General features: G+C 40.3%; 3 protein-coding genes across 4 annotated transcripts; all 3 read right to left on the reverse strand.

Annotated features, from left to right (window-relative positions):
* Positions 1 to 25,424: 25,424 nt before the first annotated feature.
* On the reverse strand, positions 25,425 to 87,489 carry LOC145454348 (low-density lipoprotein receptor-related protein 1-like). Of its 2 annotated transcripts, none has more exons than XM_080332348.1 (15): positions 87,342 to 87,489; positions 87,198 to 87,277; positions 86,201 to 86,337; positions 81,694 to 81,927; positions 81,471 to 81,626; positions 80,388 to 80,514; positions 80,168 to 80,324; positions 73,800 to 73,919; positions 73,612 to 73,728; positions 72,487 to 72,609; positions 71,082 to 71,244; positions 70,823 to 70,956; positions 27,675 to 27,834; positions 27,333 to 27,502; positions 25,425 to 25,912 (listed from the first exon to the last, which is right to left on the reverse strand). In XM_080332348.1, the coding sequence occupies exons 1-15, from the start codon at positions 87,460 to 87,462 to the stop codon at positions 25,722 to 25,724; spliced, it is 2,190 nt and encodes a 729-aa protein (XP_080188474.1). In that variant the 5' UTR covers positions 87,463 to 87,489; the 3' UTR covers positions 25,425 to 25,721. The 2 variants fall into 2 exon arrangements, with proteins under 2 accessions (XP_080188474.1, XP_080188473.1); XM_080332347.1 differs by lacking the exons at positions 25,425 to 25,912; positions 27,333 to 27,502; positions 27,675 to 27,834 and adding exons at positions 66,589 to 66,856; positions 68,027 to 68,196; positions 68,369 to 68,528.
* On the reverse strand, positions 34,005 to 51,841 carry LOC145454350 (low-density lipoprotein receptor-related protein 6-like). The gene is made up of 11 exons (XM_080332350.1): positions 51,682 to 51,841; positions 51,539 to 51,618; positions 47,533 to 47,669; positions 44,285 to 44,515; positions 44,062 to 44,217; positions 43,605 to 43,731; positions 43,385 to 43,541; positions 39,019 to 39,138; positions 38,831 to 38,947; positions 37,104 to 37,226; positions 34,005 to 34,309 (listed from the first exon to the last, which is right to left on the reverse strand). The coding sequence occupies exons 1-11, from the start codon at positions 51,740 to 51,742 to the stop codon at positions 34,143 to 34,145; spliced, it is 1,476 nt and encodes a 491-aa protein (XP_080188476.1). The 5' UTR covers positions 51,743 to 51,841; the 3' UTR covers positions 34,005 to 34,142.
* A 3,633-nt stretch (positions 87,490 to 91,122) lies between the features above and the next one.
* On the reverse strand, positions 91,123 to 98,993 carry LOC145453928 (low-density lipoprotein receptor-related protein 2-like). Its single transcript, XM_080331894.1, has 15 exons — positions 98,836 to 98,993; positions 98,682 to 98,761; positions 98,465 to 98,607; positions 97,027 to 97,260; positions 96,801 to 96,956; positions 95,867 to 95,993; positions 95,645 to 95,801; positions 95,430 to 95,549; positions 95,248 to 95,364; positions 95,022 to 95,144; positions 94,103 to 94,265; positions 93,815 to 93,948; positions 93,549 to 93,708; positions 92,270 to 92,439; positions 91,123 to 91,447 (listed from the first exon to the last, which is right to left on the reverse strand). Exons 1-15 carry the CDS (start codon positions 98,894 to 98,896, stop codon positions 91,248 to 91,250), a joined length of 2,145 nt encoding a protein of 714 aa, XP_080188020.1. The 5' UTR covers positions 98,897 to 98,993; the 3' UTR covers positions 91,123 to 91,247.
* Positions 98,994 to 110,703: the final 11,710 nt, after the last annotated feature.

The following is a 110,703-nucleotide window of genomic DNA, read 5'->3' on the forward strand; positions in this document are numbered from 1 at the left end:
AATAAATAGATAGCATTGGACTGACCACACCGAGAGAGTAGTTTCAAGAGCCCCACGGCGCTGTAGTGTTTCACTCACATTTGTTTGCCCGAGAAAAGAGAAATAAGTTGCGTTTTATGACGCATTATTTATCAAGCTCTAATTTGAACCAAAAGAACTGTTGACTGATTCCGCTGTTTTCAAAGAGCAGAATACTCTCATAACCGTCGAATTCCCCGGATTCAGAACTAAATTGTTGATCGTATCGGCCAGAAAAATCTGCAATCCAGACTGCAGACTGGAGCAGGTTGTAAACTCCAGGCATGACGAGATAGTTTTACTTGACGCCATGCACCTATTGTGACACCACGTACATTATAACATCATTACGCCGTAGAATAAGATTTGCGAGTGGCGTCGGCTCGTGCTTGCGTAGAAATATCGGAGCATGATCTGACATATCGACCTCTCTAGGGTTGCATTTAAAACGAACGGTTGTTTAAAACGCTTCGTTTAAAACATGGTTTGAACTTTAAACAGTGTTTTAAACAAAGACCTTTAAAAAATACTGGTTTTTCACGTTGTATATTTATGCCATAATTGTGTAAATACTTCCAAAAGACATGTTGCACGAGCGTACGGACGACTACCACCCTCTACAGCCGACATATGCGATATGGGATGGTTGGAAACCTCAAAATAGTCGGTCCAACAGATAAACTACGTGGATATTTCGTCAATGGAGCTATATTTACCCAATATTTTCGTTTGGGCAAGTCACTCCAATATGACGTCATAATTGAATATTATTTTAAATGCAACCTCAGACCTCTCCTATGGAAACTGCGGTCTCATTTATTGTCATCGCTGCACTCGATTCATGCTATCCTTTATCTCTTTTCATCCAGTGTGCAATGTGCATGCGTCTTATTTCCATGCTGCAGGCCTAGGTGGGTGTCTGATTTCAAAGACAATTCCAAGTCCTTTCGGCACCTTCCTATCTGTTCATTGTATCTCACTCAGTCTTTTGGTGCATTGATCTAATGAAATGAATAATAAACTGATACTGATACATCTTTTATGTCAGTGGTTCGCAATCTTTTTCGGTGTCAGGGCCGAATTTAGAATTTCAGAGTACGGTCGGGGCCGCCCGAATACCAGGGCAATGAAACGGACCCAAAATAGTCATCAAAATATGAAAATTGGCATTGTTTCGATCAATCGCTTGACGCTATTGGCCATTGTTATGGTCATTGTGTTGCTGCGCTCGCATTGTTCAGAACAATCGACATTTGGTGGCTATTTCAGAGTAATTTTATTGCCCTCGCGAGATTTCAATTTGTATTTTTGGAATCAGTGGGACACTGGCTTTCGATAAAGAGCGGACCTATCAAATTATGCGAACGCTTCGGTCGTGAGCGATAGGACTACCAATTATGCTGCTTTTTAGTGAGTCAGGATTTATCGCCTAGAAGCGCGAAAATTTTCTGTAATTCATGATTGAATCGGTCAATATGATCGGGAATTGCATATATAGTCCCATCAATTTTTATCCTCTCTCTGCTCACGTAATCATTCTTTTTTACAGTTAGAGCCGAGGGAGGTGTGTTTGAAAAGGTAGGGCCCTCAATAATAATTAAACATATTCGTGAGTACACCCGTTGGCAGCAACAAAACAGCACTTCGTCACCCCCCCAAAAAAATAAGAATAAAAAAGATTATAAACTTTGGTCTTCGGCTCCCATAGGGTGATACCCGTATCACCTTGCTCGCTTTTGCCACGAAACTAGTTGTACTGTTAAGTGAGCCAGCGCGAAGCGTGAAAATTTTCGATGATTCATGATGCATTCGGTCAACATGATCGGGAATTGCATATATATTGCTATCAATTTCTTGTCCTCGCTGCTCACGTAATCAGATTTAACTGTAGAGCTGAGTGTGGTGTCTTGGAAACTGTAGGGCCCATTAGTAGGATTACATTACATGTTATTTCGTGAACTCCTGTCTACTATATCCAAAAATATAGAATCGCCCAAACGTATAGGCTTCTAAACTAAGAGACGCACACGATTTCAAATTGGTATTTCTTTACTGGAATATAATTTTTGGCTGCGGGATGGTATTTGTCTCGTGAGGTTCTGATTGCCAAGAGAGTATTTTGTATATATAACGAAGTTTTCGGTCAGCATAAGGGAAGTCCTGTTCGGCCAAGGTTTTCTCGCTGCCGATCGTTCTGACACACTTCTTGGAGTCGCATGTTACATGGCCTAAAACTTAATATGTATTAGTGCGTCGTGGTGCGGTAAGAGGCAACGCCGATATGCCCAATGCCCATTTCTATAAATCCACAAATCAAGATATTTGACAGTATGAAATCACGCCTAGAGCAAATAAATTAAAAAAGGTGCATAAATTTTCAAATAATACTCTATAATTTATGCTAATTCACAAAATAATATTGAGCCCCGTTCGAGCTCGCCCCCACCCCATTGGGGGTTTGGCGTGCTGCAGTTATGGCCCTGTCTCCATCTTTATCTATAGCTACTGATCGTTCAACTGAAAAGTTATGGCACATTGCATTGAAACAGCAGTGACGTAACGATTGCACTCTACTCACGACTTTCCTGCAATCCTAATTAAAAACTCCAGACTCCAAGCCAAGCAAGTGTATTTAATAAAAATAACTTTTATTTTTTGGCATAACTCGATTTCTTAATATTTTTGGGGGCCGCAAGAAGGCTAGCTGGAGGCCGCGGTTGGGAATTACTGATTTATATGATTTCAGATTGAGCGTGAAAAGTCATGGTGCAAAAAGAAGACGCTTCATAGATTCTAACTCAGTGGTTTCATAACATCCTGTGATTTCGTGATTCATATATACAGACGACCGGTTTTCGGACACCTGCCGGACTTTTAAATAGAAAATTGGAATTCATCAGTTTGCCAGTACTCAACCGCTACTTTCCCCAGATCATTAGTAGAAACATGAAATAAGTATGCTAATAGCGATAGCATGTTCCAAAATCTAAATGTTGCATATACCTGCACCTGCATACCTGTGCCAATACGAATGTTTATCTTAGTGAATGGCTCTGGCCTGATGACGCGTTGGCATTTGCGCTTCTCAAAACTGCGATATTTTGTTATTCGTAGATTCTTGATTCTTAGAGCGTTGTTTAGTGATACAGAGATTCTACTTTCGCGGTCTCTAGCGACGGACGATTACGCCGCAGCGACGTCTCACATTAATGGTATGACAGAGACAGAATATCCCCAGGGTGAGAATTATGTCTGAATGAAAGAAATTCTTGACTCCTATGAGAATATTAAATCATTCGACATAGCCAGACATCGAGTGATTACTTCATGAGTGTAATCGATTACGATTACGATTAAATTTGAAAAGTAATCACGATTTACTCATGATTACATTTATTTAGTTTCTTAGAACTGATCTTAGAAGGTATATTGGAAGACAATATAAGGATTAAGGATTGCGATGAAAAGACCTGGTTAATGAGATAATAGATTTCCTTGTAAATGATACGTCATTCGATTGTTACGTCATAATGTACCGATTGCCCAACTTTATAAGGGACGATTTATCGCACCTAACGATTTGGATTATTGCCTGGTCCGTAAGTGCTGCGCGCCAAACTCCCCTATAGGGTGGGGAGCGAGTACGAGGGGGAATCAAAAGTATTTCGTAAATGTACCTAAATTATTTTAGTATTTTCGACAAATTTCATTAAATTGAAAAATTTATTCGAGCTTTGCGATTAAATAATGTCTCTAGATAGCTTGATTTTGAAATGCATACCCCTCCCCCTAAGAAAAACGTGCTTAATTTATAGGCATTACGGTGCCGGTCATTACCGCGCCACGACACACCTGAATACATATGCAGTTTCAGCCAATATGCGACTCCACGAAATGTGGCACCAATGAAAGAACTTGGCCGAAACTTTGAGTAGGCCTATGTGTCCATTATCAATAAGGTGGGCGTGACGAATATATAGTCCTTTCCTTCCAATCCGAGCCCCTCATTACCAATGCCACCCGGGCACCCCTGAGAAATTAACACATGACAATTTTTGTGTATGTCTCTCGCAGGGTTGTAATGACTCGAGTCACGATTTTCTGATCACTCGACTTCACTCGAGTCATTTTCTCAAAATAAGAAAATGACTCGACTATACTCGAGTCAATCTGTGTATTGACTCGAGATTCAGAGGGCCAAGAGCAACATTTCATTGTAATTTCGAAGAATAGTACAGTAACCACACTATTGGGATCTCCTCTATTGGTACTGGTACTTGAAAATGCGACCAGAAAATGCTAAAAGTGAGGAAAATTAGTATATTATAAATGCGAACTATTCGATATCACCAGACAGAATTATAAAAAGTGGGTTTAACAAGACTTTACCTGGAAACTGCGCAGTCAACACAATGACTTGGACTTGAAATCGAGTCATAATACTATGACTCAAACGTTTGCTCGCTGACTTGAACTCGGACTTGACTCGATGGTGAATTCAAAACGACTCGACTTGAATTGAGTCAAAACTATAGGAGTGAGATTGAATTGTGACTCGGAGCCTTGTGACTTGGTTAAAACCCTGGTATCTCGTATCGGAAAAGTTTTTCATTTATTCTGCTACGTATGGGCGACTGTAATATCTTTTGATTATAATCATATAATAATATATATAATATATAATATAATAATAATATAATATAAATAAATAATAATATATACTATAATATTATATATAATCATATAATTATATAGCCAACGGGAGGTCAATTAATAACATTACCAACATACAATAATGTAATTATAACAATATCAGATATTATAATTATGAATTACGTGCCCCAACTCTACCGGTAAATCTGATGATCGGGGACTGTGTGTGGATCAATAATTAATGGTAATATAATGAAACTACCAATAATATTGACGGAATTGAGTCATCAACTTGAATATTGACAACCCTATGGCGGCCTAAGACCGACGCTTGGAGGGGGAATTGCTGTTTTGGTCCTGATTCTATAATTACAATCCACGTCAACATGGTGTATAAGCAGACAGATATGTTGGCAGGTCCAAATACTGATTGGCGCACGTTTCAGGTAGAGTCATATGTGAATAAGATAAAGTGAACATAAAATTCTGTGTTACACTTAATGCAGATACTGTATGCTGTCGTTACGAGAAACGACAAAGAACGGCTCGGTTATGATCTATATTAACAGCTGTTGATTTTTAATGCTTCGTTGTGGAAATCGTAATGTCTCATTTGGCGAGGACAAAATTTCAAATCTTTGTCTGGTGTGCGTACGTAAGTAGGCCTTCGCAAAATTCACTGGTGACTAATCTCCCTCCCGCTCAGATGAAGATAACCGGCCTAAAAGGTACCTGCAACGAGACGTGCCACGCGGCCGGCTTGATTTGCGAGCCCGCGTTTTTCCCGACGCTGAACAAGAAATCCACGTTCGCAGGGGCGGGCAACTTCTCCATTCGGTGGGCCGGATATAGGAAAATTAAGTACTTGGCGGGCCGGATACATGAATCGATACATTATTCGCCCATTTATCCATGTTATACATGGAATAAATCGTATTTAATGAATGCATTTTAACGTCAGCAATGTCACTTCTCGCCAATGATGACGAAGACAATGTGGATTTGAGAATCATAGTGTCCTATATGGTGCAGACAGAAGCAAATCTCACGGTTCAGTGAAATTCGTCTACGTAACTCTTTCCATTTGCCTAAAAGGAAATTTGACGGTAGTTTGTGACCTGCTTGCCGAGCGCGAAATTTGATAAAATGGGTATCTATCGAAAGCTACCGCGGTCTTGATTGCGAAAATATAAATCTTATTCTGCTCGTGGCCCTGGAACCCCTCAAAATCAGACTCGAATGTTGCATTTTAACGGAGTGTGGTATTATGACGCAACGATGCGGTCTGGAGCAAGTAAAAGTAGCGCAAACCGCAAGCGCATTGGTCATCGTTGCGCAACTGTCTGAGCAGCTCAGGAGCAAGTGCGCACTAGAGTGAGAATTCTCAATCGGTTTCTTAACAATGGCCAATACGTTTGCGGTTGGCGCTGCTCTCAATTGCTCCCATAGACGGCACGGCTGCGTCACAATATCAAACTCCGTTACACTACAACATTCGAGGCTGATTTTGGGGAGTTCCAAGGCCACGAGCACAATAAAATTTATATTTTCGCAATCAGTAGCTTTCGATTGATACCGGTTTTTATAAAATTTAATGCTCGTCAAGCCGGTCAAAAATTACCGTCAAATTGCCTTGAGCCGAATGTAAAGTGTAACGTAGACCAATTTCACTGAACCGTGAGATTCGCTCATGTCCACACCATATAGGACACTATGGTGCAATCCTTCATTACGATTTCAAGGCGTTCGATAAGCCCGGTACCCCAAACTTATCAAGATATGCATTCGTTACGGTTGAGTGCATGGTAAATGCTGATAATGAAAGTCTTCTCGCTTCCACGAACCTACGCGTAAGCTCTACTCACGCACGCTGCGCCCACACGTATATAATTACATACAGTCACTAAAATTTGACGTTTATTCAAGTAGTGGGTAATCTCGGTAGACTGGGTCCGCGGGTCACATTATCATGTAAGGCGGAAAACTGTTCGCGGGCCAGACAAAATCCCGTCGTGGGCCGGATCCGGCCCGCGGGCCGTATGTTGCCCGCCCCTGGCTTACTTTGACATCGCGTGTTCCGAGTTTCCGGACACGAATCCGGCGCCGGAAATCGAAATCGACAATGATCATTTCGTTTGCGGTCAATTTATTAGTGATGTAGCAATGGACGATCAAGTGAAACTTACAATCCGCGAACGACTGGTTGCTTTCACAAGTGACATGCGTACCGCGAACATTCTATCCATGCATCCGCGTCAGTGGTGTCTTACAAAAAGGCTAGAGGTGGGCCGTGCTGTAAGTCGGCAGTTGCGGAAAATAAGAAGAATATCGGCCTGGTGTACATGACCATAGTAGTCGATAGTGGATATTGGATGGTGAGAATTGGAATCACCCAGAAGAATCGTTCTCGTGTTGCACTTCACAAAGCTCGCTCGAAGTGGGTGCGTCTAATTGCTCGATTCTGTGGGATGGGCTACACGTTTACTATTTTCAAATCGTGCAATTTGATAATCTAGTCCTCTATAGGATAGATGTTGTCTATGGGAACTTTTAGGAAAGATAGGTCGTGGCTGGCGAAGATACAGACACCACCTCCGTGCTGGTCGCGATCTTTCATAATAAGAGTGTAATTTGAAATTCTGGACGTGTATTTAGCGATCAAGAGTGACTCCCGAGGGTGATGATGTCGGGCATTGTGTCAAGTTTTAAAATAAAAAACATCTCAATTCGTGAATTTTTCGATATATCCCTCTACAATTCCATTGCATGATCCTTATCGGCATTGCGTTCCGCAACTCGATACGATAGATTCCGGAGGAGATGAACTGTTATGTGCTGTCGTGGCGCTCTGGTTACCAATAAAGGAAGTAATTCGTGTTGCCGAAGGTGGTGCCGTGGGGCTCAAAACGTTGCACTCCTGGTATAGAAACGATCGGTTCTGCATTGTAATCTGTGGTTTGTGTTGTTACTCTGTTGGCCGGTCCGACTGGTTCAACATTAGAATCCGCTGTGTTTGGTGCCGATAAGTCCATTGCTACTTCGTTATGGAGTCAAGAAATCGCTATCAATTTACCGAGGTTTTCGTCCGCGGACTCAGCGACGATTGATTCGATATCGACTGTCTTTTTCTCCGCAAACGAAAGAAGGTAATTTTTGATCACTTCCACAATAAAGATAAAAAGGGACTGGGCAGGGATTCTTATGTTACCGTTTGATTGAGCAAGGCATGTACAATGTACAGTTCGAAGATTTGCATGGCGTGGGGACTGCATTCGACCCTGCAACTGATTTCGACGCTTGTTCTGCGGATGTGTTTCCTTCGGTGTTCAGCTGTATAGAGCTTTTCGATCGTGTCTCTACTACCGCTTAATTCGGGGCGGTTTTCTGTTCTTCCAGTTTACGTGCGTCCTAATAATTTAAATTATCATTAGCCATATTAGATTGAATTCGCGCCTCTTTCTTGAACCGCGTGCATCAAGCCACAATTGACGCAATGTAGGTCATTATTACACTTGTAATATGTATATCTGTTTCCACATTTCGTAAATCTCCACGCGCTCCTGCTATACTTGGCTTTATGCCCAAGACGGTAGTAGTTAGTATGATCGGTCGCGAATCGCCATTGTTTCTTATGGGCGCGGTCGCATGCGGCTGGAAAACCGGGGGTGGCATGCGGCTCTTATTTCTTATGGGTGCGGTGGCATGCGGCTATTGCGTCTTATGGGTGCGGTGGCAAGCGGCTCTTATGTCCTATGGCGGCGGTCGCAAGCGGCTGGAAAACCGGGGGTGGCAAGCGGCTCTTTTGTCTTATGGCGGCGGTGGCATGCGGCTATTGTGTCTTGTGGTCGCAGATTTCTGGTGATTCGCTATGTGTTCTTATGGGTGCGGTCATGAATCGCCCTTTCGGGTATATGCATCTCTCGACCGGTGTTGAAAAAGTATCAGGTATGGTAAAGAGTCACGTGATTGACTCTTAGTTAATGTGTATACCTCAAATTATTATATATGTCCGATTCGAGTTAATCCCAACGTTTGCGGTGAATGCGACTTCGATATATCGTTATTCTTATGGGCGCGGCGATGATTCGTACTATCGTTTATAGACTGCGGGCGACATGTCGTACTTTCACCAAAAAGGGTGTGAAATAGTTTGCTAAATCTAGGAATCAGTCGCTTGGTAATTAGTTTACCACAGAGCCGGCGTAGACGGCGATTCGATTACCAACAATAGCCGCGTTCACATACTATCACTTCAAAAAGATGTGACATATTTGTAAAATCCTACGAGCGCTGACAGGATAACACATCAGACAGCCATCTCTCGCGGTTTGGTGTTACAGAGGCAGGAATCACGCACAAGTAATATTTTAGTAATTAGTTTGTCACACAGCCGGCGTAGACGGCGATTCCAATACCAACAATAGCCGCGTTCACATACTAACACTCCAAATAGGTGTGAAATAGTTTGCAAACCCTGCGATCGCTGACAAGATAACGTCTCGGACATAGCCATCTTTCGCGACTTGGTGTTACATGCATGCCGATCGCTCACAAGGTAATATTTCCGTAACTAGTTTGTCACAGAGTCGTCGCAGACGGTGATTCGTTAACCAACAATTTGACACTTTCTGGTGGTCGCTATATGTTTTGACACTTCGGAACGTGGTTGACTTTAGTTGTATGATAAGAACTGTGTCAATTTGTCAACTTGAAATGAAACTTACTACACAGCTCAAGTTGATTCGTATTTGAATGTGTTGATCCGGTACAACTCTAAGCCTTTGAGAAATCCATTTACCGCGATCAGTTGATTCGAACGTAACCTGAATATTGCTGACTCCAACTTCAGTCGCATCGAATTATTCACACATTCCACGCCGCTGTTTCACGCCTATAGAATCAATACCAACTCACTAAACAAGAATCAAGAATCACAAGTATGCACATACAATAATTGTATTTAATACTGAGAAATCAAACGCTTAACAAAAACACGCAACTTAGCATTTGCCAACTCTAGCATTACCAAAAAAATCCAGGTATTGTTGATTGAGAATCCTTGAGACCTTATTATCAAAAATGTTATAGTGCGGCGTCGGAATCCATTCGCGGGATGTACTAAAGGTAAATTAGGTAAATTCTAAAATGAAATATCTCGACTTTGACATAGTCTGAATTGAAATAGATTGACAAACATGACTACCAACTTTCACCCAGTCACATTTCGAAATTATACGCATGTTGATTTGAAACAAATAATGAAACATTACAACTCTATTCACGATCCGGCTTTCCGTTTGTCAAAGCGACATTTTAACATCTTACCATACTCAAAAGAATTATTCACCACATTAAAAAGTGTTAAAAATCTAGTTTTCACTTACTTGATTATATCACTGCAACTCATAAATTTGAATTAATTCATCCTGGCCGTATTCGTATGATCGGTCTTTTTTTATTCAATTGTAAAGGTCGTTACTAATCTATAACACAAAGTAATTACTACTCAGTACATATACGATTTGACTTGAACATATTATATTTTGAGTATACGAGATTTGAATGTCTGAACAATAACTGAGAAATAATTTATCACAATTAAATCCGTATATTACAGCGTAAAAGATATTGGAATGTCAGCAACTCTGTAAGGTCATAGTTACTAACGCTAATTCACCCGACCAACTTGTCATGATCATTCCCGAAATCAACACAAACATGACCACTGACTTGAGTTAACCACAAAACAGCATCAAGTTTTAAATCCACTTGTAGCTTACGGCTTATTTGAATGCGCGTTATGTTTTGTTGTAATCGAGTGTACGGAAATAGTATTACGTCTCGACATCTTACCATCTTACGCTATTCAAAGAGTCAACCACAAAAACATTGTCAAGTAAATCCGTTACCCGACCAACTCAAACAGTATCAGTATGAAAAACAGCCAAGCATACACGAGTCCATACAATCACTAAAACGTAAAATCCATAACAAGTTCGGTTTTACTCATATCCCTACGACGCGTCTTTATTTTTCAACTTTAAAAGTCGTTACTATTCTGTAAGATAGAGGAATTACTACGCGGTATATTCTGCAAGACAAAGTTATTATTACTCGATATATTTTGTAAGACAAAAGTAATTACCACTCGGTGCAGGCGACTTGAGATTAACATAATATGTTTGAGTATACGAGATTTGAAAGTCTGATCAACGTATAGTTGCGACTTCATTTCTTACAATCGAACGCTGGTGTTATATCGAAAGTTACCATTCTGTAAACATAAGGATTGATACATTGATGTACCATATGTAATAGTTGATCATGACTTGATTATTAAATTATTCGTGTTAATTAGACCCGGCGTTGTGGTAAAGGTTATTATGACAACAACAATCTTTTCAGTACCGTTGTTATTAACATATCGAGTTGTAAAACTATGCGTGTCTGAAATGTTCATGATTGAAGAAATTATTCCACCTTGGTACATATCACTCTGCGTATCGCGGATATCAGAAAATATTTTACAAATGTAATTGTTTCCAGTAACCAAACTAAAGATGAAACAACAATTTCGTTTGCTGATTAACAACCGGTGCAATACTTTATTGTCGGAATCTGCGACATCGAATTGAAACATACGCACATCACACAGTACGAAAATATCACTTTGGGCTCCACGGCGGTGTCATTTAATCTGTGTTAAACTCTGTTCACACTCTCTGTCGAAAATGCGTGAAATGTCAAAACATTACGAGGTCACACTCTAAGACTTTGATCATCAAAAAAGTAAATAGAGGTATCTTTACTGGATCGATTCTATTCAACTGGTCTTGGTTAATACAAAAACCCATAACAATAATATCGAAGTATGTGCTACACTGAAATCTACAAAAATGTGTTTGTATTGCTGTTCATAGTAGCGATATCGATTTGAACCTCCCGAATAATTGTCATCATGTAACCAAACTAAGGAAAGTCGTTGTCAATTTGTATGATGTTCACTGATTGCATACTAGAACTATTTGTGCGACGCACACGATCAGAGAAATTGGAAATTTTCCCATTGTCATTCGTCACAATATTCGGTCACTAAAATACGTTACTTGGATGTGATTGAATCGCTGGTAGTTAACTCGATAAATCAAACCCCTAAGAAATTTCACTCACTCATTAGATATTAAACAGTGTCGCCTAATCGGCGTGGGTCGCTTTTTATAAATACAAATCATACCTGGTCATCGCTGATAATTAACTCGGTAAATCAAAACCCTAAGAAATTTCACTCACTCGCTGGATATTAAACAGTGTCACCTAATCGGTGTAGATCGTTTTTCTAAATGTAAATCATATAGGTCCAACAGAAAAAATGTTCACCCACTCGGAAATGAAACCAATGTGTTGGTCTCCATTCGATATTTTGTTTGGGTCAAATACTTTGCAATGAACACATTTGAGTGGTTGAGCTTTACATCATCAAGCTGTCGTTTGTAAATCAAGATTTCGGTAAACTTGTGAATGTATCGTTTAACTAACCGACATTTAGTGATTGGTGAACATACCAAACGATACACATCCACCTCGAAATACTCCGTTGATCGTAATTTCCATCATCGTAATAATCGAAGTACATTTGTGTCGAATTCGTAACAACCGACTTTTCTATGGCATGATAAATTTTTGACAAGTTATACTTAGAAGGTTGGTACATATCCCAAAAAATAATATACCATTCATATTGATACTGTTAATCGGTATTTTCACGCGAGTCGATTTTCAAACGAGTAAAATTTATTACATGAGTTTTTCCGCTTACTATATTTAAATGTAAACTCACCCATCTTTCAACAACAAACAACGATAAAAAAGTATGCAATCAAACACAACAAGCTTTACTTTTGTACGACACTAATTATTATTCCACACATGTCATTTCATACTAAGTGTATACGAAAGATATTCATGACACATGAAAATATTCGCTCATGCTACGAACATACGCAATGATTGGTGACGCTTTCAAACTGTTTCGATATCACAAGAACTTTATTGTCTGAATGGGTGTTCATGTATCTTAATAATCAAATAGTTCAACACAGAACTAGGACTAACAGAAACATCAGAGTTGTTTACACAAAAGTTTGTATGTGTACAGTATGCGAATACAATGTGTAAGTCCAGCACAATTGCGGTATCCATCCGAGTTTAGTTAACACAAATTTATTACAACGGAGCCACGTAAACTTTCGTGAAAGAAAAGCATACTCACTTCCAGAGGGTTATGTCAACGCCATAGCAGTAAATCAGCTACTCCAACAACAAAGTACATATGTTTTCTAGTCACGGTCCTTACATCTTTCACATAGATCAATCTACTTTGCTAACGAAAAGTGATGAGTCATCACATGATTGCCCTCACAACAAAACAGCTAGAAGATATTATCATACAAAAATATTCCTAACCCTTTGCGCACCAGTGACAAATCATACAACAAACATTTTTTGTGAGTCGAATTGTTGTTCAGTGTCAAGTCTACCTGTTGAAACGTACATTAAAACAACACAGTCACAATTCAATTAAAACCACGAATCTATTTTCATTTCGTCGCAAACTGTCACATACAGAAAAATAAATGTTATTTTCCCAAAACATACTTGTAACCAATCGCTTTCATTAAACACACTACTCCATAAAAGTATTTACTTTCTACAACATAGACATTCCGATGTAGTCAAGAAATATTTTTATTAATCAAAATCATCGATTTCTGTTCACGGTGTTAGTGTGTGCATGTCATACCTGTGGGCCCCGTATTAAAATGGACACGACACGACTGAATGTAAGGGGGGTAGAAGTCTATCGCATCGATTTACATGTGGTCTTCGCTACGGTTTCAAAAAACGAATCATCTATTTTGCATTGGGCGAGACCGAGCGAACCAGTTACATGTATTCGCGGTCATGATTGTGTTTGTCATATACGAATGATAGGGTTACTGTCAAATCTACATACCACAACCTTCTGGCACTCATAATAACAATTTCATTCTCCCCCTTCGTAATTGCATACTCACGACAAGTATATTGTACAACTCGACAGCTACGTTTAACAAGACCAACGACACTGAACCCACGACGTTTACCTATGTAAAATTACCCCTTTTACTTGGCAGTCCGTCGTTTACCTGAGTAAAAATATCATTTTCCTTTGGAGATCTGACGTTTACCCAGAATGACAATACATTTTTACTTGGAAATATATTTTTCCCCCGAGCAATAAATCATTTTCACTTGGAAATATATTTTTTCCCAGAGTAACAAAACCATTTTCACTTGTAAATATATTTTTTCCCCTGAACAACAAACCATTTTCATTGGAAATATATTTTTTCCCTCAGCAACAAACCATTTTCACCTGGAAATATATTTTTCCCTGAGCAACAAACCATTTTCACTTGGTGGTCTGTCGTTTACCTGAGTAAAAATATCATTTTCCTTTGGAGATCTGGCGTTTACCCAGTGCAACAATACATTTTCACTTGGCCATCTATCTTTCCCTAGAGTAACAAAACCACTTTCATTTGGAAATCTGACAAACACACCCGCCAACTTGGAATTTGTTGTATTGACGACAGTTTGAAATAGATTACAACGAACAGTGACGTAAATATACACGGACTACCGGTTTCAGAGTATTCCTGCATCAGTCGTATCACATCAATATCATCGGTTAACCACATGAAATAACAATATGCCCTTGTACACCGAAATGCATGTTTTGGAAATTGGACAATAGGTTTCGATATGTCTGTGATGTCCAGGTTCGTGCTTTGGATTTTCCAGAGTCAAAGTGTCTGAATAAAACACCGCCTCGACTTCGGTAAATGTTTGGCACGCAGATAACGGTAGTCGGAAATCGAGGAATTTATGTTTCCATCGGGCTAACAACTCCGGGTTACTTGTGATCTATCTCACACGTGTTTACTATGTTGTGTCGCTCTTTATTGACCAATAGCCTACATACCACACCATTCAGTTTGAAATCGGAAACCCCGAGAAAGTATTAACCGGATCCGGATATCAACTCTGAATCGATAAACCATATTCAAGTAAACATGCCACAACCTGTGTCTCCAGGAAAATAACAAGACATCGCACAAATCAAGTTTACTTCGCGATTATTTGCCCACACAAGTAATCACGTAAACGAGGTGTATGACATTACATCCATCATGGATAACATCGTGTCTAGCATTACAAATATCATGGGTGACAAATTCGTCTTTTCAAGTCTCGTCATGCACCGACTCTGTACATTCAGTGTGGGTATAGATGACTTGGAGATAGACAAACAGACATCTTTGACCGTAACAGGGGGCCTTAGCATGAGAATTCGTTACACGGGTGCAACGTCGCAGTCAGACATCTTTAACAGTGATTCCGCGTATGGAAATCTTAAATTCAATTGCGGTTATTGTAATCCGAGTTACTGTGTTTCTGTGGTGTGAAGACTAAATTCGCGTTGATCCCCCCCCCCTGCAAGAGTGTGATGTCTATTTCACACCTAGAGCAATTATAAAACGCATCTTCGAAACTTTTGATCTAGTTCATCCGCTTACATTTCGAAACGGACCACCACCATCACCACAAGCAAATTGAAAAAACTTCGTCGTTACCTGATCATTAGGGCCATTTTTATATGACCTTAAAAAATCAATTATATGACTTTATTTTTGGGAAAATATGACTTTATATGACTTTATGCGAAAATCGTGTATTTTTACATGTAACCAACGTCACTCATGGAACTGACGAGTAACACATGAACAACATAACAGTAATACACATCCATTTTTATTTTAAACCACTTTTGTAGTACAGTTTCATGTAGTGTTGAACGTTGGAGTCTTCAAAGTTACGAGTTGGACGTAAAAATGACTTTAGTTATTTGGACGTAAAAATGACTTTAGTAAGGAAAATGAGCGCTCCACAGACGCTGATGTTGGTTGACACTTCTGCAGTTTTGCATACGGCGCTGGTGAAATGTCTTGTCTTTGTAGTTCCATAATTTGTTTCACATCGTTTTTGTCCAATCACTTCTTAATGTAATTTTTGAGCACAAGCGGATCTTTTCCGAAATCGAGGGCATTTAGATCAGCATGAGCCTCTTAACTAGTGTACGTACAACTTTCCATTTTCAGTATCAAGTTTGAAATATTGTTGTAGGGGAGGCATATTTCTGTTAACTGACTCGTCAACTTTGGATCGTTGACAAAATCTTTGACGCTCTTTACAATAACTCCTTCAGCTTCCCATGCGTTGACTATTTCTTTCACTTGTGGAAGTCTCCGAACTTCAAATGACGTCCCACTTCAGTGCACAGAAGTAAAACAGATTGTGTGACCTCATAATGCAATGTGTGACCTCATAGGTCTGCGACTGTAATGTTATGTAGGCTATTAAGGCTAACCTTACAGTTTGCCTTCGTTCAATCAGAAATTGCCTTACTTTCTTAGTGCGTAATTGCTTCAATTGACACTTTTTATTCAAAGTATACAACAATATGACTTTATCACTCAAATATGACCTAACCAGGAAAATATGACTTTATATGACTTTATAACTTTCTTAATATACCCCATATGGATGCGGTTTTTGCGTTAAAATTGATTTCACGACTTACTGATGCATAGAAAAAAATATGACTTTAATGACTTTAAATGGCCCTACTGATCATATACACGAGTAAGGATGGGACTACGCGTAACGTTCCATAGATTCCTCTGGCCCCACACCGTGGTTTTACGACACAGACAAGATGCGGCAGTGGAAATATTGAAAATGAAAAACGATACCTTGGTTACATTTGATTTGGATTTTACACCTGATGAACCATACACTCGATTGATACATTGTGATGACGACTCTATCGTCGAGGTTGAGGGAAAAGAAATGTACAGATTTGTTGGTGTCGTGGATATTCAACGAAAATCGGGGTACATGATAGTACATGGTTCGCATATATGACTATGAATGTATCGTTATGCATAATGCTCTGTTCACTGTATCGATATCACCAATGGTATTTGAACGAATAACCATGTTACGGTCAAAGATGTCTGTTTGTCTATCTCCAAGTCATCTATACCCACACTGAATGTACAGAGTCGGTGCATGACGAGACTTGAAAAGACGAATTTGTCACCCATGATATTTGTAATACTAGACACGATGTTATCCATGATGGATGTAATGTCATACACCTCGTTTACGTGATTACTTGTGTGGGCAAATAATCGCGAAGTAAACTTGATTTGTGCGATGTCTTGTTATTTTCCTGGAGACACAGGTTGTGGCATGTTTACTTAAATATGGTTTATCGATTCAGAGTTGATATCCGGATCCGGTTAATACTTTCTCGGGGTTTCCGATTTCAAACTGAATGGTGTGGTATGTAGGCTTATTGGTCAATAAAGAGCGACACAACATAGTAAACACGTGTGAGATAGATCACAAGTAACCCGGAGTTGTTAGCCCGATGGAAACATAAATTCCTCGATTTCCGACTACCGTTATCTGCGTGCCAAACATTTACCGAAGTCGAGGCGGTGTTTTATTCAGACACTTTGACTCTGGAAAATCCAAAGCACGAACCTGGACATCACAGACATATCGAAACCTATTGTCCAATTTCCAAAACATGCATTTCGGTGTACAAGGGCATATTGTTATTTCATGTGGTTAACCGATGATATTGATGTGATACGACTGATGCAGGAATACTCTGAAACCGGTAGTCCGTGTATATTTACGTCACTGTTCGTTGTAATCTATTTCAAACTGTCGTCAATACAACAAATTCCAAGTTGGCGGGTGTGTTTGTCAGATTTCCAAATGAAAGTGGTTTTGTTACTCTAGGGAAAGATAGATGGCCAAGTGAAAATGTATTGTTGCACTGGGTAAACGCCAGATCTCCAAAGGAAAATGATATTTTTACTCAGGTAAACGACAGACCACCAAGTGAAAATGGTTTGTTGCTCAGGGAAAAAATATATTTCCAGGTGAAAATGGTTTGTTGCTGAGGGAAAAAATATATTTCCAATGAAAATGGTTTGTTGTTCAGGGGAAAAAATATATTTACAAGTGAAAATGGTTTTGTTACTCTGGGAAAAAATATATTTCCAAGTGAAAATGATTTATTGCTCGGGGGAAAAATATATTTCCAAGTAAAAATGTATTGTCATTCTGGGTAAACGTCAGATCTCCAAAGGAAAATGATATTTTTACTCAGGTAAACGACGGACTGCCAAGTAAAAGGGGTAATTTTACATAGGTAAACGTCGTGGGTTCAGTGTCGTTGGTCTTGTTAAACGTAGCTGTCGAGTTGTACAATATACTTGTCGTGAGTATGCAATTACGAAGGGGGAGAATGAAATTGTTATTATGAGTGCCAGAAGGTTGTGGTATGTAGATTTGACAGTAACCCTATCATTCGTATATGACAAACACAATCATGACCGCGAATACATGTAACTGGTTCGCTCGGTCTCGCCCAATGCAAAATAGATGATTCGTTTTTTGAAACCGTAGCGAAGACCACATGTAAATCGATGCGATAGACTTCTACCCCCCTTACATTCAGTCGTGTCGTGTCCATTTTAATACGGGGCCCACAGGTATGACATGCACACACTAACACCGTGAACAGAAATCGATGATTTTGATTAATAAAAATATTTCTTGACTACATCGGAATGTCTATGTTGTAGAAAGTAAATACTTTTATGGAGTAGTGTGTTTAATGAAAGCGATTGGTTACAAGTATGTTTTGGGAAAATAACATTTATTTTTCTGTATGTGACAGTTTGCGACGAAATGAAAATAGATTCGTGGTTTTAATTGAATTGTGACTGTGTTGTTTTAATGTACGTTTCAACAGGTAGACTTGACACTGAACAACAATTCGACTCACAAAAAATGTTTGTTGTATGATTTGTCACTGGTGCGCAAAGGGTTAGGAATATTTTTGTATGATAATATCTTCTAGCTGTTTTGTTGTGAGGGCAATCATGTGATGACTCATCACTTTTCGTTAGCAAAGTAGATTGATCTATGTGAAAGATGTAAGGACCGTGACTAGAAAACATATGTACTTTGTTGTTGGAGTAGCTGATTTACTGCTATGGCGTTGACATAACCCTCTGGAAGTGAGTATGCTTTTCTTTCACGAAAGTTTACGTGGCTCCGTTGTAATAAATTTGTGTTAACTAAACTCGGATGGATACCGCAATTGTGCTGGACTTACACATTGTATTCGCATACTGTACACATACAAACTTTTGTGTAAACAACTCTGATGTTTCTGTTAGTCCTAGTTCTGTGTTGAACTATTTGATTATTAAGATACATGAACACCCATTCAGACAATAAAGTTCTTGTGATATCGAAACAGTTTGAAAGCGTCACCAATCATTGCGTATGTTCGTAGCATGAGCGAATATTTTCATGTGTCATGAATATCTTTCGTATACACTTAGTATGAAATGACATGTGTGGAATAATAATTAGTGTCGTACAAAAGTAAAGCTTGTTGTGTTTGATTGCATACTTTTTTATCGTTGTTTGTTGTTGAAAGATGGGTGAGTTTACATTTAAATATAGTAAGCGGAAAAACTCATGTAATAAATTTTACTCGTTTGAAAATCGACTCGCGTGAAAATACCGATTAACAGTATCAATATGAATGGTATATTATTTTTTGGGATATGTACCAACCTTCTAAGTATAACTTGTCAAAAATTTATCATGCCATAGAAAAGTCGGTTGTTACGAATTCGACACAAATGTACTTCGATTATTACGATGATGGAAATTACGATCAACGGAGTATTTCGAGGTGGATGTGTATCGTTTGGTATGTTCACCAATCACTAAATGTCGGTTAGTTAAACGATACATTCACAAGTTTACCGAAATCTTGATTTACAAACGACAGCTTGATGATGTAAAGCTCAACCACTCAAATGTGTTCATTGCAAAGTATTTGACCCAAACAAAATATCGAATGGAGACCAACACATTGGTTTCATTTCCGAGTGGGTGAACATTTTTTCTGTTGGACCTATATGATTTACATTTAGAAAAACGATCTACACCGATTAGGTGACACTGTTTAATATCCAGCGAGTGAGTGAAATTTCTTAGGGTTTTGATTTACCGAGTTAATTATCAGCGATGACCAGGTATGATTTGTATTTATAAAAAGCGACCCACGCCGATTAGGCGACACTGTTTAATATCTAATGAGTGAGTGAAATTTCTTAGGGGTTTGATTTATCGAGTTAACTACCAGCGATTCAATCACATCCAAGTAACGTATTTTAGTGACCGAATATTGTGACGAATGACAATGGGAAAATTTCCAATTTCTCTGATCGTGTGCGTCGCACAAATAGTTCTAGTATGCAATCAGTGAACATCATACAAATTGACAACGACTTTCCTTAGTTTGGTTACATGATGACAATTATTCGGGAGGTTCAAATCGATATCGCTACTATGAACAGCAATACAAACACATTTTTGTAGATTTCAGTGTAGCACATACTTCGATATTATTGTTATGGGTTTTTGTATTAACCAAGACCAGTTGAATAGAATCGATCCAGTATAGATACCTCTATTTACTTTTTTGATGATCAAAGTCTTAGAGTGTGACCTCGTAATGTTTTGACATTTCACGCATTTTCGACAGAGAGTGTGAACAGAGTTTAACACAGATTAAATGACACCGCCGCGGAGCCCAAAGTGATATTTTCGTACTGTGTGATGTGCGTATGTTTCAATTCGATGTCGCAGATTCCGACAATAAAGTATTGCACCGGTTGTTAATCAGCAAACGAAATTGTTGTTTCATCTTTAGTTTGGTTACTGGAAACAATTACATTTGTAAAATATTTTCTGATATCCGCGATACGCAGAGTGATATGTACCAAGGTGGAATAATTTCTTCAATCATGAACATTTCAGACACGCATAGTTTTACAACTCGATATGTTAATAACAACGGTACTGAAAAGATTGTTGTTGTCATAATAACCTTTACCACAACGCCGGGTCTAATTAACACGAATAATTTAATAATCAAGTCATGATCAACTATTACATATGGTACATCAATGTATCAATCCTTATGTTTACAGAATGGTAACTTTCGATATAACACCAGCGTTCGATTGTAAGAAATGAAGTCGCAACTATACGTTGATCAGACTTTCAAATCTCGTATACTCAAACATATTATGTTAATCTCAAGTCGCCTGCACCGAGTGGTAATTACTTTTGTCTTACAAAATATATCGAGTAATAATAACTTTGTCTTGCAGAATATACCGCGTAGTAATTCCTCTATCTTACAGAATAGTAACGACTTTTAAAGTTGAAAAATAAAGACGCGTCGTAGGGATATGAGTAAAACCGAACTTGTTATGGATTTTAGGTTTTAGTGATTGTATGGACTCGTGTATGCTTGGCTGTTTTTCATACTGATACTGTTTGAGTTGGTCGGGTAACGGATTTACTTGACAATGTTTTTGTGGTTGACTCTTTGAATAGCGTAAGATGGTAAGATGTCGAGACGTAATACTATTTCCGTACACTCGATTACAACAAAACATAACGCGCATTCAAATAAGCCGTAAGCTACAAGTGGATTTAAAACTTGATGCTGTTTTGTGGTTAACTCAAGTCAGTGGTCATGTTTGTGTTGATTTCGGGAATGATCATGACAAGTTGGTCGGGTGAATTAGCGTTAGTAACTATGACCTTACAGAGTTGCTGACATTCCAATATCTTTTACGCTGTAATATACGGATTTAATTGTGATAAATTATTTCTCAGTTATTGTTCAGACATTCAAATCTCGTATACTCAAAATATAATATGTTCAAGTCAAATCGTATATGTACCGAGTAGTAATTACTTTGTGTTATAGATTAGTAACGACCTTTACAATTGAATAAAAAAAGACCGATCATACGAATACGGCCAGGATGAATTAATTCAAATTTATGAGTTGCAGTGATATAATCAAGTAAGTGAAAACTAGATTTTTAACACTTTTTAATGTGGTGAATAATTCTTTTGAGTATGGTAAGATGTTAAAATGTCGCTTTGACAAACGGAAAGCCGGATCGTGAATAGAGTTGTAATGTTTCATTATTTGTTTCAAATCAACATGCGTATAATTTCGAAATGTGACTGGGTGAAAGTTGGTAGTCATGTTTGTCAATCTATTTCAATTCAGACTATGTCAAAGTCGAGATATTTCATTTTAGAATTTACCTAATTTACCTTTAGTACATCCCGCGAATGGATTCCGACGCCGCACTATAACATTTTTGATAATAAGGTCTCAAGGATTCTCAATCAACAATACCTGGATTTTTTTGGTAATGCTAGAGTTGGCAAATGCTAAGTTGCGTGTTTTTGTTAAGCGTTTGATTTCTCAGTATTAAATACAATTATTGTATGTGCATACTTGTGATTCTTGATTCTTGTTTAGTGAGTTGGTATTGATTCTATAGGCGTGAAACAGCGGCGTGGAATGTGTGAATAATTCGATGCGACTGAAGTTGGAGTCAGCAATATTCAGGTTACGTTCGAATCAACTGATCGCGGTAAATGGATTTCTCAAAGGCTTAGAGTTGTACCGGATCAACACATTCAAATACGAATCAACTTGAGCTGTGTAGTAAGTTTCATTTCAAGTTGACAAATTGACACAGTTCTTATCATACAACTAAAGTCAACCACGTTCCGAAGTGTCAAAACATATAGCGACCACCAGAAAGTGTCAAATTGTTGGTTAACGAATCACCGTCTGCGACGACTCTGTGACAAACTAGTTACGGAAATATTACCTTGTGAGCGATCGGCATGCATGTAACACCAAGTCGCGAAAGATGGCTATGTCCGAGACGTTATCTTGTCAGCGATCGCAGGGTTTGCAAACTATTTCACACCTATTTGGAGTGTTAGTATGTGAACGCGGCTATTGTTGGTATTGGAATCGCCGTCTACGCCGGCTGTGTGACAAACTAATTACTAAAATATTACTTGTGCGTGATTCCTGCCTCTGTAACACCAAACCGCGAGAGATGGCTGTCTGATGTGTTATCCTGTCAGCGCTCGTAGGATTTTACAAATATGTCACATCTTTTTGAAGTGATAGTATGTGAACGCGGCTATTGTTGGTAATCGAATCGCCGTCTACGCCGGCTCTGTGGTAAACTAATTACCAAGCGACTGATTCCTAGATTTAGCAAACTATTTCACACCCTTTTTGGTGAAAGTACGACATGTCGCCCGCAGTCTATAAACGATAGTACGAATCATCGCCGCGCCCATAAGAATAACGATATATCGAAGTCGCATTCACCGCAAACGTTGGGATTAACTCGAATCGGACATATATAATAATTTGAGGTATACACATTAACTAAGAGTCAATCACGTGACTCTTTACCATACCTGATACTTTTTCAACACCGGTCGAGAGATGCATATACCCGAAAGGGCGATTCATGACCGCACCCATAAGAACACATAGCGAATCACCAGAAATCTGCGACCACAAGACACAATAGCCGCATGCCACCGCCGCCATAAGACAAAAGAGCCGCTTGCCACCCCCGGTTTTCCAGCCGCTTGCGACCGCCGCCATAGGACATAAGAGCCGCTTGCCACCGCACCCATAAGACGCAATAGCCGCATGCCACCGCACCCATAAGAAATAAGAGCCGCATGCCACCCCCGGTTTTCCAGCCGCATGCGACCGCGCCCATAAGAAACAATGGCGATTCGCGACCGATCATACTAACAACTGACGGTTACAATTGAAACACCGAGTGGGTGGCGGATTACAGATCCTGGTCCGGAATCGCGAAAATCATGTTTACACTTTTGTTTTCGAAGCAACCCTAACTTTACATTTATGTTGGATGATTCCGAATTTATGATTTCAATATTGCATATTTTGGGATCGACTCCACTGCGCGACATCCGTGATTCGTTACGGTTCGTTGCGGACGTGCACAACTGCCAGAGATGAGCGGCTTCGAAATTTCTATGTCCTAATTCAATCGAAATCCGAACCTTCAAATCCAAATCCAAATCCAAATCCATAACTTTTTCATATTCAAGTCCATGTCCAATCCTAATCCGATTCCAAATGCAAATTCAGAAAAAATACCAATTTATGCAATGGAGGGATTCGAAAATTTTCTTTCACAACCAACGATTCACTTGATTCAAGATAACTTAGTAACCATAAGTACATTAATAACTGATCTGAATCAAGTTTGTCGCCATTCGCCACACGACATTTCAATCTCCCAGAAAATAGGTCAATCCAATCCAAATCCTAATCCGTTGTATAAAAAATGTCTAATCCAAATCCAATCCAAATCCGACGAAATATCACAAATCCTGTTTTTTCAAAACCTAATCCTAATCCATGCTCATCTCTGACAACTGCACACTCTCAGCAAAGCGAGTGTGTGATCACGCCCGAAAGGCGGTACACAACAGCGGAATCTAACTCAGAATTTCATCGCGAAAATAAATCCTACGTGTCTATACGTGCATACGTTGCTACCTTCCTACGTGCCAGGATCATCCGGGCTCTAAAATGTTGAGTTTGATTTTTACAGCGGTGTAAGTCAGAGGTAGGTTCTGAATTGGTGTGGCACTGGTGTTTATTCACTCCTGTATAGTATACGAGTGGTACACGGGGGCGAATGTGAATACACAGTCTTGCATACTTGTAATATGTATAGTATGATTGTGTAAATAATTAAAAAAAAACATGTAGCATGATCATGCGGATGATTTGCACCCGACATAGTTGGCGTACACGATATTGATTGGTTGGAACCTCGAAATCGTCGTCGGTTCAACAGTTATGGCACGTATTTTAGATGATTGGTGCGGAAGATATGTTCTGATGATGATGACCTCCCACTGTAAAAATGCTGCATTGCAATGTAGACCAGGTCAAACATATGTTTTAGTCCGGGCTCGGATGGCTTTTTCGAAAAAGGAGCCATATTTACCCTAATTTGCAATTGGCAATGACATTTCACTGTTATGTCACACTTAAATATCCGTGACGTCATGGCTATAACAAAATAATATTAATAAACATGTTTTAAACAAGGGCTCTGTTTTACACATGTTTGCTTTAAATCGATTTTAGTTTCAAATGCAACCCTATAGCGGAATACTATATAATACATCGGAGCTGGACCTATTTTTCGACAACTGGCTTCAACTCCGGTTTTGTTTCTCGCAGCGCTCCAGCTCCGTTGACTATACATTGCTCCGGCAAAAATCCCATTGCGAATGTCTTGGTGGCTTACTACTGGGCCATGGCCCTCTGTTGAAGAACCGCTTCCAACGAAATGATTGACATAACTGACTACGACTCATTTTCGTCGCCAAATCTATTCCATCTCAATATACGTTATTATAGTCTGTTATCGCATTGCAGTGGTTCCTTGTCTGATTAATCATACAATATCCCGGTAACAGATTTAAAAATCCCCCAATTACAATATTCCATCTTGTTCCGTATTCAATAGAGAATTGACCGACAAGTATTTCTTCTGACGTCTGATATATCACAAGTCACAACATATATGCTATATCATGAATGCGCTGCTGCAATTAGACCACAGGAATGAAACTTCATATTGAAACCAAACATACCCATGAACAATTTATTAACTATGTGCTACTAAAATTTTAGTAGACAACAGTAGCCTAAATGATTTTGCGTATTTACTAGGTTTACTGTAAACAAAGATGTAACAATAATGACTCAAAGTTCGGAGATTTGAGTTCGCAATCATTTTAATTGTATACATTGCATTTTGCAGCTACCAATATTTCCATGTTGCTTACTTATTAACTGATTCTTGGATTAAAATGATGAAGCCATCAAATCACATTCATATCCGATTGAAGCAAATCCTCTACTCGCACTGGGATTAACCGAAATTAAATTCGTATGTGTCAAAGCAGACCATTAAAACGCTGAACGCTATACTGCTAGGTACGCCCCCCGCTACACTCTTGTAGTATTGTGACGTGCAATAATCTGCTCCCGTTCTGATAGCCGCAGTCGTTGTAGCCGCTGTTGTCATTGCCCGTTGTCTGCTTCTTGAGTCACAAATAGGGCCTGTAATACAACAAAGTCATATGTACATTGTACATTTACAGCATCAGTTAAACATGATGTTTCAAGTATTATTTATAAGCTCCCGGGGCTGAAACCCAGCGTTGGCGAAGCTCATGCAAATTACAATTGGAGGGATTACAAAGCTACCGTGGAGTCGTGATCTACCCACAGCATTGTCATGAAGAGCAATGAAATATAGGGTCCAAATCCTATACAGTGTAGTAGCGTCGACGAAATTTTTATTGATTTTTGGCACTTTTGCTTAATAAGATAATAATTTGCTTAATTTGATAATAAGACTGGTCTTCGTCAGCGCCACGATCATGGCCAGGATATGGGATTTGTTTGTTTTTGGGGTATTCATGGTGTTTGTCGACTACTATGGTCACATACACCAGGCCGATATTCTTCTTATTTTCCGTAACTGCCGACTTATAGCACGGCCCACCTCTAGGCTTTTGTAAGACACCGCTGATGCGGATGAAGTGGCGAGGAGGAGCCTAGGTAAACCTCCAACACTTAGGTATCGAAATTCAGAAGTCGACCTCGGTCGCACTCGAACCCGCACCCGTTGGTGTTGCAGCCGCGGATTACACCACTGCGCTATCTCGCCACATAGGATAAGGGATAAAACGTGATCATGCTGAGTTATACCCGTGCTTAGTACAGTAGAGTCGTGATACAAATTCTTCACGGACTCTAAACTATCTTCTAAGATATACTGGACAGCCCCACAATACCGGGTGGCCGGCGCATCACCGAGAAAATATCTCGTGACAAAAGCGAGAAAGGAAAGACGAAAAGGCGTTACCTTTCGAAAAAGACGATTCAAATCGGGATTCTTGCTAATTTCGAAGAATGAGTTCGACAATGTAGTATCTTATCAATCTTGCTAAATGTATCTACATCTATTTGTCCATCTACGAATGTAGTCAGCTTCAGTTAGCAAGCTCAAGGGTGACTATCCAGATTTTGAATGAAATCATCGTGGTGCGATCATATTTGCGAACGGCCCAATTGCAATAATCTGATATCGTTGCGGGTTGGCGAACTATTATGTACACCGCTTTGCCGTTCAAGTATTTTACAAGTACAGTGGCTGAAATTAGCATTTTGTTTGACATCACGTGAAGTCAGAGGTTTGTGTTCATAGCGAACTTTTATTTGCATATTGAAAATAAGGTTTAAAATTGTAATATACCTGCCGGATCGGCAGGAAAGTCATCGCGGACTGGCGGTTGAGAACCACTGATGTGGACCACTTTGTCGCTCAATTATTTCACGGGTAGTGTTTGAAATTAGCATTGCGGCATCACGTGAAGTCAGAGGTTCGTGTTCATAGCGAACTTTTATTCAACTTCATCTTCGCACAAATTTGAGCCTGTCAAGGGTTCGCACCATCCCTACAACGTAAGCTTACGTAGGTATTTTTCATAGTATGTTTCGCTGTAGAAATCCATGGCAGTTGGAAAGTGCACTTGATTTCCCCCATATCTTTCCATCGACGATGCTCCTCTTTTCCAGTTGAAACGGAAGATTGCGTCATTTTCATCGTCTGCAATGTAGGCGTAGCCGTCCACGACAGCGATGCTAAATTGGAATTAATACATTTGAAAAAAATCCAGGATAATTTCGCATTATTAATTCACTGTAAATCGAGAATATTCGGAGTTGGAAAATAGGAATCATGGTTGAGTTACAGAATTCAAAATAGTGATCATCGAAACACAGCATAGCCCAAGAAGAATAAGGATTGATTCACCCGACAAGCTCAACATCCTTGTTCTTCATGTACGGCTTCAATTCTGTTCGTCTGTATCCTCCGTGATTGGGCGAAGTACTTGGAATTGATGTCTCCAAATCTTTCAACGGAATCGAGTAGACCACACCTTCGTATACAGTCAGCACATGCAGAGTGTAGCCTGTGAATAATGGAATGTACTCCTTCGTTTCGTGAAATGGTCAACGCTAAAAACTAAAAATGGTATGAGCCATTATTTGCCAATATGCGGTTTTCGTGTCGTATAATCTAGCACAGGGTTCTCAAACTCAAATTTGCTCGCGGGCTTATTTTCTCGTTTTTAATGACACCGCGGGCCGCATCATCAATGATAGGCATATTCAATGTCTTTCCAAGTAGGCAAGTAGGTTTCATTTCACAGGACCTTTGAGAATGACATTGCACAACCATCGTAAAAATGTAATTTACTATGTCGCTATTCACACCTGGTATAAAAGAAATCATGTTTTAACATTTTTGAATAGAATTATTGTTGTTTTATCTTTCCACGCGGGCCGCGTGTTTGTGACCCGCGATATCTAGTGGTTGCATTCAAAACAAAACGTGTTTTGACGCAACTTGTCTATAATATGCACGGGATTTGTCGTGAGCGCCATGTTTTATGTGTTTGTTGGTCACGCTCTATCCGTGTAGACTAGCACTCAGAAATAAGAAGACTTACTAATGAAATTGAATTGAATCTTTGCCAACGAGGAACTATTAATAAAATTGATGAACCCGAAGACGTACCAAAAAGATTTGACGATGATGAATACCCTTCGCTGTTTTGGTGCGGATAGTGTCTACAACAGAGGTCTCAAACTCAAATGTGCTCGCGGGCCAATTTCCTATTTTTGATGGCGCCGCGGGCCGCACCACCAATAATAGGGGAATTCGATGTATTTCAAAGTAGGCCTTATTCTCGGGTTTCGAGCATAGGTCTGCTCCTGATAACTAGGCTATATTGACATGTCATTACGGAAGTCAAATAGAATCAGCGTTTCATTTTACCTTCGAATGTTGGAACAGATCAATAACAACTTGAACATAATGGATCTGTACAATAACAATAGAAATGTGCAATCGCCGAAGAATCCGTTCGTTACAGCTGTGAAGCGTAGGCTACGACTAGTTAATACTCGCCACATTAAATTGGCGACAATAACATATATAAATATACCCAAGATGACACGGGACGTAACCAACTATATCAAAGGGGCAACATAATGCCAATGTCGGTTGCCATACCTATATGCTTAGATATCTAAATATGCTACGCAACGCAAGCTACGGCCTTTTGATATTTTACTATTTCTCCTACCAGTTTGATAGTGTGTTCATACTGTCCTATATGGTGTGGACACAAGCAAATCTCACGGGCCCAGTGGTGGCTTTTGGGGAGGGCGAGGTGGGCGGTCGCCCGGGGCCCCCCTGGTCGAATCCCGCCCCCATATTTGGATGATGCGCTTTTTCAAGGATAATAACAAATAAACATGGAAATCCGTGTACCAAGCAAGAATATGATTCCCTACAGATGTGTCAATCATCATCAATCTCTGCATTTGTTAGAAAAGTCCCGTATCCCGATAATCATGACGTCTCTGCATGCGGTAGAATTACTTAGATTTGGTGTAGTCTATCCTTGCACACATGCAATAATAGACATGGCCGAATCCAGCACCTGACCGAACCTTACCGTGGTGAAAGATAGATAAGAATAAGAGATGCGAAAGGGGGGTCTGGGGGCGGAGACCCCCAGAAGTTACGGTTATATGCTTATAGGGCCCCCCGGTAAGTCTCAATGGCCAATACGCTTGCATCTTGCAGTGCTCCTTGCCTGCTCCCAGACGTCATTGCAGCATCACAATACCAAACTCACATACAATGCAACATTCGAGGCTTATTTTGGGGAGTTCCAGGACCACAAACAGAATAAATTTATATTTTCGCAATCATTACCGCGGTAGCTTTCGATTGATACCCGTTTTTATAAAATTCAGGCTAATGCAAGACAAGCCGGACAAAAATTACCGTCAAATTGCCTTCGACCAAATGTAAAGTGTGACGTACACCAATTTCACTAAGCCGTGAGATTTGCTTGTGTCCACACCATATAGGACACCATGGTTTGTTGCGTCCGTGGTTGACCAAGTCACGGCATTCCGAGTCACAAAATTCCTTCTCTGATTGTAACGTTTGACGTGACGAGTACGAGTAAAGGCCTCTGCACACTGAGCTCGCGACCCGATAAAACGAGAGAATCGCGCCTGTCTGCGACTGGACCATGCAGACCGGAGTCGCCGGCAACTCGCAACATGCCGTCTGCGACAGGGTTGCGCAACTCCGCGACAAAGTTGAAAATTTTCAACTTTGTCGCGAGTTGCGAGCGACTGGTCAGCAGTTACTGATCGTTAGCTCTACGTCACCGCAATAGTTTGTCCGAGTATTGCGTGTTTTGGCATCTATAATTGTTTCCTCATTGAATTTAGACTGATTTGAGGCCGTTTTAAAACTTGAAGCTTAACTGCAAGACCGCATTCTACTGTAAGCAGTACCGGTACTTGGTAATTACCAAAGGCCAACCAGCTCCGGCAGTACCGATACCGCGAAATTCTCAGTCATTGTATGTCTACAGTTGGATTTATTATATATATACCTTGTCTGGTTCATTTTAACCTGTACAGTGTAAATTGGTTGGAAACTGGGTTAAGCAGGTACATATAATCGTGGTATGTCATGGGTTCACTGATGTATATTTCAGATACCGGTACATCTCAGTACACGACGTCTGAAAATCTTTTTGTTGACTAGGTAGCAGCAGTGTAACTCTTGATGTTAGATTTCATCTATTCTCCTCTTTATCAGACTTCGGTACGAATTGTAGTGGCTAATATTATAAATCAGAAATGGACTATGCATCATTATGGAGAATGAATCAACCAGGCCTACGGATCAGTTTCCATGCTTGATACCTGAGGGCGAATCGAAGATTGAGCAGGAAAGAATCCCAGAGTTATATTTGAATATTGTTAAGACTTGATTCATTTACAATAAAATTATAATTAGGGCTGGGCACAATGATTCGAGTACTCGAATCTGAATCGAGTATTAATTTTATTGATTCGAGTCGAGTAGTAAAATACGATTTTTTCGAGTACTGAAATTATACGCTCCTCACCACTCAAAGATAATTTACCAACGAGAAATATAGTTATGATACTAATTTTCACTGTTGAAGCCCTGAAACCTTGATTGGCGGTATCGCAGCACACGAAACATACAATACAAAGCTACGAAGGGTACTGGACGTAGCACATTTCTGAAGTCATGATTATCCAACAACATTGTTATCAAATGGAATGAAATCGGTGTGGTCGAAAAAATAGCAAAGTATGTTTATGTGATGGATAACAGGCATTATATTCTTTGCGATGGCAAAAAAGGTACATATTAGAACTTTGGGATATTGCGTTGTGGTGTGACGTCATGATGAGTGATACTCGATTACTCGACTCGACTCGAAGCATATTACGTGATTCAGAATCGAATCACTCAGGTACTCGATTTTGCCCAGCCCTAATTATAATGCATTTGAATGTTGTTCTCTATCATATCGAGAAATTAATGTATGAGTGCTTGACAGTTGATGCAGTCACTGAGGCAGTGGAATACAGAAAGGCTTGGTGTCTGTAGCATAATAGGCTACAGCTAGAAATTTGGATCGGCAACCGGAAATAGCGCCTTTAACTGGGTCACCCAGATTATGCGTTTTCAGCATTGAAATATGATATTGGTTCGTTAATGGAAAAGTGTGTGCATATAAGACGTCATCTTATTCATTGACAAACCCATGTATACCCATCGAAATATTCATTTTATCAGGAGCTTTGCAATGTGTATCCATTGCGAGACTTCGGACAGAACGCGCAAGAGCTGTAGTTGCCGCTTGTGGGCACTGCCGGGACCAGTGTGCATTGCTTCGCGACTTACGACTCGCAACTCGCAACGCGCAACTCGCGATGTTGCGTCGCGAGGTCAGTGTGCAGAGGCCTTAATTCTACAGAGGGTCGCGCCAAGTCCAAATCACAATTTTCAGTCACGAATCATCAACGGGTCATGTTTTACCATATTAAACAAGTAATGTCACGTAATAGTTGATCTTCCACTGAGTGGTAACTGAGTGGAAACTGATGTATTAGTGAAGTTTGAGTAGTTTCAGGCTTCTGGAATAGTTTTAGAGCGAATTTTAAGTTCTCAAAATTTGGTAGTAAAATATTGTCAAATACTTCGAAATCCAAAATGCCGTCGCGGGCCGCACAAAATGGTCTTGCGGGCCGCATGCGGCCCACGGGCCGCGTGTTTGAGACCTCTGGTCTACAACCACCTTAAGAGGGGACGATTTTGCAACTAGCCTCCACCGTGTTGAAGGAATACTTATTTATGGATAACATTGACGAGTCTGCGGGGAAGGTCTAACAATTGTTGTTCCACGCAACCGAGTATGCCGTGGACTCCTCTCACTTATTTTGTCAAGTGCAAATACATGTCATCAATACCAGAACCCCCTTCGAATATTCCATGTCGTGCACAAGCGTGAACACTGTATTGTACAATTTCAAATGTTCTTTTTCGTCAATAGAAAATCATGGCTAAAAATAAAAATACCAAAAAAGATATTAACAAGGGAATCGTTTGTTCAAAATTGCTGTTGATTTTTTTAAATGCAGCCCTACGCATAACACTTCATTTATGTTTTGGTCGTTGCGTCTAAAATCTTGGATGTATATCGAGATATAACATTCTATTATATATTTAGCGGACAGTCAGGAAAGTTGTTAGGGAGTGGCACCGGTCGGCAAACAATTGGTTGAGAGCCACTGGTCTAGGGTGCATCAATTTAGGCTTGTCCAAACTTTTGGCGAAAATATTTTATAATGGATTATAATATTGTACTCGATTTATACGGCGGTATAAGTCAGAGAAAGGTTCTGGTATCGTGTGTCACGGGTTTATGTATTTAAACTCGTATACCAGGGGTGGTACATGGGTGGAAATACACACTCTATTCGTTCATGGTGCACAATAGGTCACTTTCTTGCGTTCTATTGTTCGAGACTACCCCTGAGACACGGTCAAATGTTAACGCAAATACGATACATACGAATCTGTACGATTGGGGTGTTGACTACAGCTGTAACACTTGTTTAAGGATTGATATCAGTAGCAAGTATAGAAATCCGTTTACACTGTGCTCAATATCAATGTAGCAATGCTCAGTCGTCGAATACACTGTCCGGCCTGACCTCAACCATCAAGCTTATGCTCCCTTGAAAGTCCTCGTCGAAAGCGTTGATAAAGAGCCGGACGATAACGACTTTATGGGATTATTATAGCATTTGATTGCTTCAGTTAATACATTTGGTGACGCCTAAAAAGTAGGCATAGATTTCGGCATTGTGGCATAATGTAGCCTGAGTCGGTCGCTAGTTATCGTGTACAATACATTAATTTATCACTTCACTGAAATGTAGGGTTAGAATAACAATATGAGGTCACGTGACGTCATGAAGTTCACGTCCGCGTTCGCGTTCTCACACAGCCTTCTGAAAGTTCGTGTTCGCACGAACCTGAACATTTCAGGGGTTTGCACCATCCCTATTGACAGTCACTGGACCAAACGTAAACAAGTTACTAATAAGACACGAGATGAAAATCTCCACAGCGGGTACTATTGAGCTGTGAGCCTCACAATCTCTTGACAATTTCTAGTGTTACATTATAGTCCTGTCATAATCTTGGGTACTTGAGGACCGTAGTGTCCATAAGGAATCAAGAACATATTATTTGGCTGACGTTTAGTTGAATGGTCATGCCTGTGCTGTACTCGTATGCACGACTTCGAGTTAATGTTCACTGTCGAGGAGATGAGGGCTCCGGTGATCATAAAGGTGAACCTGTTGATAACTTAATCTTCGGCGGTCACAATTAAAGACACTTCTTAAATCAGACATGCAGGATTCGTTAAATCACAATGGGATTATAAAATACTTGAACGATCGCTGGAAAGAATTTACATTCATAATTTTTCTCACGACTACGCTGCTGCTCAGGGGTACTATTATACTAAAGCATACTATTACTACCTGATTTTGAAAACACAACTTACTTTCGTAGTCAATTGTCAGCGAATAAGACATCGGAAGACCGGAAAGCACCGTCACGATATTGTTTCCTTTGAAATCACTTCTTTCGACGTTTGATTTCTTTTTATATGTGTTATATGTGACCCAGTAGATGCGGCTGTAAGAAGACTTGGTCAAATAGGTGAGGGTCCGTTCGACGATGTCAAAACAACATGTATCCGGATGTCATTTTAGCTACTTTCAGTTTGCAAAGATATTGTCGGATCCAGTTTTGTAAAATAAACTAAATAATGAGGATGAGGATGCCTTACTTTTCCTTACAGTCTACGACGACTTGCCGAAATTGAGCATTCGAAGATGACCGAATCGTAATTAGATGTTTCAGCCGTGTGGATATTCCATCCCAGCTATAGATGTCTTTCTTCGTATTCCAGTACACCCTCTCGTTACAGCATCCAGTCGTAATCGAAGCAACTGTACGGATATAAGGAACATACCTTTGAGACAGTATCTATAGATACTGCAAATCTCGAAATAGTTGAGCCTGTGGCAATCGGGAAAAGCTTCGCGCGGATATCGGTCAACCTGACACCGACGTGAAAATTGTTAAACCGAGTGGTTCTCAGATTTTTTCATCTCGCAAACAGATAAAAGTTCATATCAAATTTAGTGAATCGGTCAACCTTAAAAAATCAAAATAACCACAAATACTTCATTAATGTTATCTTCGTGACATTGAATGTGTTAATGGTGGTTCTATATTCAACTTTTAGCAAAGCGAAGTTCTTTCAAAATACCCAACTGGACATTGAATCTTCGGATTCTTATTTGAAAAACACGCAACTTTGCTGTTTGCGAGCCAGTGGCCACTGATATACTGCCAAATGGAGTTAAATTGTACTGTCGAAATGAAATGAATTTTGGTTACAAAGTAATCTAATTTTTCAGAAATCTTAAACAAATTGTAGCATACTTTGAATCAGTTCCGTACAATACTTGCAGCCAGGGCCGTAACTGCCGCGCCCCAAACCCGAATGAGCTGAAAGGGTGCCAAACTACTTTGCAAATCAACATAAATTATAGAGTATTCTGTGGGAGCTTTCATGAAACCTCAGAATTTCTTCGCACTTTGCGCGATTTATTGCAATTTGATGTCTACTTTTTATATGGATATCTGCAGCGCCCGAGAACAATACGCATCATTTATGAAAAATAGGCATTTCAGCACCCATCATTACCTCTCCCGGAACCATAAAGACTTCCGAAGTCCAGGGAAATATGCGAATTCACGAAGTGTATTACCCAATAAAACCTTGGCTAAAAATTACAACCGTATGTTGGCCTTAACCATCATTACATTCAGAGTTGGATCAATTACATTATCTCAGTTCAATTACAATTACAATTACAATTACTTTCATGCATGTTTCAATTACATTACAATTACAATTACTCCATGCTAAAAATATCAAATTACAATTACAATTACTCCTTGCATGCTTCAATTACATTACAATTACAATTACAATTGCTGCTGTTGAACATGTAATTGTGCTCCTTGACAACCGTGCGTCGTAATTAACAACAATTCAAGTGTTCATGTTTCATTCATGATACGCAAATACCCGTTAATTAATAAAAAGAAAAAACGTTTTCGAACTATTCCTAATCATAGGAAACGTTTTTAAGCGACAGTTAACAACCAAAAGTTTAAGCGACTGGCAATGACTAACAACGAATAGGCTACAAGACGGGCAATGAAACGCAATCAAACGAATAGACAAAACTGAGCAACACAAATGAAATGTAGCTGTCAAGACGTCAGCGTGTGTAAAATTCAGGTAAAATCAAATGGAAAGAAGCTCCTGATACCATAAATTACAATTTTTTGTTTGCATTTACATTTTTACTTGTTCAAAAACTGCTGGATTGCATTTAATGAACATTAAGGTGCGAAAAGTTTCTGGCCCCAGTAAATTTCTTCTTGCCGTATAAAAGTTGCCCGCAATTGAAAATATTCTTTCTGACGGGGCTGATGTTGCTGTTAGCCCCAAATAATCTTTGGCTAAGGCAGCAAGCGTTGGAAATTCTTCTGACTTCTTCTTCCAATACATTAGTGGGTCTTCATCAAAATGCAAGATTTCTTCACCTATGGGTTAGGATTAAGGATAGGGTGCAGTATGTCGTTGAAAAAAGTATTGTAATACATGCACGTGTTGGATTTGCGTGTATAGTATATAATTAAAGAAATAATATTATTTTTATCGAGGGTCGTAGGAATTAGGATGAGGAGTAAAAACTAAACCGTGCTGTGTCAGATAAGACGTTATATAATATCCAGTGGTCTGGTTAGTTAGCCAGACGAAGTAACGATGCAGCATCGTGATCTGAAATCGTATTGTAGATTGCCAACCCACGGATAGATGCGCAAGATGTGAGTCACGGATGAATGCACCGACAAACGTACTGCAGAGCCGGCTAAACGCAGCAAACTTTATAGTCCTAGAGCTGGCGATCCAAGCGTCCAAATTTGATGCATCTGGTCTTTATCGTAAGCTATAGATGCACTATTTCCGAAAATACAAATTAAAACCTCGTCAGGGCAATGTAACTGCTCCAAAATAGCCGTTTAAGGCCGACTGTTCTGAAAAGTGAGAGCGCCGCAGCAGCATGACCACAACAATGACCAACTATGCCCAGCGATTGTTCAGAACAATGCCGATTCCCAGACTTTCACGACTATTTTGGGATGGTACCATTGCCTGGAAATACACTCAAATTACAATTACAATTACACAAAATAAAAATGATTCAATTACAATTACATTACAATTACATTGAAAAATGTAATTAATTACATTCAGCTCAAATACAAATTACGATTGATCCAACTCTGTTACATATAGCCTATTGCCAATTGTCCATAGTCGCGAAATAACCCTGCGCTTGCTATCTGAAGTCATCATCAGCCTGAGATTTATCAGTAAATCTGATCATCTGAACTGGAAGACTATGAAAAATTATTAACAATTTATTCAATTACCAATATTTTCGAGAAAATTCAATCCTTAGTATGAAATTTTTTCGCTATGCACTATGTACGCACACACATAAACGTGCCCTATAACAGGATAATGTGATTTTCTGTTAGTGGTAAAAAGAGCCGGCGTGAAGGGGGTCTGCCAGATGACATCAATCTATGAACGCGATTTGTAAGGACGAGCCGGGTTTAGGCTATGTGCTTGATTCCCAACATGAATATTGTTACCTCCTTTCCACTCAGAAATCCTTCTTTTTCCCCATACGATTTCGTTTGCGCCCATATCATACCACGCTAAGCCCCCGGTCTTCTTGATCGTGGAAGCGGCGTAAATTCGATAATCAGCCACATCTACAAATACAAAGTCGGTAAGATTTTGATAAAATACTGTTAGGATCAGAAAATCCCAATGTCCCTTGGAATGCCGGTGTACTGTTGTTGTTTGTTGGTATTCGTGATATTTTTCGAATACGATGTTCATTTGCACCAGTCCAATATTCCTTTTTATTATTCCATATCTGCCGACTTTGTAGCACGACCTCCAAGCTTTGCCAGACACCGACTCTGCGGATCAGATTGTGAGGACGAGCCTACATCAGGGGTTTTTAACCTCATATCGGTTGTGGCCCATTTCCCAGTTTAACAATTTTCTGTGGCAAACCTTTTAAAGTAGAGCAGTGGTTCTCAACCTTTTCGACTCATTGCTCTCTTATAAAGCTCCACACAAATTTTCGCACCCCATATTTACGGATCCCCAAAAAGGGGCATTTCAACGGGTATTTTTCACCAAGGTAAGATCTCTGGAGAATTGGCTGAAAAAGAAAGGTCGTTTTTTCCGAGCAGGTGCTTAGAAAAACGGTTTCCGCGTCTACTTCCGTTGAGTTGACATTTTTTCAGTCAACTTTCCGGTCATATGCAGAATGAGTCGTCTTCACGTGCATTTTTGGCCGTGTTATATATCTCACTGAATTTTAAAAAAAAGTTCGCCTTCCGCCGTCCCCAATCGCGCTTTTTGGTATTTTCGTCCCTTCGTGTCTCAAAATCGCCTACGTTGGAAACCACTCGACTAGAGGCTTGCTCAAAATAGAGCAGTAATTATTAATTTCTAATGTGATAGTGGCAAGGCATCTACCATCTGAATATTGCCAATACACTGGGGCAATGGTGAATTGGAACGGACGGTTTTCATATGGACGTGACTACTAGGTTTTCAAGGTTTGATATAGTTATGAACTTGGCAATCAATTATTGTAAAGTGTGGTTTTACAATCCGAAAGTTGCGATTCTTGATTCCTATTGCATGACGGGCGAATGAACTGTCCACGAATGCATTGTAATATACTTCGATACCAATTCCTTTTAGTTGGGATCAAGCAGTCGGAAAAAACTCACGGACTGTTATCCGAGTATTTCATGTTATAATGATAATATGACCCACCTACCGAAAACTAGATCGAACACATTTCGAATGTCATTTGTTGTATGACCCTGTCGGACATTTGGTTACTTCAGTTAACGACCCGTTATTAAATAAACCGATATTATTCTCGTTGTATTTTAGCCGTGGGCTGTCATGATAAGAGTACCAAGGGGAAAAGATAATCTTTTACTCCCCCCCCCATTTCCGACTTGTACATTGTGAAGCCATACGTGTCATTACATCTCCTTATCAGAGTCAGCTGAAAAGCTTGATGCACGAATAATTCGTCAATATGAATATACCCATTGCAGGAATGATTTGAAAAATTTGTTTTCAATTTTCTAATTGACTCTGTAGCCAACCCCGAAATGCTCTTGTCGCCCATTGTTTGAAAATCCCTGACTTATATATAAATCTCCAACAGTCGGAAGGAAATTTGGAGTCGAGTCGACCTCGGTCAGACTCTAACCTGCTACCTATCGATGTTTCAGTCACTGTCCTCCATGGTCATTTACACAATTATCAACTTAATTACCGTCCAGATCCACTGCAACCAGTTCCCCGACGCTACTCGCGGATTTGCGAATAGGAAGCTGGAATAATCTTTTCTGTCCGATATCAGCAACCAGTATGTAGTCATCGGTCAATTCATCTATTAAGACACATGTACAAAGATTATTAAATGCTAGATACGTTGCTTTAATTGACGTTTCGAAGCCTCACCCGACACGCACTTGTATCCCGAAACAAGAGTGAAACCTGGGGAGCATTTGCAGACGAACCCGCCATTACCTCGTGCGAGACAGATATGTTCGCACCTGCTTTCACGACACTCATTAGTCACTGTTAATGGAATTGTAGGAACGTGAAAATACATGTTTCCAAAGCAGGGGTGGGCAAACTTTCCAGCTCGCGGGCTGCATTCAACATCTGAATCTCTTCGAGGGCCGCATTATAGTATAATCGGAATATTAATCCGCGACGCAATCTTTCATTTGATTTAGCCATATAGTAACTGAAGACAATACACAAACAGTTTAAACATTGATTTGATGAAAACACTAACGGCATTTTATAAGCTGACCATCCTCAATCAATTCGTCAAAATTACGAACATAGTAGGTTCAGCCGATTCTTCAGGATATAAATTTGAATATGGGAGCAGTGATCGGCTCATAGCTATATGCTGATTTTGCGTTTGGTCTACTTCAGACCGCACAATGCCAACAGCGTCATAACCAGCATATTACCTTGGGTGAGGTTTCAGAAAACGGCTTACCACTTGCTTCCTCACGTAGGCTACTTTCGATGAGGACGATACATATGACATAATTTACTGTTGTCTTATGCATTTGATTAATTCGGTTTATTTATTTTGCACCTCATATAATTTGATAAATTGTGCCTAGAATGGTCGCAATCAAGTGGTGTTTCAAATTGCAGCAACAAAACTTTAGCTTTATGTATTGATTCGGACATCATGAATCAGTTGAGACCGAAGTAATGAAAAATCTACAGCTAGCATAGAGGACGAATGAACAACACACTCATGAGCCGTTTTTTCCTAGTAACGACATTGACATTGGTTTATTAGCAATTTTTATCAATTCAATACACCACAAAAATGCGATAGTCTGAAAAGATAGGAAGGTGTCGAAGCGACTTGGAGTAGAGTCTATGTAATCAGACACCCACCTTGTCCTAGGCGATGTAAAGAAGAGGTATTCACACTGAATGAAAAGTAAATAAGATGGTATAGAAAAAGGCAAGCGACCAGAAATGAGATGGCATGTCATGGAAAGAGAGATCAATAGGTCAGGTCGTGGTCCGGTAATCTTGAGGATGGACTAATGCAGCACCGTGAGTTGGAGTTCTAATTGAAAATTACTATTGTGATCCGAACTAAGTCTTATATTCGTTCTGATTTGCTTGGATGTTTAGCAACCGGAACGTTTCAAAATAAGTTGGCCTCGAGGACGCGCTTTTGCGACAACAATAATATATTTATCACAATTTTTATTATGTTTCTCGATGCCTCCGCGAGCCGCACAAATGTTGCCACGAGTCGCAGTTTGACCACGCCCGCTCTAGAGTCAAGACCAGAGGTGGTCAACCTATTTGCTAATCACGGCTGCATTTCGATGACTTATGTAGCCCACGGCCGCATTCCTGGGCATAACCGTAATGAGCTAACTGGACGTAAAATACCTATGTAATTAAACTGTCCAGTGTCCATATCCATTTCCGGTGTAGGCTACTCTGGGCTACCGTACTTTTCATATCGGCCGTTTACACGCACCGAAATAACGAGTGGTAATGCTACGAAACGACACTGGGTTTAGTCATCTTTCAAGAATCACGAATGAATTCCGTCACTAATATTAGATCACATATTGTTATCAAATATTTATCATTTCTCAGCCCATTTGATCAGATTCACCATTAGAGTAGATAGAGGGATGCTCTCGGAAATTTAGATCAAGTTATAAATTATAATGCATCTTCGAGGGGGAGGGGGGCAATTGCTATTAGTCACTTTGTTTCATTCTGTTGTTCATGACTTCTCATCAGGATTGTAGGTATAGTGGGAATATTGATATCGCCCAAATTTCCCAGAAACAAATTTCTTTCGTCAGGATCACAGCTTTCCGATTCCGGCTCAGATTGCGAAGGGCAATAACATATTAATATCGAGAAATGACGACGCATTTAGTCGCGATTTTAATTTTCATGTCGACGGCCGCCAACACATACTAATTGAATTACGTGTCGACGGCCGCACAAATTCCCTTCCACGGCCGCAGGTTGCCCACCCCTGGTCTGGACTCCTCTCGTCTCACATGATCGTTCATGATATCGTTGGGGTTTGTAGTACCGTCTATTCATTACTGCGGCTCAGAAATATTGAACTGGTAGCCTACTTTCTGTCAGCTGCTTATAAATAGCGCAGTGTTCATCATTGCAGGGACGTAGCCAAGGTGTCTCGAGGGGATCGAGTTTGAGAACCACTGTGCTAGATGGTGGTCCGGATCCTCGAGCCCTGATTGGTATTTGGCATTTAGAATACGTTGCAGCATTGTTCATCCATATTTCGACATGCCAGAGGTGGCCAACCTGCGGACGCACGGTCGCATGCAGCCGTTAAACAATATTTATGCGGCCCTCAACATATTAATTAAATTGCAGCGAGTTTGGCGTCTGTTAATATACAATTAGATTTAACGAATGGGTTTCCAAATCTTTGAGAGATTTTAACGATTCAGCGGGACTTACAGTTTTCGTATTTTATATACTTCGCGGACCCCTTTTGGACTGTCACTTCCCCCGCGGACCCCCGAAGTTTTAGTTCAAATTTAGCTTAATCATCGTACAATGGACATCTGTCGTGTGCAAATAATAACTGTAGGCTAGTGATAAACAGTAACAAAATGACTTTTCTTGAAAGTAACACCGTACTATTCATGTACAAATTGAGTTGAGTTGACTTTTACTATTTCAAAGCGAATTCTGCAACTGTATTTTTTGAAATACCGGGTCGTGTCTTGAAAATCTGCACCGTTGATTTATTATGAACGAGTGCTTAAAATCCATTCAAACAAATATAGGTGGTGGCGAATGTAATAATAACGCCACGCTTCCGACGACACATTTGGGTATGATCGCAACAAATATATGGCACCACAATTCACAAACAAGTTTTGTAATGAGCATATAACGTCAAGCCCGATGATTCACATGTTATAGCAGTTCATCTTGAAATTATTATGGAAAATGGTTATGTAGGCTATATCACAGGATAAATGGATTTTTGAAAACATTTCGAAGTTATCGTGATTAACCTTACTAATCCAACTTTTATTTATTCCACAATACCTAAAACAACATCTCTAAACAGCAAAATGTTTCTAGCAGAATAGGCTATTGGCGATTTACCAATTAAAATGAGTTAATGTGAGTTCTGGAGTTCTACTGGTAATGAAGAGAAACTGACTCATGATTTTTCATAATTAAAAAAAAATACAAATTCGGTTATCGGCTATTTCGTAAACTTAGGGGCTTCGCGGACACCCTGAAAATGCTTCGCGGACCCCCGGTTGAGAACCACTAACTAGACATTACATAGCACTGTGTTTAGTGTAGTTGATGTACGATGTGCGCCTTGCGCAGATCAAGATGATAAAACCGCCAACTACAACGATTATATCCTACAAAAATCCATCTTCTCTGTGTGTCTCCGGTTGCAGCACAGCGACGAGATAGCGGCTTGAGCGAAGACCGCCGTACTGAACCGTGAATGGGGTCGACGTACCTAACCGTGGTCAGTGGACCATATACATGTTATAATAATCATAATGGCATCGCTGTAGAGTGTAGGTGGTGACTTGCCGTGTGGAGAGACCTTAAGCCGACAACCATATCAATGTCTTAGAACAGTGTTTCTTAATCGGGGTGCAAATAATGGGCCCAATGGGTTCGCTTGCGGTCAAGAAAGACACAGCCCCGAAGCATACTGCAGAAGTCACACTCTACTTGCAGTGAATAATCATTATATTATTTTTGTTTTGTAGAAAAATCGTGTTTTAATGCATCAGTTATTTCACCAATGGCCTTGATGCACAGTTTATTTTCCACAGCTCATGAATTAGATGTGTAATGTGGTCGATTTTTGTGACTAGGCGGAAATCTGCGGTTCGCCAAGGGTTTGCAGATTAGCGTAATGGTTCGCCATGTGAGTAAAGGTTAAGAACGTATGACGTTGTTGAAAGAATTGGATGAATGAATATTGACCGCATAATATAGCACCCAGTAATCCATCTGTGTCGGGTTTCATCGCCCATTTGATGGTAGAACTACTCTGTTCGTGAAAAACAGTGGGAAGAGTGCCAAAGTGGATTCGGTATAGAATCATTAGAGTTCGTCATGACACCATGCGTCTGCGGTTTCGTGTCGTTACATATATATCTTTACCACTTCCAAAATTTCTGCTTGCTGACCCCCGCTAACTGCATGTAGCCTATGTGACAATTACCATAATTCAAATATGCACTTCCTGTAAAATCTACCCCAGGGAAGAAAGTTTGATTGTTACCATTGGTTGTAGCTGTCTCGTCGGGTCCGTATATGACAACATTGCGAGGTCTCGTAGTCAACTTTCTCGTATACGATTCTCTTCCCGTCGTCTTTCTGATTTCTATTTCGTACTTATTATCAGTAGTGTTGACAATGTCGGTCGCGTATATGTAACCCTGTGAATTGATTTGACTTGGTGACAGGTGGAAATATCGGTATCCTCTTAATAATATTGCTACCTTGTAATATGCAATACCCCAAAGATATGATCGACTTTTGGCGAAAAACTGCTTCTTCCTTCCGCCATTAAGATCGCAGGTCATAATTGTAGCTTGGCGTAAAATATTGTAATCCGTCCAGAAAAGACTGTTATTTATAAACAAAAACAAAATCCTGACTAAAATTCGGTATGTAAATGCGATAAAATAACAGCAATCTGTAGTGCTGACGTACCGAACAAAATTAGAAGTATGCATGACTGCTGGAGTGTTGGTGTATAAATTGTGTGTACGCGGTTTGTCGTTGGCTTTGTTGGTATCGACGAGGTATAGCCAAACCCTTTATGTTATTTGTCATGGTGCTAAGGTTACGCTTTTTAGATATGTACTTCCAAAATTGCATTGACGACAGTCATAGAGTTTGCCCATAGCAACAAAAGCCCGCTGTGTTATTTAATATAATGAAATCCGAACTCACAAATCTGAAGAGAAGTCGATGGTGATACCACGAGGCCTTATCACATGTGGGAATCGCAGAATTGCTCGTTGATCGCCGCCGTCCAAGTCGCTTTTTATAAGTTGGGTATCAGAAACGAATTCCATGTCAGTTTTGTTAACACTGAAGAACAGTTTCCTAAAGAAAAATTCCACGTAAATATCTTCTGAGTGAAGTCGCTGATCTTATGGATTCAGGGAGCAACCTTTTTACTGGATGTACTGTTAATGCGTACGGTGACAGTTGTGCCGATCGGTAGACCTCAGTAAAATGACGAAACGACGACTCAACCGCTCGAATGACATTGTCCCGAGAATCAGTCCAGTAGAGTATCTTCGTAATGCGATCGTACGCCAGGTTTTCGAGTCCCCTTGTCATATCAAACGTCACCGTGACGCCAACGGAACCAAGATCAATCTGTCTCAGCTGATATGATCTGCGGAGTACAGGTCAGAGATGAGAAGGGAATATGACCTTGGAAAAGGTATTTAAAGGTATAGGGTAGATTAGTATCAGAGTTGGAAATACAATCTGTATGAAACTGGATTCCTGGATTTAGATTTGGCCTTGAATGTGTAAATTATGATAATTGAACCTTTGAAAAATTATTTCATTCATTGCCAGATATGAATGGGGATTTCAACATGATTTGATATGAATTCTGAAATTAGATTTCTACTCGGATCCGAATCTGAAACAGGATTTGAATTTGAAATTAATTAATCCGCTAATCTATGGTAAATGGTGATAGAGAGAATTCAGATTTATTTCCGCCTGTACCATCGTGATGCTTTGGCGATGGAGAAGCAGTACGGCCTTTAAGCAAGGCCATCTAGTCTGCACCCCCGTTTTTTTCTCCTCGATGCTATCCGTGAATGCTGAGCGCCTAGCAGGATAGCCGCAGATACCAGTTTTCGAGTCTTTGGTCTGAACCGGCCGGGGATTGAACCCACGGCCTACCGATCAAGAAGCCGGACGCATCCCCATTATACACTATCTCGCTCGGTCGGTGGAAAAGAAGGTAAACTAACTCTACGTAAAACCACGACATTCGTTTGAAAATGTAATCGCGTGTGAAAACGTATCGGTACAATAGGACATGATGGCGATATACTGGAGACCAGGGTTGAGCAAACACTTTAGTTCGAGGGCTCAAATATTTATATGATGATAAGGCACACCCAGCAGAAACATTAACGAGATTCTATTCTCAATTAAAAAAATATTATTTATCAAATTTTGGGTGAATTTTATTTCTTTTGATTCCGTAGCTGCGACTAGGAGCCTAGATCAGGGGTGGCCAACCTGCGGCCGTACAAAGACATTTGTGCGGCCGTGTACACGTAATTCAATTAGTATGTGTTGGCGGCTGTCGGTATGCAATTTGAATTTACGAATTGACTCCCGGTTTCTTGAGAGATTTTAAGTAATCTTAGAATTTTCTTCGCGCAGCGCACGATTTAATGAGACGTCATTTTACGATTTTAATATAGTAGCCCCCTTTGCAATCAGATCCCACCGAACAGATGCAAACAGCAGGGGGAAATGATGCGCCTCATGGAAATACCAAAATCGTGTTCCCCTCCCTATACCGACAATCCTGATGGTAGGTCAAGAAATAGCAGCATGCAAAAAGAGACTAATAACAATTGGCTCAGCGAAAGTTGCATCATCATTTGTAACTTGCGCTAAGATCAGTGAATCTGATTACATGTGCTGAGAAAGGATAAATGTTTGATAGTAATATGTAAAACTCCTAATATTAATGACGAAATTCATCAGTGAATCTATAAAAATTTTCGCGCTTCGCGTGACTATCAACATCAAAAATCCAATAGCATGACCACTGTCCAGTGTCCACTCGCGATTTCGGTGCGTATAATAGGTGAAGCCGGAGTGTACCGGAAACGGACATAGACAGTTTAACATGGGTGTTGGACGTCCTGCTAGTTCATTACGACTATATGCCCCGGAATGCGGCCGTAGGCTGCATGAGTAGTCGAAAAGCGGCCGTGAATGGCAAAAAGGTTGGCCAACCCTGGCCTAGATAAACCTACGACACTTAGGTCGGAATTCTGGAGACGACTTCGGTCGGACCCCTATACCAGCCACCCATTGCTTTGCAGTTGTGGCTTATAACAATACGCTATCTCGCCACGCGAATCTGTGCGCAGAGATCCGTTTATAGATTTGAAGGTTCTACTTTTGGTTCAACTTCAGGACACACATTGTTGATAGCATCATTTCATAAACATGTTACCTTCTAATACGCTTCGGCAAGTGACTTACTATTTTACCTGTAAAACTTGTCTTCTTCAAGTTCTTTTGTGAAGACGACTTCAACATAAATTACTGTTATCTCAAACATTTCATTAATTCGGTTGCTTGATTTAGCAGCTCAGAATTTGATGAATTGGGCCTTTAATTAGGATCGTCGGTGTAAAGTGATGTTTCAAATTGCTGCAACGGATGGATTGATGAGCAACTCATTAATCCTCAGCTATTCGCTTTTAGCCGACTCTGGTCAACGCACCACGAATGAGTTGTGACCGAAGTTACGAATGAGTTATACCGTACTGAAAATATGGGATGAATCTACCAAGTACATGGATGGAAGTAATGAACTTGCTCGATTTGCCAATCTACTATCTCACACTCGTGATCCGAATTCCGGCAGTTTCGTTTTAACTTTGTGGGATGTTTAGGAACCGACCGAAAACTTTGAGAATGCATGAGCCACGAGGTCGGGCTATTGTGTCAGCAATGAAAAAAAGTAAAGCAAAACTATAACTCAATATTATCATGGTAAAATATTTCAAGAAAAGTGTTAAAACAAGTCGTTGCAGTGATTAGATATTACGAAGCACATTATCAATATTTATATATTATTTTTCGGGGGCTGAGCAAAATATTGTCGCAGGCGGTCGTTTCCCTATACCTAGGGTTGCATTTGAAACAAATGGTTGTTTTAAACAGAGTTTTAAGCAATGGCCTTTAAAAAAATGTTTTTCAAGTTGTATAATTATGCCATAATTATGTAAATACTTTTCCACAAACATGTTGTATGAGCCTACGGACGATTACCATTCGATATAGCTGACGTATGCGATATGGGATGGTCGGAACCCGCAAAATAGTCGGTTCAACAGTTATAGGACGTAGATATCTCGTCAAAGGAGCTATATTTACCCTATTTTTTCAATTGTCTATGTCAATCCACTATGACGTCACAGTCGAATATTAGTGACGTCATGTCTTTAAAAAACGGAAAAAAAAACATCAAAAAAAGCATGTCTTAAACAAGGGCCTTGTTTTCAACAAGATTGTTTTAAACTGATTTTTGTTTGAAATGCAACCTTACGTGGTGGTGGCACGCGCCGTATGCACGACAATAGATAGTCATTGATTGACATTTGCTTATGATAATTGAATACAAAAGTGCCGTGCGTTCACCTGGCATTATTCACCCAGATTTTCTTTTCGTCGTAGCTTGCCGTCATTCCCCAATACTGAATCTGATCGCTTTCATGTGTGTAAACGGTTGTCTTGATTGTGCCATCTTCGTTTGTCGTTTGTCTTGAAGGATCCGCCTACGAATGTGCGAATTTGTGTGTGTTGAATCCACAAGCAATGAATTTTTGTACCTATACTTATGACAAATACTACAAATAGTAGCGGTATGCGGCATGGAAACCCAAGGCAGCAGATATCAGCACCGCCATCACCAGGCCGTGTTATTTTTGGCATATGCCAAAATTGCCAAAAATAACTTATTTTTGGCGTTTTTCGATTTTTATTTTTTGCAGTTTTGGCATCGTCCTTTAAATAGATAGTTTCAGCCTCGAATTAGTTACAAAAACGCTTTATTTGGGCTAGTTTGTCAAAAGCAGGGTTGTAATGACTCGAGTCAGACTCGAGTCACGATTTTTTTGTGACTCGACTTGACTCGAGTCATTTTCTTGAAATGGGAAAATGACTCGACTTGACTCGAGTCAATATTTGGATTGACTCGACTTGTACTCGAGTCATCACGCATGACTCGACTCAAGTCATTGACTCGGCTCAATTTATGTGACTTGAAGATAAAGAAAGTTGCGAATCACAATGGTTAGATCAACGCATGTGACGAATTCTGTCGACATCGCTATTTGTCACCACTGCTTTCGTTGCACTCGTCTGATATCAGATATGCGCCCCGTAAAAACAAAAGACAATGGTACATAGTAGCAAAGAGCAATGCATTGTACAAAATCATCCAGTGATGAAGAGGTAATAGATCCTCCGCCATCAAAGTACTCAAGACATTTCAATTATACAAGCAAACAATCGAAGCAAAGTCCAATTAGAGCCAAAGAAATGACTCAGATGGTGAAGTAGCCTACTTGGAAGAAACTGATCAGCTCATGTGTAGATACGAAGGCGATGATTCTTTGCATTTTTGGCCGACTAGAATGGATGAGTATCTAATGCTCTTCAGTGTGGTTCAAAATTGCTTTTCAATTCCTGCATCTAATGCACCAGAGGAACGTGTATCCAGTGGATGTGGATTATTCTAAGGTCATGCCGCCTCAACATATATGAGAATCTCCTTTCCACTTTAGTATTTTTCAAGTGTAACTCATTGATTTGGTCTGCTGTCTGTGAAAACACACAATCCCTCCGTCCGTTTGACGTTTTGTTAGGTATGTGCATAGTGCACGTGATAATAATGAATGGCTAATGTTGTGTGATATTTGTACAATAGGGCCGATCAAAAATACCTTCTTTTTTATTCTACTGGGTGGCTACTTGATAAAATTGCTACGTTGCATAAAAAGAACACTGAATCTGGCCTAATTTGAAAAAGTGGAATCAATGAAATGAGAGGAGAAAATTTTGAATTTGAAAATACATGGAGTATTTTTAGTGAGAAATGATTTCAAATAATATGATTACATACTAGCAGTAAGTCGACTATTTTTTCATATCCAAAATATTCCACTCTAATAACTCCGCTTCTTCTAGTTGGAATTGAGCCAAATTTTCTATGAATCATATTTTTACACAATCTAACAATATCATGAGGTAGCCGGTATATTTCGAAAGTCTCTATTTGTAATTAATCCAAAATATTTTCTCTTAGCATTGCTTTATACTGGTTGGAATTAAGCCAAATTTAAGTTCTTTTGGATAATCTAACAATTTTAAGAAGTAGCCTCTTTTTTGAGATTCTGTCCTCATTTTAAGAATTTTTTTGGTAAATGTAGGGCAAATTAGACGAAGACAACAGTAAATCAGCACTAAAGTAACGCTCCGGCGACTATTTCGGCAGCTGAGCAGGAAAGTTGACCTTTTTTCTGGTCAACCACCTGATATGATGTGAAAGCAAAACTGTACCTCTACATAAGCGTTTATCTGTTGATTCTTTACCAGCTTGTATCTAGCTAGACGTGAATTCGTAGGTCCTCTATCAGATAGTATGTAGACGTGAATTCGTTAATTCTCTATAAGCTGTTTGTGAGCGGTCGTCGATGTGCTCGTAATAAAAACTGAATGCTTTTATTTGTGATATATCAGACTGACAAGACAGACGTTTGATTTAAAGTTCTAAGATTAGTCACGTTATCGTATTAGCGGCCTGTCTCGTCTATCTGTAGCATCGGTATATGAGGCCAGGAACTGTTTGTTATCTGCCTAACTAAATAAACTTGTGCCAAGACTATGATAGGGACAAAATAAGCATGTTTGACAAGCAAGGAATTCGATATCACCCAAGCAGGATTGAAAACATAAGTTGAACATGACTTCAATACTGTGACTTGGACTCGACTCGAGTCATAACACTATGACTCGGACTTGACCCTTAAAACGGTGACTTGAACTCGGACTCGAGTCGGTGATGAATTGAAAATGACTCGACTCGACTCGAGTCAAAACCACAAAAGTCAGATTGACTCGTGACTCGGAACCATGTGACTTGGTTACAACCCTGGTCAAAAGACACCACAAAATGTGTAGCATCCACATATAATCAGTGCCAACAAACAATAAGAAAAAACCTAACGATTTCATAGGTTAATAATATCAAACGAAACCACAAAATGTGCAGTATCCATCGGAATCGGTGCCAATAAGCAAAAAAAAAGAAAGAAAAGCCTAACAAACACGCTCAACAGCTGATTGTTACAGCTGTTGAATAGACTTAAATCGTTTGCACTATAGCAGTGCTTCCAAACTCAGGTCAGCTAAGTTTCTCCTAAATTCTTTTCTCGCCCAGCGAATCTGGGAAATATCGGCTTCAACAGTAGCCGTTGAGGGAAAGAATGTTGCCAGTCACCCACAAAAGGTTTTCAGAGCTTCAAAATCTTTGGAGGGCCGAACCGGCTTCCATGCATCATGAAAAGAGATCACTTCGCCAGTGCCATCGATCTCATCGCGGAAAGAATTTTCTTCCCGTTCCTTTTCCAGGAGTTTCCTGTGTTGTCTCTTAACACATTCTATTGAGTATCCCGACTATCATTTCTCCTTCAGTCTACCGATATATTTTCGGAGGACTTTTGTCACTTCAGGTGGCTTTAATATTACCAACTCGCATGGAAGAGTCCTGGGAACGTTAGCTTGTTTAAGAACATTGACGCAACAAGACTGTCTGGCAAAACGAGACTATGCAGCTCAGAAATAACCAGACAGTTTGTTGCGTCACAATGTTCAGCTCGATCACAATGCAAAAATTGTGGTTGATTTTGGGGGTTCCAATTCCATGAGCAGAATATAATTTAGATTTTAATAATCAGTACTGCGGCAGCTTCTCAGTGATACCCGCTTTATCAAATTTAGTGCTCGACAAGCCGGTCAAAAATGGTTGTAAAATTGCCTTTGAACAAATGGAAAGTATGACGTAAACTAAATGCAGTCAGCCGTTCAATCTCGCTGTGCCCACACCATTTAGAACACCATGCTTTCACCCCTAATGGGTGGGCTGGACCCAGATTACGAAACCTGCCTTTCACAAACGCTCTTCTCGCTTGTAACGAGGTCCTGCTAACACAACACCATCAACGAAATACATTATTTGGCAGGCCGTGTTATTTTTGGCATATGCCAAAAATTGCTTATTTTTGGCATTTTCAAATTTTTATTTTTATCAGTTTTGGCATCTGGCTCCTGAAATGCCAAAAATAACACGGCCTGGCCATCACTAAGACTCGATCAGTAAACCCAGAATCACTTACGTCATAGATATATTTCGACGTTATTGATATGTATTCACGGATAAACTGAACGAAACTAAAAAAACGCATATTCGATATTTGGACTAGCACAACTCAAACCTACGAGATACACCGATTTTCTATACTAGGGCATGGAGTTGTAATGTTATTTATAATGTGTAAGGCGGCCTCGTTTTCAATGCATTTCTCTTCCAAACACAACCCTAAATCGAGCTTAGCCAATGATGCTTAACGGGCTTGAAACTCACTGGAGCAAACTGCAAATCATCAGCCATCAAGGCCGCGTTGTAACCGGTGAAAAATACATGGTCTCCCGCTTCGAGTTCAGCTGCAAAGGAAAATATATATAACACCTCCTAAAGCCACCTTTTGATCGAACGCTATAGGCTACCCTTAATATCGTGAGAGTTGCATTCTACAACGAGTAAGAGCATAGCCGTAAGAAATTTCATCTTCAGCGTTATGAGTTCCCACGAGCAAAATATAGTTTCGGTATACACGATCGAGACTCATATATACCCTTCCGACTGCACTGAAAGAGTAGATGAAAGAGGCCCAAGGCGTCGTAGTATTTCAGAAAAACACCTCTCGTCTGATTTTCAAAATAAAATATACTCTCTCGTTTACTGATCTCGAAACAAAATGCTAATCACATAGTTTGAGACAAACCGCACGCCTGCAGGATCCTTGCTTGAATATCCTATTTCTTATCTAATGGCGTAATGAAATGTTGCAAAATGTACTAAATCAACCCTAGGCATGGCTGGGAGAAAGAAAGTGAAGGGAATAATAAGGCATCGCCTCTAAAACAGTCGGGGACAGGAGACGGAAACTCAGGGTGTTTATACTTTGTGATATCACTGCGGAATTTGCCCATAGAAGTGTATATAAGCGCCGAGTTACCGTTGTAAGAACACTCCAATGGTTTCAAACCTGACATGCTAACTAATACATTTGGGCTAATTGTGATATTTGAAGGCTCACTGGTCCCCAACCTTTGTTGTGACGTTCTACCGGCCCGCCAGTTCAAAAAGGTTGAGAACCAGTACATGGTTAGGCCACATACAGCCCGCGGGCCCTATCAGACCCGCGACGGGATTTTAGGAGGTCCGCAGAGTATCCGGTCTTACGCGATAATGCTAGTGGCGAGATAGCATTTAGTGGTATAATCCCCGGTTACAACATCAAAGGATTGTGGGTTCAAGTTCGACCGATGTCGATTCCAGAATTCCTACCTAAGTGTTGGAGGTTGATCTATTCTATTCGCTCCTTGTCACCATCTCATCCGCGTAAGCGGTGTATTACAAAAAGCCTATAGAAGTGGGTCGTGCTACAAGTCGGCATAGGTACGGAATCAAAAATAGGGAATATCAGCATGGTGTAAATGACCATAGTAGCCGACAAATATCATGAATATCACAAACAACAACAATATAATGATGCGTCCCGCGACCGGAGAAACGTGGTTTCAACACGCCACGGCGATATATTGTTTCACTTACAGGGAAAGTCTTCGATGATGTTTTCGATGATGTCCAGTTAGTTTTGCAAGTTCGCACTTACTTTCTACCCGTTGTGTCGCGAAAATGTAGGCCCTGGTCTCCCGGTTGATCATCATATTGCTCCCCCAATTTCATTACAAATAGATAAAAAAAATAGATGCGATTGGACTGAAATCACTGACTACACCGAGAGAGTAGTTTCAAGAAGCCCACGGCGCTATGTTGTTTTACTTACATTTGTTTGCGCAAGAAAGGAGAAATAAGTTGCGGTTTATGACGCATTATTTATCGAACTCTAATTTGAACCAAAAGAACTGTTGACTGATTCCGCCGTTTTCAAAGAGCAGAATACTCTCATAACCGTCGAATTCCATGGATTCAGAACCCAATTGTTGATCGTACCGGCCAGAAAAATCTGCAATCCTGAAAATTAAGGAGGATTCAGACACCGCTCTCCTAGCAGACTTGTAGATTGTAACTCCAGTTATGTCGAGATAGTTCTGCTTGACGACATGCACCTATATTGTGAGACTAGGTACATTTTGACTTCATTGCGCCCTAGAATAAGATTGGTGAGTGGCGTCGGCTCGTGCTTGCGAAGAAATATCGAACCACGATCTGAAATATCGACCTCTCCCATCGAAAAAGGTCTCATTCATTGTAATCGCTGTAGTCGATTTATGTTACACTTTACTTCTTTTCATCTAATGTGCATGACTCTTATTTATATGCTGTAGGCCTAGGCGGGTGTCCGATTTCAGAGACTACTCCAAGTCGTTTCTGCGCCTTCATATCTTTTCGATAGTATCGCAACCTTGTGGTGTATTGATCTAATGAAAGGATTGATAAACTGATACTTATACATTATTTAGATAATTTCAGATTGAATAGCGTGAAAAGTCACGATGCGAAAAGGGGATGCTTTAAAGATTTCAACTCAGTGATTTCATAACATCCCGTGATTTCGTGATCTATATATACAGGCGGGCGGTTTTCGGATAACTGCCCGACTTTCAAATAGAAAATCGGAATTCATCAGTTTGCCAGTACTCAGCCCCCACTTTCGCCGACTCATTAGTAGAAACATGATATATAGTTTGTTAATAGCGATGTCATGTTCGAAATCAGGGGTTGCTAAGCTGGTGTCTGGTAATTAGTATGACGATTGAAGTGTCGCAAGCACAGAAACCAACAGGACGGTTACATTTCCTTCCGGGAAAAATTGCAAGTGACCGGCATAGCGCTATGTGATAACAATATGGTTCATACACCGGGCACACGTATTAATCACGTAAATAAACACGTACTAAATTGAGAGGTAGGACTGCGAAACATTTTCGAATCGAAATTTGGGGTCGCAACCGTACAAAGTTTGGGAGCCACAACTCTAAATACTACATACATGTATCCTGTGCCTATACGAAAGATTATCTTAGTGAATGGCTCTGGCCTGATGACGCGTTGGCATTTCCTCTTCCCAAAACCGTGATATTTTGTTATTCGTGGATACTTGGTTCTTACAGCGTTGTTTAGCGATACCGAGGTTTTACTTTCGCGGTCTCTAGCAGCCAACGATTACGCCGCAGCGACGTCTCCAATTAATGTTTCGGCAGAGAGAATATCCCCATCGTGGGAATGATGTCGGAATGAAATTCTTGATTCATGAGATTAATAAATCATTCGAATAACAGTGGTTAATTGATGGCATAGCCCAACATCGCGAATCATATCCGATAAGTAGGTGAGATTAGAACCGATGGACCGTTCAATACCCCTAGCCCTTCAACCGAGAAAAGACAAACTTTTATGGTCATTCAACACTTTTGTCCAACCGTTGCTCAACCTGAACATATCGTCACATTCTCAAATAAGAGTTATGAACGTTTGAAAATCACTACCGGGTGGTTTCAAAATCACGTGGTCAAGGGGTGGGTGCTGTGAATACCAAAGTGAATATATTCAACGGAAACCGGGTAGATGGTGGAAGTGACTGTAGTAGGCCTACCCCTACGCAATAATCAATTTCCATGGAGTAGCTTCTGATTCCATAAAGATTGATAAATCCTGGTGTGGAGTGTATGTATGGTCATGGTGATTGGTGATGTTTGGAATCTGAGTTTGAAATTGAAATGGTCACTTCTAACGAGTTTATTCACCAATGACCAGGAAAACAATGTGCTCTTGAAAGCTGCGTTGTCATGTATACATACAGGTGTCGCAATGTCTGGCTTGTCAATTCTGTCCTATCAATCAACGCATTGTGTAGTCCAAAATATTTCAGGGTATACATCGAATTTGCGAGGGATGCTAGTTGCCGGCCCGGCATTCACATCGATTTTGCGAGTATAGGCTACACAATAGGGTCTTCAACTTCAAAATGACTTTTTTCTCAAATCGTACTGACTACTTGATAGAATTGTTAGGTTACCTATTTTAAGCCTACACATCAAATTTGTATCAATTTCAGCCAGTTGCCGCATTGCTACAGGGGAGGAACGTTTCTATTTATTATACGAAACTAAATAATAAAAAAAATTGTAGAATTTTTGTTCAACTCATGAAAGTGTTAGGTTGTATAATGTATATTTATGTACATAGGCGCCGACTTACGAGGTTACGAGGTGGCGCAGCCACCTCGTGACCATATTTACGAGGTGGCGGCCACCTCGTACAAAATGCCCAAACGTCCAAGTGATTTGTGACCAATAACTAATAATCACGCGACCTCGTTAGAGACGTCGTCGAGTTCGATACACGCATGTGCCAGGCGCGAAGCCAGGGGGCTTTCGGGGACCGAAACCTTTTGAAACGCGAAACCACGTCATTTTGAAACGACCATTCTAACTCTAATATTCAGTTGCAATTCAATAATTGTATTATCATTGTTCCGCGGGTCGATTTACGAGAAGTATGTTGTCAATTAGGGAGAAGATTCTGTGATGATCTCCCGCTGAGATGGTCGCGAAATTAGGTCATTCATTCCCGGGCGCGTGGCAATCGTCGCTAGCCGATTTATCGCGTCTCGAACAAGCCTGCATCTGCAATAGGCCCAGTTCAGTTCACACTTTACCATCGCTTGCCTGCGCAATCGCATCTGTATTGGCGGCTTCGGCCTGGTGTACACGATATCATCGCTGGTATATACATTATACATGAGCAATGAGCTTGATCATCTGCGATAGGCCTGGTGCGAAAGATACCATTGCTGGCTTACCTATCGCGTCTCGGGCCTAGTATGCTTTGGATTCTATCTCTCGCTGGTTTGGAGACAATGCGGTCGAGTTTACGCTAATTGGTGATTGTTTTATGTTACATTGATTAAAGAGCGACATCGCAAAACTGAATAACATGGAATCGCTGCAAAGAGACTTTAACGTGCGTAATTGATTCCCGCTAATACTTAAACGTAACGATCAGAAGACGTGTATCATGGATTGAGTTCTAAAAGACTACACAGGTCTGAACTACCTGAAATCAGTGCCGTCAAGTTCGGACATTTTGATTTGCTAAAACTGTCATTGAGGCTGCGTAATACGCGCGCGTATTTAATTGTTCGACAGACATCAGGGACTCTCTAATTGACAGCACTTCCGGACTCTTTGGCAAGCTTATCATACGCGTAAAATCGTCAACATGAACACCATCCTAGATCTCCTCTCCCGACCATTCCCCCAAATAGACGATCTGCTTTTCTAAAATCTAAATGATGTGCGCCCGCATTCGTTTACAAAACCATTCTTAAGCTAGCTAGCTTCGTGCGATAGTCTTCGTAATCGGAGCGCAAAATTGGAGGGTGTGTTGGTGTGTGCCATAAATTGAAATTCATTTCTGCGCATATTCGTTTCTCTAAGAAGGCTTCGCCAGTGTGATTAATCTGGAAATGCAGGAATACAGCTTAAACACCGATATAATGAGAAAACAATTGACGCGACGAAAGCTACTCAATACTATGTCAAACTCAAAACCCATTCGTAGCGATACTGATTAGAATACACTCTTTCTCGTTTGCAACCATCCAGATTTTTTGTTTTCTACTTGATACATTCGTACTCCGAAATTGTCGCACGAAGTCATTTTTCAGTGTTCCTTTCGTTATTAACGTGCAGTAGGCGATGCCATGCCATTGTAAAATATTGATGCATAACGAGATTCTGGGTGGCACAAATTCTTGAATTTATTCGATTCGTTTGAACAGGGAACCTTCTATATTCCGATCAACCTGATTGCTGGATGTACTCGTATCGAGAACAACAATATCGAATATTAAACTATTGGGCATTTGGTAGCCGGTGAATTTCTATTGATAAGATCGCGGCATGCGCAGTGCGCACGGAAGTGGAATTAGTTCTAGCCCAGGGGTATCCAACCAGCGGCCGTAGAAGGAAATTTGTGCAGCCGCCAACACGTAATTCAATTAGTATGTGTTGGCGGCCATCGACATGCAAATTGAATTTACGAATTGACCGATGTACTCCCAAAATGCTTCGCGAACGTAAATCGGAAATGTACCAATGCCGCCAAAATCGCTGTTTTAATCGATACACAATTGCCGCGATGAAAGCTAATCAACGCTAAGCCAGAAATCGCAAGAGACAATTGCTGATTGGCTACGCGATTTCGCGTTTGTAATCATCATTATTGTCTGCTTGAAACCTCATGTTCGAGAGTTGTCATGTGTTAATTGCGAACTTGCCAGGCCAGCGCGTAGCGTATTTACTTACTCACATTACAGCGCATCGCGCGTGAATAACATTGATACAACTCCAAATTCTCAGTGACGTAAATTATGATTTCTGTTAGGTGCATTCCGTCGGACAGACTAGTAGCGAAGTTATATTTTCGTACGATCGTACTCGTATCGTTTTAAGATTCCATTTAATAACTCGACTGCATGGTTTGATATGAATGATCACAGGGCCGGTATTAAAACGCCACACGAACGGTTTAAATAGTTTAACACTGCACGTAAACCAGCGGCATGTAGTAAAGTGCGTTTTAGAGCGACGATGGCGTCATCGATATGGAACAATTATGACGTCATAAGACTTCGCCACCTCGTAAAAAAATAAAAGTCGGCGCCTATGTATATATATATATGGAAACGATGCTCACCAAATTTGGTTCATTATAAACCAGTGGAAGCGGAGTTATTGGCGTAGAAAAATTTGGATATGAATAAAATAGTATTTACAGTGGGCACTACTATATTAAATGATTGAAGAATTGATCGCCGTAAATACTATTTTATTGATAATCCAAATTTTTCGACGGCATTTTTGAACACCCTTAATATACAAACTTCTTATGGAACTCAAAAATTAGATTTACTCGATATAGACCCCTCAGTGAGGTTAAGGTAGCGTAGTTCCCTATTATATGAAATAGAACAATGCAGAGCAAATTAGTAACAAAAAACGAACAATTATCAGAGGCAATATTTCACATCAATTTTCGGATTTTAGGGGAGGGTTGCGAGCCCCTTGAACGCGCCACTATCTTGAACGCGCCACTATCTTGACCTCACATTGACCTGTCTCACCTATCACAGAAATTATTAGTATTATTATGAAAATATAGAAAAAAATTGCAGCAATATTGATGGATGACAGTGAATTAAGTGTTACATTGAAATAGCCACATAGGACTCGCGAGTCATAGGTTCCCGACGTCTAGTGTAGGATGTTTCATGAATTTCAAAAATCTTTAATCTTGAATAAATACATAAATTCATATATTGGCTGTTGTATGCCTCTCCGTATATTTTCATTTCTCACCCGTTTTTCTTCTTATGACTACCTCATATGGTTACTGGAACAGCTGATTACGTTTTGCGTTGTTTTTAGAATTAAATGTCATGTCATATATGAAGTATACTTCGCCAATTTGACTTTCATTTGGATATATATATTTAATATTTGTATGCTTGTTATTGTGCCATCAACTCTTTATAAGGAGCATGCGAAAAGCCTTCGAGTTCATGACTTATACTGCAATGATTGTTGTCTGGAAAGCAATATTCAAGTTGATACGACATCCCCGTCAAGAAATATCGACCCTCGCAATGGTCACAAATCGCAGCGGAATAACTCTGCTTCTGTAATTAGGAATTATTTTGGATGACCTGTCGCTGATATCATTTTACTTGAGTACGTGTCATCATTACTGTTAGTCAGAACTGGTGATACCCGAATACTCGACTAATGCAGTAATACCCGACTAGGAATCGAGTAACTCAGATACTCGATTTTCCCAGTCCTGATTCAGGGTAGCATAATGTTCGACTTGAACAAGTATGCGTTTCGCCTGGGAACCATCATTCAGCTTGTTAAATATAGAATCACTTGTGTAGTCTGGTTGTTTAATACGGGATTTGAAGATTATAAAGTTATGCAACGCGCCCAAATGGTATCTATGTACGGTCTGCAATTTGCATGCAACTATCGGTTGACGATTTTTGATACCATTTTTTAGCGTTAATGCAAACAGCACAGGAAATATATAATATGTTTTGTAGCATTCAAGCATGCGTTTCAGTTCAAGGTTTTTAACCTGGAGTGCTTTGACCCTTGGTCCATAGTTTTTAGTGCTCCCTAGTTTTAAGAGGTCCATGAAAGGCAAATGTTGAAAGCGCAAATACCACATCCTCCATATTTATAGGATCAGTCCATATGTTTTACCTACATCCTTATTCTGTCACATTTCTGATGACAAGTGATCACCATAGGTCACAGTAGCCACACTGACGATACGAACACAAATAATTGCACTCGAACCGGTAATCACGTCGTGCCGGCAGCTGGGTGAAAGGGATAACCTTATTTAGTCATCAGCTTCCCAAGTTTCGTGCGTGTGAGGACCACGCAACCAACTAAAAATATCTGCTCTGAAAATCGGCTGAAAACTCCTGCTATAAACCAAATAAGTGCAGTCTCATCGTATTTCAAGCAACTAAGGGGATGATATTGTACTGCTTTTTTTTACAATTTTACTCCAAAATAATTGGTAATGCTTTTTCGCCTTGTTGAAACCCACCTGCTCACGAAAAGGGATCGCGAAAAGTACACCTTCACACCTTCAAGTTACTCCAGGATTCCTACCTGAGTGTGGGGGGTTTATCTAGGCTCCTTCTCGGCATCTCATCCGTGTAAGCGGTGTTTCATAAAAGCCTAGAAGAGGACCGCGCTACAGCTCCGCAGACACGGAATAAAAATGCAGAAAATTGGCCTAGTCTAAATGACCATAGTAGGCTAGTCTACAAACACCATGAATACCAAAAACAACGACAACGACAACAACAACAACAACAACACGCCTCCAAGGCGTACACTAGAACCCCCTAGAGTTGGTGTGATTTGTGAAAGAGCGCACGACTGCATGCGGAACTCACCGCATGTAATTATATGGATAATGCAATATGCATTCATACAATCTTAGCAAAAATGTGTGTTTTCACACCCATGTACCAACCGTGATATACGGGTGTGACTATACACCAGTGTTGGAATGACTCGAGTCAACTTTTTCGTATGACTTGACTTGACTCGAGTCACTTGGGAAAAATGACTTGACTTGACTTTACTCGGAGCTTCAAAAAGGTGCATTGACTCGCGACTCGGAGCAAAATTTACGAGTCAATTTCAAGTCATTAAGTAAACCGTGTCGAATAAATCACTGCATCTTGTGTATGCTCGGATAGTTTGGTCAGATCACAAATAAATTGACCGCAAACTAAACGATCACGGCTTACGTTGTCGTAGTAGTAGTAGAAGATTAATCTAAATAACAACATGTCTCTGTTTCTTAGGCGGCTCAATGCTTACATTGCGCAGTGCTCACCTTTACCAACCCTCTTGTATGATTTAAGTCGAATAAATATAGTTTGTGCGTTAATGTTATCGCGGATGTGTAGGCTATTGTACCATATCAATTTGTTTCAACTTCTGGAAGCTTCGTATTAGGTTCAGGTATCAGTTCTACTTGTGCGTGACGGATACATCGTCTTTTTGCATGTATAATTAACTATATATTTGTTATTTGATTCAAAATAAATGATCAATTAATCTGTGTTTCACACCGCTAGCAAAATTTAATGACTTTTAAATCATCACTCATACTTCGAAAATTCAATTTGACTCGAATTGTGACTTGACTCGTGACTTGACTTGACTTGACTCGAGTCACCTCCAGAAAACGAGTGACTTGACTTGACTTGACTCGAGTCACCTTTGAAAATCGATTGACTTGACTTGACTCGAGTCAAAATGTGCAATGACTCGAGATGACTCGTGACTCGAAGGTAGTGACTTTATCCCAACACTAATTTACACTCGTGGAATACGAAACCTCAATTTTCCTTATAGAAGCCCGGTGATGACATGGCAATTACCCTGCGCTACCGGCAATGCTATAATTGTTTTCATCGTCACCGTCATCTAACAGCTATTGGAACAGTAGGGGCTCTTTCTAATCGCAAATGGTTGTCTGCAAGCCTGCTTAATATTTAATAAAGTTCTGTAGTACAGGGTTTTGCGGCAACGACACCCGTGTTCTTTGTTGGCATATGTAGCTCAAATGAAATTTGGAGCTATCGAAAGCACCCCATGAAATTGTTGAGTTGTCTTCAAAGACGATGCAAATCAAATTTGACTCAATTCCAACTAGTAGAAGCGGAGTAATTTCAGTTTTTCGTTGATGATTCTCGGATTATCCTTGATTGGTGGATTGGCGGATAATCATGGAATTATCGATGAAAAACTCAAATAACTCCGCTTCTACCAGTTGGAATTGAGTTAAATTTGTTCCGCATCGTATTTGGAGACAACTCAATAATTTCATGGGGTTGACAGAAAAATTTGAATTTGTTTTTAAATTTCCCTATAAATTAAAGATTCTAATTGGCTCTGCGGCGGCTTATACTTATATAATTGAACCAAATTTGGTGCGCAGCGTTTTTTAGGGTAACCTGACAATTTAATCAGTGAATGGCTGAAATCCGATAAAAAAGTTCTTTTCGAACAGCCCTACTGTACACGTGGTTAACAAAACAAAGAAACTGCAGGTTATCATAATGATGCTTGTACTGCTACACTCCCATCGCCTGGTTTACTGGGTGATGATGTACGGTACAGTTTGCAGAAAGCTCAGGAAATCACTCATAATTGTAGCGATATACAGTACAGCAACATACTGTATATAGGCTGCAACTAAATAACTTGTGCTGTCCAAAATGGAGTGTTTTCAATGTCTTGTTTCTGAAGTTTTGGGATGTTAAAATAGCAAATACACATAGTGGAGTATCTGGTCCAGAATAAGTAACGCATTGGCTTAAAGAGATATTTCCAATATGCATCTTAATGATAATTCTGTTGACATTTGGCAGTTACTAAAGTAAACGATTTTTCTTTTTTTAAATGAAAAATATCAATGCCTCAAAAATAGAGTCAATGCAAAGAAACAAATGTCATTTTCGGACTCAGCAGCCCCAAAATACCCAGAAACCATTAAAATATCTTTGGCACTCAAAAATTTTTTTTTTTTGGCCAGTGTTATAGATAGACGAGAGAAACATCGCAAGTTGCCCAATGTGCTCCCTCTTTTTGCTTAATAAAGCTGAATCGTTGCTTTCCTTGTTTTGAGCTACATTTGGAGAATAGCCATGTACAGCTTGTGCTTTAACAATCTGGTGAAACCCTACGCTAATCCGCAAGCCTTCGGCGAACCCCAAGTTTTCGCCGAGCCATAAAAATAAAGTGTACGACATGATACACCTAATATACTTTTCTAGATAATATTCATATTGTTTACCCAATGATATGTGCACCAACAACAGCATGAAGAGAACCAAACCACTAAAATCTGATTTTCGCACAAAACAAAATTATTTCAATGAATATTTAGGTTCAAACTAGTGTGCCGTCTACTGTATGAGCCGGGTGTGTGACTTTGACCTTCGCTAAAATCCTGATACTGGCCCAGCGAAGCCCAGGAGTTCGTTCAAACCAGCGGTCCCATCATCCCATAGTGGAAGATATCGCCCCATCCAGCGGGCGATTTTAAGAAACAGGGGAGAGAAAATAACAACATAGGCGATTTAGGGGAAGAAACGTACGAAGGGGGCGATCGGGGACGAGAATGTTGCAACGTTCAGTGATTCCATCCAATTCAGTGATATATTCAATTAATCAGCAATCAAATACCGGCACAATATAACATAACATAACATAACATGGTTGGGTTATATTTTTATCTGAACAAGTCACACACAATGTGATAAGACACAATGCGATGTCATGAACAGATAGGAGGATGTAGAACGACACGCATCAGTAGCGATCCTTTACTCTAACATCCACCTCGGCCTGGAGTGCCCGATGTCACAGTTCTTTTTCGATGTTGATATCTTTGAAGCCGCGGCCCTTTCTACTAGTTCTTTACCATTCTTTGTGAGTGCTTTCTTTCGTCGGGTCTTTTTCTGGGCTTTTTTGTCGCCGTAAGAACGGCAACGGCAGGGGAAGAGGAGCCCAGATAAACCTCCGACGGGAATCGAACGCGGTTCGCCTGCGTGCTGGGCGCTTATCGTAACCACTACACTATCTCCCCTGTCAACTCGCCACAAACTGTCATCAGATACCGGGATGTTCAGTGATTTTTAGTCAATTTACCAACGCTCGGAGTTAGCTGTCTAACTCCCGTTTGTATGTCCACTTTCTCGGATCCAAAAATATGGCCGGCGATAAATATATGTCGAGCTTGATAAGGGGGCGAGGAGTCGAAAAATGCTTGGGAAATACTGGTGTGAATGTGAACCCAGGTCAAAAGCCGCTGATTTAGTGACATCGATATTTTGAGCTCAAATTATATTTCTCGAGTTGGTGTGTATAGCGTCATTGCCCGCTATCATCCACAAAGGGGCAACAGAATCGATAAGTGAAGTGGCTTCCCAAGAAATTCACGATATATAAGTATATGACTCACTGTCTAAGTCTCATTTCGCGTTTCCTATTAAATCACATTGCAATATACCTACAATATTGTCTGTTGTCGAGTTGTGGTGCCTTTTTGATTACTGATGCAGTTAGGGATGATTTTTTCGAGTACGGAAATTATACGCTTCCTGTCACCAAGAGTTAGCTCAGTGGTTCTCAGCCGGTGTGCTGCGGCATAGAGTGTACCAATTGGAATGCTCAGTGGTGCCGCGAAAGAATGTGGTAAACAAGGTAAAAAACTGAGGAAATTCTGAGTATGGCATAGTCCGCGATTCTATTATTTTTATCCGCTTAAGACATACAGTGTATAAAGCAATGTGATGAACAGACAGCAGAACGTCGAAACGACCAAGTACGGAGTCTCAATCTGGCATCATCTTAGCCTAATGCCCGATGTAGCGGCGTTCGATCTTGATCTTTCTTGTCTTTGGCTCCTTCCCTCTTTTTATTCTCCTTCTTGAATTCGTCGTTGATCTGAGCATTTGTTGTAAGTATGATGTAATCTCAGTGATTTACGGCTGAGGAATCTCAGATATCTACTACGCTTCGCAACGTGCTACTGCCAAGAATCAAACCGGGGCCTCCACTTTCAACGTCGTTGGATCGCCAACTTACCCACATATAGTAGCATTTGAGAAGCTATGGTAACTAAACAAAATGTCATCGCGCGGGTGATTGGGCCGTGATTTGAAGGTTTGGCCGAAGGTGTGAACCTTTTTCTAGTCAATGCCATCATAACCTAGGACTGAACAATGACATGACGCAATTAGATAACCTTTTTTGAAATCATCATCACCTTGCCTAACCTTGCCCTCGGTATATTGCTGATATTGCTTATCATGATTCCTGAGACGCCGATTTATGGCACGACCTACTTTCGTTGCTGACTTATTGTAGAACACCACTTACGGAAGTGGTGAGATAAGCGTAGTGGCATAATCCACAGCTGCAACACCAATGTGTTGCTAGTTAGAGTCCGACTCCAGAAATCCTACTTGAGTGTTGAAGTTTTATCTAGGCTCCTACTCGCCATCTCAACCGTGTGAGCGGTGTTTTACAAATGCCTAGAAGTGGGCAGTCGACAAATACCACGAATACCCCCCTCCCTAAAAAAACACTCACGGAAATCAGACGGTGCGGAGAAGCCGAAATAAACCTTCAAAACTTAGGAAGGTATTCTGGAGTTGAATTCGGTCAACGTATAGACCTACGCTATTTCGCCACCCAGTAGGGATGGTGTGAACCTCTGAAAGGTTCAGGTTCGTGTGAACGCGAACCTTTGTGAAAGGTTCTGTGTGAACACGAACGTGAACCTCGTGACGTCACGTGACGTCATTTTGCTAATTTCATCTCCATCTTTCAATGAAGCGATAACCTATATTAATGTACACGATACCTAGCGACGACTCGGGCCACATAAGGCCACAATGCTGAAGTACATATTGGTGTTTTAAACGCCGCTAAATGCATCAACTGAGGCAATCAAAGAATATAATACTCCCATAAAATCAATATCTTCCGTCGCTTTGCCAACAATTTCGACGAGAACTTACGAAGAAATATAAGCCTACGCCTTGAAGGTCTAGGCCAGACCGGACAATGTATTCGGCGCCTGGGTATTGCTACATTGATATTAAGCAGAGTGTAAAACTGGTTGCTATACTTGCTACAGCTATTACCCCATTAACAAGTTCTACAGCAGTAGCCAACACCTCAATCGCATGGATTTGGTTTTAATGACACAGTAAAGATATGAATTCAAGATTGACCCCGTACGCCTGCTAGATTTTTTGCATCAGAAAACGATATCAATCTCATTGATTGGTTGAATAAGCATCATTCGCTGACCACGTATTCGGCTCGTGATGTTGTGTGATTGCGGCTCAAGCTCACAGCAGAGTGTCACTAAATATCCACAAACGGACAGCTGGATATTTCGAGCAAACTTTTGCAACAAAGCAAGTAAAACTTTTGAGATTGTCAAGGTGCATGTTCATTTAGTGTTGATTTTTAATGCTGCCAGCGCCATACATAGAGTGGCCCGCAGTTGAAATATAATAAATTTGAACCAAAGATGTTACAATGCAGTGAAAATTGTTATATATGAAAAAGGTTCACAGTACAGAACCTACCGAGGTTCTGTTGTGAACGCGAACCTCTAAATTTCCGAGGTTCACACACAGAACACGAACGTGAACCTCGCGTTCACACCATCCCTACCACCCAGGGTACTCGAAGTGCTAGGGCGCCGCGAACTATTTTTCTCTTGGAGACGGTGCCGTGAGGTCAAAAAGGTTGCGGAATCACTGAGTCAGTTCAACGACCAAAATGAGAGGATCCGAGAATGCTTCCACTCTGGAAACTTTGAAACCTCGATGTCGCAGCATACCGCGTTTTAGTATATCACAAAGCTACGCAGTACGCATGCAAATAGGAATGACATATGTGAAGACATAATTAACCCCCAGCATTGTCACGAAGTGCATGGTCCACAAATAATACCAAATCATCGCTAATGTGGTGTACAACTGGCATGTTATTCTTTGTGGTATAGTACAGAAGGTACAAATTCGAACTTTCCAGCATTTCCAAGTTGTTATGCCGTCATAATTAGTGACACTCGAATACTTGACTCGCTCAGCCCGAATAGCAAATTACCATTTGTATTGTTACGTTCAGTTTTGTACATATTCGTGTGTATTAGGTTGATTCCTTCTCGGTAAACGCTGACGTTTCGTTTAGGTATAACTCACCCATTCTGAGCTAACATCTAAAAACGTCAAAGGCGAATGCTTCGTATTCATTAACGAATGGATGGAACAAAATTTATTTCTGGCGTCGAAGATGAACCAATAGATATGATTTGTCTTGAATTTGTTGCTTCATTTAAAAAAATCATAGACATAGAGTTGACTGAAGTCCTGGAGGCAGTTCACAAACAAGAACAATGCTGTAGACCTACTGAAGAGTTTTAATTGATCCTTGTAGTATTCTCTGCAATAACTTCCTTTTGTTGTAGTAGGAGCGGGGGTAGTCGTTGTTGGCAGTCCGCTGCCAATGCTTGGCTCACAAATAGGACCTGTAATACGTAGTCTTATATAAATTTACAGCGTCAACCACAACATGCGATGTGAACTGCATGTCATAAAATGGACAACGCTGAATTAGAGCATGCACAGAGCTGATAAAATTTAGAAATCACAATCCTTCAGCGGAAAATAGGCACTGGCAGATCATAGGGCCTGGTGACGGTTTGAATATTTCAGCGCAATTGAACAGAATATGGCTGTATCCTGTCCAGTTTTTACATATATATATGTATATTTTATCTTTTGACGATTCTGAATAGGTATTTCCTCACTGTAAAATCATTTTCCACTGCGGTGTGGTATTTGTGCGGTGGGGTATGGATTGCCAGGCAGCGATATTCGTCTGCAGCCATTTAATCGCCTATGGACAATTTCGGCAATTGTTCTCTCGTTTCCGAATTTCTTGGCATACTTATTGGATTCCCATGTTTGCCTAAACTTCATTATGTGTGGGTACTGCGCGGTAATGGTTGACCCCGATATGCCTATTTACATAAATCATGCATATTTCTTGGGGAAGGGCACCCAATAATAAAGAAATTTAGGGACACTAAATACCGCAAAGCGCGAACAAAAATGATAAAAAGCTGGATAAAGTTTCAAAACAAAATGCTCTATAATTCATGTTCATGCACGAAATAATTTTGGGCGCTATTAAGCTCGACCCCTCTCCAATTGGGGTTTGGGTGCGTCAGTTACACTCCTGCGCAAAATGAGTGATTCGAAAACTAATGATCGTGCGAACTGCACGATTTAGCGAGTCAGCTTTTACCTGACGCTCGTATCATGTCGTTAAATGGCACGGCTTGAACTTCATGACAAATCGAATATGTTACCTCATTGAGTTCTGAATCAGTTTGAAATTTAATGTTTCATTTATTTTATCAATGGACAAGCCTTGAACATATTGCGTATTGAAATTAAGGTTTAGAATTGTAATATACCTGCCGAATCGGCAGGGAAGTCGCGGACTGGCGGTTGAGAACCACTGATGTGGACCCCTTTGTCGCTCAATTATTTTACAGGTAGTGTTTGAAATTAGCATTGCGGCATCACGTGAAGACAGAGGTTCGTGTTCATAGCGAACTTTTATTTAACTTCATCTTCGCACAAATCTGAACCTGTCAAGGGTTCGCACCATCCCTACAACGTAAGCTTACGCAGGTATTTTTCATAGTATGTTTCGCTGTAGAAATCCATTGCAGTTGGAAAGTGCACTTGATTTCCCCCGTATCTTTCCATCGACGATGCTCCTCTTTTCCAGTTAAAACGGAAGATTGCGTCATTTTCATCGTCTGCAATGTAGGCGTAGCCGTCCACGACAGCGATGCTAAATTGAAATTATTATATTTGAAAAAAATCCAGGATAATTTCACATTTTTAATTCACTGTAAATCGAGAATATTCGGAGTTGCAAAATAGGAATCATGGTTGAGATACAGAATTCAAAAAAGTGATCATCGAAACACAGCATAGCCCAGGAAGAAAAAGGACTGATTCACCCGACAAGCTCAACATCCTCGTTCTTCATGTACGGCTTCAATTCTGTTCGCTTGTATCCACCGTGATTGGGCGAAGTACTTGGAATTGATGTCTCCCAATCTTTCAGCGGAATCGAGTAGACCACACCTTCGTATATAGTCAGCACATGCAGAGTGTAGCCTGTGAATAATGGAATGTACTCCTTCGTTTCGTGAAATGGTCAACGCTAAAAACTAAAAATGGTATGAGCTGTTATTTGCCAATATGCGGTTTTCGTGTCGTATAATCTAGCACAGGGTTCTCAAACTCAAATTTGCTCGCGGGCTTATCTTCTCGTTTTTAATGACACCGCGGGCCGCATCATCAATGATAGGCATACTCAATGTCTTTCCAAGTAGGCAAGTATAGGTTTCATTTCACAGGACCTTTGAGAATGACATTGCACAACCATCGTAAAAATGTAATTTACTATGTAGCTATTCACACCTGGTATAAAATAAATCATGTTTTTACATTTTGAATAGAATTATTGTTGTTCTATCTTTCCACGCGAACCGCGTGTTTGGGACCCGCGATCTAGGATATCTAGTGGTTGCATTCAAAACAAAACGTGTTTTGACGCAACTTGTCTATAATATGCACGGGATTTGTCGTGAGCGCCATGTTTTAGGTGTTTGTTAGTCACGCTCTATCCGTGTAGACTAGCACTCAGAAATAAGAAGACTTACTAATGAAATTGAATTGAATTTTTGCCAACGAGGAACTATTAATAGAATTGATGAACCCGAAGACGTACCAAAAAGATTTGACGATGATGAATACCCTTCGACTATTTTGGTGCGGATAGTGTCTTCAACCACCTTAAGAGGGGACGATTTTGCAACTAGCCTCCACCGTGTTGAAGGAATACTTATTTATGGATAACATTGACGAGTCTGCGGGGGAGGTCTAACAATTGTTGTTTCACGCAACCGAGTATGCCGAGGACTCCTCTCACTTATTTTGTCAAGTGCAAATACATTTCATCAATACCAGAACCCCCTTCGAATATTCCATGTCGTGCACAAGCGTGAACACTGTATTGTACAATTTCAAATGTTCTTTTTCGTCAGTAGAAAATCATGGCTAAAAATAAAAATACCAAAAAAAGATATTAACAAGGGAATCGTTTGTTCAAAATTGCTGTTGATTTTTTTAAATGCAGCCATACGCATAACACTTCATCTATATGTTTTGGTCGTTGCGTCTAAAATCTTGGATGTATATCGAGATATAACATTCTATTATATATTTAGCGGACAGCCAGGAAAGTTGTTAGGGACTGGCACCGGTCGGCAAACAATTGGTTGAGAGCCACTGGTCTAGGGTGCATCAATTTAGGCTTGTCCAAACTATTGGTGAAAATATTTTAAAATGGATTATAATATTGTACTCGATTTATACGGCGGTGTAAGTCAGAGAAAGGTTCTGGTATCGTGTGTCACGGGTTTACTTATTTACACTCGTATACCAGGGGTGGTACACGGGTGGAATTACACACTCTATTCGTTCAAGCTGCACAATAGGTCACTTTCTTGCGTCCTATTATTCCAGACTCCACCTGAGACACGGTCAAATGTTAACGCAAATACGATACATACGAATCAGTATGATAGGGGTGTTGACTACAGCTGTATAACTTATTTACGGATTGATATCAGTAGCAAGTATAGAAATCCGTTTACACTGCGCTCAATATCAATGTAGCAATGCTCAGTCGTCGAATACACTGTCCGGTCTGGCCTCAACCGTCAAGCTTATGCTTCCTAGAAAGTCCTCGTCGAAAGCGTTGGTAAAGCGACGGACGATAACGACTATATGGGATTATTATAGCATTTCATTTGGTGACGCTTAAAAAGTCGGCATAGATTTCGGCCTTGTGGGATAATGTGGCCTGAGTCGTCGCTATAGTTATCGTGTACAATACATTAATATATCACTTCACTGAAATGTAGGGTTAGAATAGCAATATGACGTCACGTGACGTCATGAGGTTCACGTTCGCGTTCTCACAGAACCTTTCAAAAACGTTCGCGTTCGCACGAACCTGAACATTTCAGGGGTTCGCACCATCCCATAAGGAATCAAGAACAGATTATCCGGCTGACGATTAATTGAATGGTCATGTGTGTGCTGTACTCGTATGCACGAATTCGAGTTATCACTGTCGAGGAGATTAGGGGCTCCGGTGATCATAAAGGTGAACCTGTTGATAACTTAATCTTCGGCAGTCACAAATAAAGACACCTCTTGAATCAGACATGCATATTGCATATACCATCTGGATTGGTTAAATCACAATGGGATTATAAAATACTTGCACGATCGCTGGAAACTATTTACATTCACAATTTTTCTCACGACTACGCTGCTACTCGGGGGTACTGTTATACTAAAGCATACTATCACTACCTGATTTTGAAAACACAACTTACTTTCGTAGTCAATCGTCAGTGAATAAGACATCGGAAGACCTTCAAGCACCGTCACGATATTCTCAACAGGCAAATCACTTCTTCCGACCAGTGACGTCTTTTTATCTGTGTTATATGTGACCCAATAGATGCGCCTGTAAGAAGACTTGGTCAAAACAACATGTATCCGGATGTTATTTTAGCTACTTTCACTTTGCAAAGATATTGTCGGATCCAGTTTTGTAAAATAAACTGAATAATGAGGATGAGGATGCCTTACTTCGACTTACAGTCCACGACGACTTGCCGATATTGAGCATTCGAAGATGACCGAAGCGTAAGTAGATGTTTCGGCCGTGTGGATATTCCATCCCAGCTATAGATGTCTTTCTTTGTGCTCCAGTACACCCTCTCGTTACAGCATCCAGTCGTAATCGAGCGAACTGTACGAATATAATGAATATACCTTTGAGACAGTATCTGGATACTGTATATCTCGAAATAGTTGAGCCTGTGGCCATCGGGAAAAGCTTCGCGCGGATATCGGTCAACCTGACACCGACGTGTTAACTGTTAAACCGAGCGGTTCTCTGATTTTTTCATCTCGCAAACAGATAAAAGTTCATATCAAATTTAGTGAATCGGTCAACCTTCAAAAATCAAAATAACCACAAATACTTCATTAATGTTGTCTTCGTGACATTGAATGTGTTAATGGTGGTTCTATATTGAACTTTTAGCAAAGCGAAGTTCTTTCAAAATAACCAACTGGACATTGAATATTCGGATTCTTATTTGAAAAACACGCAACTAGCCAGTAGCCACTGATATACTGCCAAATGGAGTTAAATTGTAGCCTACTGTCGAAATGAAATGAATTTTGGTTGCAAAGTAATCTAATTTTTCAGAAATCTTAAACGAATTGTAGCATACTTTGAAACAGTTCCGTACAATACTTGCAGCCAGGGCCGTAACTGCCGCGCCCCAAGCCCGAGTGAGCTGAAAGGGTGCCAAACTACTTTGCAAATCAACATAAATTATAGAGTATTTTGTGGGAGATTTCATGAAACTTCAGAATTTCTTCGCACTTTGCGCGATTTATTGCAATTTGATGTCTACTTTTTATATGGATATCTCCAGCGCCCGAGAACAATACGCATCATTTATGAAAAATAGGCATTTCAGCGCCCATCATTACCTCTCCCCGAACCATCAAGACTTCTGAAGTCTAGGGCAATATGCAAATTCACGAAGTGTATTACCCAATAAAACCTTGGCTAAAAATTACAACCGTATGTTGGCATTAACCATCAATACATATAGCCTATTGCCAATTGTCCATAGTCGCGGAATAACCCTGCGCTTGCTATCTGAAGTCATCGTCAGCCTGAGATTTACCAGTAAATCTGATCATCTGAACTGGGAGACTATGAAAAATTATTAACAATTTATTCAATTACCAATATTTTCGAGAAAATTCAATCCTTAGTATGAAATTTTTTCGCTATGCACCATGCACGCACACACATAAACGTGCCCTATAACAGGATAACGTGCTTTTCTGTTAGTGGCAAAAAGAGCCGGCGTGAAGGGGGTCTGTCAGATGACATCAATCTATGAACGCGATATGTAACGACGAGCCGGGTTTAGGCTATGCGCTTGATTTCCAACATGAATATTGTTACCTCCTTTCGACTCATAAATCCTTTTTTTGTCCCATACGATTTTCTTTGCGCCCATATCATACCACGCTAAGCCTCCGGTCTTCTTGATCGTGGAAGCGGCGTACATTCGATAATCAGCCACATCTACAAATACAAAGTCGGTAAGGTTTTGATTATATACTGTCAGGATAACAAAGTATACTGTTGTTGTTTGTTGGCATTCGTGATATTTTTCGACTACGATGTTCATTTGCACCAGTCCAATATTCATTTTTATTATTCCTTATCTGCCGACTTTGTAGCACGGCCCCTTCTAGGCTTTTGCAAGACACCGAATTTGCGGATCAGATTGTGAGGACGAGCCTACATCAGGGGTTTTCAACCTCATATCGGTTGTGGCCCATTGCCCAGTTTGACAATTTTCTCTGGCCCCCCTTTTAAAGTAGAGCAGTGGTTCCCAACCTTTTCGACTCACTGCTCTCTTATATAGCTCGACACAAATTTTCGCACCCCATATTTACGGATCCCCAAAAAGGGGCATTTCAACGGGTAATTTTCACCAAGGTAAGATCTCTGGAGAATTGGCTGAAAAAGAAAGGTCGAGTATTTCATGTTACAATGATAATATGACCCACCTACCGAAAACTAGATCGAACACATTTCGAATGTCATTTGTTATATGACCCTGTCGGAACACTTGGTTACTTCAGTTAACTTCCCGTTATTAAATATACCGATATTATTCTCGTTGCATTTTAGCCATGGGCTGTCATGATAAGAGTACCAAGGGAAAAAAAGAGACTCGTTCACCCCCCATTTCCGACTTGTACATTGTGACGCCATACGTGTCATTACATCTCCTTATCAGAGTCAGCTAAAAAAACCTGATGTAATAATAATTCAACAATATGAATATACCCATTGCAGGAATAATTTGAGAACTTTGATTCCAATTTTCTAATTAACTCCGTGGCCAACCTTAAAATGCTCTTGTCGCCCACTGTTTGAAAATCCCTGACCTATAGATAAATCTCCAACAGTCGGAATGGAATTTGGAGTCGACCTTGACTGGACTCTAACCTTCAACCTATTGATGTTGAAGGCACTGTCCTCCATGCTCATTTACATATTTATCAACTTGATTACCGTCCAGATCCACTGCAACCAGTTCCCCGATGCTACTTGCAGATTTACGAATAGGAAGCTGAAATAATCTTTTCTGTCCGATATCAGCAACCATTATGTAGTCATCGGTCAATTCATCTATTAAGACACATGTCAAAAGATTATTAAATGCTAGATACGTTACTGTAATTGACGTTTCGAAGCCTCACCCGACACGCACTTGTATCCCGACACAAGAGTGAAACCCGGGGAGCATTTGCAGACGAACCCGCCATTACCTCGTGCGAGACAGATATGCTCGCACCTGCTTTCACGACACTCATTAGTCACTGTTAATGGAATTGTAGGAACGTGAAAATACATGTTTCTAAAGCAGGGGTGGGCAAACTTTCCAGCTCGTGGGCTGCATTCAACATCTGAATCCCTTCGAGGGCCGCATCTTAGTATAATCGGAATATTAAGCCGCGACGCAATCTTTCATTTGATTTAGCCATATAGTAACTGAAGACAATGCACAAACAGTTTAAACATTGATTTGATGAAAACACTAACGGCATTTTATAAGCTGACCATCCTCAATCAATTCGTCAAAATTACGAACAGAGTAGGTTCAGCCGATTCTTCAGGATATAAATTTGAATATGGGAGCAGTGATCGGCTCATAGCTATATGCTGATTTTGCGTTTGGTCTACTTCAATACGCACAATGCCAACAGCGTCATAACCAGCATATTACCTTGGAATACGTTTCAGAAAACGGCTTACCACTTGCTTCCTCACGTAGGCTACTTTCGATGAGGACGATATGTATGACATAATTTACTGTTGTCTTATAGGCTACATTTGATTAATTCGGTTTATTTATTTTGCACCTCATATAATTTGATAAATTGTGCCTAGAATGGTCGCAATCAAGTGGTGTTTCAAATTGCAGCAACAAAACTTTAGCTTTATGTATTGATTTGGACATCATGAATCAGTTGAGACCGAAGTGATGAAAAATCTACAGCTAGCATAGAGGACGAATGAACAACACACTCATGAGCCGTTTTTTCCAAGTAACGACATTGACATTGGTTTATTAGCTATATTTATCAATTCAATACACCACAAAAATGCGATAGTATGAAAAGATAGGAAGGCGTCGAAGCGACTTGGAGTATAGTCTATGTCAGGGGTCACCAACACGCGGCCCGCGGGCCGCATGCGGCCCGCCAAGTCATATTCTGCGGCCCGCGACCTGATTTGAGATTTCGGAAGAAAGCTGAGAAAATCAATTTGAAATGCTGAAATTGACTGCAGTTTCAGCATCTTGTCGTTGTTGTTGTTTCAAAATAGCTATTCTCTTGTGCCCAATATCACATATTCGTCACTTTTAGCTATAACGGCCGTGGAGCTGGCAACAACATTCCATCGAGGGAGAATCAGCTGATACGAATGTGCAGTGCATACTCTTTTGACTTTCAATGGCCCTAACACTGCCAGGACCGAGACGCTTAGAAAACGGCTTAGGGTTCCCAAACTGGGGAGCGCGTACCCCTTGTGGGGGCGCTAAAGCATCTGAAGGGCAGGCGGAGATGCACTCAACTGAAAAATTTTTCGCGCTTTGCGCGATTTACCACTAATTCTTAGTTATTGCTCTGTGTATAGTCCGGAATTCATCTTCTAGAATTTTCTTATCAATAATCATAACATTTCATGCCATCAAACTAGCCGTTGGGAGTGCTAGCATTCTGGTTACATTTTGTGATATGACGATTTTCAGTATCATAAAGGGGGGCGTGTCTAAAAAAGTTTGAGAACCACTGGCTTAGGGCTTCCCCACAAGAGCAAGCTTTACGTGAAGATGGTCTTTCAGCTAGTCACGTATCTCCCTAGTCCCAATATCGATTCCTTAGTCGCTGAAAATCGTTTCCAGGTATCGTGCACAGCTCACAGCTCACAATAAAATAAAATTTATGATAATGATTTTTTGTTGTATTTGTATTCCTTTAATAAAATATCATTTCTTTGGTGGTCAATATGCCCATCGCCTATGTTAGGTAGCTCACCGTTGTACTGACGTAGAGTTTTATAACGTTGTTGCCTATTTTTCATCGATATCGAATTCATGCGGCCCGCGGCCTCTACGAAATTTGAAAAGTGGCCCGCGACCGGTTTTGAGTTGGCGACCCCTGGTCTATGTAGTCAGACACCCACCCTGTCCTAGGCGATGTAAAGAAGAGGTATTCACACTGAATGAAAAATAAATAAGATGGTGTAGAAAAAAGCAAGCGACAAGAAATGAGAAGGCATGTCATGGAAAGAGAGATCAATAGGTCAGGTCGTGGTCCGGTAATCTTGAGGATGGACTAATGCAGCACCGTAAGTTGGAGTTCTAATTGAAAATTACTATTGTGATCCGAACAAAGTCATATATTCTTTCTGATTTGCTTGGATGTTTAGCAACCGGAACGTTTCAAAATAAGTTGGCCTCGAGAACGCGCTATTGCGACAACAATAATATATTTATCACAATTTTTATTATGTTTCTCGATGCCTTCGCGGGCCGCACAAATGTTGCCACGAGTCGCAGTTTGACCACCCCCGCTCTAGAGTCAAGACCAGAGGTGGTCAACCTATTTGCTAATCACGGCTGCATTTCGATGACTTATGTAGCCCACGGCCGCATTCCTGGGCATAACCGTAATGAACTAACTGGACGTAAAATACCTATGTAATTAAACTGTCCATATCCAATTCCGGTGTAGGCTACTCTGAACTACTGTACTTTTCATATTGGCCGTTTACACGCACCGAAATAGCGAGTGGTAAAGCTACGAAACGACACTGGGTTTAGTCATCTTTCAAGAATCACGAATGAATTCCGTCACTAATATTAGATCACATATTGTTATCAAATATTTATCATTTGTCAGCCCATTTGATCAGATTCACCATTAGAGTAGATAGAGTGATGCTCTCGGAAATTTAGATCAAGTTATAAATTATAATGCATCTTCGGAGGGGGGGGGGCAATTGCTATTAGTCACTTTGTTGCATTCTGTTGTTCATGACTCCTGATCAGGATTGTAGGTATGGTGGAAATATTGATATCGCCCAAATTTCCCAGAAACAAATTTCTTTCGTCAGGATCACAGCTTTCCGATTCCGGCTCAGATTGCGAAAGGCAATAATATATTAAAATCGAGAAATGACGACGCGTTTAGTCGTGATTTTAATTTTCATGTCGACGGCCGCCAACACATACTAATTGAATTACGTGTCGACGGCCGCACAAATTCCCTTCCACGGCCGCAGGTTGCCCACCCCTGGTCTAGACTCCTCTCGTCTCACATGATCGTTCATGATATCGTTGGAGTTTGTAGTACCGTCTATTCATTACTGCGGCTCAGAAATATTGAACTGGTAGCCTACTTTCTGTCAGCTGCTTATAAATAGCGCAGTGTTCATCATTGCAGGGACGTAGCCAGGGTGTCTCGAGGGGATCGAGTTTGAGAACCACTGTGCTAGATGGTGGTCCGGATCCTCGAGCCCTGATTGGTATTTAGCATTTAGAATACGTTGCAGCATTGTTCAACCATATTTCGACATGCCAGAGGTGGCCAACCTGCGGACGCACGGTCGCATGCAGCCGTTAAACAATATTTATGCGGCCCTCAACATATTAATTAAATTGTAGCGAGTTTGGCGTCCGTTAATATGCAATTAGATTTAACGAATCGGTTTCCAAACCTTTGAGAGATTTTAACGATTCAGCGGGACTTGCAGTTTTCGTATTTTATATATAATAGTGTAATCCGAGTCCCAGCACCGAACAAATGTAAACCGTTAAGGAAACGATCGTAACGATATTGAAATCGCTCAAACGTATAGATGCGGGCGATTTTAAATTGGTATTTCTTCACTGGCAATTAATTTTCTCTGTGGGATAGCTTTTGTCTTGTGGGGTTCAAATTGCCAGGACAGGAACATTTGGCACCTATGGACAAATATAATTGTAAATATACCGTGGTTTTCGATCAGCATAAGGGCAGTCCTTTTCGACCGGGTTTTCTCGCTGCCGATCATTCTGGCACACTTTTCGGATCTCATTTTGTCACACGGCCTAAAACTTTATATGTCTTGGTGGGTCATGGCGCGGTTATTTCCGACGTCGAAATGCCCATTTCTATAAACCATGCGTATTTTTTCTTGAGATGAGGGTATACCCAATAATCAATAAATTTGGCATCATTAAATCGAGCCTAGCGAGAAAAAAAAATGACATAAAGTTGAACCAATTTTCAAAAATATACTCTCTAATAATTTATGTTCATTTAAAAAATAGTTTTGGGTCCCCTTCGAGCTCGCCCCACCAATTGGCGGGTTTGGGGTGCGGCAGTTGCAGTCGTGAGTATAAGACGTCCAGATGGGCCATGACGACTCTGCGCCGGAATGCGACCGTTCACAATATATGGAATCGAAGCACGAGCGTGAAAAACGAAGAGGTTGAACATCCTTGGACATAGGCTTACTATACAGAATCAATGAGTTATCTGCTCAGGGGCGTATGAGTTTCGAGTAAACCTTAAAAGGGTGTACCACGAAGAAAAAGGTTGAAGAGCACTGATCTATAGTAAACACAAGACATCGCCGTCACAACTCACAATTTATACCACCTATCCTGTATACCAATATCTGATATCTATCCGGTATACTAATATCTGATACCTATCCGGCATACCAATATCTGATACCCATCCTCTCCAATATAACCTAGACCAGTGGTTCTCAACCTTTTTGGCTTCGCGGACCCCTTTTGGACTGTCACGGCCCCCGCGGACCCCCGAAGTTTTAGCTCAAATTTAGCTTAATCATCGTACAATGGTCATCTGTCGTGTGCAAATAACAACTGTAGGCTATAGTGATAAACAGTAACAAAATGAATTTTCTTGAAAGTAACATCGTACTATTCATGAACAAATTGAGTTGAGTTGACTTTTACTATTTCAAAGCGAATTCTGCAACTGTATTTTTTGAAATACCGGGTCGTGTCTTGAAAATCTGCACCGTTGATTTATTATGAACGAATGCATTCAAATCCATTCAAACAAATATAGGTGGTGGCGAATAATAACGCCACGCTTCCGACGACACATTTGGGTATGATCGCAACAAATATACGGCACCACAATTCACAAACAAGTTTTGCAATGAGCATATAACGTCAAACCCGATCATTCACATGATATAGCAGTTCATCTTGAAATTATTATGGAAAATGGTTATGTAGGCTATATCACATGATAAATGAATTTTTGAAAACATTTCGAAGTTATCGTGATTAACCTTACTAATCCAACTTTTATTAATTCCACAATACCTAAAACAACATCTCTAAATAGCAAAATGTTTCTAGCAGAATAGGCTATTGGCGATTTACCAATTAAAATGAGTTAATGTGAGTTCTGGAGTTCTACTAGTAATGAAGAGAAACTGACTCATGATTTTCCTAATTTAAAAAAAATACAAATTCGGTTATCGGCTATTTCGTAAATTTAGAGGCTTCGCGGACCCCCTGAAAATGCTTCGCGGACCCCCGGTTGAGAACCACTAACTAGACATTACATAGCATTGTGTTTAGTGTAGTTGATGTACGATGTGCGCCTTGCGCAGATCAAGATGATAAAACCGCCAACTATAACGATTATATCCTACAAAAATCTATCTTCTCTGTGTCTCCGGTCGCAGCACAGCGACGAGATAGCGGCTTGAGCGAAGACCGCCGTACTGCCCGTGAATAGGGTCGACGTACCTAACCGTGGTCAGTGTACCATATACATGTTATAATAATCATAATGGCATCGCTGTAGGGTGCGGTGGTGACTTGCCGTTTGGAGAGGCATTAAGCCGACAACCATATCAATGTCTCATAACAGTGTTTCTTAACCGTGGTGCAAATAATTAACCCAATGGGTTCGCTGGCTGTCAAGAAAGACGCAGCCTTGAAGCATGCAGCAGAAGTCACACTCTACTTGCAGTGAATAATCATTATATTATTTTTGTTTTGCAGAGAAATCGTGTTTTAATGGATCAGTTATTTTACCAATGGCCTTGATGCACAGTTTATTTTGCACAGCTCATGAATTAGATGTGTACTGTGGTCTATTTTTTTGACTAGGCGGAAATCTGTGGTTCGCCAAGGGTTTGCAGATTAGCGTAAGTGTTCGCCATGTGAGTAAAGGTTAAGAACGTATGACGTTGTTGAAAGAATGGGAGGAATGAATATTGACCGCATAGCATAGCACCCAGTAATCCATCTGTGTCAGGTTTCATCGCCCATTTGATGGTAGAACTACTCTGTACGTGAAAAAACAGTGGAAAGAGTGCCAAACTGGATTCGGTATAGAATCACAAGTGTTCGTCATGACACAATACGTCTGCGGTTTCGTGTCGTTACATATATATCTTTACCACTTCCAAAATTTCTGCTGAAATTTCTGACCCCCGCGACCCGCATGTATGTGACAATTACCATTATTCAAAGATGCACTTCCGTTAAAATCTACCCCAGGGAAGAAAGTTTGATTGTTACCCTTGGTTGTAGCTGTCTCGTCGGGTCCGTATATGACAACATTGCGAGGTCTCGTAGTCAACTTTCTCGTGTACGATTCTCCTCCTGTCGTGTTTCTGATTTCTATTTCGTACTTATTATCAGTAGTGTTGACAATGTCGGTCGCGTATATGTAACCCTGTCAATTGATTTGACTTGGTGACAGATGGAAATATCGGTATGCTCTTACTAATATTGCTACCTTGTAATATGCAATACCCCAGAGATATGATCGACTTTTGGCGAAAAACTGCTTCTTCCTTCCACCATTAAGATCGCAGGTCATAATTGCAGCTTGGCGTAAAATATTGTAATCCGTCCAGAAAAGACTGTTATTTATAAACAAAAACGAAATCCTGCTAAAAATTCGGTATGTAAATGCGATAAAATAACAGCAATCTTAAGTGCTGACGTACCGAACAAAATTGGAAGTATGCATGACTGCTGGAGTGTTGGTGTGTAAATTGTGTGTACGCGGTTTGTCGTTGGCTATGTTGATATCGACGAAGTATAGCCAAACCCTCTATGCCAAAGAGGGACAACCACGCAATTCCCGATATTATTAATCGATTTGATCATGAATTTTCGAAATGGTCACGCGTCACGCTGTCTCACTAAACAGCCCAGCTTTAATGTCGTGGCAAAAGCGAACGACGTGATGCGTGGTCACTGGTCAGTTTATCACCCTATGGAAGCCCGCGGTCCTGACGAAGTGCTGTTACGTTACTGCCAACGGGTATACCCCCGGAGATTTTTAATTACTATTGAGGGGGCCATACCTTTTCAAATACACCTCACTCAGCTCTACCGGTAAAGCAGAATACGTGAACAGAGGCAGGATGAAAATTAATAGCAATACATGGATTTCCCGATCAAAATGACCGATTCAATCATGAAACTAAAGAAATTTCTCGCGCTTCGCGCGTTTAGGCGAGAAAAGCTGATTCAGTCAACGGACACCCAATGCAGCAGATAAGTTGCGGTAAACAGTGTACAGTTTTGAAATCTCGCCAGGGCAATAAAACTACTCCGAAATAGCCATGATTACTGTTTGGGTCCGTTTCATAGCCGTAGTATTCGTGCGGCCCCGACCGTTCTCTGAAATTCTAAATTTGGCCCTCACACCGAAAAAGTTTGGGAACCACTGCTCTATGTTATTTGTCCTGGTGTTAAGGTTACGCTTTTTAGATATGTATTTCCAAAATTGCATCGACGACAGTCATGGAGTTTGCCCATAGCAACAAAAGCCCACTGTGTTATTTATTATAATGAAATCCGAACTCACAAATCTGAAGAGAAGTCGATGGTGATGCCACGAGGCCTTATCACATGTGGGAATCGCACAATTGCTCGTTGATTGCCGCCGTCCAAGTCGCTTTTTATAAGTCGGGTATCAGAAACGAATTCACTGTCAGTTTTGTTAACACTGAAGAACAGTTTTCTAAAGAAAAATTCCACGTAAATATCTTCTGAGTGAAGTCGCTGATCTTATGGATTCAGGGACCAACCTTTTTACTGGGTGTACTGTTAATGCGTACGGTGACAGTTCTGCCGATCGGTAGACCTCAGTAAAATGACGAAACGACAACTCGACCGCTCGAATGACATTGTCCCGAGAATCAGTCCAGTAGAGTATCTTCGTAATGCGATCGTACGCCAGGTTTTCGAGTCCCCTTGTCATATCAAACGTCAGCGTGACGCCAGAACCGGAACCGAGATCCATCTGCTTCAGCTGATATGATCTGCAGTTAACAGGTCAGAGATCAGAATGGATTATGGCTTTGGAACAAGGATTTCAAGGTGTAGGGTAGATTAGTATCAGAGTTGGAAATACAATTTGTATGAAGATGGATTTCTCGATTTAGATTCGGTTTTGAATGTGTAAATTATGATAATTGAACCTTTGAAAAATCAAGTCATTCATTGTCAGATATAGATATGGATTTGGAGATGATTTGATATGAATTCTGAAATTAGATTTCTACTCGAATTCGAATCTGAAATCCGTAACAGGATTTGGATTGGAAATTATTAAATCCGGTAATCTATGGTAAATGGAGAGAGAGAGAGATAATTCAGATTTATTTTCGCCTGTACAATCGAGATGCTTTGACGATAGAGATGCGATAGGACCTTCTAAGCAAGGTCATCTAGTCCAGTGCTCTTCAACCTTTTTCGACGTGGTACACCCTTTTAGCGTTTGCTCAAAACTCGTACACCCCTGTTCATTAGGGGTCTTCAAAAATGACTTTTTTCCTCAAATCGTACTGGCTACTTGATAAAATTGTTAGGTTACTTAACTTAAGCCTACACACCAAATTTGGTTCAATTCCAACCAGTAGCCGCATGGCTACGGAAAAGGAAAGTTTCTATTTATAATATAAAAATAAATAACGAAAAATGTGAAATTTTTCTGTTCACCCCATGAAAGTATTAGGTTGTCTATAAAAATGATGTTCTTCAAATTTGGTTCAATTCCAACCAGTAGAGGCGGAATTATTGCCGTCAAACAAATTGGATTTGAATAAAATAGTATTTGGTCACAGTCTATTCGCAGCCAGTTAGGCCGACCGCCACGCAAATTGGAATTTATTTCGTGTCAGCCCCAAAACAGCATAACATTACGAACGATAATCAACCTAAATGTAACAGTATTGGGGAGAGAGTAGGTAAAGCTACTGCTGCAGAAGCGGTAATTCAGATCTGCGATGATAGCAGGCGCACCAGCCTACTGCGTATCAGGCCTGCCCCACACCACACACAGTCGATAGTAGCACATGGGCTGCAAGAGACGTCAGTAACCTCAGATCGTATGCCGCTTTACACAGTCTATTGTCGCTAATTTGCATCACTAATAACAAAATACTAAATTGCAAATGTATGGCGAAATATTGGACATAAAATCGGCATTTTAAAACAAAAGGGTTTCGATTTCAACATGGAAGCTGTTTCGACCCTGGCTGGCTACGTCACTTCATTTATGTGCATTGCTGTATTTATTAACGTCGGGTAGGAAGTACCGATTCAAGAAGTCTGAGCTATCGCGGAGGTTTCCTCAAAAACCACTAAAAGACAAATGACTAGCTGAACACATGTTTGTTAACTGCATACTTTCCAACACCAAACGGAACCATTGGTCTATTGCCGACGGCTAAATGAATAGGAGAAATATTTGCTTATGACATCAAAATCCAGCGGTGTACAGTATTGCACTTGAGATAACATCGTACCATAATGCTCATTAACCTGTGCGTCAACCTGTACTGGCCCATAAACCTGTCTTTGTGATAGCTAGCCATCGGCTCATTGTAATTCGGATCTGGTACACCTCTGTACACCCCATCCGAGTGGTACACCCTTTGCAAATTCTGGTACACCCTAGGGCCTAGGGTGTACGACAACCCCGGTTGAAGAGCACTGATCTAGTCTACACCACCGTATTTTTCTCCTCCATGCTATCCCTGAATGCTGAGCGTCTAGCAGGATAGCCATGGATGCCAGTTTTCGAGTCTTTGGTCTGACCAGACCGGGGATTGAACCCACGACCTACCGATCAAAAAGCCGGACGCATCACTATCTCGGTCGGTAGGTGGAAGAGAAAGTAAACCAACTACACCACCACATTCGTTTGCAAGTGTAATCGCGTGTGAAAACGGATCGGTCTAATAGGACATGATGGCGATATACTGGAGACCACTGTTGGGCAAACATTTTAGTTCGAGGGCTCGAATATTGATTTGCTGATAATGCACACCCAGCAGAAACATTACCGAGGTTCTATTCTCAATTAAAAAAAAATTATTCATCAAATTTAGTGTAAATTTTATTTCTTTTGATTCCGTATAGCTGCCGACTGGGCGCCTACATCAATGGTGGCCAGCCTGAGGCCGTAGAAGGAAATTTGTGTGCCCGTGGACACGTAATTCAATTAGTATGTGTTGGCGGCCGTCGACGTGCAATTTGAATCTACGAATTGACTCCCGTTTCTTTAGAGATTTTAATTGATCTAAAATTTTCTCCGCGCAGCCCTCGATTCAATTCGACATCATTTTTCGATTTAAATATAGTAGTACCCTTTGCAATCAGATCCCCACAGTACAGAACAGCAGAGAAAAATGATGCGCCTCTTAGAAATGCCAACTCGGAATCGTGTTCTGATCCCTATACCGACAATCCTGGTGGGAGGTCAAGAAATAGAAGCTGCGAAAAAGTGACCAATAACAATTGGTCCAGCCAAAGATTCATCATCATTTGTAACTTGCGCTAAAATTTCCGAAAACATCCTCTTCATCAACTCTATCGCAGTGAATCTGATCGCATGTGCTGAGAAAGGATGAATGTTTGAGAGTAATATGCAAAACTCCTAATAATACTGACGAAATCCATCAGTGAATCTAGAAAAATTTTCGCGCTTCACGAGACTGTCAACAATCCCATAACATGACCACTGTCCGGTGTCCATCCGCGATTTCGGGGCGTATAGTAGGCTAAGCCTATAACTATATATGAATAAATGAATTAGTCTGGAGTGTACCGGAAATGGACATAGACGGTTCAACATTCGTGTTTGACGTCCTGCTTGTTCATTACGACTATGCCCCGGAATGCGGCCGTAGGCTACATGAGTAGTCGAAATGCGGCCGTGAATGGCAAAAAGGTTGGCCACCCCTGGCCCAGATAAACCTACAACACTTGGGTAGGAATTCTGGTTACAGACCTAGGTCGGACTCATATACCCGCAACCCATTGGTGTTGCAGCTGTGGATCATAACACTACGCTATATCGCCACGCGAATCTGTGAGCATAGATTTGTTTATAGATTTGTAGGTTCTACTTTTGGTTCAACTTCAGGACACACATTGCTGATAGCATCATTTCATAAACATGTTACCCTCTAATACGCTTCAGCAAGTGACTTACTATGTTACCTGTGAAACTTGTCCTCTTCAAGTTCTTTTGTAAAGATGACTTCAATATAATTTATTTCAAACATTTCATTAAATCGTTTGTTTGATTTAGCAACTCATTATTTGATAAATTGGGCCTTCAAGTAGGACCTTCGGTGCAAAGTGATGTTTCGAATTGCTGCAACGGATGGATTGACGAGCAACTCATTCATCCTCGGCTCTTCGCTATGTAGCCGACTTTGGTCAACGCATTATTAATGAGTTGTGGCCGAGGTTACGAATGAGTTATACCTAACTGCAAAGGATGAATCTACCCAACATACGCACGAATCAGGTTTTCCAGCAAGTACAGGGATGGAAGTAATGAACTTGCTGGATTTACCAATCTACTGTCTCAAACTCGCGATCCAAATTCCGTCATTTTTGTCTAAACTTTATGGGATGTTTAGGAACCAACCGAATCCTTTGAAAATGCCTGAGCGCCGAGGTCGGGCTATTGTGCCAGCAATAAAAAAAGTAAAGTAAAACTATAATTAATATTATCATTGTAAAATATTTTAAGAATAGTGTCGAAACAAGTCGTTGCAGTAATTAAATATCACAATGCACATTATCAATATTTATATATCATTTTTCGGGGGCTGGGCAAAATATTGTCGCGGGCGGTATGTTTGCCTATACCTAGGGTTGCATTTAAAACAAGCGGTTGTATTAAAGAGAGTTTTAAACAAAAGCCTTCAAATTTAAAGCATGTTGCATGAGCCTAAGGACGATTACCATCCGATATAGCCGACGTATACGATATGGGATGGTTGGAACCCTCAAAATAGTCGGTTCAACAGTTATGGTCGGTAAATATCTCGTCATAGAAGCTATATTTGCCCTATATTTTCGATCGTCAATGTCAATCCACTATGACGTCACAATCGAATATTCGTGACGACATGGCTTTAAAAAACGAAAAAAACAATAATAAACATGTTTTAAATTGATTTTTGTTTTAAATGCAGCGTTACGTAGTGGTGGCACGTCGTGTGCACGACAAGTGGTAGTAATTGATTGATCTTTTGCTCGTGTTAATTGAACACAAAAGTGCCATGCGATCACCTGACATCATTCACCCAGATTTTCTTTTCATCGTAGCTTGCCGTCATTCCCCAATACTCAATCTGATCTCTTTCGTGTGTGTAAACGATTGTGTTGAATGTGCCATCTCCGTTTGTCGTTTGTCTTGAAGGATCAGCCTACGAATTTGCGAATTTGTGTGTGCTGAATCCACAAGCAATGAATTTTTGTACCTATACTAATGAGAAATACTACAAATAGTATAGTGGTATGAGGCATTGAAACCCGAGACAGTGGATATCAGCAGCTCCATCACACAGGCTCGATCACTAAACCCAGAATCCCTGACGTCATAGATCTATTTTGACGTGGTGAATATGTAATTACGGACAGATACCACAAATAATAGCGGTACGCGGCATGGAAACCCGAGGCGGTGGATATCAGCAGCGTCATCACTAAGGATCGATCAGTAAACCCAGAATCACTGACGTCATAGATATATTTCGACGTTGTTAATATGTAATTACGGATAAAATGAATTAAACTAAATAAACACATATTCGATATTTTGACTAGTACAACTCAAACCTACGAATTACACCGATTTTCTATACTAGGGCATGGAATTAAACTCGGCGCACTACTATTATACTTACAATACAATGTAAATAGTCATCGAGTAATGTTTTGAATAAACATTTCGCTTTTTTTGCATATCCGGTCACTGCGCAAAACCTCCTGCACATAATTGTGGATAACATTGAGGATCATACTCGAAAGTCAAGCAATTACTGCGTAATGCAGCTCCACCTGTCGTGCCTGGACGCTTTTGAGTGAACTTAACATGTGAAAATATATCTAGTATGGAATATCCTTCAAGCATTCCATACGTTTCACACATTCGTACAATTCAACCAAACATTGTTATGTTATTTGTAATATATAAGGTGGCCACGTTTTCAATGCATTTCAATTTCAAACGTTACACAACCTTAATCCAGCTTAGCCAATGATGCTGAACGGGCTTGAAACTCACCGGAGCAAACTGCAAATCATCAGCTGTCAAGGCCTCGTTGTAACCGGTGAAAAATACATTGTCTCGCGATTTGATATCATCTATAAAAGGATATATATATACCACTTTTAAAGCTACTTTTTGATATAACACAGTATAGCCTACCCTGGACATCGTGAGAGTTGCATCCTAAAACGAGTAAGAGCATAGCCGCAAGAAATTTCATCTTCAACGCATAAGTTGCCGCGTGCAAAATATAGTTTAGGTATTCACGCACGAGACTCATATACCCTTCCGACTGCACAGAAAGAGTAGTTGAAAGAGGCCCACGGCGTCATAATATTTCAGAAAAACACTTCTTATCTGATTTTCAAAATAAAATATATTCTCGCGCCAAACCATAGTTTACCGATCTCAAAACACAATACCAATCGCATAGTTTGAGGTAAAATCGCACGCCTGCAGCATGCTTGCTCGAATATTCTATTTATTTAGTAATGGCGCAATGGAATGTGGCAAAATGTACTGAATTATCCGTGGGCAAGGTCTCAGAAAAGAAAGTAAAATGAATCATAAAGCATCGCCTCTAAAACAGTCTGGTACAGCAGTCATAAAGCTAGGGTGTGAAGAGACATACATTATGATATTACTGCGGCATGTGCCCATAGAAGTGTATATAAGTTCCGAGTTAGCATTGAAAGAACATTACAATGGTTCTGAATTTGACATATTAGCTGCCAGACTTCCGTATGCGCAATGCCAGTGGTTCTCAACCATTTTCCAGTGCGACCTAAAGTCGAAAAATTATTGTCAACTGAAAAATCTTGCAACCCTGACAATCTTGAAATCTATGATAAAATCCTGCGTTCTACACAATATTGATCCATAAAAAGTTGTTTTCTGAAATATTGCGAAGACGAAATTGTGCAGTAGATTGTGCAGGAGATGCGGTACCGATGAGACACTGGGACCAAAAATACTTGAAAAATTCTCTGTGATAATCCCATGATTACAGTACGCGACTTTGTCTACAATGGCATGCTGGCAGAATATTTCCTCACATGCAAAAAACTTCGACCTGCGTGAGTTATGGGGTATGTGACAAATGATTTACGTTTTTGGGGGTACAAAGTAAATTTGGATCGACATATTCATTTTCTATATCACCTTCCAGACAAACTAACCTGCAATAACTTTTAATGTGAATTATAGGGCTTGTATCAGGGTATATAATGGCACATATTTTTTGAATCAATACCATCCTCGAGTGGACTAATTTCAATTCAATTACAATATTTATATGGTGGGGGACCTATGGTACCATAGTCAAGTCAAGCAAAATAGTTGGACCAACTAATCACTTAACAACAGACACATCTCCATGTATAGAGGCTGTAAATCATAGTGACCTGTGGTGCTTTATCGCTATGACGAGGTATTTGAAAGTCAAAATGTCGATTTTCCGGTAATATGAATGTGGCATCAATTTTGTGAGTTTCGGCGGAAATCAAAACATGATTTCATCCCAACATTTGAGTTGATTTAATCTATTTTATTTTTATAGGTGGCGACGAAACATTCTTAATTGACATGCTGTAACTTAGATTATAGTACACAACAAGACAAGTTGAGCATTTTGAGTTTTGAGCGTACGTTTCATAGGTCCCATGGTCGTGTGCCGTTGGACCCACCGGGTGGGGACCGATGATACGTTCGAGCAACAAATTTTAAACGTTTATAAATATTTTTTGAAAATGAGGATATCCATGTAAATGCCCGCGATAGTTTGAGCTTGTATCAAAGTGTTGAGACAGCAAAAGATCCGCTATTCTCGGCTGAAGATTTGAGGGCCAGAGATCATTTTGCAATTTTTGATCCATCGGTACCACATCTCCCCCTATTTCTTGACCAAAACCGTTTATGCTCCACACCAGCGTGGTCAATTGCCAACTAAACTAAATTAACTCACTAGTCACAATGTAAGTTACACTTATATTTCAATTCGCGCGTTACAGGGCCTGCAAACTTGATTACAAGCTCGTCAGATAACAGCTTTGCTTATAACGCAAGCTTTTCGTTAGTCGGAGGCACAAAAGAAGCACCATGGATAATAAAAATTTAATGAACAGGTCCAACCATTCATTCCATTTCAAAGCAACGTCAAAAAGATCTTCGAAAACATGTTTCAGATTATCTTTGTTTTGGATCCATTTCCATTTTAAACACAACCGTAGTAGTGCAGCATATGGAATCCGAGCACTCTACCCGGAAAGTCATGATAACAAATATGCAGCAACTGATGGCCCTTCAGGTTCTTTCTTTGCATCCATGCTGATTGCTGTATAAATTTATTGTTTTTCCTAATTCGATTAAATTGTCAGCGTATACTCACAAGCCCACTGTAACCTTGCCTTATTTACTTCTATATATGCATCTTCATGTTTTTCTCGATCTCCATTAAGCGTTAGTAACTAATAAAGATTTCATCAATTCGACTTTGAGGAATCAAGTCTCTCGCAATTTTTCTAACATATGTATTTTATTCATCGTCGGTAAACCGTATTTGAATACTCATTCCAAAGTACAGTGCTCGTACGAGTTAGAACGATACTCTGATTCCTCATACCCAGGCCGTGTTATTTTTGGCATATGCCAAAACTGCCAAAAATAACTTATTTTTGGCATTTTTCGATTTTTATTTTTGGCAGTTTTGGCATCGTCCTCTTAACAGATAGTTTCAGCCTCGAATTAGTCACAAAAACGCTTTATTTGGGCTAGTTTGTCAAAAGACACCACAAAATGTGCAGCATCCACGTATAATCAGTGCCAACAAACAATAAGAAGAAGAAAACACCTAACGATTTCATAGGTTAATAATATCAAACGAAACCACAAAATATGCAGTATCCATCGGAATCGGTGCCAATAAGCAAAAAAAAAGAAAGAAAAGCCTAACAAACACGCTCAACAGCTGATTGTTACAGCTGTTGAATAGACTTAAATCGTTTGCACTGTAACAGTGCTTCCAAACTCAGGTCAGCTAAATTTCTCCTAAATTCATTTCTCGCCCAGCGAATCTGGGAAATATCGGCTTCAACAGTAGCCGTTGAGGAAAAGAATGTTGCCAGTCATCCACAAAAGGTTTTCAGAGCTTCGAAATCTTTGGAGGGCCGAACCGGCTTCCATGCATCATGAAAAGAAATCACTTCGCCAGTGCCATCGATCTAATCGCGGAAAGAATTATCTTCCCGATACTTTTCCCGGAGTTTCCTGTGTTGTCTCTCAACAAATTCTATTTAGTAGCCCGACTATCATTTCTCCTTCAGTCTACCGATAGATTTTTGGAGGACTTTTGTCACTTCAGGTGGCTTTAATATTACCAACTCGCATGGAAGAGTCCTAGGAAGGTTAGCTTGTTTAAGAACATTGACGCAACAAGACTGTCTGGCAAAACGATACTATGCAGCTCAGAAATAGCCAGACAGTTTGTTGCGTAACAATGTTCAACTCGATACAATGCAAAAATCGTGGTTGATTTTGAGGGTTCCAGTTCCCCGAGCAGAATATAATTTATATTTTAATGATCAGTACTGCGGCAGCTTCTCATTGATACCCGTTTTATCAAATTTATCACCCCTAATGGGTGGGCTGGGCCCAGATTAAGAAACCTGCCTTTCACAAACGCTCTTCTCGCTTGTAACGCGGTCCTGTTAACACAACACCATGAACGAAATATACTATTTGGCAGGCCGTGTTATTTTTGGCATATGCCAAAAATTGCTTATTTTTGGCATTTTCAAATTTTTATTTTTGGCAGTTTTGGCATCTGGCAGCTGAAATGCCAAAAATAACACGGCCTGCAGTCATACCACTAGTCAATTAAGCTATTCAAGCCACAGCTAATGCTCAATGGGAAGACTTTCGTCGATATCTAAACGCATCACGGTTTGGTATATCAGAATACTTTTGTTTATTAAAGAAACACGACAAACTATGCAGACGCGATTCAAAGAACCAACGCAAACAGTAAGAAATATGAATTGTTGAACATCCACAGACTTTAGGTTTTCATTAGCCGAAGAGGCAAGCCAGGAGAAGGCTCAAAGCGGTATTGCTGTCCATTCCCGCAATGATATTGTTATTAAATACTGTTATGCAGTCAGGTCCCGCAGAGGGAGGAGTAGGAGAAGGAGGTGGTGCTCTTCGAGTTGTCGTCATTCGTCTTGTAGCAGTAGTAGTCGGCTCTACGAATCCAGGCTCACAAATTGGACCTGCAATGCAAAGGCTGTCATAAGCTATGGCTATATAGACTATTGGTAGCATATGAGGGTCGATATGATTACTTGGTGCGAACTGAAAATTATCTACGAAGTTTGTGGTGTACGACGAACTACTTGTACACAGGCCTAAATCGTCAATGCTTAAAACGCGACACATTTGGAGCCTACAGATACCGGGGTGCTGCCGAAACGAAATGACGTTGCAGTTCAATGACGACGTTTCAAAAGTGGCCTTGACGTTACGTTACGATATCAAGATCCAATGTTTTCGGAAAACATAGATGGAGACAGTTCTCTTTTCCGAAATCATCCTTCCGGCCGTATGCGTAACGGCAAACGGTTTAGCATTTTGTATTTTAACACTAAATTACTGATAATGATCAGCAGAACCTGTTCCGCTTATACGGTAAACGTTTGAGCGCAAGATCGCCACGAGTAAACCCAGGACGGTATACTTCGTAAAAGGACCAGGCTCGGCGATCAACGTAAACTAGCCTATAACGCAAGATATGTATGATGCTTCTGGTGATTCTTAAAAAGGCCCTACGTCAATATGTCTCATCAGCTAGAGGTTGTAAACATGTATATGGGTTCTGAATACCACCAGACCCAGCGTAAAATAAGGCGTCCGTGATGGATAAGTGACGGACATTTTCCTGAAAGCTTAATAAGGACACGGATTATGAAGACGTTCGCCCGCGCATTGCTCTCAATGAGTACCTATTCTTAGAACATATTCTGCTGTATGTACAACACAGCATTCAAATTGGGGGTATAGCAAGTGCATAATATAACAAACAAAGATGGTCTTACGAAGATATTTCGCATAGTAGGATCTGCTGTAGAAATCGATCGCTGTCGGAAAGAATACTTGATTTCCGCCGTAATTCTCCAACGACGACGCCCCTCTCTTAAGGTTAAACCGTAGAATAGAGTCGTTTATGTCGTCTGCTATATACGCGTGACCTTCCACCACAACAATCCTGAATGAGAGATAATACGCTGGTAAAGACGGCAAAATAGCTCATTATGCATTCACTGTAATATCTAATTCATCAAGAAATGTCAGAATTATATAATATAGAGACCATATTATCATATTGTGTATATAGTAGGGATGGTGTGAACCTCTGAAAGTTTCGGGTTCGTGTGAACACGAACCTTTTAGAAAGGTTCTGCGTGAACGCCAACGTGAACCTATGACGTCACGTGACGTCGTGTTGCCAACTCCAACCCTAAATTCAGTGAAGTTATATATTTTCAGGGAAGTTATATATTTAAGTGCATATTAACTAGCGACGACTCATGCCATAATATGGCACAATGCTGAAGTACATGCTGACTTGCAACAAAATATAAGTTTGCGCCTTGGTCTAGGACAGACCGGACAATGTATATTCGGCGTCCGACTATTGCTACATCGATATTGAGCAGACCGTAAAACTGCTTTCTATACTTTCTATACTCTATTACACCATTAATAAGTTACACAGTAGTCAGCGCCCCAATCGCACGGATTTAGTTTTTACGATACAATAAAGATATCAAATCAAGATTGGTCCTGTACGCCTGCTCGATATTTTACATTACACAACGATGTCTTCTTTATTTTAATTTCATTGATTTGTTGAACAAGCTTCATTCACTGAATACCTACATGTAGCGTATTTCGCCCTTTACTTTGTGTGATTGCTCGTCAAGCTCACAGCAGAGAATCACTAAATATTCACAAACGGAAAGCTGGATAGTTCGAGCAAACTTTTGTAAGAAAGCAAGTAAATCTTTCTAGATTGGCAAGGTGCATACTAGATACTCGCTTAGTGTTGATTTTTTATTGGGCCATCGCCATGCATGGACTAGCCCGAGGTTGAAATGCAAACAGTTTCAAGCAAAAATGTTATAATGACGTAAAAAATTGTAATATGTGAAAAAGGTTAACAGTTCAGAACCTACCAAGGTTCCTTTGTGAATGTGAACCTCTAATTTCCCGAGGTTTACACAGAACGCGAACGTGAATCTCATGTTCACACCATCCCTAGTATATAGGCATGTAGAATGCGCCGTTGAGAAAGAAGAAGGAATTTGGTCTTACCTGAGAAACAGGAAAGTCTGACTTTCCATGGACTCTTTTAGCTCTGTTGTCTTGTAATCCTTGTAATAAACGGAAGTACTTGGAATCGATTTTTCCAAAAGTTTCAACGGTATCGAGTAGATCTCGCCCCTCAGCGCAGTCAAAACGTGCAGAGTGTAGCCTAGAAACGATAAAAATTAGCTTTAATTGTAGAAACGCATAATTCATCGTTATGTGAAAGATTGTCTTGTTGGCCTATTGGAAATACTTTTACATGCGCAACCTACTTTCGTAGTCGATTGTCAGCGAAAACGAATTTGGAACACTTTGCAGCACCGTTTCGACATCCTGCCCTTTAAGGTTACTCCTTTTGACGGTTGCGCTTTGGTAAAACGAGTCATATTCGATCCAGTATAACAAGCTGAAAGTAGATAGAGCGACTTTACGGAAATTCGCATGAGGATGATTCATATATGTAATAGCAACTTGCTGCTACACCTAAATTCTATTCCGACAGTTGGAAAGTGACGGGCCGTGATGCTGGTCGAATTACGTAAATAACGAGAATGGCTTACTCTGCTTTGCAGTCGACAACGACTTGACGAACTTGCGAGTCCGAGAAGAAAGACAACGAATAAATATTGACTGCCGTTGATGATATTCCATCCCAGCTGTAAATGTCCGACTCCGTGGTCCAGTAAACCCTCTTGTTGCAGCATCCAGTCGTGATCGACGACACTGCGCAAATGCAACACAAATATTTACCAAATCTTCAATGCAGCACCCCGAGAAAAGGCACAATGCTATCAATTCAAAGTGTATATATATATGCTACGTATCATTGAAAAACTAAACCAAACTTATTGTGTACGTGGCATACGTGCCCGAAACAAAGAGACTCTTATGGGAGTTTGGCGGAGCCTAGCCGAAGTTTTTATATAGATATACAAATTCATTGTGCAATATGTGCATTGTGCATTGTGCATATCCTCCAATGATGAATGGCAGTAGAGGTAAGGAATTCACATATGATCATATAGAAATGTTTGCGGCACCAAGGGGTATCGAATGGAGACATTCATCAATCACACTTCATGCATTCATTCATTCACTCATTCATTCATTCATTCATTCATTCATTCATTCATTCATTCATTCATTCATTCATTCATTCATTCATTCATTCATTCATTCATTCATTCATTCATTCATTCATTCATTCATTCATTCATTCATTCATTCATTCATTCATTCATTCATTCATTCATTCATTCATTCATTCATTCATTCATTCATTCATTCATTCATTCATTCATTCATTCATTCATTCATTCATTCATTCATTCATTCATTCATTCATTCATTCATTCATTCATTCATTCATTCATTCATTCATTCATTCATTCATTCATTCATTCATTCATTCATTCATTCATTCATTCATTCATTCATTCATTCATTCATTCATTCATTCGCGAATGATGATCAAGTCACCTCCGTCTTCACGGGGAAGTCTCTTATCTCCCCAGACGATCTCCCTGGCAGTGATATCGAACCAGGCTAGACCTCCGGTTCTCTTGATCGTGGATGCGGCGTAGATTCGGTCTTCGGTCACGTCTGCAAATACAAAGTCATGAGATCTTGAAATTATTCGATTGAACAAGGCCGTCAGGACGCGAGTTGCAGGTCCTAGTTACGCCCGCTCCAAATATTTACTCACCATCAAGATCAATTGCAACCAATTTCCCAACGGTGCTTGCGGTTCTGCTGATAGGAAGCTGGAACAATCTTTTTTGTCCGATATCAGCAACGAGTAGGTAGTTATCAATCAATGAGTCTATTGTAATGCATCGAAAATGTTACAAAAGATATAAGAAAATATCATCATTTTCTACAACTTACCTGATACACACTTGTATCCGCTCTCAAGAGTGAAGCCTGGTGAACATTTGCAAACGAACCCGCCATTCTCGCGGGCGAGGCAAATATGCTCGCATTTGCTGTCATCGCACTCATTAGACACTGTCAATGAAAGCGTGCCGATAAACATGCAATCTCAATGTGTGACCTAAGTGACTGGTATTTACAGCTGTTCGTCAACGTAAACACATACTTACCTTTGATTGAGGCAGTCTCGTCAGGTGCGAATATGGCAACGTTGCGGGGTCTCGTAGTCACCGTTCTCGTGTATGATTCTCTTCCTGCTGTCTTTCTAATTTCTATTTCGTATTTATTGTCAGTAGTATTGACGATGTCAGTTGCGTAAACATAACCCTAGGAATTGGTTTGTCGTGTTGACTGACGGAAATATCGAAAGCGACGAAATAAGATGTCGTTACCTTGTAATGGGCGATGCCCCAAAGAAAAGATAGGCTTTTGGCGAAAAATTGCTTTCTCCTTTTGCCATCAAGATCACAAGCCATGATCGTGGCTTGTCGAAGGAAGTTTTGATCCGTCCAGAAGAGCCTGCAAGTTTGTCAAGTTATATTTGTTACATGATTAATTCCAGGGCCCGAATGATATGGGAATTTTCAACCGATACCGATATCGCAGATAAATAAAATACATATATATATATATAAACCTAATTTATTTACAATAGAACTCCATGAGATTAATAAAAAAAAACAGTACTTTCAGTTCAGAAAATTTTTCAATATTTTCACCAATAAGAGAACGCCCATCTCATCCATAAACACATTTTATTACTGAAGACTATACCTCACTTGGAACAATTTTAGGAGTGATAACATCGTTTGACAAATCGATTAATATCAAATGGAGTTGGCCAATATCGATATTTCTACAGTCACAGATGTCGATTGGACTCTAGTTATTACTGGTCGCGAAATGTGCCACGGCGACTGAAACATGAATTATAGTAATCGAATAGGACACCGAGATTAGGTGTAATAATATGTATGTATATTGTACGTTGATCCGTTGCTTGTCACTATAGTGACCACTTTAAATGGAGTATACTGTGTACTTGAACTTCAAATCCTGAGACAATCGCAAATTTTCTTCAAGTGTCAGCAAGAAACAAGCATGCCGTTGATCCATGCATACAAATATATTTTATGGCCAAAAACACCATCAGTAATCTTAAAATTTACAATGGTGTAACAGAGTTTAGTTTTGAGCTGCCTGTTTGTTGCTGACGAATAATAACAATAATAATGCATGTATAATTGTATACATTGCATATGGTGTATGTGGACCTATATGGGATGAGGCAGTTGCTAAATCAAATGAATCGAAAAATAAACTCACAAATCTTGAGAAAAGTCTATGGTGATACCACGAGGCCTTAAGACGTCTGGGAATCGTAATAATACTCTCTGGTTGCCTCCGTCCAAGTCGGTCTTTATTAGTTCGGTGTCTGATATGAAATTGTTATCGGTTTTGTAAACACTGAAGAACAATTTCCTGCGAAATAAAAGTAAAATGCTACCATCCTTGAAACGTATAGTGGGATTTCGCGGGATAGAATACGAACCTTTTCACTGGATGTACTGTCAGAGCGTACGGTGATACCTCATCTGATCGGTAGACTTCAGTAAAATGGCGATACGTCAACTCAATCGCTCGAATGACCTTGTCGGTAGAATCAGTCCAGTACAGAACCTTCGTGATTCGATCGTATGCCAAGTTTTCGAGCCCGCTCGTCAGGTCACGCGCTTTTGTAAAAACTTCACCAGACTCGAGATCGAACTCTTGCAGTTGACCCGATCTACAGATAGAACCGGAAATCGAATTAATTGGGAATGTTGTTTATTCCGTTCATCCGTACGGAGAACGGCCTTTGACGACGATATGGAATGACAAAGATGTTCTGAACAGATGGACCACCGGGAGATTTTAGTATACAGCTTTAAGGATAATTGCATACTCTTACGGACGGTAGAAAAAAAAACACACGAATTGTTATTTCAACGAGAGACTCCTAAATAGCATTTACGTTGGACGTCTTTGATGCGTCGCCTTTCATGGTCCAAGATTCTCGATCGACGATAATCGTCATTGGTATAATCGCGGTTCATATGAAGTAGAAGCCTAATGTTAAAAAACCTCTAGGACAGTGTTTTTAACATCTTTAGCTCTCGTACCCCTTGACCTTTCAATAAAATTTATTTTACCCCTGTGCATTTACAACACAATTCTGATGGTACCATTCACAGGAAATCGCGTCCAGCACGAAGGAAAATTTTTGAGTTGAATAAATTGGCCCAGACAATATATTGTTGGTTTGCAAAATATTTTTAGGCTATATAGCGCATTCAACAATGCATCTTATACCCCTAGCCGTGGTGCTTCGTACACCAAGTGGTCCTCGGACCCCTGGTTAAGAACCCCTGCTCTGAAAGATTGCAAACCCCGGAATTAATGGGATCTGTGAGCCATCTGCAAAGCTGCTTCGTTAGCACAATGGTAAATAAATCGAAAATAGAACCCTATCAACTATGACCAATAACTGATTTAATACCAATACGCATGGAATTGTACATGCGATGTATATCGTTACATATGGGCGATCAGCGTTGGATTGAAGCTACCCAATTATTACCGCCCGCAGTTCATTATCCTAATCCCCATGCCGCTTTGAGAGCTCAGCATATCGGTTCTCGTTAGCTTAGGACGTTAGTTGAGTTCACCCTAATGTATGGCCTTTAGTTTTGACGGTCTGGTTTTCCCTTTAGTGTCGTCAAGCCAATTTGAATAGTGATTACTGTGAGTTTAATGTTGCGCTTATTTCTGTTTGACCTCCATTTTGCCGTACCAGGACACACTTTAGTTGACCAAGGAAACATAGATACAGAAATAGGCCACAACATGCGAGTTTCGTGGTGAGCCGTCCCCGTCGAAGCGACCCAGAACTTTATACTAGCATCTTTTCTTTGTTGATAAATAAATATAAAATAGACAAACATGATCACCTGACATTGTTCGCCCAGACTTTCTTCGCTTCATAGCTTGCTGTCATTCCCCAATACTGAATCCTCGACCTTTCTTGAGTGTAAACCAGCACGGTGGTGTCGAAATCTCCCTCTCCGTCTGTAGTCTGCTTTTTGGGATCAGCCTGCGAATTTTAACGTTTTAGCATATAACGACATGTCACGGATTATGAAGGCTGTGAGCCTGCGACTGACTCACTGGAGCAAATTGTAGATTATCAGTTTCCGAGAGCGCACTGTAACCAGTGAAAAATACGTTGTCCTGGGAATTGATGCGATCTGCAATTAAGAAATCAGTGCTTTAATTTTTCCATATTACCATTTTTATATCATTGGAATATGATATAGCCTACCGATAACCCCTTGAGCGTTGCACCCCGCAACAAGTAAAAGCACCAGCGTAAATAATGTCATCTTCAACGCAATTCCGAAACGCGAAAATATAATTCGGGATTGGGAATATGGTGCATACAGCTATGATCGTCGCTTATTTATACTATCGGACGCATATTGACCAGGAATATCGAGAAAATAGTTTCATGATAACCGCGGTGCTCGAAAAGTTTACCTTAAGGTAGGAATATGTTTTCCGCTCGATAACTCATTATTAATTGCAGTTAATCGAAAAACATTTCTCACCTGATTTATTTACGACTCATTTCATTTGAAACAAATATGCTCTTGGAGTCGCTTGAATCTCCCAGGTTTTAGAGAAACGTTGCAGTTGGTATAGATTGAAAATGCGATAGCAAAATCTCGGTTCCATGTATAGTTTCTCGTGATCTTCTCCACGTCAGAACTGAATGACATGTAACTCCCACAACGCAGCAGTTGTGATTCATAAAATCGACGGTATATGAAAAGACAGGTGAAGTATATGGATCAAACTCACCCAGCACAACTCCACATAAATAATCCAAATATACTGTAAGTTTATTTGTGAAATTTCTTGCTAATGATATAAATGTACGGAGCCAATGTGACGTTGCGACCAATAGTATCATAAAATGCGATTAGATACAATAATCTTCGACCCAATAAAGTTGTAGTGTACGAGTGTAGTACGACCCGAAAATTCAATATAGGCGCACAAAGCATGTTTCTGAGAATTTTCATACTTCATGAAATAATTCGAAAACCTGGGCAGTTACTAAGGCGATTCATTCCGGTATTATATTAGTTTTAAACTAACCATAATGTTTAAAATGTAACATTCAATTAAGTAGGCCTATGTGGAGGCTGGCGAGTAGCGTAGGGGTACATGATATACTGATGAACAGTGAAAACCGATGAGTTTTGGGTCCGGGTTAGGGATGGTGTGAACGCGAGGTTCACGTTCGCGTTCTGTGTGTGAACCTCGGAAATTTAGAGGTTCGCGTTCACAACAGAACCTTGGTAGGCTCTGCACTGTGAACCTTTTTCATATATTACAATTTTCACTTCCTAATTACATCTTTGATTCGAATCTATTGCATTTCAACTGCGGGCCACTCTATGCATGATGCTGGCAGCATAAAAAAATCAACACAAAACGAGCATGCCCCTTGACAATCTCAAAATTTTTTCTTGCTTTGTTACAAAAGTTTGCTCGAAATATCCAGCTTTCCGGTTGTGAATATTTAGTGACTCTCTGCTGTGATATTGACCCGCACTCACACAACATCACGAGCAAAATACACTACATGTAGATAGCGAATGATGCTTATCCAACCAATAAATGAGATTGATATCGTTTTCTGAAGTAACAAATATAGCAGGTTTATTGTAGCCTATCATTAAAACCAAATCCGAGCGATTGAGGTGTTGGCTACAGCTGTATAACTTGTTGGAATATCAGTAGCAAGTATAGAAACCTGTTTTACACTCTGCTCAATATCAATGTAGCAATAATCAGACACCGAATGCATTGTCCGGTCTGGCCTAGACTTTTAAGACGTATGCTTATATTCCCTGGCAAGTCCCCGCCGAAATTGTCGGCAAAGCGTCGAAGATATCGATTTTATGGGATTACTATATGACTTGATTGCCTCGGTTGATACATTTAGTGATGTTTGAAACGCCAATATGTACCTCAGCATTGTGGCATTATGTGGCCCGAGTCGTCGCTAGGTATCGTGTACATTAATTTAGGCTGAAAGATAGGGCTGGAATTAGAAATATGACGTCACGTGACGTCATGGGGTTCACGTTCGCGTTCACACAGAACCTTTCAAAAAGGTTCGCGTTCACACGAACCTGAACCTTTCAGAGGTTCACACCATCCCTAGCTCCGGGTAAGACTACTCCGGAATCCCTATAAGTGTTGGGGATTAGTTCATGCTTCTTTAGAAAGTCTTTAGGACAAACTGAGACGTGCTGTAAGTCTTATGCTGAGGTATCATCAATATGAAAATCGTCCTGATGTAAATTACCATTGGTTTCGAAACACCATGGATGTAGTAAACCAGGGGCGGGCAACTTCTCCAGTCGTCAAGCCGGATACAGGAAAATGAAGTAGCCTACTTGGCGGGCCGGCTTCCTAAATCGATACAGTAATCGTGTATTCATCCACCTATACAAGTTTTATCTATACCTATGCAATATTTTATACACATATATAGTGTGAATTTTAAGTTCAAACCATAGAGGCCCGAGACAGTATTTAATGAATTTATTAACGTGATATACTTCAATAGCTGTTGAAGTCAATGAGGTCTGTAGTCGATCGAAGTGGTCGACAAGTTCTTTGAATTCTGGTTGCAGGTCGGACGTAGAAACCCTTGGTAAAGACTGCATGTGAGCATGAATTAGATTGGAGATCAGCTTTGTCTGTTCATTTTCATGGTCGAAAATGTTTGCTCGCAAATGTATGTAGACCCAAACAGAACAATTAGTTTCATTGTCGCCTTTCTCCGGCCGCGGGTCGCATGCAAATGGAGAACACTTAAAAGTAAATATTGGAAATTCTTTGTTATACATGTGGTTTTATTGAACTTTCTGTGAAAACCACTATGCTATTTTAATTGTTCGTTTTCTTTTGAAAGAAATGCGACTTCCTATTTCCTAGCCCTATGATACTGCCGACTGTCGTGGAATTGTGATACTGTCGAAATTTAACGAATTTTCTTCATTATTCGTATTTGATATGTAAGGTTCTTTACACCTGTTCCTACACCATTGATGATGTTTCAAAAGCCAACAGCGGCCTGGTGGAATACGAAAAACATTGTCAGCGTGGATAACAACTTTAATATTTCTCGGTGTCCCAGTAAAAACTTCACATATATTTCAACGGTAAATCGAATTCATGCTAAAACGCAGGAGTATATAATAGCAATTGATGATTGACATTGTCGTGGTAGAAATGTAATTGAAAGAAAATGCTTACTATTCAACACCGCAGGGCTCCTAGTTCTTGATTATCATTAAAGATTAGTGATACCGAGAAATTAGTTTCACAACATCTTATCTGAATATTTCGCAAATCTCGGCAGCGATATCTTCGATCAACATGTACGCTTGCCGAACTGTTTTGCGATTTCCGAAAAAAATATGATTTTATTTATCATTTGGTATTTTTACAGGGTTGCGATACCGTTCTCAGTACTAATATTTGGTCATAAATAATTCCCTCTTTGTCTTTGTGATACATTTGAAACTGTACTCCTAGTTGGACAAGGCAAGACGCTCAACGCAATACAGACATTCTGCTCTACTTTATATTGGGTGTTGATGTGAAACCAAAATGCAAGAAAACGTCGTACAACGCCGACCATTTAGCCAAAACGCCAAATAAAAGAAATAACCGTGTTTTCTTTCAGTGCGCGACCCACTTTTCATGTAATGCTTCATTGTATGACACACCATGAGATATGACCGAACCAATGAGAACGTAATCCGACATATAAAAGAACCGTGTGAGTAACCAGTTAAATTATACGCCAACAACTGTACGACAGGATTCTTCAAAAATGACTTTTTATCTCAAATCGTACTGGCTACTTGATAAATTGTTAGATTACCTAATTTAAGCCTACACACCAAATTTGGTTCAATTCCAACCAGTAGCCGCATTGCTATAGGAGAAGAAAGTTTCTATTTATAATATAAAAATAAATAACAAAAAATTTGAACATTTTCTGTTCACACCATGAAAGTGTTGGGTTGTCTATAGAACGATGTTCACCAAATTTGGTTCAATTCCAACCAATGGAAGCGGAGTTCTTGCTGTCGAAAAATTGGGAGTTGAATAAAATAGTATTTATGGTGGGCACTATGATAAATAATAATTGAAGAATAGTCACCGTAAATACTCTTTTATTCATAATCCAATTTTTTCGACGGCAATAACTCCGCTTCCAGCACTGGTTGGAATTGAACTAAATTTGGTGAACATAGACAACCTAACACTTCCATGGGGTGAACAGAAAATTTTGAAATTTATTTTTATATAATAAATAGAGACTTTCATCTCCTGTTGCAATGCGGCTACTGGTTGGAAATGAACCAAATTTGGTGTGTAGGCTTAAATTAGGTAACCTAACAATTTTATCATGTAGCCAGTACAATTTGAGAAAAAAAAGTAATTTTTCAAGACCCCTACTGTACGAGTGTATCAAGCAGACAACAATACACGTAATACACGTCACAAACGAGGAAGCGCGTATGCTAGTCAAGCAGTAATTCGTCTTTTACGTCGAACGCAAAGAGGTTACTGAGCACAGCTCACTTTGTGGCAATTGTTTGCTGATTATAATCGGGTGGCATTGCATTTTCAAATCAACGTTCGCAAAGCCTTTGGAAGAATGCTGGAATGATTTCCAATTTTAAGGCATACACAAAAACACACTGTCAAATTTCGCGCTCCAATCAGAATGACTGTCACGAAAATACGGCTCATCTCATGTACATATTTACAGATTAAAATATTGTCAACTCAGTCAAAAAGCATAAATTTAATAAAAACATGTAGAATGCAATACGTCATGATTTTCACCCATACAAATCCTTTGTTTGGTTCCGCATGGAAGTTGAATTTGTCAGTCCACCTCATTGTAGCGACTGCGTCAATGGAAATCCTGTGTATTTATCAAATTAGATTATTCAACCTTCATTCATACCCACCAAGTCAAAATTTGTGAGTTCCCCAACTCTTTCCAATAACGTTTAAATCATGGGTTATGTAAAGCTGCTTAGTTCGTCACGTTCAATTTTGTCTTGACCGAGCGCGTCATTTACTACGAACTAAAGTCTTTAATTTGTGGCCGAGCTATACCAAACGCGTCTGAGAGGTTGAACAAAGCGAATGGGAACCGCATTGCTACAGAGTGGTGAAAAACGTGGCGTGCTTACTTCGATGAAGTGTAGCCCAACCTAAATGTCTTAACTTTTTTCTGTTGTCGAAAGCGCAGAAAAATGTTTGAAGCCTACACAATATGTGGTATATACTGCCTATGACATCTGCAGTATTGGTGGTTGGTATTTGGATGCTCGTCTCCATTCGAGAGCAAATTTCAGATTCGAATTCGTATTTACAAGCCATTTCGGCTATCGAGCTAGTCAAATTGCGATTTACGTCCAATAGCAATGGTATGGGACTATTTATATCATCTATTGGTAGACTGAAACAACTCAAATTACAAACCCAAAATGAAAAAACGAAAATGGAAATCATATAACGAAACAAACTTTATGGCACGAGCAATTTTATTTGTTGTGGTTGTTATAATATTCATGGTGATTCGACTACATTGGTCCTGTCAAACCGGGTCGATATAACTTTTCATACTTGCTGAGTAGCCCACTTTCGTTCTAGGCCTTTGTACTACACCGCTACGCAGATCGGGTGGTGAGGATGAGGAGGAGACCGGACTCTTATGGATAGGAATTCTGGAGTCAGCTGTACCAGGTACCGCTACGCTATTTCTTCGTCTTGATTAAGTGTGGTACCTGGCACAGATATGCCGCATCAGTCCGTAACACAGCAACCGAGTCTATCCAGCGAGCATGTTCGTTGTCGATAAAATCTATTTTAGTTGTTTTTTTCAAAGATTCTCTTTTACGACATCGTCCATTTGTGAGGGCCGTAGCGTGTACATAACTATCAGTTCTAAAAAATGAGCATGCTGACATTCTGTTGTTTATATCGTTGTTTGGATATACAAGAGTTGTGTAAATATTCGTTGGCACGTTGTGCGATCCGTGAGTTTCGGCACTCGCTCTGTGGTCGAACTGATACCGCGCTCTCGAGTTTTATGGAACGTTGTATTTTGCTGACGCTAGTGGCTGTTTACAAGATGACAGTAGCCCGAAATTCACGCAAGAACAGAATTACTGTTGAATACAACCTGCAATTACGGGTTTTTATGTTAATTCAAAGATTGCATAAGAAATTCTAACTGTTGTCTAGGCCTCTTTCTATAACGCACTGGCGCTTTTTTTCGGACGCCGAGGCCAAAATAACTGCAATGATTCTCGTTACATCCGTCGGTTTATAAATCGGAGATGAACAACTTTAATACTTTAAAATCTAAAATCCTGTTCCGGGTTTGAGATTTAAATCCAAGTCATAATCCAAATCTATAATTAATTTTGAATCACGTCCGAACCCTATCTACCGACTGACATTTGCTTAAGAAAGTTGTATGAAAATTTTAAATTGTTATACATGTCCTGTCAAAGTTCAAATCCCGCACTCCAGATTCAAACTACTCCTACATCCGTTCCGACGCGCGTCCACGTCGTCCAACTATCATGTGGTGGACAAAAAAGATCATCGCTCTATCAAATATGCCAGACCTGAAGTGTGGAACAGTATCTCGACGGCGATTCGACAGTCGTCGAGCATGTCCAATTGCCCATATTCCAGTCGAAATACAAGCAATTTCTACTGAATGAATACTAGTCAGCCCTCACCGTTTACTGGACCGCGACCTGTCATATCGACCTCGCCTCTCGTCACTTGCTACCAGATTCTTTCGCTTGTCGTTTTATATTATCTTCTTCTACTTTCATTCATTCAGTATGCAATGTTCATGCCTCCTCTTTACATCGCCTATAGGCCCAGGTGGGTGTCTGATCTCAAAGACTACTCCTAGTCGTTTCGGCATCTTCCTATCTTTCATTGTATTGCAGTCTTGTGATGCTTTGAAGTGATGAAATTTTATGAATAAAGTTGAACTTGAACTTACTCTTAAACTTGAACTGCTTACAATATCTTCAAAACATCCTGATAACCCAAAGGAGTGGCATAACGCATAACGACTTTGTGTCCGTCCCTGGTCAATGAATCAATTCATCTCACGTCACTTCTTCGGAAAGTAATTGGATTGTCGGCACGTTTATGGTTATGTATTATCGGCAGTGAAAAGGATGTCATACGTTGTCACGTATATTATTTCGTCAGAAAGGTAATAGAGAGGCCTTTTCTCTGTGACTTCACATATATTGGCTGTTTCAATTGCCACCACATTTCTTATTTATAACTCGTGTCATTAATGATTCTTATTTTTCGTTTATAGTGCCTTGTCATGTCAACTGTATCAGAGCTTCAGTATCCAGCCCCCGGAACCAAATGAGGATGACATCCATCAAGTACAGTGAACGGGTGGGATGCACGCGCACTCTGATGATGTTTGTTTTGACATAGAAACATGGAAAACCACTAAATTGCAGGGTTGTAACCAAGTCACAAGGTTCCGAGTGACAAGTCAATCTCGGTTTTATGGTTTTGACTCGTGTCAAGTCCAGTCATTTTCAATTCACAAGTCCGAGTCCAAGTTAACTAGTGGAGGGTCGAGTCCAAGTCATAGTGTTTTGACTCGAGTCCTAGTCCAATTTATTGTGTACACTGTTCAGTTTTCAGTTCAATCCGGTTTAACCCACTTTTCTTCAACTCTGCTCGACTGATATAGAATGGCTCGCATTCATAATATAGTAATTTTCCTCAGCCTTAACAATTCCTGGCCCTATTATCCAAGTATCAGGACTGGCAGACAAAATACCAATAATGTGGTAACTTTACTATTCTTCGAATTTACAATGAAATGTCTTGTCTTGGCCGTCCTAGTCTCGAGTCATATGATTTGGTTCGTGTCATGCACAATGACCCGAGTACAAGTCGAGTCATTACAAAAATTGACTCGAGTCGGTCAGTTTGCGCATTTGAAATCGTGACTCGAGCCATTACAACCCTGCCACGACCTGACATATCGATCTCGGCTTCCGCCACTTGCCACCTCATTTTGTCGCTGGCCTTTCATATTATCTGATTTACTTCTCATTCAGTTGGCATGCCTCTTCTCTGCATCGCCTATGCCCAGGTGGGTGTCTGATGTCAAAGACTACTTGAAGTCGTTTAAACACCCGGGGTTGTAATGACTCGACTCGAGTCCGGCTCGAGTCACGATTTTCTGATGACTCGAATTGGACGCGCGTCATGGTTAGTGTTATTCAGGGCCGACGCGATCAGTGTGAAGAATTCTTTCACTCATTTCACATGACTAATGACTGTGTTTGACAGTCTGCAACGTGAACTTTTATTTCATTTTTCACTGAAAAATGCAGTATATTGGGGGCAATTATTTGGATTACGTACATGTATATTTTCAAAACCTATGTGGCTGTGTACAGAGGAAGAAGCGTATACTTGTTATTCAAATTAAACCGCCTCCATAACATGCAAATGGAATATGTTCGAGTTCGAGACTATTCCAAGTCGTTTAAACACGCAGGGTTGTAATGACTCGACTCGAGTCCGGCTCAAGTCACGATTTTCTGATGACTCGACTTGACTCGATTCATTTTCGCAAAATACGGAAATGACTCGAATTGGACTCGCGTCATCGCGCATGACTCCAGCCAAGTCATATGACTCGAGACGCAGACGGACAAGACTGACATTTCATTGTAATTTCGAAGAATAATAAAGTAACTACACTATTTGGATTTCGTCTATATGTACTGGTACTTGAAAATGCGACCAGAAACTGCTAAAAGTGAGGAAAATCAGTATCTTATAAATGGGAACCATTCGATATCACCGAACAAGAAACTGAGCAGTCAACACAATGACTTGGACTCGACTCGAGTCATAATACCGTGTCTCGGACTCGACCCTTTTTTCGCTGACTTGGACTCGGACTTGACTCGGTGGTGAATTGAAAATGACTCGACTTGAATCGAGTCAAAACTATAAAAGTGAGATTGACTTGTGACTCGGTGCCTTGTGACTTGGTTACAACCCTGTAAACACCTTCCTATCCTTTCATTTTATCGCAGGTTTGTGGTGTTTTGAAATGATGAAAATATCAATACACTGCTATATCTCATGATGTAAAAGGATTTTGAAATAGCATATTTTTTTCCGATAAGATTTTAAAAATATTATTATTGCTCTTTTATTTTATAGCGTATTTCAAAATGCTCCAACCTTATTAACTTACTCTGCTGGATTTCCGCGAACTAGCCATTTATCCGTTTGATAGGATGACGCAAGCAGTGGCGTATCCAAGGAGGGTTAGGGGGTCGGAACCCCCTTTTCAAAATCCTAAAAATTCATGTCAAATATAACCTCTAATATTTGCTAATTTATCCGTTCAACATAGTAGTTTTTTGTATGATAGGGCAGATAGGGCGCCTCAATGTTATTTAGGAGGTCGAGAACCCCTTCAAAAATATTGGAATCATCCTCCGAATCAGTCGAAAGGTTACATAGAGTCACATTTTGCTAATGTCGTACGCATTCTGCGCTGTTCAGCTACATTTCAGCTGTGGCAGATCTTGTCTTTCTCAACTTACTTCCCTCGATTTCTCTCTCGCCTTGCAAGAACGAGAGATGCATTCCTCGAAAATCCAATCTAATTGATCGACGCGATATGTAGTAATTGCAAAAACGAAGCAGACGGCAATCAACATAACCCGCGAATTCGCTGTACCTGACGTAACGGTCGCCTTGAAATCCTAATTAGTATCGCAGACGTGTTAACTGATCATCGCGCCGCAGACATGGCGGCACCAGTACGACAATGCTATTCTAAATCCACATTGTCTTCTTGATTGTCGGCGAGAAATGGCCTACGAATTGACATTTACATTTCGAATTACAAGCCTAGCGATCCACGTTCTACATTCTCGATTGTTAACTGGTTAGCTGTCGTTGAAATACAGGCCCATGTTGGCGCTGAACTAGAGAATTCAATTGAGTAGGCCTAGTAGCCTAGTAAAGTTAACCTAATGATATCAGCTGACAATTTTCTCTGTTGCTCGAGTTATCATCCCGGCGTTTAGGCCTACTGTGCAGTACGAGCGTGAGGCTGGACGCAGGGACAAAAAAAACGTTTCAACTTGACGCCACCAAAGTTCCAGAGTTAATTAATTCATGCGCGACACTCATTTGAATGTGCCGGGACTATCAATTCGGCATATTGATATCTCCTGCGCTCGGCATCACCTTGGAAATTTGTTATAGCTGTTATACCCGGCGTTTGACGTGTGTGTCGACGTTTCAGCGGGCAGAGTCCTTTTCCATCGCGCTCATCCACGTATTCTTTTGCTAGTAATCGATCTATTTATAAGTTTCTATAACTGGTGAAGACATTTTAGTTAATGTAAAATCGATTGTCTATGTACTATAGCAGTGGTCGGGAACCTATATGGCTCGCGAGCCATATATGGCTCTTTGCCAAATATATATTTTTGTACTGAATTGATCAATATTGCAGCGACTTGTTAGTAATTTTTCATCACGGCCAGAATAATTATTCTCGTGGCAGTATAAACAATTAAACACGCCTTCGAGGGGTAAAGACAATGTCGTCTTCAGGTTTAGGGGCTCGGACCCCCTCCTTCGGAAATCCTCAAATTAAAGTTTCTGTCGCGACCGGCGACCAATATCACTCGCCAATTCTATGTATCCGACTCGTAATCTTGGATTGTGCGATACGTTAGATCAGTGATTCCCAACCGCAGCCCTGAGGGCCGCATGCGGCCCCCAGCTAGCCTTCTTGCGGCCCCCACAAAAATATTGAGAAATCGATTTATGAAGAAAAAAATACATTTATAAAATACTCTTGCTTGGCTTGGAGTCTGGAGTTTTCAATTAGGATTGCAGGAAAGTCATGAGTAGACTGCTAAGATTACGTAACTGCTGTTTCAATGCAATGTGCCCTAACTTTCCAGTTGAACGGGCAGTACCTATAGATATAGGTATTGACAGGACCGTAACTGCCGCACCCCAAGCCCCCCATTTGGGAGGAGCAAGCTCGAAGGAGGCCCAAAATTATTTAGTGAATTAGCATAAATTATAGAATATTTTATGAAATTTTATGCAACTTTTTCAAAGATTTTTCGCGCCGCGCGCGATTTCAAGTTTCCAAGTACCCTAATTATTGGGTACTTTTCGACCAAGATAAAATACGCAAGATTCATAGAAGTGGGCATATCGGCGTTGACCATTACCGCGCCACGACGCACGAAGACATATAAAGTTGTAGGCATCGGCAGCGAGAAAACCTTGGCCGAAAAGGACTGCCCTTACGCTGACCGAAAACTCCGTTATGTGTATTTAAAGTACATATAGGTTTAATTGACCATAGGCGCCTAAATGACTGGCGCCGAATGTTCCTGTCTTGGCAATCTGAACGTCACGAGACAAATAGGCTACCACCCCGCAGGGAAGAATTATATGCCAGTGAAGAGCTACCAATTTGAAAAGAGTGTGCATCTTTTAGTTTAGTACGTTTGGGCGCTTCTATATTTTTTGATATAGCAGACTGGAGGTCACGAAATAACAAATAACATCATCTAACGAAGTCGTACCAACGGGTCAGCCCGTCCGAATATGTTTAATTATTATTTACGGGCCCTATAGTTTCCAAGACACCTCACTCAGCCGGTAAATCTGATTACGTGAGCAGAGAGGACAAGTAATTGATAGCAGTATATATGCAATTCCCGATCTTCTTGACCTATTTTATTTTGAATTATCGAAAGTTTTCGCGCTCCACGCTGGCTCACTAAACGGGGATCCTGATTTCGTGGCAGAAGCGAACAACGGCACGGGGGGTCGGTTTATCACCCTATGGAAGCTCAAGACCTAAGTGTTTTGGGGCGCCTGACGAAGTGCTGTTTCGTTCCTGCCAACGGGTATACGACCGAAGATGTTTAATTATTATTGAGTGGTCCTACCTTTTCAAACACAACTCACTCGGCTCAACCGGTCAATCTGATTACGTGAGCAGAGA

The sequence above is a fragment of the Botryllus schlosseri genome, chromosome 13 (genome assembly GCF_051294905.1).
Source record: "Botryllus schlosseri isolate E-star chromosome 13, Bs_hap1, whole genome shotgun sequence".
NCBI lineage: Eukaryota > Metazoa > Chordata > Ascidiacea > Stolidobranchia > Styelidae > Botryllus > Botryllus schlosseri.

Coding starts and splice junctions, on each gene's coding strand:
- LOC145454350 (XM_080332350.1), bottom strand. CDS start 51,742: ATGAAATTTCTTACGGCTATGCTCTTACTCGTTGTAGAATGCAACTCT. Junction 51,619..51,681: donor CAACTCTCACGATATTAAGG/GTAGCCTATAGC, acceptor TTTCCTTTGCAG/CTGAACTCGAAGCGGGAGAC. Junction 43,542..43,604: donor GGGGTATTGCATATTACAAG/GTAGCAATATTA, acceptor ATCAATTCACAG/GGTTACATATACGCGACCGA.
- LOC145454348 (XM_080332347.1), bottom strand. CDS start 87,462: ATGAGTCTCGTGCGTGAATACCTAAACTATATTTTGCACGCGGCAACT. Junction 68,197..68,368: donor GAGGATGTTGAGCTTGTCGG/GTGAATCAGTCC, acceptor ATTTCAATTTAG/CATCGCTGTCGTGGACGGCT. Junction 66,857..68,026: donor ATACTATGAAAAATACCTGC/GTAAGCTTACGT, acceptor TACGTATTACAG/GTCCTATTTGTGAGCCAAGC.
- LOC145453928 (XM_080331894.1), bottom strand. CDS start 98,896: ATGACATTATTTACGCTGGTGCTTTTACTTGTTGCGGGGTGCAACGCT. Junction 97,261..98,464: donor GTCTGGGCGAACAATGTCAG/GTGATCATGTTT, acceptor TTCTATCTGTAG/ATCGGGTCAACTGCAAGAGT. Junction 93,949..94,102: donor GTTGTCGACTGCAAAGCAGA/GTAAGCCATTCT, acceptor ATCTACTTTCAG/CTTGTTATACTGGATCGAAT.